This window comes from Puntigrus tetrazona, chromosome 4 (genome assembly GCF_018831695.1).
Source record: "Puntigrus tetrazona isolate hp1 chromosome 4, ASM1883169v1, whole genome shotgun sequence".
NCBI lineage: Eukaryota > Metazoa > Chordata > Actinopteri > Cypriniformes > Cyprinidae > Puntigrus > Puntigrus tetrazona.
Window position 1 is genome coordinate 6,951,259 of NC_056702.1, and position 144,179 is coordinate 7,095,437.

General features: G+C 38.2%; 5 protein-coding genes, 2 long non-coding RNA genes and 5 pseudogenes across 11 annotated transcripts in view; 3 read left to right on the forward strand and 9 right to left on the reverse strand.

Moving 5' to 3' along the window:
* Positions 1-633: 633 nt before the first annotated feature.
* On the reverse strand, positions 634-3,382 carry zcrb1 (zinc finger CCHC-type and RNA binding motif 1). The gene is made up of 8 exons (XM_043236513.1): positions 3,234-3,382; positions 3,037-3,135; positions 2,746-2,774; positions 2,538-2,649; positions 2,348-2,455; positions 2,112-2,221; positions 1,215-1,287; positions 634-1,117 (listed from the first exon to the last, which is right to left on the reverse strand). Exons 2-8 carry the CDS (start codon positions 3,118-3,120, stop codon positions 977-979), a joined length of 657 nt encoding a protein of 218 aa, XP_043092448.1. The 5' UTR covers positions 3,121-3,135; positions 3,234-3,382; the 3' UTR covers positions 634-976.
* A 156-nt stretch (positions 3,383-3,538) lies between these two features.
* pphln1 (periphilin 1) lies at positions 3,539-19,160 on the forward strand. The gene is given in 13 exon segments (XM_043236512.1): positions 3,539-3,715; positions 4,429-4,477; positions 4,564-4,628; positions 4,720-4,929; positions 5,118-5,185; positions 8,021-8,158; positions 8,272-8,346; positions 8,348-8,445; positions 9,433-9,468; positions 11,705-11,781; positions 13,597-13,728; positions 18,336-18,423; positions 18,426-19,160. Coding segments are annotated over 12 exon segments (1,092 nt in total). The 5' UTR covers positions 3,539-3,715; positions 4,429-4,476; the 3' UTR covers positions 18,530-19,160.
* Positions 19,161-19,288: 128 nt separating this feature from the next.
* On the reverse strand, positions 19,289-41,640 carry prickle1b (prickle homolog 1b). Of its 2 annotated transcripts, none has more exons than XM_043236510.1 (8): positions 41,403-41,640; positions 26,182-26,364; positions 24,052-24,165; positions 23,354-23,488; positions 22,291-22,494; positions 22,012-22,198; positions 20,938-21,792; positions 19,289-20,847 (listed from the first exon to the last, which is right to left on the reverse strand). In XM_043236510.1, the coding sequence occupies exons 2-8, from the start codon at positions 26,350-26,352 to the stop codon at positions 19,916-19,918; spliced, it is 2,598 nt and encodes an 865-aa protein (XP_043092445.1). In that variant the 5' UTR covers positions 26,353-26,364; positions 41,403-41,640; the 3' UTR covers positions 19,289-19,915. The 2 variants fall into 2 exon arrangements, with proteins under 2 accessions (XP_043092445.1, XP_043092444.1); XM_043236509.1 differs by lacking the exon at positions 41,403-41,640 and adding an exon at positions 28,617-28,821.
* Positions 33,985-62,403, forward strand: LOC122342579. Its single transcript, XR_006250600.1, has 5 exons — positions 33,985-35,022; positions 36,300-36,406; positions 57,104-57,266; positions 60,997-61,105; positions 61,574-62,403. It is a non-coding gene; the product is annotated as an uncharacterized LOC122342579 (long non-coding RNA).
* Positions 62,404-78,836: 16,433 nt separating this feature from the next.
* LOC122342840 lies at positions 78,837-80,324 on the reverse strand (annotated as a pseudogene).
* A 5,064-nt stretch (positions 80,325-85,388) lies between these two features.
* Positions 85,389-86,539, reverse strand: LOC122342841 (annotated as a pseudogene).
* An 11,061-nt stretch (positions 86,540-97,600) lies between these two features.
* LOC122342578 lies at positions 97,601-98,983 on the reverse strand (annotated as a pseudogene).
* Positions 98,984-100,310: 1,327 nt separating this feature from the next.
* On the reverse strand, positions 100,311-105,843 carry LOC122342842 (annotated as a pseudogene).
* Positions 105,844-106,165: 322 nt separating this feature from the next.
* LOC122343425 lies at positions 106,166-109,784 on the forward strand. Its single transcript, XR_006250775.1, has 3 exons — positions 106,166-106,208; positions 108,131-108,223; positions 109,696-109,784. It is a non-coding gene; the product is annotated as an uncharacterized LOC122343425 (long non-coding RNA).
* A 6,293-nt stretch (positions 109,785-116,077) lies between these two features.
* On the reverse strand, positions 116,078-117,222 carry LOC122342843 (annotated as a pseudogene).
* Positions 117,223-134,055: 16,833 nt separating this feature from the next.
* Positions 134,056-139,784, reverse strand: pus7l (pseudouridine synthase 7 like). Of its 4 annotated transcripts, none has more exons than XM_043237882.1 (9): positions 139,728-139,784; positions 138,729-139,488; positions 138,495-138,654; positions 137,440-137,635; positions 137,239-137,337; positions 137,080-137,161; positions 136,622-136,968; positions 136,387-136,440; positions 134,056-136,313 (listed from the first exon to the last, which is right to left on the reverse strand). In XM_043237882.1, the coding sequence occupies exons 2-9, from the start codon at positions 139,477-139,479 to the stop codon at positions 135,996-135,998; spliced, it is 2,007 nt and encodes a 668-aa protein (XP_043093817.1). In that variant the 5' UTR covers positions 139,480-139,488; positions 139,728-139,784; the 3' UTR covers positions 134,056-135,995. The 4 variants fall into 4 exon arrangements, with proteins under 4 accessions (XP_043093817.1, XP_043093816.1, XP_043093819.1 ...); XM_043237881.1 differs by having other exon boundaries at positions 134,057-136,313; positions 136,601-136,968; XM_043237884.1 differs by having other exon boundaries at positions 134,058-136,313; positions 136,622-136,917.
* A 525-nt stretch (positions 139,785-140,309) lies between these two features.
* twf1b (twinfilin actin-binding protein 1b) overlaps positions 140,310-144,179 on the reverse strand; it is a 7,686-nt gene continuing 3,816 nt past the window's right edge. The window contains exons 6-9 of the mRNA XM_043237905.1: positions 142,962-143,087; positions 142,554-142,704; positions 142,011-142,132; positions 140,310-141,863 (exon numbers count right to left, since the gene is read on the reverse strand). Of these exons, the coding sequence (XP_043093840.1) occupies positions 141,696-141,863; positions 142,011-142,132; positions 142,554-142,704; positions 142,962-143,087 (567 nt within the window). The 3' untranslated portion in view covers positions 140,310-141,695. The remainder of the gene's footprint in view (positions 141,864-142,010; positions 142,133-142,553; positions 142,705-142,961; positions 143,088-144,179) is intronic.

Consider the following 144,179-nt stretch of genomic DNA (forward strand, 5'->3'; position numbering starts at 1 on the left):
GCATAGTTACACTTTTGTTTGTTTCAGAAAATGGTTTGTGACAACTTTTTACTAAAGGCGTTTCGTTTTCTAATTTATTTTCCAAACTTTGGACCGAAACGTAAATCCTAAAATCTTAAAACTTGGATTTGCGTGATTGTTTTGTTTGCTATTTCCTAACAATCTTTATTGAATCACATAAACTAACAACACGAAATAAACAAAACCAAATGGTTAACAGGGTTGCAATTACAGCCTGGGACCAAATATTTTTGTTGGAAACAATTTCCCATTTTTCTGCTTCCAGAAGAATATTTGCTAGATATTTTTCTTATAAAAACTTGTATAACATAAAGATTGACTGACGCACACAAGTTAGACAAGTCAGATGTTGTATGATTTTTAAATACTAGATATCAAGTCAAGAAAAACAAGATATCGGGACGGATTTTAATTTGTTTTTAATACACATTTTAATTTGTATAGTAGAAATGTGCATCACATACAAGCTATATATTTTTATACTGTACTTTTAGAGATCTTTCTCACTGAGAATGCAAAGGCTTGTATATTAAACTTTTATTTAACTTAAAAAAAAAAAAAAAAAGAGAGAGAGAGAGAGAGAGAGATATGAAGACAAAAGGTGACAGGAAGTTATTTTAAAACCGTTTATTTTCCACGCTTCCTGGAACAATGAGAAGAGAGTAATTCTGAAATACACGAAACTGCGCTTTATTTACAAGATTACAAAAAAACACATTCACAGACCGTTTCTGCAGGATATTTAAAATCTCAATACTACATACCCAAGATTTGTCATTTTCTGAGAGAGGGGCATAAAACGACAACAAACATCTCGGATCAAGGTGAGCCGTTTTTCTGTCTGACTTCCTGCAACGTAGTTGGGCAAAATTAGAAATTCAGATCAATATGTGACCTTCTTAATAGGTAAGAGTGGTTGAGAAGAGGCGATGTGTTCCGAACACACAAGTATGAGTCAGTCGCTGAGCTCCTCCTCGTCGCTGAAGTAGGCGCTCTTTTTGATCTTGGGTTTGTGGGTGTCCTCTGAAGTACATGCTTGAGACGCGTCCTCTGCGAGCCGTTTCCTTCTCTTCTCCTCCTCCTCAATACGCGCTTGCTGACGATGGGCAAAATGCATAGTTCTCTTTTAACCCCCTACTAGGAATATTAATGAGTGATGGGTGGCGACTGAACTGTAGAGTATGTTCACTGACCTGGAAAGCAATTGCCTGACTTAAACTGTCCAGTGCTGGGTCCTCTCCTTCTTCCTCGCTGTCCTCTGGTTCCCTGAAAAATATGCGTTCGCTTATATTATTTGCAACGGCATACAAGATTAAAGGAGCGGTTCACCCAAAAAAAATGAAAATGTGCTTTAATATTACTCACCCTCGGGCCATGAATGACATAGACGAGTTTGTTTCTTCATCTGGACACATGAATCATTGCAGTGGATGGGTGCCGTCACAATAAGAGTCCAAACAGCTGTTAAATTTTTTTTTTTCTTTTTCTTTCACAAGTAATCCACACAACTCCCAGTTTAATGTCTGGTGCATGACTGTAATAAACATGCACTAAAAAGTCCACAATGCATAAAAATGCTTAATCCGGTAGAAAAATGTTGCCTTGTAACATCATCAAAATCCACCAGTATATTTGTTTAAAATTATGTGGACTAATTTAGCACGTAAACAGAGCTTGATCTGTGCATTTCACTGGAGAAGGCAATGTCATTTATTTTGGCTGGAAGCAAGAGTTTGACACCTTAATGATATATTTGTTTATAACAAACACGCAGCTTTGCGTTTCATACGATGTTAATTGATGGACATACTGATGACTTGTGGATCACTGTTGTGTTGATTTTTTTTGTTAGTTTGTTTTTCCAGCAGTTTGACGGCACCCATTCACTTCAGAGGATCCACTGGTTATCAAGTGACGCGAATTTTGATGCTGAATTTTTTTTTCAGACGAAGAAACAAACTCACCCGCGTACTGGTTGGCCTGAAAGTTAGTAACTTTTCAGCACATATTTATTTTTGGATGATTTACTGCATTGAATGCATCAAGTCATTACGGAGTTTGAATTATTAATTGTATTAGGGACTGCTTACGGCTCCTCAGGCTGCTGCAGCTTTTTCTTCTTTTTCTTTTCTTTTTTAGGTGGAGGTTCTCTCTCTCCAAGCAAATTTTTAGGACAAGCGTAACTCAAGTGCCCTTCTTCCTGGCGGAAACAAATAACATGACCCTGAACATGAATATCACCAACACATTACTATCAATGTACAAGATCACCAGCGACGCATTTCGACGTCTTATCACTGAATGAAATGCTACGATGAAAACTTACCCCACATTCATAACATTTAGATTTGTCAGAGTAGTTTCTCCTTCTGATGAATTCTGCAGCTCTCCCGTTGTCAATGGCGATGCTGGCCTTCACCGTTCTCCCAAACAGCTGAAAGAGTTCGAGAGCAATCGAGCGGTTTGACCTCGAGTAATTCTATTTTTAAGTTTATGCCATTTATAAACCATCACACCTGTTTGTTGTTTAGCGATCGGGCACAATTATGAGCGGACTCTCTGTCCAGGAACAGCACAAACGCCACTCCCTTACTCATCCGCGTCCGCTTGTCTTTGACAACGGTGACCCTTCAGAAAAAATGACATTGTGACCATAATCGAGCTGCACTTTGATTAGAATTATAGAGGTATAACAAAGTCTGTCCAAAAACACAGGATACTTACTTCACCACCTTGCCATATTTCGAGCACAACTGTGGGAAAATATGCAAACAATATTTATGAATGTACTTCAAAAATTCTTATATTTGTCACGTGACCATGCATTTAGAAAGAGTCCATCATAGTGTAAAGTCAGATTAGATAACAATGAATAAAAAAAAACAAATAAAATGCATACATGTGAAGTAAATTTGACATGTATTTTGTTTATTAGTTTCACTTCTCCCTCGAGCGGCTCACCCCGCCATTATTAAACTAATAAATAAAACGTAATGTTTACACAGAAGAAAGTACCTTGTGCAGATCGCTGTTAGTCAAGGAGAATGGGATGTTAGACACGTAAACGGTGCTTTTGCTGGGCGCTAAACCACCGCTCATATTTATCTTTGATATCTGAAAAAAAAACAAATGACACATTTCACAACGTGCAAGGACTCATAAGCAAAATATGATACCGAAACAGCTTATGGAAAACATAATTTCAGACTTACTTAATCGCCAGAAACGTGCGGATTTAAAGCATATTTACAATATTGACGATAACTGAGTTTGTATAAGCGTGTTAAACTGCACATCCGATTCAAAACATCAACGCAGCGCGACCCGGAAGATAAAGAGGCACCGCTTTCACGCTCTCTAACAGAAAACAAATCCACTAAATTAGCTTAAATAAATCAAAGAGCTCGTGTAACGGTCTTAAACTGAAAATACCTTAAATACTAGTTATTATTATTATTATTTTTTTAAACAGTTATTTTATTAGGATTGTGCGGCTTTATTTTGAAAAAAACATTTTGGTCTGAACCCGGAAACGGTTTTTTTTAACTGTGGCCGTGTGTGTTTGTTTAGCAATTGGCTGCGCGTTTCGCAACGTTTCGTCTCGAAATATTATTATTTAACTATTTAGTCGGTATGCTACAGTTGACAAACGTGTTAAATTGACAGCAGGCATGCCAAGCAACGAATGTAAACGGTATGTAAACGCTTATTTGGAGGTTGCGCGCGTGCTCTCGGGATGCATGCGCTGGGAAAAGACGGCATTACCGCGTCTGGTTTAAATGAGTTTATCGTGAATATCAGCTTGGTGACTGGGGACGCACACATAGGGGTAAAACACAAGTCGGCGTGAATGGGAGTTGATTTCTCTTTGGCTCGGAGTTCGGCATAAACAACGCTGAAATGCAATCAAATGTTCTTGCTCAGCTGTGATTGAAAAATATATAAAGTTTCGACCGCAGTGAACGTTTTGCTTATCAGTCTGATAAGTACAATATTGCATGTAGATGATTATATAATAGAGAAAAGATACATATACATACATATATATATATAATATATATGATCGTAGTTTTTTGTTGTTGCCTTAGGAACTGTATATTATAGACTGACATGCTTACCAAATGTTGAAAACAATTTGTGCTTTTATTAGAAACTGCAATACGATCATGTGTTAATAGTCTTCAAAAAGAGGTTGTGCCTAACAACGCCCTCTAGCCACAAACATTAAGTTTTTTATTATTAATCAGAAGTACTACTTTGTAGTGTATTCTACTGTGCCATTAAATGCGGTTCAGTTATGTACAGACCACTGCATATATGCATCGGCAACAATTATTGGTTATTGGCCATAAATACTAATCTGCCAGCCGTTCGTTCATGTTTCATTTACCTCTCATCTGTTCACAGTTAACCGATTATACAACCGAAGACATCTGTTTCCATCCAGAAACTAAAAGTAAGTCATTTAGATAAATACTGATTAAAATTGTATATATCTTATGCAATGTTAATATAATTATAAGATTGTGTTTTATATCGCAGTGGCTTTTAGGAGAGATCGAAATCTTAGAGATATTTACGAGGAGCGGTTTCCAGCAGGACGAGTAGTAAACACCACAATCTAAAACCAGATACTACGTTACGGTGTGAGACAAACGGTAGCGCTTGAGCTTTTTTTTTTTTTTTTTTATCTTCCAGGGTCCATTTTCAAGAGAAGGTCAAGGGGACAGGAGACCTCCATTCGGGCGGCCAGATGAGGACTACGGTCGTGGTTTTGAATACGATGGCAATCGGTTTTACCCAAACGGCGCTCCTCGCAACTACCATGGAGAGGATCAGAGAGGTTATCACGGAGACAGCCATCACTCGTTTCCTAATGAGCACAGGGGCGGACCACCCGGGCGAAGGGTAAGTATTAGAGATCACATCATTTCTTTTGGGGTTTTTTTCCTCCTATTTTATTTTTTTTTAATTGTTAATTTCCCCAATGTTTACCTGATGTGTAAAACCGGGCCTGCCCGACTTTTTGTTTGTCAGTTTTAAGTATGTTTGCAATTGTATATCTCACTGCTTCATAGTTTTGTTTTGCATTTTAGCAGGAAGACTTCCCATACTACAGAGGGCAGAGAGATGAGCAGCATGGTGGACGCCAAATGGACTTCAGGTACTTCACAACTCTAAAAGATGTATTCTTACATTCATAATGGGTGCGCTCCGGGTAAATGAAGACATCTTTTCTCTCTCTACTCACTCCTTTATTCACGTGTTGATTAAATTTAGCAAAAGTTACATGTTTTAGATAAGACGTTTCGAGTCATACTGTGTAAACGCAATACAGTCAAGGGCGGACGTCTCATGCATGTGTAATTTTTCCAGCAGATGGCAGAACTGCTCTTTCTTAAAACAGGCTGCGTTCCCTCAAGCTATAATGCCTCGTTTTTATGCGTTTGAGTAAGAGATGAAAGCAAGCCAAGAAACAGAGTTTCTTAATAAGAAGCATAAATCAAACTCTGCGTTGTCCTACATTCTCTGTTTGGTTTTCGTGGTTCAGCTCCCATGGAAATACCCACAGACAGTCACTCTGCCAAACGGATGAGCACAGTGAGCTTCCCAGTGGTTTCCCGTATCTCTTAATCTGCCTCTCTGGTAATTAAATGCAACAGTTCGCAGCAGGAATGGAGCTCGGCCGAACGAACTTCGTGTTGGTGCACCCCTACCAAGAAGCGTTAAGAACTTTTAAATGGTGACGTCACCGTTTTCTTAAATCGTGAAACAAAGAGTCGGTTCAAGAAAGCAGTGTTTTGCTTGAAGTAGAAATAGAATACATTTGCGAAAGATTCTGGAATACACTGAAATATTAGGGTTTTTTAATAAAACAATCAAACAAAAAAAAAAGTGCATATAACGTTTGTGTGTAGAAAGTAGTTTTGGGCCCATTCTTACCACTTGGTGGCGCTTTTGTAATTACAAATATCATGCTCGTCTGAGCTTCTCGTCTTATTAAAATCAGACGTTGCCATTTTTTTCGTTTCGAAGGATGTCCTTTATATGGTCTTCTTGCTAATTCGAATAGCCGCGCATGTCAAACACGCTTTAAAGTACCCGTTTTGACCTTTTCGGTGCTTTAATCTGTCGTGATTGGTAGTGAGAGCTTAACCCTTTTTTTTTTTTTTTTTTTTTTGGGCTTGGGCTAATATCCTGGCTTCGCATCGGCAGTAAAGACAGACATGTGGTAATTTGCTCTGTTAGTCCAGGGCAGACAGGGTCACCTGCACTTCAAACAGATGTGAGGGTCATTAAAGTTTTGCGAGGTCACTGCGTGCGGACACATTGTCGTGTGTGTGTGTTTGGGAGAGGGGGAACCTGGCCGGGGTTCAGGCCAGGGTCACTCGGACCAGGTGCCTGTGATTCTTTTACGTCCTCCCTCTCGCCTGTGCGGCAGGCCGTATAAGTGGCACGTAATCGGCCTGCGCGACCGGAGGGCCCTGGCAGGGAAAGCGAGTCGAGGGGGAGCAGAGTAAACTGAAGGGGGTTTTACTGCCGCTGGAACAGATGTGTGTTAATGAATGTCCTGGTTGCGGGCAGACTCGGCAGAGCTGTGGTGCTGCTCTGTTAGGCAGCGCTGCAACTTTTTACAAGCCTCATTTTGCCCTCCTCTTTGTGCAGTTTATATTGAGTTGCTTTTTACAAGCAGGATGTGAAGCCTCTGGCTCGGTCCTTGCACAAATAGGTAAAGTCTTAAACGAAGCAGAGCTCGGAGTGGAAACTAGTTAAAGAGAATCTCCTCTGTGTCATCAGGCGGGACGGTGACCAGCATAACCAACTGCTTTGGAATTAGTCTAAATCATAACTGACCCTCCATTGCTGTGAATTTACTGCCCCCTTAACGTCTATCAACAGTCAAAGAGATAGTTCGCTCAAAAAGTTAAATGAAAAAAATTATAAGATGGGGTCCGGTGTTGTTTTGAACCTCACTGGCTTTCAGAATATGCACAAAACCAATTTACACATCCTTCAAAATACAACCTTTCGTCTTCCATAAGAAAGGCAGTCGTATTGAAATATATATATATATATATATGAAAATACGCGTATGATGCATATGAAAGGGTGATCTGTTGAAACGACTGCCACAGTCCTGAGGCCGGTGGAAATACCTCGTCTCCTTTCCCTTGACCCTTCATCTCAATACACTCAGCATCTGACCCTACAGGGCATGGTTCGTATAAACAAGCGTCTTCAGATTAACAGATTGTCCCCCCTTTAACCCTCTTCTTAATCTGTCAGAGGACAGTGGACAACTTATTTTGTGTATTTTTATTTAGCCATTTTGCTTTTCTTAGTTTTCGCTAATGTTTTGACAAATTTTGTCAGTTTTAGTTTAGTATGTATTTAATCATAAGTGACATTGAGAAATATTGTTACAAGTTCTCTTTTCTATACTTCGTCTCCTTCTCCTCCTCCTCGGTTTAGTGTGTTTAGAAATGTTTGAGCAAAAAAATTCACGCTTAATATTTCTTGATGTAAATGCAAACATTGCCTAAATGTGATTTTTTTTTTTTTTGTACTTTTTTGATAACTGAATTTATTGGTTTGGTTTCTTGTGTTTTATATACACAATATTTACAGTTATTTTAAAATGTAATTTATACCAAAGATTGCAAAGCGTAATTTTACGATTTATTTATTATTAGATAATTTATTTATAATTATTTAGTGTGTTTAAAACATATTTAATGAAAAAATAATGTATGCTTAATGTTTCTTATAATATGAATTCAAATATTTGTCAACTGAATTGTTGTTGTTTTTTTTTTTTATAACTGAATTTATTGTTTTGGTTTAGTTTTAAAAAAAGTTTAAGGTTATTTTAAAATGCAATTTATACCTGTGATTACAAAGCTGAATATTTATTTATTTATTTATTTTTAAAGGTTTGAGGGTAAATTTCATAACTTGAATGTAACTGTTTGTCTTATTTTTTTTTTACCTGCTTCAGAGCAAGCAATCGCGCAGGCCCTGCCCCGAATACTCGAGTTCTGGGCGCTCACCCTCCTCCACCCAGGTCTCTGCCTACAATAGCCCCTGATGCAGGAGATGACACCCTCATGCAGGCCATAATGAACCTGGACCGGGGGTTAGTATTCAGACACTTTAAAAAGTAAAAAGCCACATGTTGTTCTAGTAAAAACTAGGGAACACATACTAAAGAGACATTTGATCATCTCTCTCTCTCTCTCTCTCTCTCAGGGAGGAGCGGGACAACTTGAGAAGAAAGGCGCCCTTCCCTCCAGTACGTGAGCGCTCTCCAGCTCGGCGGGACGTCCCCGTCCCCTCACAGTCGGTCAGGGTCCAGCATAAGCAGCCGCAGCTACTCACCAGAGCGGAGCAAAGTGCATCCTTTCCCGCCTCAGCAGGGGAAAAGTATGAAAAATCTCCACTCAAAACGCTTGTTCCATCACTACTTAGTAATTCTTTAATTTTGATGTATCCAGGCATATTGGGACGCTAATATACTACCGTCCAAAAGTTTGGGGTTAGAACGGAAGTCTATGTACTTATCATACTTATCATTATCGTATAATAATGCATGATTATTGATGATTCGATTAGATCTCATGAATAGATTTTGTTTCCGCTTCTTATGACCTCAATATTTCATATGCTGCTCATATGAAATTAATGCTAGTGGTGTGCGCAGGTATAGACAGTCTGCCAAACCTCTCTGCATTTCACTTGGAGAAATCTCATTGGCGGTATCTCCCCCACACGCAGACTCTAGACGGTATGAGGGGTCAGTGCACAGCTTGACACGTAGTCTTTGACCTGACGTGGACTGTTTGAAACATGTAAAAGCCTGTTGATTGATTTAAGGGCTTTCTTGACTAATTTGCACGCGAGCACACTTTAACAAACCCAGCTGCAGAGCGGAGAGACCTTCCCTGGTTGCTTTATTTCTCATATAAACCAGATAAACGTCCTAAATGCTTCCCAGACAGATTTGATTTGAGTCGTCGAGCTTGAAAATAGACAGGCTTGGACATGACTGTACCCAAGCGTCCCGCCGCAGACCTCCAATCACAGATGATGTCACTCAAAGGCTGTCCTATTAAAGTCTCCCATCTGTGTTTGTTTCGCTGTACTCTGTTACTATAATGAGATCCTCAGTAATAAGCTCCAGAGCGACGCTTCGAGCAGCCAATATTGGACGCACGTGTTTGGGTTGACATACCCCAAGTGAGCGTCCCTAGATTATGCTGCTGTGAAAAGATGGAGCAGGCTCGCATGAGATCATATGATCTAACCTCTAATACTGATCAAAGAAAAGCATCAAAACACCACCTGAATTATTGCTCACAAAAATTCCTTTTTTTGGTTATCTTTATACAAAAATGTTTTCTTGTGTTTCAGGATTTGAGGAGCCATTTGGGCCAGGCAGGGCACCGGGTGAGTAAAACATTGTCATTTTGGGGCTTTGTAGATTATATTATCATAATATTAATTATGAATCAGAAAGCCAGCAAGAATAAAATGTTTTTTTTTTTGATAAAACAATTTAACATAGCTTAATGAATCTTAATATGAATCTTTTTTTTACTGGGTGCAGACATGTCACTGGATATAAATAAGAAACAACAGTGTGGCGTTGTATGATCTTGATCAATATTTTGCAGCAATAATTGGTTGACTATATTTTTCCAATAATTACATGGCTCCTTGCCAAAGAAAAAAATAAATAAATTGCATGCTGAAAATAGTACTGTTAAAAAGTGTGCACCAAGGCTGTGTTTATTTGATGAAAAAGGCAATAAAGTAATATTGTGTAAAAAATTTTACAATAAAGAAAAAGCTGAATTTTCGGTAGCTGTTACCACAGTCATCATTAACACATGTTCTTTCAGAAATAATTCTAATATGCTCTGTTGGTGCTCAAGAAACTTTAGTCTTTATTATTATCAGCATTGAAAACAGCTGCTCTGTGTTTTTGTGTAAACTGATACATAGGGCTGGGAATCAAATCCAAATCATACCCATCAACTGAGCCTTTCTCAGTTTAACAAAGCTTAGTTCAAAGCTTGTTCAGTTCAACAAAGCAAAAGCCTCTCAAATAAATGGCTGCCTCCTGCGAACTATTCAAATTCATGAAAATGAACTGAAAGAAACTGAAATCATCTGAATTTGTGGATGCAGCCTCCCTCATGCTCTCTAAGAGCCGTGAATACGAGACTCGAGATAAAAGATTATTTTTATATTTTATTTTCCGTTCTCCAAGTGATTAGAAGTCTGATCCATAAATACTATATAAAGTGAAATAGAATAATGACTAAAAATGGAATACGGATGAATAAAAACGTGTTCATTCTGACCTTATTCAACAGGTCTCACTATTTAATCGATCACTGACACAGTGTAGTGCAATCTGTAACGTTACATTGGGTTAAAACTACAAATTTCACTAAGTTTGAAAGATCATCATCATAATATCGCTTGGCCTGTCTCTGAAAATCCTGCAAATGCTCATTTTAACAGGCTTTTATTCAACTAGGTGATTATATTATTATATATATATATATATATATATATATATATATATATATATATATATATATATATATATATATATATATATATATATATCATATATATATTTCAATATATCACTTTTCAACAAAACAAAAAATAAATATATATATATATATATATATAATTTTTTTTTTTTTTTTTTTTTTTGAAAGTGATATATTGATTATTTGATTAGTTATTTTAAAGTTAAAAAGAGCGATTTTTATTTAAAACAGCAATTGTTTATAACATTATGTCTGTACGGTAGTTTTGCATTAAATTTCACCAGTATCTTTTGACTGGTAATGTACCTAGGTATTCGGTGACCGCTTTTTATGACTTATTTTGTAAACTAAAACAAGAAGAAAAATCATATTCCTCTTAAATCCCGATAAAGAAAGTTTACGGCTCACACACAAGGAGATTTAGTTTCGCTTTGCTTTCTAAGTTAAAGGTCAGCCCGCAGTCACAGTAACTTGAGAGAAAGCGTTGCTAATCGCACCATCGTAGAGCCTCGTTTTGTTTGTCTGCTTTCCTCTCACTTCCTTTGGCCGGGGATCGTAAAAAGTCCACAGGAGTGTGTCTGATTGCTAAACCTTTCCTTTTTCTCTAGCTTTCATCCGTTCCGTTTTTTGCTTTTCTTTGCCAGATGTTTGATGTGCACGCATACGTCGCGAGAGATTTAGATTGGAATCTTAAATCTGTGTAAATCTAAACATAACTTCTGGATATAGGCTTCTCTCCGCTCCAGATCAATTTAGCGAGCATTCCTTCATCTCTCGCCGAGCGAATCCGTAGGTGTTGAGCGCACGGCTCACACGGAGCGGGTCACGGGGTGACACTGCAGGCACCTGGCTGCGGTTTGCCTGCAGGGAAGAGCCCTGATCCGCAGCGAGGGAACCACCTGGTTCTGCACGCCAGCTGGATGTTCTGAAAGCGAGCAGGATCCGTTCCAGCATGTGAAAACGTTTATGGCACCAAATGAGTCAAGCAAGGCCATATTCCGTTGCTTTCTGGGGGATGTTGATCCACGTCCAAACTATAGCTGCATTGTTGGCTAGCGTCCTACAACAGATGCTTTGTTTCTTATGTCCTGATCCCAGTCTTTCATCTTCTACAGACAGGGAAAGGCCCCCGGGCCCCTCCGTGAGTGCATCACGAGACGGTTCGCCCCATAGCTCCGTATCAGCCACTAAGGTGAGTCGCACACACACACACAGCTCCCAAACAGATGTGCTTACCAGAACACTCTCTTTCATCCACTAAAATAATAATAAGTGTGACATGCCAGCAATTTCAGCTGATGGTGAGAAAAAAAATGGAGATTTTTTTTTTCCCCCCTTCTTTTTGAAAAGCTGTTTGCTTGCGCTTTCCTCTCTCCCATGTGATGGCTTTTAAAGGGTCCTGTTTGGCGTATGAAAGGCAAGCGGCCCGTGACGTGTTTATTCAGACTGTAAGCACGTTTCTGACACACAGCACGGCGGGTCGCTGAAGGAGAGTCATGGACATCATTGGGCCACCCAGGCCGCAGCAAGGCTAAAAAAAGAGGGAGAAATCCATTAGCTCAACTCTCGGCTTTATCACAAGATCTTATCGGAGGCTCAGTGCACTCTGGACATACTCTAGGGAGCACTGAGAGCCTAAAATAATTTGGTTAAACTGTTTCTCTCATGTACTCTCCTTATTTTTTCTTTTTTTTAATGTTTAGGTGAACTGAATCTAAGAACAATCATGGTTAAAATACAGATTTATTTTGCTGAGTTTTGTTTAAAAAAAAATAAATAATTGTAATAACTTATTGGTTATTTTATTCTTTTATTTTGTCCTACATTTTGGGATTATTTGAAATGCTCTACCTACTTAAGGAAGCTTAAGGAAAAGTTTTATTTATAGATTTTTTAAAATATATAATAATTTTTAAAATATTTATTTATTTATTTAATAACATAATTGTGTGGATTGTGTCAAAACTTTGTCAACTCTGTCTCCCAAATTGTAAAGTAAGTGTTTTACATAGTTTAAGTCGATACAATTAATAGTTAGCAACATCCAATCTAAATGGTTTAATGTAATGATGTGCAATTTTATAATATGTATATAAACATTTGTTAATTTATATTTTCTAATAAAATACTAGTATTTATAATGAATATAAAGTTATTATAAATTTGAATGTTTAGTATATAAACTAATAGATATTTTTGTATATTCTGGTGACCCATATTGAGCAAGGAAAGCACATTTTGGTGAAACCGCTTTGGGAGGTTGTACCCAAATATTTAAAAATATATATATTTCAGCTTTGTTTCTTGTTTTGTTCCAGTACTCAGTCAGTGTTTTGATTCAAGAATGCTTGAATCAAGCTTCAGTTTCAAGCCAACACGACATGATATGCCTTATTAAAGAACCTGTGTGAGTTTCTTTTGTTTGATCACTTAGATTCACCTCTGAACCTTGTACAGATGAAAGTTGTTTCTGGTTGGTGAACGTCTCACTCCTTCAGCCTTTGATCTTCTTCCAATAGCTCCGTTCATGGGGCATAAGCCATAACCTTGTGCCTTAGATGAAAAGGCTTTGCCGGTGTAAACCGGGCCTGATAGGCAGTATCTTAAGTTCAACAAACACTTGTTTTGTGGATTCATTGTTTGAAGAACAAAGAACAGATGATTTTGCTGTGGTGGGTATTTGTTTGTAATGCCTTTGCAGTTCTTGTCTTAAATATATTCCTGTCCCTACTTAGATCAAATGATTTTTATTAGTCTAGGTTTTGTTAATTAGCGTTGGACAATTCTCTCTTTTTTTTTTTTTTAGACAAAACGTTTCTTCAGGTCCAAGTTGTAGATCTAAATACACAGAGCCAATTGTTTTTCTGCTTTGTTTCCATTCTGTCATACAGTGACGTTGTTCTGCTTTGCCTCTTTTCTGTTTTGGAGTAAACAAGACTTTTCTGAGTGTTCATTTCCAGCGTTCTCTGAACGTCTTTCTAGATTAATCTTGTCCTGTGTACTGCAGGAGGATGTAACAGCGGTGGAAGGGCCCGCAGATGAAGCTCCACCCACCGTAGATGAAGCTTCCTCCATCATGGACGACTTTCAAGAGCGACGAGCTCAAGCTATTGCTGCCAAGGCTCGGGAAATTGAAAAGGTTTGAGAAACGCCCCAGTCGCTTTTGAGCTTTTAGTACCAAATGTTTGAGAGTGTCTATAGTTAGGAAAAGTGTGTTGCACTTTTTTTAAGGCCACATACTTGTTTTAATGCCTCCTTTCAGGATGCTGTATATTATTAATAGAGCTGCCAGAAAGAAACTATTTACATTTTAGGCTGTTTAAACTAGTGAAAGATTACAGCATTTATTATGTTCAACAAAAGAGCATTTAAAAGAGCATTTTGAGCACTTCCACTTGTATTTTGCCTTTCTTTTTGGTCATTGCATTTATTAAGGAGATTCAAAGGTAAAACAACAACTGTCTCAGCTTTCTGTACAAGTTCAGAACCATCGTAATAATGTTCCTGCTCTCTCCTCTTACTCTTTACTGGCCCTATTAAATGAAAGATGGGATCCCGCAGGAGTGGTGCCAGCCCTCCTATTGAGCACAAGCCTTTGGCTCAATAGCTGCTGACGCTGCACAATTTTAACTGTAGGCTTTTGACCCAACCTTGAGCTTTATTGGGTTATTTACATATCGAAAACAAATCAGATTTTTTTTATACATGGCTAAGCTTTCCTCTTGATTCAAAGGTCTTCCTGTGATTTTAGTTTTAGTGTTTGAGAATACAAAGAGCTGTTCAATCACTTAAGCGTCTTTTTCTGCATAAATGACTGACAAATCTACATTTCTGTAATTTGTTCAGGATAAAAAATTTTTCCCCTCTTTTTTTGAAGTGGAAGTCGAACTGTGTTTTGATTTGCCCTGAACGCACATATTTCAGTGACAGTGTGTGGATGCCTTTCAGGCCAAAGCCTGTTATTTCATCAGAGTGTGTGTGTTGTTTCTGTTTAAGTGTCCACCAGATGTTTAGCTTCTCGTTCAATCTGGTCTAGCCATCTCTACACTCGGCACTTTACCTTTGCTCAACAAACATTTGCTGGCATGCACTATACAGCACGTTTTTTGGTTTATATACACTTGAACAATATACACCTAAAGGGTAATAGAACACAAAAGTAGAAGTTTCAAATAATGTGCCAGTTGCTCTTTTTTATGCAGTAACATTGAGTGGAGTTTGAATATTGTGTCAAAGCATCATAAAAATGGTTTATATGACACTTGAGCTAGTTGCCATTTCTTCCTTTTCACTTAAAAGCAAGCTCCATTAATCGAACAAGAAAGTTTGTGTGATTAGACAATGAACTGTTATTGTATGTTAAATCCTTTCTGTTTTCTGCCCTTTTGGTTTCTCGAGTTCAACGCTGTCTTGATCGGTTCACATTTTAATGGTTTACCGAGAAACAAACTGAACTTAAAGTCATTATTTACTGAATTTTCCTATCAAGTGTTGCTATCAAATGGCTTCAAAAACCTTGAAGTATAGTGTCATGAACCACATTTGATTCTTTATGGTACTTTTTCATCCACTTTTCCACTTTGCAGAATGGAAGCCCAATCCACATGGGGACCAATTAAATGGAAAAAGCTCAAAAGTGCAATTTTTCTAAATTGTTACACCAAAGTAGTATAATTTATGGTTAAAGTTATGGTTTTATCTGTTCGGTCTTAGTCTTTTTTTCTTTTTCTTTTTTATTAGTTGTGTTTCATCTTGGCAGAGAGCATATACTTTAAACAAGCGCAGTTCATGTCAAGCTCAAAGAGGAATCTATTTGGCTCTCAATTGTTTTGTTTTGACCAGCAAGACGTTTATTTTACAGATGAGCCCGTGTGATTCTAACGAAACTGAATTCCTTGCTGCTGAAGTGCTGTAAGTAGGGCATCTTTGTTGTGATAGTTCTGCAGTCCACGGTGAGGCTTAATCTGGGTCTGAAGCAAGGCTTTTGAGGTCCATCAGGGATGTTTGATTCCTTCGTTCTTTAATCGTGTTTGATGTTTCTGATCTGAATATGTCAGATCAAATAAAATAATAGACTGATACACAGTTGCCCCCCGAAGATTATTCCATGTTGTTCTGCAATGCTTAGGATTTCTATGCTTCTGTTCTAGAACACAGACATTAAAGCATGCTATATTAAGGTGAATATGCATACTTAACAATTATTTGGGATTGTAAACTAATGACCCATACTTGTCCATATACTTGGGGGCATCTATATGCTAACGTATGTGCAGTAATAGGTCTTCACAGAATTCAATTCACAAACTAATCTTACTTTACCCTATATTGTTGGGCGTACAGAGGAATTTATTGACATTTCACAAACACCAACATTTTATACACAAAGCTTTTAGATAGTAAACCTAACTTTGGTCTTACGGAACTAGAACTGAACTTTCACTGAACCTCTCTGAAAGTTACTAGTGTATAGATGCTTTTCCACTTTTCCCTCCTTGTCTTTCCCGCCCTTCCTGAATAATTCTCTGCTATCTTTACCCGGAATCAGGAATCAGCCTCCCACGGTACAAAAATGACACATGAAAGGCTGAACAAGAACACACACATTCTCGAGGTCCTGTTCAGCCTTCCTGTTTGATTGGGTAAGAGAGGTGGGGTTCACAGGAAGTCTCTGGAAGTAGAGCATGCTCTAGGAAATCGCTTCCTAGCATTCTTGGCATTGTTACGAATTATTTAATTTGAATGTGGCTAAGGTGGCTTTGTGTGTTCATGGTTATCTCGTATAAAACGGACAGGATTGCAATTTTAATTAGAATCACAATTGATGCTATTCAAATATTTAATTATGAAGCAGCAGAAAAATGGTAGGAAATAAAAAAATACATATGCTTTGTAAATAGTGGTCTTTCAGAGCTTCCTCTTAACCTCTGCTTCAGATCATCTATGCTTACTGACTTTAGTGGTGGTTTATTATGTATCTAGGAGTCTTTTCTACTTGACTCAGATCACATTGAGATAACAGTACCATAACCCTCTTCTCATCCAATTTGAAATCAGTTCTAGGCCACACATACAGCTAATGCCCACACACACTGTTATATTGGATATTTATGGGAATCCTTACTGTCTCTTGTAGGGCCAAGATCTTTAACCTATATTTTAATTATGTTTTACCCCTGTCATGAATAAAAGAGAAGAATATCAGAATATAAAGGTATAGTCATATTTGCTGTTGTTCACTAAAATTTTAACTGCCATATTTCAGTTGGTTTTAATAGCAATCTGTGATTTGCAAATTTACCCACACAGATTCAATGACTTTGACTTTATGCATATTGACTGTGAACAATAGACCTTTTTGTCTGAAAAAATGTTCTGGAATTTTGCTAATGTGATTTCACATTTGGACATGCACTCTATTGGCATGGGCCAGTAAACAGCCACCCAAAAACCTTTCAAAACACCTTAGCAACTACGTCATGTCTGGAAACCACACACAACTTCTGCGCTGGCAGGTTTTGCAAAGGCAAGCAATTCTAACACTACCATATTACTACTCGTTTAAACTCCTATTTATTTAGTATATTGTATTGATTTAAATTTATTTTATTATAATATTATTTTCAATGTTTTTTTTGAATAGCACATAGGCTACAAGGCGCCAGCAGCCAGGTTTATTTGCTGAGCCTTAATGCAATTTAAACAGTCACACAGATTGACTGTTTAACTACGGTCTCTCTTACCCTGCAGCCTCAGGCTACTGAGAACTTCCTTTCTACATCATTTATCCATTCTATTCTGGAATGTTCTAATTGACTATTAGAGTCTTCTCATTGAACCTATTCAACTTAATGACTATTAGAGGCAGTTCTCACACAAGAACTCTGGTCTTTGTGTGTGGGCTTCGGTGATTCCTGGAACCAGGTGATCTCATTTTACTAGAACTTGACTCAGCCATGGGAAAGAGCCCTTATGTTAGAAGCTAATGAGGAGCTCACTGCAAAAATGATTAGTCAGCACAATTAGTTGGGTGGCCACATTTCTTTTCCAGACTTGTGAGGGCAGGTAGCAGGAACCATAGAGGATATGCATTGTCTTTTTTATTGTTTAATTATGCCCAAAGTTTTCAGTTCCTGTTATATTTTAAGTACTTCCAGATGTTGTTGTATGGTTATGTAATATCAGGGCCATGTCGGAAACTACTGAGATGTTTAACCATCATTTTCTCCCAGTTTTGGCTGTGTGCATTACGTTGCTCCATACCGTTGTAAAGTCATGACAGTCTGATTTTATCACTGATGTAAATTGTAGACTACATTTCAAGATATGATCTTCAGCTATAAGTTACATGTCCTGAGGGCTGTGTGTGAGTGAAGGTAATTGCAGAGGTTATGTAGACTCCCCTGGGTCTGAAGCATTGCTTTGATGTCCAGAAGTGTTTGATTATCCAACCACAGTAAACATAACTGAGCTCTGAGAGTTTTGGTTTGGGGCTTTGTTCTATCGTCTGGATGGCAGATCAGAAAGGCAGAATGTTATCCCAAATACACAACAAAACCGCTCTCCATTTCCATGTCTTCTGTGAACAGAAAGAGTTAGATTCAAGATGCTTTCATGGTCTGTTCTAGGAGATGGGTCTTGAATTGGAAATAAAAGTAAAGCAGAAGCAGAGTATATTGTTTTTATGTGGCATCTTTGCTGCTAAAAAATTTTATGTTATATGCGAATTTCTGTTCTGATTTATAGGTCTATCGTCAGGACTGTGAGACGTTTGGCATGGTGGTGAAGATGCTGGTGGCCAAGGAACCCAGCCTAGAAAAGCACCTGCAGAACCCACTAAAGAGAACCTGATTGAGATCCGTGAGCGATGCCTTGATGACTTGAAAAACTTCATTTCTGAACTCGATGAAGTGGTACGACAGCCTGAACCTGCTGTCTAAGGTGACCCCATTTGTACTCAACCAGCAGTTTTGTTTTTTTTCTTCCCTTCTTTACCTACACGAGTCTTTTTTTTTTTTTTTTTTAAAGGCCACTTAAAAGAAATCTTCCTGGTCTGCAACGGATCAAGGAAAGTCTCTTTATGTATTTCATTTATGCAGTTCCGTTTATTCACTGACACTAGTCGATACTAGGTTGTATAAACTTTTTGTAACCTTTCGACGTGAAGATAAAAAAAAAAAAACGTTGTTGACAAACACAAGGAAAGCAGTGCCAGAAGAGGGTTTGCTCTATTCCTTATCAACCACAGAAGCTATAGAGATTAACTCACTAAGGAGATGTACTAGATGATGGTGTTTGAAATTGTCCTATTGTCATTGCCAATAAATTCACTTAAATACAAACCAATGGGAAGAGTTGAAGAATAAATTATGGTAAGTAATCTTTATGGGTTCAGCAAATTGCTGCTATCTGTAGTACTATTAAGTTGTGCAGCTGACAATAATGCATTTATCATTTGTGTTTTTGTTTGTTTTTGTATCAATTGCATTTTCCAACCTCCATGTTGTAAAAACCAAACACAAGTATTTGTGTAGTTTTTCCTTATTGTAGTATTAAAGAGTCTTGAACATACTGCAATGCATTTTTTGCATGCTTTTGATTTAAACCCCTTTTGTGGTTAAAGTTGCTATGTTTAGTCATATTTCTTTGTTTTCTCAAGCAGCCTATGAGCAAGTGAGAAAAATCCAAGTGAAATGGAATGTATTAAATCGCTCTCGAATAATTTTATTGACATCTTAATGTTAAAAAGGATAGTATGTTACCTGTGGTGAAATGTACATAATAGAGAGAATATTCCCCCCAACACTGTTTAAGCGCATAAGCATATTGTAGACAGAAACATGTTTAAGGGTGCAGTTATTACACCTGCAGAGTAACATAATGAGGCCATTAAGCATATGAATAGTGCATATATATTTTGCATTTGCAAACCCCTGGTCAATAAAATGGCAAACCTCAATTTTTTTGAATAATAATTACAACTCCATCTGAGGCCAGGAATTGTGGTAATTAATCATTTAACATATTTGGATATAAAAATATCAGTATTCCAATCTTAATTTAACAAATATACATTGCTTGCACTATTAAATAATTATTTAGTTAGTCTACATGCTACTCAAGAAATTTAGCGTTTTTGGGAATAATGCTTTTGCTATACAATGTACAAAGAAATATTGTTACTTTCATTGCTCATACCAACAGCAACACAACTGACACTTCGTATTTGCAGAAAACTCCAGAAAAAAAGTTTTGTTTTCCAGCTTCTTTAAAATCACAATTGTGTATGTTCCAGCTGTAGCAGATGTCAGCTTTCAGTCCAAAGTCTAAGAAATTATGCAGTTCTTGCCCTTATGACCTTTCTTTTTGAGTTTGGTCCGTGAACCGAAAGGAGGTGTTAAAGCAGTGACGCGGGTTGGATAGTCGTCTGTGTAATAATGAAAACTTTGAGATCTGGGTTTAGGGATTGGCTGACCAAGAAAGAATCCCTCCTCTTCTGACTCTGAAGATGAAGAGGAGCATGTCGAACACCAATCATCGTCGTCGTCGTCGTCATCGTCACAAAAGTTTTGGAAATGGTCCATTCGGACCATGCCCTGCTGAGCAAAGTCTGATGGGGTTTGACGATAAGAATGCTGACTGTGTGCCGAGTGATTTAAAAGAATACCATTCCTGGGTTCTGGTATGCTTGAGCTGATTATCTGAGGCACAACATGCAATTTTCCCCGATTTTTGGAAGGCAGGTGCAAGGCATTTTCTGAACGTGTTTTCCGGCCCTGTCTGCGTTTGTGATGTCTGTTAGCAGGACGCCTCTGTGCCTCCTCCTCCATGTGATAAGTCCGTCTGCGGGTCCTCTCGCTCATCGGTGGTTGCCGCAAGCCTAGTCCACCATAACATCCTTTATCCATAACGTCATCAGAGAACTTCACTTGCTGAGGTCTGGATTGGGGCTGAGATTGAGACTTGGTCCTCCTCAACACTGGAAGATGCAGTGGAGAGGGTGGTTCCTCTCCAAAATAGGATGGAATTCTGTCCTCTTCTTCCTCATCATCCCTCTCTCCTTGCCTCAGTGTCTCTTCTCGGTCCAGCTCAGAGGTTAAACTCCTTAGGGAATTGGCACTTCTGTGGAGCATTGAGGAGTTTAGTGTGCCCATGTTACTAATGTTATCACAATCATCCAACTCTCTCTCTTGGTCTTTCATGTTTTGGAGGGAGTAGATGGTCTGTCTCTCTTTGCTGTCTCCATCCACTGAAGCTCCTGTGAAATGGAAGAATGAGTCATTAAGATTTAAGATTAATTTAAAATTGATCAAGACTGATAGATGCTGTTTGAAAGTGACATTCCTACCTGTAATATTTGAGAGGGCTAGAGAATCCATAGAATCTCTGATGTTGAGCTCTGCCTTCTGGAATTCACTTGTAATGCACTCCAGTGAGTCCTCATACCATTGCCTGGGCTCAGACCAGAATCCAGGTACTGCTCCCTGATCCATCTCCAGCTCTTGAATCTTTCTAGCACTAGCTGGACCAGGGTGACTACCATAGGCAGAGTCTCCAAGTCCATCCTGAGATTGGGCCCAAAACATTTCTGTGTGGTGTTTCTTACTTGCCAAATTATGGCTGCTGATCTTCATTTCTGGTTTGGTCCTGTTGCTCTCTGAGTCTTTCATCATCCATGGCTCAGTTGGCCTGATATCCTCCGTGTGAATGACACCACGGTCTCCAAATTTCAGTAGCAGCTGAGTCATGTAGTCTTCATGCTCAGCCCAATCTTCCACACAGTCCTCAGGGCCGTCATGCTCATCACGCTCTCTCCAGTAGTTGTCCTGTGCAAAGTTGATTCTCTCCAGTTGATGACACACAGTCTCCGTGTTGTCACTGTTGTCACCACAGAGACTGGGGGTCCTGCAATCTGTTGCTGAATAGAGTTTTGTTTGCTGGCACTGCTCTGTAGGCCGACTACTCTTTCCCATTCGTATGCTACGTCGAGATTCCCGTGATCTGGCGGACTGAAAAGCTGAGTCTGAAGAGTCAGAAGCATGGACGTCCTCACCTAGGCTACAGTCCTTAGAGCAGTAGATCCGGCCCTCTTTTGGAAGGAACGGGCAGCCCAGCAGGGATGTTTTGCATTGGGCACAACAGAAGCATTTGTCAGTAGCATGCCAGTGTACACCCTCATACGTCATTTGAGCATGGTCGACTCCTGAATGAAGAGAAATCGGCAAGTAAGAAATGCTGTACTTTTTCAACCAGGTATTCATACAGGTGTAACATAGTCGCCCTATTCTGCTCTTGAAGAGCCACCTTCCTGTAGAGGAATGCTGGACACGGTTGGAATTAAAGTCTGCAAGAAGGTGGACCTCCAGGAGCAGGAAGAGTCATCCCTGCCATACAGTTTTTGGTTGTTCCAAAGGTAACTCACCAATATTCTCCCCACAGGCCTCACAGTACTCTGCATATAGTGACTCAAAACATCCACAGCAGAAGGGACGGCCATCCTTCATGATGTACCTCTGTCCTCCTAGAATAGTCTCGCACTCGAAGCAAGAGAAGTGTTTCATGTGCCAGTGACGACCTTCAGCTTCAGTGCACTCATCAGCAAAGATTATCTAATGAAGAGACAAAATTAGAAATTTGTGTTGCCTATGTACATTTAGTTTCTTCAGATATTGGTCCTTTAGAAAATTAGATCTATATTCACCTCATCACAAGCTGAACAACGTGGCTTCAGAAGCTCTGCATGATGTCTACCGCAGTAAATTTTGCCATTGTGGTAGAAATAGATGAGATCTACCAGAAGTTCTTCACAGGTGGAACAAGTGAAGCACGCTGGGTGCCAGCAAGGTCCGGGTCCCGCTCGTGAAGCAAACACCGCCATCTCTCCACCCTTAATGTTCTCTTTACACTGCAATTAAAAAAAAATGAATTTATGAGAATTAAGGGCTACTCTGGTCATACAAAGTCATCCTACATTTTACTGGGCTTTATTCTACATTCTTCTTTGGAACAAAGATATTAAGTTTTAATTAAAATAGACCTCCATCTCTGTTGAAATAGGCTTCTAAAGACCAACTGAGCATGACCAAATGTATGATCATGGTCTTTTTATAAGTACTTTTGCCAAAGTATTCATTTCACAGCTGCTTCCCATTATTACTACATGGCCGTTGGCCTTGGAAACAGGGGTGTTGAGTGTCCCGCAATTTTTTTTCGGCAACGGAAACCAGAGCCTCGAGATTAGCACTGCTCTGCAGTGTCTTGTGTGGCAATTTGTGGTGAAGGGATACATCTGTTATTTGGAGGTATTATGATGCTAGACTTTTTTGGTTTGTGTTTATAAGTCTTCTCAACAGGAAACAACCCTCTGAACTGGCTCTCATGTGCTAACTCCAGCCCCTGAAGGAGATGGTCTTCAGCCAAAGATTGTGTGTTGTAATACTTAATCTTTTCCATGAATTTTCTCTGTGCTGTGGTTGTCTTTAGGCCATAATTGGACCATTTGCCCGATTCCAAGTTGTCTGATTTGCCATGACAAATCAACACTGTTTCCAAGTGAATATAACATGAAGCAGAAACTGCATTTTCATAAACGTAAGTAGATTTGATATGGACAGAATTAATGGTCACAGGAACTACTATATAGTTGCAAAATCACCTTCAGGAGTTTCAGTGTGGCCTCTTTCATGCCCTATTTTTAATTTTGATATTTGCAAGTTGAAATTTTAACAGATTGTGGGAAAAATACCAGGAACGTTTATACTTACATGCTCGCAAACGTGCTGGAGGGCTCTGGGAGGCAGTTTTGGTGTTCCCCTCCCAAGTGCCTCTTTCTTCCTCTGAATGCTGAACATGTGGAGTTCCCGTCTCTCCTCTTCACTGAGGGACTGGCAGTATCGGATCTGTGTTGAAGCAAAGGTAAAAAAAGATTGGTTTAAATGAAGAACAGATGGATAGCTGATATAAGTGTTATCAAAGGATTAGTTTTTTGTTTAGTTTTTTTTATTAACGGGTGGGAAAAGTTTGCATTTAATGCCGAAGTAGTGAGTTTCTTTTCTGGGTCTAAATTAAAAAGTTCATAGATCAACCTCAAAGTTTACAACAGACTTGTGGAACTTGTACAAGATGACAAAAGAAACAATTTGCTCTGTTTGGCCCTGGGGGCGGGTGGGGGATGCCACACGTGAAGAGCCTTTTTGTAACCCACAGTTATGCCAGGAATTTGCTAAAGTGCACAGGACTAGGACTTACAGCAAGCACCATAAAAATCACAGAGGAGCATTTTATTGCTGCTACAGGAAAGGAGAAAGATACCCCTTTGTGATGGAACTAAAACATCTTTGTATGCAAACTTGAGAGGGATTTGTATGCACTTCTGTCTTCGAGATCATAAAGTTCTCCCCATTGTGTATTCCAGCAGTCATCTCTGTCACTTTCATCATTCGTTTTTTTTTTCCCTTCGTACCTCATTGTCATGTGGTGGCAGCTGATAGAGAAGTTGTCTGATCCTGTGTTTCTCTCCTGGGCTGTTGACATATGGCACCTTCTCCTCTGGCAGGCACGAAAAGTAGATCTGAACCTAATGGAGAAAGAAGGCAAACAGAGAGTGAGAGGATTAGGGTTTGCTTTCAACAGCTGAAAGCTGAAATGAGACACCAGCCTCAATTGGTGCTACATCATTCAACCTGTCATACTGGCTTCTCCCGATTGTCTCCCCCAACAAGGGGGAAGTGGGTATATCATTGACCGGGACAAAGCGCTTAAACAGCGGTGTCTGTCAGTGGCGACCCTGAAGAATATTTATGGGGCTGTACGCCTTTAAAGACACAAAGATAGATGCCTGCTGGAATGTTCCTTGTGTTTAAGTGTTACTATCCAGATGAAGGCAGATTGTTATTTCTGTAGCAGTGGGGTTGGGATGTGAGTGGGATTCGATACGGAAAGCTGTCGTACAAATTGCCCTAAATTCTCTCTAAACCTCAGGAATTATGTTTTTGCCTTCAAGTTACAGTTTCTTCCTCATTCAAAGCTGATTGCAGTGCATTTCACAGAGCTGAGAGAAGAGCTTTCATAAGGATGTCAGGCCTCCCACTCCACGTTTTGAAAAACGAGGAGAAGGTGGGGGTTAGAAAAACACATTCAGCTTCACTCCAGTCCCTCTTTGACTCTAGACCAGCCTCCACCCCCGTTGGTTCTGCATGTGTGTTTGTGTATTGCCTTGTTTCTGGAAAGTGCCAACTAGCCCCTAGACACAGTCTCGGGTCTGTTTGCTTACTGCACACAGCAGGGCAAGAAAGCAGGTTTACTAAATGGCTGTTTTGTTAGGACTAGTACTTGAACCACACAAGTACAAATCAAGCAGTTTAAGCCAATGCACCAGCTTTGACAGTGGTAATATTTTTAAAGCGGTAACACTTTACAATAAGGTTCTATATGGTAACTTAATCTAATTCAGTAGTTAATTTGTACTTGTCTAATTCAATAGCTGTCTTAAAATAGTATATAGTAGTGGATGTTATAATTTATGAATTGTAAAATTTTACTTAAATGTTTTTATATTTTGTAAAGTGTTGAAACCCCCGCATTAATAGTTACATAGTTTCAATGTAATGGTAGAATATGGTTTTCATTAAACAGTGGATTTGGGAAATATTTACCAGACAATACAAGTTCTAGCAAACATTCGATTTATCGGCATGCAAACTAAAAAGTCATTTAATATATTTTTTGAAAACAATGCTATTAATTTTCCTGCCATAGTATGGCAGTAGTTTGTTTAAGCAGTTTGCCATTAATGACTTCACTTGCTGAGACTCGTCTCAGTGGGGAAATAAAATGCCTTCAACAGTTTGTACACCGCAGGGAGGATTCAAAGCAATTACAGCTAATTCTCGTTCCTCACAATGGCATTTCTTTTCTAAGAAAAATGGTTCAACTGTTCAACATGTAAATATTTTCTCTCTCTAATTTTCCTACCTCTGTAGTTCTATATTAGTTGTTCTGCCCTTTAAAAGTGTTCTGAGTTGGCTTTGTGCTGCCCATCAACACCCTGTCAGTCAGATATAGGATGCATGTGTGCACAATGTCAAGGTTGAGAGGGTCCAGTCGCCACAAAGAAAGCTTGCCAGACTTTGCCTACGTCAAAGTGTACATTCATTAAGAGCCGTTGGCCTCTGTGCAAGGTCATGTGCAGCTGTGCTTCACAGCAGATAAGATGCCAGCAATGCATGGATTTCCTAAACTTCACATTCAGAAGCTCAGACTCCCTTTTAAAATCTCATACCCAAGTGTGAAGGCAGCCATCAAACTTCAAAAGCTTGACTGGCTGGTTTTATATCACAAACCTAAATTGGCTGAGAATCAGACTTGAAGTAAAACCACGAAAAAGGGAATGCTGCTTCTGTCTGGCATGAAATGTCTAAAAAAAATTGTGGAGTCGGAAAGGGAAAGACAGTTTCTGCCTGAATTTCAGGGTGTCTGCAGATAATTAGAAGCATCAAAAGTGTGAGTTATGCTTTATACTTCAAGTTACGGCTGTTTGCTCTTGACTTCGGTGAGAAATCTATGCATATAATGGGATAAGCTTAAGGTTTACCTGCTCAGGTCGTAGTCCAGGAGGAACCCATGTGTACTCCTCCAGAGCACACCCAGAGTCATCATCAGAGGTTGAGCTCCTCTGAAACCCTATTGCCACTTTGGCTCCTCTCGAGTCCATGTCCGGTGCCCGGGTAATGGGCCAGATCCCTGATGTAGCCTCAAGACTCATCAGATGGGGCCACTGTTCAGATTAAAAAAAAAAGAGGATTTAGGTTTTAAAGTTTGATACCCAAACTTTACAGCTGCATCTGTTTTGTGAAATATGCATTATCCTTAGGAGAAGAATGTTCTTTAAAATGGAGAGAGAGAGCAACTCCCGGTGCTCGTACACAGTGTGCGGTTTCCTTTATCTATCTGAGCTTTGAGAATTGCCAGATTTTTAAAATAAAGGGAAGTTGTGCTTTCAAAATGTTAGCAGAGTCTTGCCTTTCAGACCAAGCCTTAAGCCTGCAGATAAGATGTCAGTGTGTACACGGAGCAGGATTAAACACTCGTGGCTCTTTCTCCAGGCCTTCTTTATCTTGATGCTTAAGCACTTCAGAGTACTTTCTGTCAGATAAAATGCCTTTGGTCCCAAGGTGTTGAAAAGAACACTCCTACTTTAAGTGTTTTGAATTGCAAATGAGCTCGATATAGTGTGTGAACACCCTTGTTTGGGTTGAGGTCGGAGCTTCACAAGCCCCCTCTCTCTGCTTGCCCTTGAGTCACAGAGAAAGTCCTAAGAACTTTTTGTTCCATTATGTGACAGATTACTGATTAAATGTTTTATCAGAGGTCTTAACTCCCAAATATCCTATTAGATGGTTTCTGGTCTTGTGCATGTTATGAGTTATGTTATTCCCAGTATTTTAACTACCCTAAGAAGCAAATATAATAGATTTGCAATACAAAGAGGCATCGATAGGTAGGGATATCTTGGGGCAGATAACAATTTCCCTGTTCTCTTAATGGAAAATGTCATTTGGATTGCCTCAATCACAATACAGCTCACCTTCTATGACCCCGGTCAAATGCGAATTAATTTCTCACATGAGTGCCCAGTAGCTTCTCACCAATTACCACATCTGAATGACAATGAATGGTCAAATCCACATCCAATCCTCTAAACCAAGCAATCAAAAAAAGTGCCAGACTAGGATGTTTAATGAATGCCTTAGAAAAGAAACTGAATTAATTTAGGGCTCTATACATTTATAAAATAATTTCAATCGCCTGTTTTAATACGCAAACACATATAAGGCTTTGGTATTTTCTCTGCCAACTTTGGAAAAAAAAAAAAAGGCTTAAAGGGTAGGAAATGCCTGCTGTGACTTCCAGGGCCAACATACACAAGCACTCACATTACACCTTGTCACTCTCTGGCACCGACACAATGCGTGGCTTTGTGGCAAAAACAAAAACAGAACGGATCTACTCTGCCCTGTTTTCAAAGGAACGTACATATAAGGAAAGGAACATTTGAAGAGAGGTCGTTTTTGAAAAGTCGCAACAGCAGAGAAATGTAAACACGCTCTAGATGTATGCCACTGATCTGACTGGCACCTCAGACAGGAAAGTGTGCGTTCAGCTCTGGCCGGGAGTTACCGTGTCAAATATGAAACACTTATGAAATAAACACAGACCGGTGTGTGGATTAACGGAGGCTTGGATTACAACCATTCCACCTGAGGCTGAGATTCAACAAGCCCGGGCTTCACAGTGCCACTGTTGTCAAGCCTAGGATATAAAAGTTTCTCTAATGTAAAGTGTCAAGTAAGCTAAGCGAGTTTGACATGCTACAAGCAACAGTGTGACCAAACATTGATACATGCATATACGGACCAAAAATTGAGCTGTATGACACTTTATAAGTGTTCACCTACCTCAGACCCTAGTATAAAAAAAATATATATTTTTGTAATTGCTGCATAAATCCATTTATGCCACCTTTGAGCAGCGTTAAGCAGTGTAAAGAAAACCTAAAATCCACATTTGCTATGTAAATTTGCCACTAGATAAAGTTTGCAGAATATATATGCATTAATTGTACTACCATTAGCTTCAACACTCAAAAAAAAAAAGAAAAGAAAATGCATGGCATATTTAGTCCTTCAAATTTTTTATTTATATATTGTAATGCAAACTTTGACAGAGGAAATGAAAACCTGCTGTAGCTCGATTATACCTGCTATATAGTGATTAGACCCCACTAAAACTGGTACCAAGATATTGCAAGTGTATTCTTGTATTGTAAACCCTTAACATCTCAGCTCCGTAATGCTAAAATGTAGTACTTCCATAACAAGTTATTTCTGCTATTAACTAAGTTATTAACTGCTACTTTCTGCCTGTCATCAAATACTTATCACTCAATCAAACTGTGAAGAATTTCATATTTACAGTGCAAAACTAGTTTAAACTTGATTGTATTTTGTATTTTGAGAAGCATCTTACCTGTGTGTAATGCATCCTATAGCATTCAGGAAAAGCCACCAATTAGTGCAAGTTACACTGGAGTCTAGCAAGCATGTCCACAACAATATCAGGTAAATTCCGTCTAAATTCCCCTGAGGCTTTGTAGCTTACGAAGTCAGTGCGAATGCAGTTGTTTCCGGTGTTTGTGAACACGTTGAAATGAATGCATCGATGTGTGTGCCAAGTAGCATGTCTCCTTGTAGTCATACCCCCCCACTGGGCCAGCCCCCTTCACACTCAAGCCCTCCCCCTACACTTTAATCTGAAATCCACCCCCATCCCAAAACAACCTTCATCCAAATTCCAGCTGTAAGAGAGCTGTCCACATCCCACGGCAAACCCTCTTCAATCCACAGAGCCATTTGTTTTGTTCTTAAACATTCAAAGTCAAGTACATCCTGGAAGGGTTCATACGCCATTGAATGTTGCATAAGTAGCATCAAGGGCTTGTTATTTTCCATCAGTGGCCAAGAGTTCCTGTTATTTCAGCTACGTTTATCATGTCAAGGAAGAACAGGGAGTGCTAAGGAAATTATATGTTAACCTCACAGAATCAGATATGGGATTGGAATAATGAATTATGTAAACGGCTGTTGCAATACTTTATATCTGTGCATTTGTTTCAAAAATTGCTTTAGGGAAAAGGTTCCAATTAATGCAAGTAGTGGAGGAAGAGTGCAGAGAGCACTCTTGTGTTCTTTCAATACTGAATGACTTTCATCTGTCCACTGTTGTTTTGGACCCCAATTTCTTTCAATGTTAATTTGTCAATTTGTTCTCTTATCAGACCTTAATGGCCATACGGGTTGTTTCCCAAATCTACTTGTGATTTGCTTCTCACATGTTCTAAGGCATTTCTATAACCTATCCTCCTCCTCTTCATTTCTTCAGACTGAACTCGGTGTGTTGACAGTGATGATGGCCCCAATGGCCATCTCTCACCTCCACACTTCAGTCGGAAACAATGACCTTATTGTGTTGATTCCTTTCCATTTCTAGAATCACACAAAGGAAAACCACGGAGAACTCATATTCTCTCAAGAAGCTTTAAGAACAATGATCAAAAAACATAAGTTTCAGGGTTATATTTCATTTCATCTTTTTTTAAAATTGTGCAAGTGTTTAATGACACATGTGCTGGTTTTATCATACTCGCATAACACAAAAGCTGGACCCTCCTCACACGCATCTCTGTTTGGTCATAGCTACTTAATCACAATCCAGTCGAAACGCCACATTAAGCCTGTGTGAAACTGCTAGACTGAACAATTGCCAAATCATCCAAGTCACCGTGAAGAACTCGAGCGTCTTCCAGAACTTCCAGAGAGGTCGTTGTAGACAGCGAGATAAGATAGAAACAAGAGTACAAGCTAGCCAATACGATTCCTCCTTGGTTTTTGGCCGAAGCTGTGAAGAACCACTTAACCATTAGGACGATCTATATTAGAAACCCCTTTCTTTCCTTAAGATGCTTATCAGGAACACCATTAAAATGGCAGAAAATGCCACTGCGATTCTTAATAAGAGAAATATGAAACCAAGAGAATTAATGAGAAAGAAGAACCTTAATTTTCTAGAGAAAATGCCACTTATTGTGAATGTTTGTCTAGATATAGACGAAGAATCTGCAGTTAATGGGCCTTTTTCCTATCATTTCCCAGAGCAGGTTCACAACCCTTCCTGCTTCCTTAGCTTAAGTTTGCAGCCTATTACAGCAAAACCCTGCAGTTACCTCTGCACTATCTTAAAGGAAAGGGAAGCTACGTGCGAAACACCTAGGGTTCACATCCTCCTCTTCCCATTGTAAAATGGGCCGACCTTCCCCTGGCAAGCCATTATAAGCGATAACGCATATTTCACCTCATTGCCACGCCAATTGACATGTGTTTAAGAATGGATGCTGCCTCACTGCATTCACATGTCAGTGCTACCTAACTAATGACGCTTTTTTCACTGACCCCTGACCCCTGTGCAGACCCATGCTCCCTTTGCTCATCTCTCTAAGTATTTAGATTCGCTCTTTCCTTCCCGTGTTAATGACAAGGCATCAGATTAATGGATCGTGGCACAATTGGTCGTAAACAGCTGCTCCAATTACAGAAAAACCAACATTTGTAAGCAATACCGTCAAAAACAAAGTGCTTGATGCCTTGCTATGGTTTACCTCTTTTCTCTGCATCCAGTCCAAGCCATTTATATCACAGCCTCTGCAGGATGGGTGAGTATGCTGTTGATTTGATAACGACCGAATTGTAATGCCTCACACCGTATGTGCTTTAATTCACACTTTCAGAACAACACATCAGAGTCTCTCTCACCTGACAACCGTGGACCAATACAGTCTCTCGGAAGCCGTTTCCTTAGATCAGTCGTTCTGATTTGATTAACACTGAGGATTACGGAGGAGGAAGTGATGACGCACTGAAAAGTCTTTCAGGGCATAACTGTGAGTTGACACAGACTCGCTCTGACATATTTTCCGTGTCTGAGCATTTTTGTAGTGTAATTGCATTATGACAAACAGAGAATATAGTCGGCCGCGTGACTTTAAGATCAAGCGAAGGCTTCTGCCAAACGGTTAAATTAGCAGTGGGTTGAACACCTACTAATGCCTTTATTTAAACTATAATCATTTAGGACAAACGTCACATGACGTCATTGATGCTCATTATACAAGGTGCTAGTGTGGTTTATGTACCAAGAAAATAAGAGAAGAGGTGAGCAACAAATAAATAGATTGTCATTTAGATTAAAATGTACATTTGTTTTAATAATGTTTTAGTCCTGATTTCCAAAGTTGCAAAATCTTAAATTCAAGGTTTTTGTGAAAAAAAAACGTTAAAACATTTTAATGAAAAAAATATATATAGTTATGTATTAATAGTTTCTTGTATGAGTTTAATTGTCAAAACTAGGTACTAATTTACTCTCTTACATTAATTTTACATTATATATCTAGAAAATTTTCCTGAAGACATTTGTTGCATTTGTAATAGTCTCTTAAAATCAGTGACCGTAATGAAAGTTCAAATATTTCCATAAAGTTTACATATTAAATCCTTGCACACTGAGTCTAAAATATATATTTGTCATGCTTTTAATTGAAATGCGTGCTACGGATGCGAAAATCGAACCTGATACAAATTTTTTTTTATGGTGGAAGAAAGTTTGTAAGGGAAGTGTAGAAACGTGATTGGCACGACATGAGGTCGTATTTATTTTTCAATGTGCAGACTCGGTGTGCAACAGCCTTTAATCTAAATATTCTTATATATTCCTAAGCAAAACTACTGATATTCTCATAAAACTTAATCAGAAACATTTATACTTTAAATGCACAAACTAAACATTCGACTTTACTGAAATCTCAAATTGTCATGCCTCCATTTTCCATACAGTGCAGATCACCAAGCGTCTACTTTCCCTTCAATCGCAGTGTCACCCATTATCAGCCCATTCACACACTCCTGAACTCACTACTGAAGTCTGAATTTGAATTGAATTGACTATTCACACCTGGAAACTGCCTTCCAGACATTGAAGCCTGATTAAAGTGATTTAAAGTCTCACCCGTTGCTGCCAGTCAAAACACCATATCCATTATCAATGCTTCAGCAAGTGCTTTTCTCACTGTCGTGTTAATACTCAGACTCCCAGAAGAGTAAAAAGGCACAAGCTGGTGTGAGATATCAGGTCATAAAAGAAAACGGTAAACTTATATGTGCCAAAACTTTATAGCCTGCCAATGAATGTTTGCAAGACACCTTCACAGGGTTGTAAAGCTTAATAAAAAGGAAGTAGTCATGTTCGTGAATAGTTTGGCAAGTGGAAAGGTCAGATTAGCCAGCAGTACTGACACGCTGTAATGTGTAGAGACACGCTGTTTGATAAAGAGCTTTTTAAAAGTTTTCACACAAGCTAATTTACATCCTTTGGGCATTAGCCACTGTTTTAAACGTCTAGCAAGTACATAAAGGTCCCTTAATTTAAAAAAAAACATCGTCATCCTATTTAAATCCCATGGGGATTCATGGTGTATTGTGTTACATAAGCCTCTATTGATAGTTTTCATGCCTCAGTACAGTAAAAACAACATTAATTCAATACGATTGCCACGCAAATTATATGTATTACACTAGACTGAAAAGAAAGAGTGACATGTTAAAAAGATATTTGTATTTTGTCCTCTTGTGGATGCATGAATTTTTGGAAACCTGACCTGAACCCGTGTTGACTGTAAAATACTGTATTTGAGACTTTTTTAAATACTGTAATTGCATTTAGGTGTGACTGTATTATAGAAGTATATGGTATAATGTGGAGATGATTATAGTAATGATAATATATGCGGTACGTGTCTGGCCTCTCATCTGCAGGGATCCAGCTGCGTGTGTGCAGGCATTTAGTCCATAATGGGCTCTGTTTTAATACTGGCCTCCATGCCCTCTCCTGCCTGCCTAATTTGATATTGTTAACTGATACATTCCACTTTAAAAAAGGAGAGGTCACGCTAACCTCTCCAGACACAGGTGGGCTTACCCGCAGAGGATATACAATTTCACAAATGTAACGATGAGATAGAAGACATGCACAAACCCATCAATTTTAATTATTATTGTTTGCCTCAATAATGTCCAGGTGTCTTTTCATACCAAAATATTATTTATTTTAAAGAAATAATGATTAAAAAAGATACGAAAGCTGTCCCTGGGGCAATATTTTTTTTGAAAGGCATTAATATTTGCAATTTAGGATCGCATACATGCTATAATAAATTATATAAACAATAATAGTTGCTGCTATTACTTTTTATTCTAAACAAAGTTTTTTTTATTTTATACACTAAATATTTAATAGCAGTGATACGCTAATAATTATTTATTTTCCTGTATTTTTGATCAATTGCTATATTTTTTACAATATAATAACTGATTTAAATGTATTTCCTTTTTGTTCGATTGTTTATGAAATTAGTGCTGTTAATTTATTAATCGCATTCAAAATAAAAGGTTTTGTTGACATGATATATGTGCGTGTGCTGTGTATTTATTATTTCTATAAATATACACATGCATGTATCCATTAAAAAATTTAAACTATATGAATATAAATATAAACGTCATTTTTTTTCCAAAACATACGCTGTATGTGTATTTATATGTACATAATAAATATACACAGTGCACATATGTTAACAAAAAGTTTTATTTTGAATGTGATTATTCACGATTAATCATTCGACAGCACTATGAGATCTGACCCATACCGGACGTTCTAGACTTAAAGAGACAAGGTATACATACAGTGTCCACCAGGCCATTTGTCTGACTGCCAGCAATTTTTAATGTTTAACAGTATACGTTGTACATGTGTGCATTAATTACTCATAATGAGAGTGAAATTTAAAGTCTTGCGACCACAAAATCATGTGTAATTAGAGGTGGTCAGAAAAATGTCTTGGGGGGCCTCACGTAGAGAGCTGAAGACCACCCAGCCCAACAACAACCCTCCTCAAACTCCACAGAGAGCATCAGGCCCTTACCTCTACATCTCCTAATTACAATCATTTGCCTCATACCGAACGAACACCGAACATCTGCTCCTAATGCTGCTCACTGTGATTATTAAGGAGATTTTACTCCCAGGTCGACACACAGAGGAAGCGCAACAGACAGGAATAACAAGGAGAGGTACAAGTCCGTGCGATTTGTTTTTATTAGCAAGGATACACTGCAACATGTTGAAGCAATGAGCCTGATATGTTTTGCTAGTTCATTAGTTAGTTTTTCCTGGCTCCGGATCCTGGCGTGCAGTTTAACCAGGTGCCGATGAAGAGATCATTGACTTAATGTGGTTGACGAACCTCACCGTCTAATGTCAGTTTACGCTCACGTGGCTGTAACAATAACGGCAACGTACTGCTAGCGTTTGGTGAAAGGAAAGCTCTAAGTAAACTAACGGCTTTTGTTAATGAGCTTTAAATGGTTAGTTTAGTTACTCAAGTGTGATGTATGTAAAACACGGACACCTTGCAATTGTGTGGCTGTGTTACAATGTAACATAAATACTCTCAGCTGAAATACAGTACTACCAATCATATTTTTAATAGTAGAATGGAAGCCCCGCCCCATAGCTAAAGAAGCCTCTTTGAAAAAGGTGACTGGTGTTGTGCTAGCTTGACTAGCCTGAAAAATACAGTTTTTATTTGCAAGTTTTGTGCTAAAGAAGTGCAATTAATGACTGGATGTCTCATTTGCGATGTAAAATTGACAAAGATTTCAGTTTTATCTTGTAGAGCTGTACTTGGATGACTGGAGATAGCTGCTCTGGGGAGTTTCCAAAATGGCCGCTGAGTGAACTGACTGGTTTGACTTAATTTAGTCAAGTGAGTATTGTTTTTATCCGTGATCATTTATTACCTACCAATTCATATTATCTAGTTTTAAAGTTGTTAATCATATTCGATTTAAGATTGTTTACATGGTATACGTGTGTGCTGGGTATATTTATTATGTATATATAAATATACACACATTATATTTGTACATTAAATATATTTGTATATAACATATAAAAATATATACATGCAAATATTTTATTTATAATAATATATTTAGTACACAACATATATTAAGTAAACAAAAACTTTTATTATGGATGCGATTTATAAACAGACAGTACTAATAGTTGTCATTTTGTAATATTCTTTGACCTCATAATTTCCCATAACTCCAGTCACGAAAGACTGCTGAGCCCTGCTCCTTTCTCACAAATGACTGCAAAACGTTTGTTTTTGATAAGCTGTTTTACTCTGATATATATCTCTATACAAAAAAAAGATGCAACTGTTTCAATTTCATCGCGACATTTAATGTAAAATGGCCTAAAATCCGAAATGAAACCAAGAATGTCCAATTATTTCCAAATGCTGAAGTTAGCGTACCTATTTTTGGCCGAATGGTCAAGTGTTAGTAAGCGATCTGGAGAAGCAGCGGAGGCCACCTACACACCGCTCGGAGAGAGCCAAACACAGACTTCAGTCATTCGGATGATAAATTGTGCAACTGTGAATGTTATCTTGCATCATCCCCATTTGGAGGGTAATTACACCTCTCTCAGCAGGGAAATGCAAGCCAGAAAACCAAGGAGGGGGGCAGTATGCGACAGTAATGACACTAGACCCCCAGGGCAGGTTGATTGTTTGAGCTAAAACACACATAGGGTGTTATACAATCCAGCCTGTTTCACATAATTCATAAGCTGGTAACATGACAAGCCTGGTGCTAATCACCATTTTGACAAACAAGACTGTACTTTACTTTCGCTGTGAGGTTATTTATACCTGTTGGGATAGTTCTTGCTTTGGGGTGGCGGTGGTGATATGTAATTCAACACCATGGGATGATATAGTAATCCTCGCATAATGCCTGTCTGTGTCAGGGGCCCCTCCGACAAAATAATGCTATTCTGTTCTTTAAACCTGGGCTGAAGCTTTACTTCCTCTGTAGCTTAATCTTTTTGTGGGCATGTGGTTATCGTAAAGTGATACTGTACATCTTTGGCGCTGCAAAAGACACTGATATCATAATTTGGTCCGTATATTGTCTTTTATTTATGGTACGCTGTGAGATGCGTTCAAACGAATCTGTTTATCTTCTGCAGATGTTGAAGATTTTGGCTTATTAGGCATGAAGGAGTTGGGCCATGGGAATGTAACATATAATCATCCTCATCAAGTCTCTCCGAGGAGCAACAAGTGTTATCGAAAGGTAAAGCCTTGAACAGATGTCAGGGGCCTTTTAAGAGATTCTGGTTTTCTAAAGTAAACCGCATGCATGCACACATATATACACTGTGAATTTCAGCAGCTTCATGGCGTGAAAACCATAGAAGCAGAAAGGATGAGCCTCCAAAACAAGCCTTTGCATGTTGCATTTCACAGCTGAACGAGTATAAATAATGAATCTCGTCCTGACGTTTCTCGTTTTCTAGAAAAGCTAAACGGTCTGGTTTCCGGGGGGTTCATTCATATTAACACACAGGATGATTCTTTACAACTTGTTATTAATGCTAGCTGTTAAACCCCCGTACCTTTACCAGCCAAACACAAGCGCACAATAAAATCTCTGTTTGTGCTGGAAAGCCCCGAGCATTCATTAGTAAACCACAGAAAATTTATAAGCATGTCTAGCATCCCACGCTATGCGGAAGAAGCTATTGCTGTATATTAAAGGTGAAATGTTTTTTTAAGTTAAAATACTTACTACGCAAAACCAACTATTATAAAGTTGTTTGCACAGGGTTCTCGCACCTTTTCTGAAATGATTTTTCACTTGTAATGTCTTCCAGTTATTGCATAATCTATCTTGCATATCTATGCATACTGTACTCTCAAAGAACTACTTTATGCAGAAAAAACATGAAAACTTCGACAGTAGCTGACAAAATTTCAAGCAGTAGCAAAAAAATTTAGATTACATATTATAAATGTATTTATCTTTTTATAGTTACTGTATTAAAAGAAATCTTTTAAAATCTTTTTGTATCCCTTTGCGTATACTTAACTCTTTTGAGCCAAAACTTACCTAATGATTATTTGTCATCCAATTTGAATATGGACATGCTTAAATTGGCAGAAGCCCTATAATATAATGCATAATTGTTCAAACTACTTCTACCTAGAGAAGATATGAGATTGACATTAATAAGACATTAATAGGAAATACCTCAAACACAATTTGAGTTCACACTGACCATATTGTGTGTGTTTGAGTGCGTGCATGAACCGCTAGGCCACGACTCCGAGTATTTGACCAGCAAATGACTGGCAAGCATGTGAGTGAGAGAGAAACAGTGCATGTACTTGAATAAGGACATCCTGATTGAATTTGCAAATTTTTAAGACCTAGTAATGTGACAAAATTCACATGAGAGTAATCAGAGGAAGTGCACATGCCAAGAAATCGGTCTCTGGAATATCACACCTGCTCTTATAAAACAGTTACAGTTGTAATGTACATGTATATTTAATCTCAATGCCAATCAGTTATGGTATCAGAGGAAACACTGATCTGTGCTCCTTCTCAAACCAAACAGCCGTAACTCAAGCAGCACGCCGCCCTTCAGCTGTCAGGATGACTGTACGATCACGGTTGAAATGCCCTTATCTCCTCGCTGTCGGAAGCGGCCGGCTGCTGAACGTCTGCCGCACGTGTTTACCTTGTCTCATCCTCACACTCTGATTATAAGGCAGCTGCCGGCAGCCGTCTGTCTGACTGAGCCAAATCATTACCTGCCTTTAATCTCCTGCTCTGATACCGCCTGTTGTGGGTAATTAGTGCACTGCCAAATCAACTTGTTCTCACTTGCATTTACAAAAAACTAAACAAGGAAAAGGGGGAGAAAAAAATCAAATCAACTGCCCTGATCCCTTGGCTTTGCAAAATATTGACTCTTTCTTACCTCATACTTAAAACTCACATTTTTGTCTCCTCCCTTGTGTTTTTTTTTTCAACCCGGATTGTGGAAAATGACGAGTTTTAATATTGACCCGCTGTTCCACAACGTGTCGGTGAATATGATTTAGTTTCATGGGCGAGCCAAGGCCAGACATTTGTGTTTCATTTTTCAGGCTCCGAGTAATTAGAAACAACTCAAGCATCTCTCACATCTAGCCAGACAAGTGCGTTGACCTACAAGCTGTCAGTCATGGTGGCTTATTTCCATTTTCTCAGTTTAACTGGGTTCACTTTTAATCAACTTCTCTTAGCTTTCAATGGGACTTTGTGTTGTGTGTTGTTGCTATACTATTGTAGTTTAGTGCTTTTATTTGCTAAAATTAAATATAATACGCTAGAAGCTTTTTTTTTAATCGCAATGCATCTTTTAGGATTCCTTGATGAATAGAGTTCAAAAGAAAAGCATGCATTGAAATAAATGTCTTTCGTGACATTATAAATGAAAGTAAATTATACATTTTCTCTCTCTCTCTCTCTTTCTCTCTGAAAAAAAAAAATTAAGCAAAAGAAAACATGTCGTTATGAGACAAATTGCAAATATAGCTGATCCTTTTTCCATTTAATGTTGACCTGATTACCCTGGCACAAAAGACTACAATGACACTATGAACTTCAAACAGCTGTTCATACTGGCATTGTCTTGCATTGCTTTAGACTATTTGGCTCTGCTGATGTTGTTGTCGTTGCTATCTGAGGAAATATTTGTTGTCTAAGAAGTGGTTTGAAGCAGTTGCTAGTTTAAAATACCAGCTGGCCTGTATCAGAATCTGACTCTTTGACTCTTTCAGCGCAACTGAAGAGAGCAGCTTGTTTCTGGCCCCCCTCTCCGTGCTTGGCAGCATTCACCGGCCGGGCAGATAGAAAGCTGCCAAATGTGTTCGAGGTGTGGGGTGATTTGCATAGGTGACTACACGACAGGGCCTTTCAGCATAAATGGACCACTGTGAAGCTCCTCTGCTCACCTCAAGTAAATAAACACAGATACATATACAAGCACTCCTCAGAGCATGTCCCGTCAGCCAAGATCTGGGCTTAGAATCGCTCTTTCTGTCGTTCTTGTAGCTATCCGCACACACGCGGACTTGTTCGCACACAAATATCCCTCTATTTCACATACTAGACAAATTTGCCTATCATATAAGTTCCAAACACAAATAGCTTAATCGACCCAAACTAAAAAAAAAAAACATATAAATGTCAAGACGGGCAAATTTGTTCAAGATTTTCCCATCTTTAACCACATATCTAAATTGAAAATGACTTTAATTTACAATCTTGATTCATTTTCCATAATAGTCAGTTGCACAAGAGCAGCTTGAAGCACGCCTTAGGTATGCAAGCAAGCGCACTACATCACTCTCTAGTACCGTCAGCTGAAACCCAGCTTCACATGTGGTCGTAATGGCTCATCTATTAACCGAGTCTTTACATAATCTCAGATCTCTGTTCGGTGCCACATTTGGAAATCTGCCACTTCCACTCAAGTCACCTGAGAAGCCCCAGGGGTCTAGTTAACTGGTTTGTTATTGACTCCCACATGGAGCGTCTTTTAAAATACCAAGCATTGCTTAAAGCAGTAGATCACCTCAAAATGGCTAACTCTGGTGCTGGCAAACTTTAACGTGTTACAAAATTGACTCAAAATTGAGTTGATTTGTTCTGTCTAATGCTAGCCAACGTGACGGCGAGTGAATGGTGACACTGTTATTTCCCCGTAAATACGAGAAAAAAATAAGTTTGCAAAAGTTTCTGCATTACTAAATAATATTAAGGTAAATGAATTCATTATTTTTCGTGTCTGTTGCCGAGCAACGGACAAGACGACGTGGTCAGGCCAAATCTTCGCTTGCTAGCAAAGCAACCGCTAGAGGACACCAACACCTAATTTACAAAACACTCGCTCGTTATCCTGCCTCAAAGATAAGAAACAGATGTACATCGTGCGGTTGAAAGTAGTTATATATATATATTTTTATCAAAATACTTTTGATTTAACGTTAGCTAGTAACGAAAGATAGTAGCTACGCGCCATTCAGGCTAATTCGAGTCTACACAAATGTTTCACAGAGAACCGATAAGGTAGAGTGTCTTTCTCCTTATATGGAAATGGTCCCCACCGGCTAGTATTTAACAACTAACAGCATTCTTTTCTTTTTATTATGGAAAAGGTGAGTCTTTGGGTCATGGATCGGTGAGCTGCATGTCAGGAGACCAAACGGCACCCTGATTGACAGGAAAGAGAGACACTTTAATGGCGGTAGCGACCTGAGTGACAGGGAACAGCTGAGTGTGTGTGTGTGTGTGTGTGTGTGTGTGTGTGTGTGTGTGTGTCTATACACACATCTGGAGACCCGCAGGGCTTCACACCAAATATCCATATGTTCTAAGTCACAGTGCGTCTATACGCACTATTCCTCCTTAAAGTGCGTCGTTTCCATAGTTTAAACGATGTTGCACACATATACAGTTCTTTTTTTTTTTTTTTTTTTTTTACAGAAAATACATCCTAAATCATTTGTGAATTCAGTCAGGGTTTTTTTTCAGGAGTAAAGTTGTTCAACTAAATGCTTTCAGATGCCATGCATGTACAATTGCTTTGGATTTCTGAACTTAGAAACTTGTAACGTCTGTTGGTTTTTCATTTTACTATTATTCCATGCGTGAAAATCATTTTTACTTTTATCATATCCATTTTGCCTGGCAAACCAAAGTCAGCGTAGAGTAACCATAAAAAACACGCAGAAAGCCTGTTCGTTTGCTTGTGAAAAGAACATAAAAACAGGGCGGACCACTTTAGATCCCTCATAAGCGTGCATCAATAATATTTATAGCAGCCTGTGTATTTGACTACTTTTTACTTCATGGTTAGACCACTTGACATTTTGGGGTCACCAAATAGACTAATTTAGTTATATAAAACGCGCAAAAGCAACACTAATAATTACATACATTTTTTAAGATTTTGGCCTAAATGAATAAACAAAACAAAATCTAAATTCTGTATCTTTTTCGTTTGTCGTCGACTCTCACGCGCATAGAAACTTCACGCACTTTCTTCGCCTCGTGTTATGGTACCTTAAACGCATGCCTACGCAGCTGAAAAACACCGTTTCTGATTCCCCCTTGTTTTTGCACATCACAATATTAGATATACCAGGCGTTTTACGACCCCGTGTTTTTTAAAAAAAAAAAAAACAAAACAAAGCGGCCTGTTTTAGGGCATGCGGTAATCCTTAAACATACTTACGCGGACGAAATGAGTTGATTTTACTTCCGTTGCCGTTAGAAAATATTCACAGATTGTGTCATTTGCTCGAGTCCAGGTGACAGAAAGTAAACCAGCGGTCTTTGTGGAGGACGTGGAGCTGTTCAGTATCCAAATAGCGCGAACCAGCGGGTCAGCATAGCGGAGAGACGCAGAAAGCGAGTTTGAATCCTAGCTGCGATGAGTAAACACGCAGTCTGCAGTCAGTTAAAGAGCCTGTGTGTTCAGTGCGCTGAAATGACATGAGCGATGCTCTCTGCTGATTGGCTCAGACGCGCGGCCCCCTCCAATCCCTCCACACACACACACACACACACACACACACACTCTCACATTCTTGCTTCTGCTCTCTCACTTTCCGAGGGGTCCAAAGTAAATTAAACATCAGTGGACGAATGAATGCGCAAAAGCGAACATTGATTGGTGCGACCTAGGGAAATCAGACTCTTAACCCGTTCACACAAAACTGTAAAACCATAATTGATAATCAAAAGAAATCTGAAAATATTGGTTACTATTTGAACAGTAGGCTACATAAGCAACATCTAAGTAAATAAGCTTCTTTAAATTCTTTAAAATTTTAAAGTTAATTAGTTAACAAATTTTTAATAAATGCGATAAGAGCTGGAATCCAGTATTTATTCATTTGGGATATATATATATATATATATATATATATATATATATATATATATATATATATATATATATATATATATATATATATATATATATATATATATATATAATCTCGCTTTTTTGTTTTGTGACGTATTCTTTCTGCAAAGCAACTGAAAACAAATCCGAATCGTGACAATTCAGGTATGAGAGAAACTTGTATTTTAAAGACAAACTCATGACTCAAGCTTTCATAGAGGTTTGTGGGACTTTGATGATACGGAATGATACTATGCATTTGCACCCTCCTTTTATTTATTGAGAAACCAGCATGTTGTTCTCATTAGTTTTTCCATTTATTTGCATTGTTTTATTCTAACATTTTCAGGTAATAAATAAATATAGAAATGAAACAGACGCAACCCGTAGCTCTCAAATATCACGCGCACTTCGTTATGAAATGTCAGCACGCACCACACCAGGCCTGAAGTCAGCGACAAGACATGCGTGAACCAGTAACACCGCATGTCGTTGACATCAAACCTGATGTGACAAGTCTTGACTCACCACATTTTCAGAGCAAAGAGCACCCCGGTTTTCTGGGACCGTGAAAGTCTGGAGAGATTTACAGCACGCTCGAGACTCCCCGAAGCGAAGTGGCTCGCTTAAGGGCACTTACCCTCCACCCTCGCCATGTTTGATTGAAGATCTAAAATTTAGAGGCAGACCTTTGATTTCTATCAATCAAATAGATATTGCATGTCCAGAATTCCCATCCTGCGGTTGACTCCAAGTGCAATTAGTTTAATGCATTAACTGAAATGTTGACAGGTTAATGCTGCCCAGCTGAGTCTCTTCAGCCGACAGTCCCGTCTGTCCTGTCCATCAGTACCTTGTTACTGTGTGTGTTTGCACCGAGACGTTCACTTTACAGCTTTAGAGTACAGAAACATCGCTTTTCTGACACCTTGACAGAACCGGCTCCGCAGCTCTCGGCAGCAGACGGCCTGGGCCCCTGACCTAATTCACAGGGCTGCCCCTAACACACATACACAATGACAGGAGAAACCCCATTCTACCATACATTTTAATCTCAGGGGCTTATCTCCCTATTCATCTTAAGTCTGCGCACACACTGACACACATACATACGCACACCTCCCACAATTGGAAACGTAGAGTCAGCTCGTAGATCGTTTTCTCTCCCTATCTCTCTTTCCTCTCTCCACCTGCTCTTTGCAGACAAGGACCCCTAACAGCGCTTTAGGCCTTTATGCATCCCACAGACAACTGAAACACTAATCCTATTTACAGTGGGGCATAAAGGTAAGACTATACACATGCTGGGAGCGAACGGAAGAGCAGATTAACTCGGCAGAGCGCACATCTGACTGAGAAAGAGGGGACAGTTTATCCCTACTGCCGTTTTGGGATTCGTGAACGCAGACGTTTGTGGCTTAGTGACGTGTAATATTGACCATGATAAAGAAAAGTATAGTTTAAAGAATATGCCAAGGTCTTATAAATGTTGTCGTATTCGTGTTAATATATGGTTTTGAAAAGCTTTTATACCATTTAAAAAAAGTTTATAATCCAAATGTGTAATGAACAAGAAAACCTTTTTTGAATGTGTCTGTAACCCATTTGAAATGTATATAAAAAAAAATATAAAAAAATATATATATAAATAAATAAATAAATAAATATATATATATATATATATATATTTCACAATACTTTATTTTATGTAATTTTTTGTTTTTGTTTTTTGTTAATGGCATCACATGACTGGTAGACAATTTTATACAATAGTTAAATTGACACATCAGTGTTATAAAAGAAAAAATGCATTTCAAGTTAAATGAAATGTTTGTTGTTTTTTCTTTTTGGTGATACCAGCCTGAATTTTTTTATTTATTTGATAATCAATTGGAATTAATTTTAATTCTAAAATTATGAATACACTTAAAGAAACTGTGTATGCATGAATTAGGAAAAAAAAAACGAATAGGGAAAAAAAAACGAACAAAAAAAAGAGTATCACATCATTGACCTTTTTTTTTTTTTTTTTTTTTTTTTTTTTTTAAAGAGCAGTGTCAATCTCAACATCATGACAGATCAAAACTAAAGTAGTTTGTTTTCTACATGCTCCAGGCTCAGGAGTCGCTTTCCAGCCCGACGTGCCATTGATTTCTTTGTGCTTGTTGCTTCAAAGATGGTGTAAGATTCGGTGAAGTCAATGAACTATACGTATGTTTCACACTGCAGTCTTAATCAATCTAGCTAAGGATCCGAACCCTGCCAAAAGTAGCAAGCGATTTAATTGTGTTCAGGGTGTTAGAATTTCAGAAACGGATAGCCGTGACGTCTCACGTAGCACATGATTTAACCGTCGTATACGTGCTGATTCAGGGTAAATCTCTCTTTCACGCTGTAGCCGAATCGATAGACTGAAGTTTGGGTTGTGACCCGGTAATCCATTTTGTGGCATGTGAGAAGGGTCAGTAGGTTTGCTGACTTTTCAGATGAGTCCTGCCTGTGTAAAACTAAACCCAATGGATTCTTTTCAGTCCTTGCCTGCATATTCAGCCCCTGGCAAGAATGCACGCAAGAAGTCATTAATGTTTCATTAAGGGGTAGGAGGGGGTGTCAGACCAGCGCTAGTTATGCACCCTGGTTTCTGTGTACCCCACACACTTAAACTCTGCCCTTTGACCAAAACAAAGAGTCTGTTGATGTGCAGAGAAGAGAGTCTCTTATTACTCTGAGCGAAACACATGGCCCAATACATGCAGCCTAAAAATTTCTATTACTAATAGAAATTGCTTCACCAAAATTCAGTCTGACTGCAACGTATGTTGTTGGACTTACTCGTTTAATTATGCACCAGATAAAACTGTCTAATCATCTCAAGCAGCCATACAGTTTAAGATTTTGTCTTTTGTATCCAGCACAGGATGAGCTGTTCACCTAAGTGTAATATTTATGTTTGAGCGTCTTGGAAAAATGCACACACATGGACTCAACTGCTCTGCCATTTGTTATTTTTGCCAGACCTGTGATGGAAAGTCAGTGTATTCTTGTTCCTCCTTAATCCCTTTCAGGAGTCTTGTTGCTTCAGTTCATCCCTACCGAGTTCACTTCCAATCTAACCTTAATTAGACTCTTGGTGCAGGATCCAGACTTTCTCTCAAAACAGGTCAAGCACACTTAAGTACTTCACCGCCTGGTCTGCCCATCACATAAAGTCAATCGGGTCCCTTCTATGCCTTATTAGTGAGGCTTTAATTAGCGTTGTTCTTTGGATGTAATTGACAGGACGGAAGTTTGCTGCACTGAAGTCAGCTGCTCTTTTGAGGTCCGGATACAGATGATTTCAGGGACTTAATGTCAAGGACTAAAAACCAAGTCAAGGGTTTGCGAGCTTTCCTCAATTAGGTCAGATTATGCTTGTTGGAAATGGACGGTCTGTTTAACATGGGGAACTTTCATAACTGGAGCAGTGTACTTTATGTTAAATATTAGAAACATTGCAACATGGATTCAGCAAGTCTGAGATCAGAGCAGCATATGAAAGTGATTTCTGAAGGAACATATCACAACCAGCCAAAATTAAGCTTAATGCAAAGAAATTTTAACTTTGATTGTGATTAGCAAGATATTATTATTTTTAGCAGAGATGAATCAAAAAGGAGCAAAATTTACTGTAAAGACATTTATAAACGTTACAAAATATTTCCATTAAAATAAATGCTGTTCTTTTCAAATTTCCATCCTTAAAAATTGTTTTATTGTTTTAAAATATAGCAAATAGTTTAATCGCGTAATACTACTGTTTTATTGAATCGAAAATACAGTAAATGTATTTTTTACATGGTCTTGCAGCTGTCATTAAAATTATGCTTTATGTGAAAACTGCATGTTTAAACAATCAACGTCATTAGAGTTGCAGAAGTCAGTGTGCAGGACCAGGCTTGCGAGTTGTGTGTTTTTCTATGTTTCTTTGGTTCCAGTTGAGTACAGCTGAACTGCTGTGGAGTTTTCCATATAATGAGTGCAAATTGAGTTTCATTTCCAGTGAACTTAGAGGCCAAGTGCTGCTGGAGATGTTGTTTCAGAGTTGAGGGACTCATGGTCACACATTGTTTCCAGTCTTTCACTGATAGTTTGGAATTTTGACGAGTGCGGTTTTTCACCTGATTTGTTCTTTGCCATCATTGGCAGAGCGAAATTTCTTTCACAGTTCCTCATGCTTTGACTAAAACCACAGCATCAACTTTTGCTGTTAATGCCAGATCTCTCATTAACATTTTTGTCTCTTGACACCCCCAACGCATTTCAGTTTAGTACTTATGAAACTGACTAAACAAACACAACCTAGGGTGAGGCTATCACTGATACTGAAGAGTAACCGGAACTGTGCAAGATCATTGATTGGAATGTAAAACAAATTGTGGGTGGTTGTGGACAGGACCAAGCAAATATCTAAATTGTTTCCTGCTTGGCTTTGGGTGGTAGAATAGTGTGGTCGGTCAGGATGGGGGTAGGGCAGGGTCTCATCTTCTGGGTTGATGTTTACTGAGGAATACTGAGAAACAAACAGTGAAAAGGAAGGAAAAAATGAAAGAAGACCCCATACCACCCCAAGGACTGTCTCAAATATATCTACCCTGACTTGTGCATTTGATCATGTGCTTCTCTAATTTTTTCAGACAGTTGTTTTCTTTTAAAACCACTAAACGGCAATTTAAATACCTTTGTTTTGCCACAATACATTTTTCATATTTCTGGAAATAGCTGGTAATCGGCAGCATGTGTAGGTTGGTCTTGATTTTCTCGTCTTGGACGCTGAGGCCAAAGGCTTCTTGGAGTGTAGGTTGTTTTCCCATCTTGGCAGGGAGGAAGTGAAGGGCGTCACACAGCTCCAGGTTGTCCTGTGGAATGTCACAGTCGTATAATAGAGCCAAGGGCGAAGCTGAGGCCAGTGAGTCGGGGTAGGATGGAGGGAAAGGGGGAATGCAAATGCGCAGAGGGAAATGTAGAGAAACTGACACAGCAAACTGAGATTTATGAGAGCTGAATGACTTCAAGTAGCATTGTTTTGCTTTGTTGATTTGTTTTTGGGGATTTTTTTGTGTTGTGTGTTTTCTCTCTCTCTTTTTTTTAATTTGTTCACTTCATCTGCAGATACTCTCATATCAAACACCTCAAGGTCGTTTTTGGTCGTTTTTGTTGAACTTTAGAGTGAACTTTAGCGAATTTCTTACAAATGTTGCTTTAATATACTGGTAAGTTTAAATCTGACTGTCATCAGACCACGCAAAGCACACTTCAATTATGTGACGCCTCTGCAACTACTCAAGTACTGCAAGAGCTAAAATGAACCGAAGGCTGTAACCAAAATCCAAAGCAGATTTTGGGAGGAATAGCACCCCTCTCCCCTGACAAACAGCTTCTCTCATGTTTCTGAGATAAGCCGACCTGTGAGACTGTGAGCGCCTCTAATAGGCTGTCTGCATCAGGCTGAGGTGAAGATCAGGAGGAAGTCTAGCACTCCAGCTTCAGTCTCTCTAGGTTTGAGTTTCTGCCCCTCTCCTGATCCCTCTCTGACCTAGCGGTCACAGGACACTTTTAGGGGAGGGCTTTGCTTTTGGTGTGAAAGCTGGCAGCCGTGAAACCCTGAATCTCTGTCCTCCTCCCCTACCTGTGACCACCCACAACCAGAGGATCTAGAAAAGAAAAAAGTTCATTGAATTTCATATGGTGTTTTCTTTCTTGCTTATTGCTTTCTTCCTTGCTTTCTAGTTAGCTGCTTTTATTCCCCTATCCCATTGTGCCACTATGGGCAATTTTGATAGGTTAAAAGTATAATTGTTTAATTGGACTGTTTTGAGTTTTTCTTTGCTCTCTCTGGACTCTCTGAAGTTCACCTCTCTAGAGGAGTCATGGCTCATTTGAGGTCAATTGCATTTGCAACGCTATATGATATGCGTTGCTTTTTGAGTTAATTAACCCCTAGACATCTTGTTTGTAATTTCAGATATATTTTACACAACAAAGCATCATTTTAGCCACTTTTAAGGTTTGAACATTTTGCAAAACATGTTTGTAAATGTTATTTTTGAACAATGGTGTAACAGCAGAGTCAACATTCACACACCAGTGCCTAAGCCTGATGTTGAACCCTGTGTTTTATAGTTCAGTCGGTTAAAATGAGTGCATTACATGATTAAACCGTGTAAGAAGAATTGACATTGTCTGTGAACCCAATATTGCAAGCCCGGAGAAATGAACACCCATTTCAAAGTAATCAGGGTTATACAAATTGTTAAGCCTTAAATGACAGGTAAAGTAAAACAGACTCTTAAAACATGAAAAAAAAAATGATGCATGAAGGTAATTTTTTTTTTTGAAATGAATCCTTTTGGTTTTCTAGGGTAATTACTCTCAGCTTTGGAGTGTCCAGGTTGGCAATACAGATAGTTTTGTCCCTGTAGTTAAAAGGCAGTTCCTGGAGAGACATCTGTTGAGCATGTGCCAGACAGCCTCTGTCCTCACCTCTAGGAGAAACTTTGAGAAATGGCTGCTCAGGGAAAACACTCTACATGGGGCCTTGCTGAGACCAGCCCTATAGCTATGTCCCTGAAGCAGATCCAGTCACAGGATTCTGTCTCTCTCACTCTGTTTTGGTCTATCCCTCATTGTAACTGTGTGATAACCATTCTTTAATCTTTCTCACTCGCTATGTCTGCCATTCTGTGGAATGTTGGTGCTTTATCTTTTCTCCTCCTCTTCTTCTTTTTCCACACATCTGTCGTTCTTTTGTTTCTTTTTACTCAATTATTTTTTTCCAGATTCAGATTCTTCTTTCTTACTACTTTGCTTAAACCATTGCTCCATTATTTCTCTCTCTCTCTCTCTCTCTCTCACTCGTGCACACACACACACACACACACACACACACACACACACACACACACACTTAAATCAGTCAAATACATTTTTCAAAAATAAACCAAATGTCTTATGTTTGAGACATTCTTCATAACTCCATTCTGTAAACTCAGACTCAAAACCTTTTAACATCACTTTTAGACTTTTAGACCCATACACACTCAATAATTTACACAACCTCTATCTTTCTCTGTTTTTGTTCTCTTCTGTTTGGACCTCTTTCCAAAATATACCCATTTATTTTCACTTTTCAGTTCATTCCAAATAGCGTGCGCAGGTCTCTGTAGAAGCTGATCTTTATCTCCATGCATCAATCTGTTCAGACGTGCACTTATCCTTGTCTGTCTTTCTGTGTCATCTCTCCCTCTGATTTTTCCCTGCCACACACACACACACACACACACACACACACACACACAACAAAACAAGAAATGACACTGAACAAACCTGTAGGAACTCAAGTGCATGCTCAGCATTGTAACTGTTGACTGAAGTGTAGCCAGGCCAAAGGCGTTTAGAAACAGACAGTAGTGTGACAGTCAGCATTGTCACTGTTATAAATATGATCCTTGAGGAGAACACCTGTGCTGTTCTTATACACAAATGATTAAAACGCATTTATAATTGATTACAGAATCATTAGGTACAGAAGAAAACATCTGATTTAATACGCTGTGCTATACATAACTGAAACTTAAAATACATTTCATAAGTCAAAATATTGCTTAATAAGGTGTTTTTGGTTAAAAACATTTTGAATGTTGGCATCAAATAAGACACTAAACAACACAACACTAAACAATAGAAACTAGGGCTGCTCTTGATTAAACCTTTGTCTGGTCGATAATAGTCGTACATTTGAAGCATTAGTTGATTAATCAAACATTTATTAATGTCTTGCATAGCTTAATAAGATTTTAAGTGAACACACAGAGCTTTACACAGCACTGGCAGAAGTAATGGTTATGAATGTTTCAGCCAAAAACAGTAAGGAGTGCTTTTTTGTTTTCCGTTTAAGACATTAACTGGGCAAAACTAACTCGTCATCTCCGTAATAGTGGATACGACTCTCTAAATCTTTGTTTTCCATTTAAATTGGTTTATTTGAAAGTCAACATCACACTCTTTACATTGATGCTCCTCCATGCGGGGCAGATCATTCAGTTGTTTTCGATCTAAACCATGGAACCCAGATCATTCTAGTCTTGCCAATAATCAGTTTGAATTGAAATTGCTGCTCAAAAATCACTTTTAGATCTTTCTTAAACCTCAAATACACGATCACATCCTCCAATGTTTTAGCATTAGACTTGAATTCCATCCAAAGTTTATCAATCCTGCTTGATATTTTCAGCCACATTTTAGAGCACATTTGTTATCATTTTGTCATGTGTCTCCTAGCAACAAGGCACACTTTTTTATGTGAGTTTGTTGTTATCGGAACAGCTTTAAAGTCTGCTAGTGTAGGATTGTTGGTCGTGTAGTGTATGAAGCCCAGTTTTCCTGTCTAGAAAACCAGACAAAACGCCAGGCAAAACTAAACTAAAACCACTGGACAAAACCAAATGAAACACTAGACGAAACTAAACAAAGCAAAACAGAACACCATGACAAAAATCAACAAACAACTGGGAAAAAAACTAATTAACAAAACACTATACAAACCTTTGGTTTTGTCCCATTAATCAAAACCAAGAAAACCACTAAACAAACCTCTAGACAAAACCAGACAAAACACCAGACGAAAGTGAAAAACACCACCACCACCAAACCAAATGAAATAGCAGACAGCAAACAGAACATTAAACAAAACACTAGACAAAACCAAGTGAAACACTACACAAAACTTTTGGTTTTGATTAGGGTTTTGTTTGCTTTTGTCTGGTGTATTGATTATATTTTATCTAAACAAACCAAACGTAACACCAGACAAAACTAAACAAACCACTAAACAAAACCAAACAAAAAAACACCAGATAAAACCAAACAAAACACCAGACGAAAAAATTAAACACTAGAGAAACGTTTGGTTTTGCTTAGTGTTTTTTTTTCTTCTGGTGTTTTGTTAAGTTTTGCCTAGTGGTTTGTCTGGCTTTGTTTAGTGGTTTTAGTTTTTTCTTGTGTTTTGTTTGATTTTTATTAATGGTTTGGCTTTTTTGTCTGGTGTTTCATTTGGTTTTGTTTAGTGTTTCAGTTGCTTTTGTCTACAGCTTTCTACTGCATCGAAAATAACTAGATAAAACTAATGAAAGACAAAACAACACAAAACTCTAGACGTAATGAACCAAACAAAACTAAACAAATCTCTAAACAAACTCCGGACATAACACAGCTATATATCTGACTGACATTTCCTTTCTTACAGTAAGTCATTGCAAGTGTGTCACAGACATAGTTAGCCTTATACATTTTTCCCCAGTGCAACATTTTACTTTACCAGGGAATAGCTGTACAAAACGCTATGGCAGTATGATAAATGGCATATGTGTATCTAAAAGTGTTTGCGCTTAAAGTGAGGTGCCCTTTCTAAGTGCACAGATAGAATGTTGTCTGTGCCAGTGTTGGTGTGTGTGAGAGTGTTTTGTTCCCAAAGGACTGTTCACCAGTCTCTCTCTCTCTTTCTCTCCAGACTGCACCTGTCCTTGCCATCAGGATCTCTAATTAATCACAGAGGACCTTCTCCCCACTTTCTCCAACCAAGTATACTTTCTCATTGCCATATTTGGCCTGACAGATGGCTTCCTAGTGCCTACTTACAAACACACAAGTAGATTCTCAACTTAACGCAGCACTATGAATATCTATGGCATCTTTCCTGCTTATATCAATCATGTTTTTTAGACAAGGCACTTGGTCATATTCAGTGGCCTGATCTCACAGATTAAGTGGAAACAAACCACACTGCAATGACAGTTACTTTAAACAGAGAAAATGCCAGAGGCACATCTGTGCTTAAAAGCTTTGGCTTTTAAACTCCGTTAACCAGTTTGGAAGTGGCTTGTCACCTCAGGGCTGAGGTAGGCAGCTTTTCGGTTTCCACAAGCACGGTGGATTTCCACAACCGAGCACGGCATCTCTCACCATTCCCACAACTATGTAAACACAGACCTGTGCCAGCGAAAACAGCTGAACGTGTGTAGAATATAATCTCTGCTTCTTCATAGCGATTCGCTTGGCTCGCGAGCTATCCCGTAGGATAGATGCACACTGTAAAACCATTACACACTTCTGAAATTTCAGTTGTACTCCTCACTCACAGCATCCTTTGTTTTTGTGATTAGGGGGAAAAACGGCAGATCGAAAGAAGTTTAGAAGACATGAAAGTAACTAGTGAAATATGTTTATAGCAAGCCAGTGTCCTGACATTTGGTGCGACTAATTTCTTGAGTTGATTAACATTTATTTTCATGGAACATTGTTTTTGAAAAGTGTGCTTTTTTGTGGTTACATTTACTGCATTTACAATGGTACAATTGACCAGTTTACCATGGTCATAAGAAACAGTGTGTAATTTGCTCCAGAACTTTACGATGTTGTCTGGGAATCTTCCTTCTGTAATTCATAGATATTGATCCATTAGCAACCTCAGTGTGGATGCCAAGCTGTACAAAATACCAGATGCAGCTGAACTGAAGCCCCTTAGCCATAATTTCCTTCCTTTCCTGATGAAGACAAAAAAAATCAACAAACAAATGACTAAATAACACAGTGGAAAATTATTTCCAGCTCCAAAGGGCTTCAGATGCTGATTATGTTGAGTATCGTTTAATGTAAAGAGAAAATCAGGGCTGTCATGAGTTATTTTTATTTCATTTCATTTTTTTTGGTGTACAGTTTTCATTTAACAATCACCAGAGCTAAAATCCAGACCTAATTGTAGTACTACTTTATTGTAGTATATAATATAACATTATGAAGTGTGTATTATAAGGTGCGTTTCGATTGACAGGGTCCCTATACGCAATGTTCACTGCTCCCTATGTCCTAAGCACGGGACATCTGTTGAAGTGGTCTTAGCTGACAATAATCGCTCATTCAGAATGCCCTGCAGTGTCGTCAAAGAAAATAAATTGCAGGGTCACGCATGAATAGAAAATTACAATTTATTTTACTTTCAAATTTATACCAAAAATTAAATACATATACAATTGTGTATATAATGTAGTCAAATTGTATATGTTTTGACTAGTGGTTGTACACGTGTACACTTTCTTTCCCACACGCAGCCTCATTAACTCTGCTGATGTAAAGTTAAACAGAGTAAAATAAAAATACAAAATAATTCATACTGTTCATAACGTACATATTCATACATTACAATATGCAAATGTAACTCTTCCCCATTCCTAATACTTCAGTTTGTATAATAACATTTATTGCAACAGCTCCGTTGCCGGTTCTTTAAAAAAATCTTTTAAAGGCTCTGCTCTATCGTTAGTTCTGACTGGTGACACGGTGGCAAAGACAGTTGAGTGATTTTTTTCCCTCTCCACTATCGATGTCCCTTATTCCCTATGCCGATCGCAGTGCCGTTCAAACCTTCGGAATGGAATCTCACTTAAGATCTCTGACTACCCTGTAAAGTCTAGTTCACAGTGACGTAAAAATGGAAAACACGTATAGTTTTTTTTTTTCATTTTATGTTTTAATTAACCGAAGCAAAAATCGCTGCTGAACTTGACAGTCCATAATCATCATTTCCCTGAAAATACTTTAGTTTTTACAGAAAAAAGTTTGTCTCTCATGTCACTGCAAATATTTTATCTTCAGAAAACATGCTAATTAATTATTAAGCCATTATCAAAGAAAATAATTCTGTTCAACATCTAAAGGGGGAATGTTCCAAATTAAAATGACATGCAGTGACTCATAGTGAAATCTGCTATGATCTCATGTTGTGCACTGTGTTGCCCTGTATTTGACCTGCTCGGGGTTCTTCTGATCAAGTTTAATGTGTCAGACTTGACTCTGGGCATGTCTTGTGTCTGATGTAGCAGTGACACAAAATGTCACTTCACGTTGGCCTGATTTAAAGACTCAACCGCTTCTTCGGAGCTCATCTGGTTTGGATTGATGAGCTAGATGATTTGTTCAAGGCTTTGCAGCAGTTCTTTCATAATGACGTGTGGGTTTAATAATACACTGTTTGGGAGCTCTAAGGATAGATTGGTATGTAGCTTTGTCATATGTTCTCTCTGTGGTGGACATAAACATTTTGACACCTACCCTCTGCTATCCAGGACAGCGCGTTCTCTCATTCCACAGTCTCTGACTGCACGTGTCCTCGCAAATCATCTGTCACGATGCCCCTATCAAATAAATCCCGCCAGACTGGGTCACGCCAAATGGACTATCAGCCATGAGAATAGGTGAGACCTCTGGCGCCTTTCAGACTCACTTCATGCTGGCACTCGATCACACCTGATGTGTGACATTTGGATATAAAGACTCGACTGTTGTCTTGCGTGTTTTGAAAACACATTTTAACGGCCAAATATCAAACGCTGCTTTTGATTCAACCATCATAAGTTGACAGTAATAATAAGAATATTAATACTTAAGAAAGCACCAAATCAGCATATCAGAATAATTACAATGAAGAAAACTCAGTTTTGCTATCACAGGAATAAATTACATTTTCAAATGTTTTCGGATAGAATTCAAAAAAGTTGTTTTTGAGTTCTAATAGTTGTTGGAATGAGATTTCACAATATTAGGTTTTTTTATTCTTGTTTCTATATTTATTTTTGATTTAACAAATTCATACTCTGGAAAAAAGTGTGTGCGCATATACATATATATATTAAATATATATAAAAATGTATGTAAAAATGCATACCAAGAGCGTTTGTTTAATCAAAAATTAACAATTTTTGAAAAAATATTCCTTGATGGCAAAGCTGAATTTGGAAACTCATGTTTAATTTTTCTAAGGATTTTTTGATGAATGGAAAATTGTATTCTTTAAAAGCAATTGTTTGAAATAGAATTATTTTGTAACATTATAAATGCCTTTACTGTCACTTTTGGATGTATCATTTACATACTTGCTGAGTAAAAGTATTTTTATTATGTCTTATGTCTAATATTTAGATGTATTTTGATTTAATTTTAGGATGATGAAGAACATAAGACTATATTTTCAGCATTTGTAATCGCAGCATTAGGTGTTTTTATTACACACGATATAGGTTTTTGTTGCAACATTCTTGCCAGAATCAAATGCTTTTGTTTTATTTGATGCAGACATGATACACGCACTAACGTTACCAGTTTTTGGCTTGAGACCAGTTGGTTGGTGGAAAAAGGGCGTCTGTGGCCTGGATCAGTTTAAATCTAATCTACTTCTACAAGTCTCAGCTGTGAGCAAGAAAAATGGCCCAGGGGAGAGAGACAAAAACCCTTGAGGGTTTGTTAGAGGCCACATGTTATATGAGTGGATTGTTAAATGGAGTGGATGTGTTTCTAATCCACAAGTCAAACATCAGTTTGCTGAATAATGAATTTAGATGTGCCATAAGAACGGGAAAAAGTATGAGAAAAGAAACAACAAAAGAGATGTTTATCGGTCGTCAGCATGCTCCGCATTGCCTAGCCTGATGAATACTACATAAACATCCTCTTATCATATGAACAGAAGAGCCCTTATTTTCAACGTACTTACGCAGTCATTGTTTACTTAGACTTAATGACTACAGTCATGTCCAACACACCCCTCCATTCCATGAATCACAAACTAGATGCCCTTGAAACAAAGAGATACACATTTCACAGAGAATAATATACCCATAAGTAACCACAAAAATTTGCCGTGGGCTCATGGACTCTCCTGATGTTGCAATGCATCACGGGGGCTTTAACAGCATCAGAGGTTGTTATGAGAGTTGAAACAGACCAAATATGCTTTATAATGCTAAAGTTAGAACTACAATGTGTTTTTCACATTACACGTATATGTGTATTTCCTCATCTCTTCTTGGCAAAGTGGAGACTGTCAATGGAGCCAAGAGAGGACCTGGGTGAGGGGGAATGGGATTTTGCAGTGCTGGGCCCTCATGGCTTTTGATGCCAAGAAAAGCAACCCAGCTGAACAAATGTGAGAGAGGGTTTTAAACAAAGCATAAACAGATCTCGGGGCCTCCAGACTGCTCCTACCAGTTTGAAATGAAAGTCTTCATCATGGCTGCCATATATAACAGCGCTGTATGTGTTTTCCTGCACTTAGCTTGACAGCTAAGGAATACACCATAAATCACTTGTTACTTATTACTGAAATTAATGTGGTTTTGACAAGACTCTCTGAGTGCTAAAAACACCCGTGTTGGATGTTGAGAAGGGAGGGGTAAATATGAAATCAATAAAGATAAAGATGTGTTTTCATCTTGTTTCAGATCTCCATACCCTCACCACACAATAAAAAAGCCTTATTTTTAGTTGTAAACTGCATTTTTTAGAATTTGTAGAAATAAAAAAAACATAAGTGTTAATAAATGAAGATAAAAGTGCAATAAATGGACATTCTATTCATCAAAAGTGTAAAAAAACTTTTCAATGTTGAAAAGTGTATAATTACGATTTATAAATGAATAAATAAGCTTTCCAGTCTGGAATCTGAGGGTGCAAAAAGATCTAAATATTGAGAATATTGCCTTTGAAGCTGCAAAAATAAAGTTCTTAGCAATCACAATATATCTACATGGAACACAATTGATATTTGGCATTAAAAAATAAGCAATTTTGACTGTTACCTTACTATTATACCTCTGCTACTTGTGATATATATATGTGTATATATATATATATATATATATATATATATATATATATATATATATATATATATATATATATATAAACAATATTATTTTGTATTATATCGTTAGATATAATGTAGAGAGTTAAGCCTTAATTTTGTGTATCCAAACCCAATTGAACATTTTTGAAAGCAAGTGTAAGCTATAATCACTCGATATTTCATAACAGATTAATCCTACAACAAAACAATTGGGTGGATGTGTATTGGATGGAATTGGCTCTTGATTGGAACAAGCACTTTCACCATTTTCTGCAAATCTCCAACTGTGTGTTTACATGCTGCTTTTTTCTCTCAGCAGGAACATGCTCCCAAAGCTGCAGGGTTCCCCACGGAGACAACCTTTACGCTGCTGAAGTCAGAGGTCATCCGTCCCAGAGGGAAACAGTGGCGACACCCCAGTGCCTGAGGAGACAGAGGCGTTCAGTAGACTAATGGGGTCTGACTTCATCATTAAGAAGGTAGACAAATCATTATATACACCCACACATTCATTAGAGAGGCACAAATCTGCAGGTCTGCTTACAATGAATGAATCTCAGATACACATTTACTTAAAAGATCACTGGGCTTTGTTCGTTCATTATCGTTTTTACATTCGTGGCTTAAAGTTTTACATTTCTAAATAAAGTGCATTCAAATTTTCCCCCTAAGTAGAGTCACCCCATCACCCTAAACTTGTCCCTTTAGTGTGAGCAATTGGATTAGGCTGCTTGGTTCGTGTAGTGTCAGAGGCTAAATGGATGGCCGGGCACCATGATGGATGAACATTGCCAACAAGGCGCCTTTCCATCTGACAGACCAACATACATCATCTATTAGCCTCATTTTTGGCCGCTCTGTGGCCACATCATGGCCAAAGTAACCAAATGTGTGGCCACAGGGACGGCAGTATCATAAGTCGACATCTTTAACCCTTTATTGGTGCTCTTCAGCTTAAGCCATTTAAAATAATTGCATTTAAGACTTTAATCACATTTCACATAAGGCAGTGCAGTTGTTGTGTCCATGTGGAATGTACACTGAAAAAGAGCAAAAAATGTTTAGTCGAAAACACATGGAAGTTTTGATATAACACATAAAAAGATATTCCAAGGTGAATAATTTCTGATCAATGGCTAATGGATAAAAAGGCAAACTGGTAATGATTAAACTTCACATCTAAAATTAACATATAAATATTAATAAAAAAAATTAAATTTCATACTTTTTTTGGACCTTGTATTTATTTACTTGGCAGTCAATGGCACAGCCTCATCCAAAATACACATATTATGTTGTTTAGACAAGCAAACCTTTTTTTTTTTACAGGTTTAGAATGACATAAGTGATAATGGGTTAGTGATTAATGACAAAATTTTAGTTTTGGGGTGGAGTAACTCTTTAAAGTCATGTATTATTGTTCCATTTTTATTCAATATTAGAAAAACTAAATTGGTTTTTATATATATGTATATCATTATAAAATCGTGTCGTGGATTTTCACTTCACATCTGTATTTTTGTAGTTATTAAATTAAATATTTAGCAGTGATTTATTAAACTAAATTAATTCATCATCCTTAGTCTAAGGACAATCATCATTCTCAATTTGGAGTTTGTCTCGATGATAATGAATGATAATGAATTCACTGGTCAGAACCTCCCTAAACATCCTTCACTCTTATCGCATACATATTGTATTGTTCTTCTGTCCTCCATATGTAGGCACAGCCCCGGGCAAGATCCAGGCACCCCTTCCCTAGCCCTGGTTATTTGTTTACACTTTGGTCCATAATGCAGCCCTTAGGCCCATATAAAAACACTGCGGCTATTACTAACGAACCATTGATTAACAAAAAGAGCTGGTGTCAACCTGTCCTTAACAGAACCCTGTGTGTGCTCTTCACCATCCTCTTTTACTTCTGTTTGTATATGTGTTTGGGATGGGGGTTAGATAGGTTATTTTCTCGCTGTAGGATTGACCTGTCAAATGAGAGGTTGAGTTTTTATCAAGCTTCACAAACAATACAATAACGGGAGTAGGGCATTATTAAACAATGGCTGCAATTAACCTCATTTGCTTCATTAATTGTGTGTCAGGGCTCTAAAATAGGCCACAGAGCGGTACTTAACCCCCCACTGTGATGTGCAGCCAATGTACAGTATATGCACTTATAGGGGTCAGCTGTTATATAAAAAATGACAATATATGATGCCGGCGGACTAGGTCATCATTTAAAGGCTTATTTATTTACAGTGTATAATGTTATTTAATGTATACAAGGAATTTCTCCTGATTTTTAGTTTTATTTAATTTTAGGTATGCCCTAACCCTAACCCTAACCTGGCAATCGGTGATATAAAGTTCAACTTTCTGTCATTATTTACTAACACTCGTGTTTTTCAAGTTGTTCTATTAAAGGAGAAATTGAAGGATTTTCCCCCATACATTAAAAGCGAATGGTGACCATGGCTTTTCAAGACAGCATTTTCAATCATCTAAATTAAAGGAAATTAAAAGACAGCCTCTTAACAAATGGAAAAGATCGGTTTGAACATTTTTTGAGCTATCTCTTTTTGAAAGCCGTCCTGGTTTGGAATGACATGAAGATGAGTAAATGATGACAGAATTGCTCTCTCTCTCTTTAATCATTATTAAACATGTGTGGATGATTTTCCACATTCATTTCAGAAGAGTAATGCTGCAAAGGCAGTGAGTTTTGTAGCATTTGAGAAGTGACGCGCGGCTCAAACTCTCACCGCAGAGCATCTGTGGCACTACAGATCAATACGGCAGTGAAACCACCATGATGGGGCATTATTGAACCTCTCCCGCTTGCTGCATTGATTCACAGCTGGAGTTAAATCAGACCCCCAGTACGGAGGGCTGAATGTTGTGTGCACGTGCCAATTAATGGCTAACCAAATACCGCAAAAACCCAACACAGGATACTAAAGTTACTGAACATGGACTAAAAACGCACACGAGAGGTTTTTAAATGGTCACAAGAGCCTTAATCGACACATATTTTTCTGTCACACACTTTTTCTGTTTTACTCTCTATGGCGCATGGGCCCACCCTTAATCATTCTAGGCTGGTTATCATGTTTCTGTTGGGCTATATCCAAACTAAAGTGTTTCAGTAGTCTAAATACCCTGTCCGTTTTAAATGGTCGCATAAAAGTACATTAGAAATCAGATGTTCATATACAGTGGGGTCCAAAGGTTTAACACTAATAGAAAATTTGTTGTGCTGCATCTAATGTAAACCTAGCAATATAATAACATTTATATTCAGAAAAATTATTTACAAAGTAGAAACAACATAAAAGCAGTGTATTTTATTCCAAATTGAAAGCCGTCATTTTTCAAATTTATTGGGCCCACACCATTACAAATCATTTAATTGAACTTCATTTTAACTTAAAACAATGCATTATAATAAATGTCCCATTTAGTTTATATATATATATATAAACCCACCGGCTTTCCTCTGTATATCACTCAGAATTTAAAGAGAGATTTGATTTTTGTGAACTTTGTGTGACTCTCCGTGCGTGTGTCAGGGCACTTTACAGTATATCCCTGGGCAGACACCTGCAGCGCGGCCCGCTCTTGTCAAGATCTGTAAGTCTGTGTTTTACAACATTGCATTTTTCATGTAGCCCCTGAGCTCTCGTTGCCCCTAAAATGAATCATGCGCAACATTTCCAACCGAGACGCTATTTGTGAACAAAGGCCAGGCCTTCACCTTCAGGCATGTTTGATTCAACGTGTTACGGACGTTCGCTTTCTTCTCTATTCTTCTCTTTCAGGATTGTCTTTCACTGATGCCCCCCAGTTGTTTTGGGATATGGATCTCATGTGCACCTGTCTGAACCAACACTATTTACCATTACAACAGATTTGCCATCGGTTAGAAGCACGCAGGCTTCAACACTGCCTATGATTTAATCAACAAAAAAAGATACCCAAAATGCCCCTGATTACAATGATGACAATGTTTTGTCATTTTATTGGTTAATGCTCGGATTGGAATATGTACTAGGCAGCTCATTCAAACACGAATCCGCCTGACTATATGTGAAAATCATTTGTTTAATAGGCTTTAACTGGGACAGCACATGAGATCGTGCCATTTACTAACTAACTTTATTGGTGTGACAGAAAGAATCACGTTTCACTGTTAACCTTTTTGTCCTTTTATAGACGAGTCCATCCAAGCCTAAAGGGGAACAACTGTTTCTAAGATGACTGACAGCAACTCCGGTGATGTGTAGGAGTAATCTGAAATGAATGAGGCCCTTGTATAGAAAAGGTTAGTATGAAATGGATGGATGAATGTGGTGATATATGAGCCGACGAATCCTGTATCCTCGCCATGTCTGTTTTCTGACACAACCTCTGCTGGAAAGGGTTAAGGAGGTTCTTCCTTTGTTTTCTCTTACTGATTAATGGGCCGAGGCTCGTTTTGTTTGTAAGACATGCATTTGGCTACTCGTGCCATAGTCTTCAAAGATGCTTCTGCATTTAGCAGGCTTGCGCAGGCTTTGGAAAATGATACATGGATTAAACACACATTTTTTTTCTAGCACTCTCAAGCCCCTATAGTTGGAGGAGGAATCCAAACTAACATAACAGCGAGCGCGCTTCAAAAAAAAAACTTTGTCTTCCTCCAAACCCTGGAGAATGCAGACATATTTATGAACAGCTGCTCTTTGAATCAGATACAAGTGAAAAATGAATTGAACTCGGTTTGCTTTGTGCTGTTTTATTCTTGGAACAGGGATGATTGGGAGTGCGGGGGACTTTGCCAAGACTACACAAACACGGATTCATATCCTTCATGCCTCTCTACGACTTTCTGCTCGTGGAAAAGAACAAAATGAGGATCAAACTTGTAAAAACAAAAAATAAGTAGGCATGAAGGAATGGAGGTTTTGCCTCATTGTAAGACGAAGAAAACTGCAATGATAATCTTTATGCGGTATTTTTTTAAACAAACAAACAAACAAAAATATTTCCATGTGTATCCTTTTCGCATTCATAAACTGTGGTCCCTTCAAACTGCCTTGCGGTCTCATTAGCAAATTTTTAGTGATATTCTGTGGCCATTATTTGTGTAGCAAACAATCGAGTGATCCAAGCAGCTTTCTGTTAGTCAATGCAACAAATATTGCAAAATATGCGTGGGGAAATCTTTCTTATTCTCACAAAAATGTACCAATACTTATCAGAGTGACTAGATTTCAATATGAAAATCACTGAACAATGCACCTAAATGATTTCAGAACGTCCTTAAAATGAAATAGTGGAGCCCTCCTCCATGTCAAGAAACGGCTCCCGTCCCTCCATCGGTGTCTAGGGATTTCCCCCCATGTTTTCCATTGTTTGTCTACTTTTTCATTTAAGTCTGATTGCTTAACCTTAAGTATGAGCAGAAGCGAGGCTTGCATTAACAAGCACCGTTAAGTATACTTTTCTATACGTTCTTTCTCAGCTGAACAAAGACCGTAGGGTCTATGTCTCTCTTTGTTTAGCTGTATAAATCTTTCAGAGAAATAAAAGTCTCATCTCTGCGAGGCACCGCCTCTGATTTACGTGCAACAACATCGGCTCGCACTTCATTCAGTGTTTTCTCAGAGCGCTGAACCTCTTCAGCCGAGTGCAGCACGTTTGATGTAAGTGTGGCAGACAGTCACTCCCCGTTCCCCTCTGCTCGTGTTTTACGAGCTCTGACTATAAAACCAAAGGCTGGACTGCCCAATAGGAAACAGTCTCCCAATGGGATCATAGATGGCCTTGAATGAGAGTATAGGGAAAGAGACTAATTCTTTTTCTGACATGGTGCACATGACACTAAAGAATGAATCTGGAGGTGTGGATGTACATACATGCGTTTCTGTATGTTTTTCATGTGCTCATTGAGGAATAGCATTTTTTAAAGCTGATCTTTCCTTCCTTTATATATATATATATATATATATATATATATATATATATATATATATATATATATATTGAATTCTCAGAAGGGTAGGATAAAATTCAGAATTTTGTGTTTTACCTTAGAACTTAGAAAAAAATAAATGTTTGCTCAAATATTGTTTACAAGCCCATCTTTGGCTCATCAATGTGACAATCATAATTAGAGCGTGACATGGGAGGTCGCGACCCCCGGCAGTGCAGCCTATAACAATCGTTAAGCCCCGAGGCTTCAGGCAGGTCAGGTCTTAGATCAGGAGCTTCAGGCCACCCAGTTTGGCAGGTCTACCTATAAACAAGGATGTGAAGTGAAGAGTAGAAATGACAACACCGAAGGTTTCGGTTTCTGTAAATGATTGTAGCCTGACCAGTGATCAGGGGTGGTATGCATCAAATATAGAATCCGATCCTTGCTAGAAAGGCCCTATTTAGATTTTAGATTATTTTGCGCACACTACCATTTACAGATGTTATGATTTAAAATATGTATTTTTAATGCTTACAACAACATCATCAACAACAACGAAACTATTCCAAGTGGCTATTCTATATATAACCCTGTAGTTAATAATACATCAGAAAATATGTCACAATACATATTTGACTGTTATGGAATCGAATGTTTATTTATGTCTGTGTATTTGTTTTCCGTTTAATTTCCAAAAAGAGTTCTGTTGTTGATTTGGCCTGTCAGAATCGATCAAAATCCGTGCCATATCCTCAAATGTCACTTTTTTTGCGGCAACGTATGTTTATAGCCAGGAAACAAAATGTCTAACACAGCAGATTATGAACCGTTTTTTTTTTTTTTTTTAAATCCGCAAAAAGCGAATAGAACAACATGGGAAAGAACTGAGGGCTAAATAACAGAGAAAAGCAGAGATAAGTCTAAAGTCTTGAATATATTCCTTAGTCATTTCTGTAACGACAGGCGATCGGTTTTTAATCGAATCCTTGAACGAACAAGCAAATATTCAACAGTGTATATGAAAAGAATTAAGTGAATTAGGTTTGTCCCCCGAGACGATTTTGACAGCTCTGTGTAAACAAAGCAGCCGCTATTTGACAAGAGCAGTACAGAGACCTTTCTTATGAAGAAGGGCCATAATAATAACAATAATATCAGTGGTTTTTGGTTTAATCAGAACCTCAGTCTCGTTAGCTTTTCTGAATCTTGTAATAAAAGGGAAGCCATATTTGTTTCTATGGCTTCTAGAGAGTTCTATACAGAGTTCTACACATGCCACACCCCTGTGTGGTCTACTTTGTTCAGGTTTTTAGTGTAATACCCTTTTTATTTGGCCGTGTTAAAATCCTTTCGGTTGAATTTCCCCTTAAATACAATGCAGAAAATCTGCAAAAGCTCATCAGATTGCTCCTGGGCGTGCTGACACCTTCATCTGTGACCTCTGGGTTACCCGTACAGCCACGTGAGATACGGGCGCTTCGGCTGAAGACATCACACGTGTCCTCTATCTGTCTATCTGTAGCCCACATAATATTATCTTATTGGACAGAGATTCCACCTCTCATAGCAGCAGACTGCACATCTCTGCAATGACTCATTACATGCAAAGGCCTATGGGAAGACGGTAAAGGACTTTGTCAGATTGCATTAATGTTATACACACACAGACATCGGCTGTGCCTGTGTACAAGCAAAGCTAGGCATAAATTTATGGGTGTTCCTCAGCTATGGGCATTTTTTTGTCACAGGGGATGATTTTCATTAAAACAGATTTTCTTTTATGCCATGCCATGCCTTATTTTAGCTATACTTTTATGTATTGATTTTATTACTGTCCAGCCAGACGTTCAGTCATAACATTATGAACATCAAAGCATACTAAACATACTATTCCTCAGCAGTGTAGTTTATGTTAAAAGTAATTTGTAAACATAATAGTTTTTATCGTACATCATTTATAAACAAGCTGTAATTTCACAAAATGTCATTAATATTTTTCACGTTGGCCGCTAGGGATGCTTAAAATGTCAAATTATTTAATTTAATTGTATAATTTCGTATCATATTATAGTTTAGTTTAGTTCTTCAACGTCGTTTCCGCAGTAGAAGGCTATGAAAACACATCGCCGAACTTTAATAACAAATTAGCCATATCTTCTGTGAAAATGAAATAAACTAATGAGAGTGTATAAAGTGAGTTTTTTTTAAAAAAAAGTCCCTATGGTTGAAGCAACACCCTCATGCTGACATATAATAAATGTTAGAGTCAGATTATCCATTGTAAAAACCAACTGCAGAATGGAATGCCTGCCTCTCTGTTTCATTCTCTCTAAACAAGAACCATGTGTTTCTTCCTACATCTTCATGTTCTCAAAACACAGAGCGCTGCTCGGTAACCTTCCCAACAGTGACCGTCGGTGTCTCCCTGACTCATGGGTCTTCTACATCAAACACGCATGTCCCTGACTGTAACTGTTCATCAGCACATAATGAAAATGTAATTGTAAAAGAGTCTCCCTCAGGACGGAGGTCGCCCGTATCGAGGAACGCCCAGATTTAAATAGGCTGTCTAATTCTCCTCTGCCGCGTCGTCAAGGTTACTAGACTCAAATTCTAAAATGCACCAAAAAGTCGAGAGCGTGAATGTAATATCAGCAAAATTTCCATCCCGCTGGATTTTTTTGGCGCGCGACGCGAGAACAGGGACACAGTAAGCCTGGTTTGTTCAAAGCCCTCAGCCGTTTTCCAGCATGCCCAGACCTCCATACAGGGCTTATCAGGCCTCTGAGCGCATTCCACACAATGTTAGCTGGAGACGATGCTGTTACAATGCATTATAATCTATTTTTCCTCTCCCACTCTCTCTGCCTAACCCTCTTTCACTCTTTCCACCCTAAAGGTGCAATCACATTAGGCTTCAAACACACCAAATAATCTGAGGACACAGAATGTGTGTGAAAAAGAGCAATACGATTTGATTTCACACTCTAGAGGTTCTGCTTTTTATGAATGATGATAATAATAGAAAAACTATTATTAAAAAAGTTGCTATTTTGTATTCTTTTTATTATATTATATTATAAAAATGTTTTATATATATACATTATTTCATTTTAAAATATAACAATTTAATTCATTATTATGTATTTATTTATTGACAGTATCACATACAAATATTTAATTGAATAATTATTATAGAAATGCCTTTATTATATTATATTGCATTATAAAATGTTGTATTTTGAAATATAACATTTTGGATTTATTATGAGTATTATTTATGCATTCATGTATTATTGCTGTATTATGTATTATTATGTATTATGTATTATTTATTACATTTAATAATTTAATAATTCTAATAATACATGGAAGATGGGACATTCATATTGGATTTTCTTACTGTAGTCAGATTTTCCATTTTTTGCTCACATACGCATGAATGGACCAACATTAGCCATCCCTCATTTCCTTGTCTTTTTTCACTATTTGCTCGTGGGAAAGGCACGATAATACGGCTCCATTACTCTTCGGGACAATCACACAACACCTATGCATCTCAAGCTCTCTCACTTATATCCGTTTCCTCATTCAAGTGTTCCCGCTTATTAACTTCCTGCGAGTCTTTATGTTTGTGCAGCAGTTACGAGGACCTGAATGACGACGGTGTGAAGATGGCTCTAATAGAATCCATCTGTGGAGCCGGCCAGGACTCTAAAGAGCTCTAATACGATCTTATCAGCCTCGGGATGAGACCGCTGTTATCTCAGCGGCTACAGACACCTTCGTCAGCCACAGCGCCGCCAAGTGCTTTCTCTCACGATGCTTTCGATTCTCGCTTCCTCTCACAAACTCATTTATCCGCTCCTTTCTCTCGTCCTTTGCGCGTATTCGAGCGGTTCTCTATCTTGTAACGATGCCTCCAGATGTTTCTAATAAAACTAGTGTCAGGGAGGAGTATTGCTGGCAGATCTGCGCTTTTGTGAGCTGTTCTTCAACATTCAGGGGGAAAGCGCTTTAAGAGGACTGCGGGGCAGTAACTCAGCGCTCTTTGGGGAGGGGTGGACAGTTTGGCATGGCTTTGAAAGAGGCCCAAGGAAAGGCACTCCTGCATTTGTCTTTTTTCATCACGCTCCATGTTTCTGGTTTCCGTGGTCGCGATACGAGTGATCGTTCAGGAAATGAGAGGGACTCAAATCTTTTTCAAACTTGTCATCGACGTTAGAGATTTGCTCAGGCGGGTCATGCGGCCAGACGGCTCAAATTATTACGTTTCAGAGAAAATAAGGACCAGGATGTCTGAGAAGCTCTTGCCTTTGTTACGTGCAGTTAAGCTACAAAGACACATGACAAAAAACATATAGAACTCGAGTCTGAGTTAAAGGTGAAGTGTGTCATGTTAAAATACTTTTTTTTTCTCAGTTTAATGTGCAGTGACAGCTATAAGTGAGCCGTTAGTAACATGCACAGTGTAAACACTGTTCAATTCATGTTTTAGTCATTAATTGCTTTCGCAGCTAACTCACTGGGTTAATGTTTAAAAATGTAATTTAATTGTGTGTAATTAGTTGTTTTATATATATATATATATATATATATATATATATATATATATATATATATATGCTATATATACAGTTAACAAGATAATATTATAAGTTGGACTGTATTGGTTACACTTTATTTTAATGTCAAATCCTCCTATTAATAAAACCATTACCAATGGCTTTTGCCTCAATTGACTCAATTTGACTAAAATTAATTTTGGCTCTTAATAATAGTTAGTAAGAGAGATGCTTCAGGTGCTTGATATGTTTAGGTATTGGGATGTAGAATATGTGCTTTTTAAGTACTACTAAACAGCCAATATGTAAATAATAAGCACGCTAATATTAATGAGAGTTGCTCCCTATAATAAAGTTACCATTTTATTATGTTATATTATATTTAGCCTATATAAATACACGCACATACAGTATACATTTAAAAAATATATATATATATATATATATATAATTATATTTATTTTCACACGTAAAGTTTTTCTTAAATATATACAATCTTGTCTGTGTACACATTACAAACGCATTTATTATGTAAATCTTGATTAGTTGTTTGACAGCGCTAATTATATGATATGATATGGCATTATGTTACATTATATTAGTGCGTACAACTCATAATTTTAAAAGTTCCAGCTATTATTTTTCTGGCAAACGGGGGAAACGTAATATGTGATCGGTTTCTGTGCAACGCTCATGAATATTTAATGAGTATGATTGGTTGCCTGTAATGCACAGTTTTTCACTGTAAAATGCACTGCATGTTGTCGGTCACTTTCAGTTCGATCATTTCTCAATAAAAGCATCTCCAAAGTACGTAAATATTGTAGATATATAAAACGCAAAGGAGCTTTGCATTGCTGTCTTCAGTTTTCAATTGGTCTCCCTCGAAGTGCATTGCAGGTATACGAGAAATTCGCGAACCGTATTTATTTTCACTGCGAACAGACAAATTGCTCGCATGGAACTTATCTTGTTGCATCTGTTTGGGATGCGGCGTAGGACAACTTCAAAGCAACGCCGCCACATCTTACCCGGCGGGTCGTTTTGTTGCAAGATCATTTTTTTTCTGTCACAGAAATATGCACCATCATCAGTCACCGTGAAATATGAGCAAGCATAAATCTCTCCGCAGTACCTCGAGTGAAATGAAGTGCGCTGTTTGATCACGAGCGCACGGGACGTTTCTGCTTTGTGTTATTTTTATGGATTCGTATTTTGGGATGGTTTCAAGGCTGGTCACGCTGTCAATAGCTCTCGGTTTGTTTCCTTTGCTCTGTGACGCGTCTTTCTGGAGACGTCTCGGAGTGGTAATTGTTTTAAGATGCAGCGCTTGCTTCAGATAGGTGTTTTTTCGCCCGCTGAGCTTTGGTGTACGTCGTCTCGGGACTGGATAGTTTAATAACCATTTAATGGAACGAGACTAATTAATATAGTTGGTTTATGCACCGTTGGTTTTGGATACGCTTCTGGTGAGATCCACTCGGTCTTAGCCCAGAGGCCCCGGCCTTGTTTCTGAGGTCATCTTGTGATCCTCGTCTCATGTCTGCTCGCCTGTTTGGCATTCTTGGAATGGAATGTGAAACCGAGCGGACGCCACCACCGTAGTTGTCGTGGCAATGCAATTTACAGCCCGTTAACCCTGGAATTAGCATGAAGTCTGGAGAGACGCCGTCCAAATGTTGTCCTTCATCACTGCGGATCCTCAGATTTGAACCTTTGCGTAGGTCAAGGAAAAGCGTACCCTGGGCCTCTCGTGTTTGCAGATACAACCTTGTGCATGACCGGACTGGAAAACAGGTTCTGTAATGGCTGGCTCCAACCTGGATAGCAGGAAATGCAATTACCCTTTCAAGAAACGGCATTCACAGACCCCGGTTGTAAACGGTTACGTGCAACAATGAGTTGAAGCATGAGTTCAGTTCAGCGTGCAAATCGTACTATGAATGTCAGGTGATATGACTTTGAAGGCCGTTTTAAAGTGTAATCTGTTGAGATTTGCCCGCACGCAAGCACAATTAAACCAAAATTATTTTTCGTGGTGCATTATCTCAGTGATATTCTTCACTAAAAATGTGTTTAAAATTTTTCACAGAAACTGCACAGATGATTTTTTATGTACATTACTGTGGTTACCGCAAAAAAGCATACTTAATATTGTTGTCCAGTACCAGTATCACAGCATTCTTAAATCAAGACACATTTACTTGAGAAACAAAGTGATTTAAAATATTCTGATTCATTTTTTCTGAGAAAAAAGTCTAAATAAAGCGGGAAACAACAAAAAATCTGCCGCTGGGATGAGAAAAACAATCATTTAAAGGGCAGACAAAATGACCCCACTGACAGATATTTTGTCTAGTTTTAGGTAAAACTCACTAAAGCATTATTATTTTCTTGAAGCATCATTTTATAACAAGAGATCACTCGTAACATCTATTTGGTGCCATGTAAAAATATGCTAACTTTCTGATACTTGTGAATACAAGTGAATATATATAACGTAATAGGCCCTATGTAACTTTAAGACTTTTAAGCCTTTTGTTTTGACTTCCTTTATGGGACTCGAGCCTTAATTAGGGGTGTCAGAATTCCCCTTCCCCCAAACCCCACTCATAAATTGAACCTTAGTTAAATCCCTGATGTCTAAATGCTATATTGCTCCCTTTTAAAAGTGGTACGGGGTATCAGGGTAACGCTTTATCACATCTAAAACCTCAGGAATGCGGTTATGTCGAAAGGAAATGTCTCAGTTGATGGAAGCTTCATTCTGCTTCAACAAAACACCTCTTCAGTGTCTGTATCACCTGTCAAATCTCTTTTATGAACCATGACTAAATGCGTTTGGCCAGGCTTTACAGCACGGCGAGCTAATGCTGGAAAAGCCGCTTCAGCGGAGCCATCAATTTAAGGATATAGACCACAGATAATATCAGGCAGGAAGAGAAACTTGGATCTTGCATTTCTGACTGAGCTCGACTCTGGCAAACGGTTTTCATACTGGCTTTATTTCTTGGGACGTTTTCATACGGCCTGCAGGCTACGAGATTTTGTTGACCAGAGGAGCTGAACCGTGAGCGCAGCGGAGCTAAAGAAGAACTGGGACACGCTGGCAGACTTCTGACGCCGTCATCCACTTCTTGCCCAAACAGACAGACATAAAAAGCTTAGACCTGTGTGGCAAGAGCTCTGGAGCCAGCGGAGTCGGAGGAGGTGTGTGCAGTAGCTTAATGCAAATTCAAGAGGTTATCCTGACATGGGAAAAGAGGTGACTAAGACTCATTTTAAGATCAGGAACAAAGAAGGAAAACTTGTACAGTGTATGCTCAGTACAGCACTGTGGAGCTGAAGAGATGCAGACTAAATGGAATATTGTTCAATCATGTAGCTTCATTAATAATAACTTAATCAATTGGATTATAAAACGCAGTTAATATCATAGATGATAAATGCCATTAACTTTCAGTTTATTTAATTATAAATGGAGCTTGAATAAATAAAATTAAGATATTTATCCATTTATTGAATATAACTCCAAGCCTATATTTATTCTGGAACCTGATAAAATAAATAAATTTGCTTGTCTATCTATTTATGTGTTTGTGCAAATTGGATTTTAATATAATTCATAATAATAAAAAATATATATAAAATAACTTCAAATGCCTGAACTGGGATCATACTTGTAGTTCCATATATTGTTTTTTTAATCATTTTTAAATATAATTCTTCATTCCAGTGTGTGTGTCATGGTAGCCTCTATAAAAGATTTGCTTGATGTGCTTGCTTGTGTCAGAATGGTTTTGGGGCAGTTACACTGCTAGTGATTTTGTCCTAATCTGGGTTCAAGCAGAGGTAAACTGGGACAAACACAGCCGCCAGCTGAATCATCACAGACCATAGGGCCTGAGACACAGTTCAATCATATATTTTTGCTGTCACTTTAATATGCAGCGAGTTAATACACGAATGGAGGCGGTGTGAGTGTTAGCATGTGCATACGCATAAATGCATATTGGCCTGCAATCAGCATAATAATTTCATTGCGAGATGAACTTGGTAACACACAATCTTTAGCTTTTATAAAGCCACAGATTATAATTATTTATACTATTAAGCCTTAAAGGAAATTAAACTTCTTTGGGAGAAAAAAAGAAGAAAAATAAAGATGTTGGGTTGTAGTTAAGCCCAAATAATAGTCAGAAGAAATGAGGGAAGTGGCGGTTAATATGCAATCTGGTGAGATTACGTGAATGTGCATTTTTACATTCACTACTTAAGTTTTATAACCCACAAACTTAAACCTGAATTAAATGCACAGATTAGATTCAATAACAGTATCAGAGCTAGAAGGAAATTAAACTTTCCGGGGAAGCATAAGAAGCGAATAATTTCCTGCCTTTAATATAACTTTTCCACTATCCGGATGAATCTTGAGAAATTTATGAGCATCTGCAACGCACGCTCTACCTTCTGAATAAAACATTACTTTTGCCCCTTGAAATTTACGACGGTGCGCTGGAACGGTTCTGGACCTACCGGATAAACGGCCGAGGGAGGCTACGAGCCGGACTTGTAGCGCAGAGAGAGAAAAAACAACATAAAGCTATGTCTGTCACAGAAGAATGAACTGAGATTTATGCCCAAGAAAAAGAAACTCCTAGTACTGCACTGAAAAATGGCCTTCAGCGTCCCACAGACCTGTGTCACGGCTCATGTGATTTATGAGTTCGATGAGGTTTCGACTTTAGTGTGGGAAGCAGCTGCCAAAGTGTTTTGACAGCGCTGAGAAGGAATATTAGAGCCGGCCCCCCTCCAGAAAATACACCCCGGCCCTCAGAAGCCCACAGCGCAGCAGGGAACATCCACCAGAGATGAGCAGATAGGACAGGAGACTGATCCATCTTATCCGAAATCGGGTGACAGGACCTCCGCTGAGTTTGCGTTCCGCTTCGTTTAGGGAGATTTGTCTGAAGAGGGCGAGAAAAGCAGAGTAAACAGGGCCGCGGCGCGCATGGTGCTCGCTCGCTGAAGGAGAGAGAACGTTTCGCAAAGAGAGAAGAGCCTCTAATAGAGATAGAGATCTGAGCGCTCATGGCCCTCACGTCTGGCAGCTGAACAGACAACATGACTGATTACATGAGGGGGGATTTTTGCAGCCTCTCCATGGAGAATAGTTTTGGTGAAGAGGGAATGACACAAAACCACTGGCTCATATCACAATAGAGTCCAAGGATGCCAGACAACTGACATACGCGAGGAAAAAAACAGCAGTCGCTCCCATTCCAGTCGTAATGACTTGGTCGTGCTTTTCTGCTTTTTGGCTCACGATTTATTTCAATTAATCTGAAATTGACCTAAATGTCGTCTTTGTGGGGTGTAAATGTAGATGTTTCCTTCATTATCAGTGTATCGCGACGATGTGATGACTAGCAAATAACTTGATCTTGTGAAAAGAAGTACAGTTTATACTTAAGATTACGTGTAACATATATCTAAACATTCTTAAATGAAGATGCACTTCCTTTAGAAGCAAAATTATATAAGATAAGTCAAGTGTATGTAAATTAAATGATTTTACGCTTAAAACCAGTAATACACAAGTAGACTGAATGCACATTTAATAGTGTAAGTGCTCTTTTTCACAATTTATTTAAACCATAGTGGCATCTCAGCAAATCATGCCAATATAGTAGAAGTTTTTAAATCAGTGGAGATGCTTAATGTGCATCTGTTTCATAGGCCACATTTCTCAGGCTTTTGTGCTACTTGTTTTTGGCACTTTTTGCTTGTTTATTCAAACAGGACGGTTTGGTTTGTGAGGGCGGGACTTACAGTGAAAAAAAATAGCCAATAGGCTTTAGTTACCACACAAACATGTGCTAATTAATAGTTGGATGCAGGTGCTATTAGTGACAGAGATCTTCATTCTTACATTTGAATTGTCCTGGAAAAGAAAGATTATGTATTGTAAGTTTATTTGTGAAAGTGAATCATTCTTAGGCTGTTTTTGGAGTATGCGTGACTTCAAAGCTAACAAAACTCTCCGCTGCCCCTTGGAAGTTAATCATCTATCTGAGCCTCAGAAGGTAGGTTTAGAAAACAAGAAAATTTGCTACTACTTCAGATAAATAAGCATAATAGCCTTTAAATGTCCATGTTGGCAACACCTGTCGGTTTTTCCTCTTTAATTGGAAGTGTCCTTTCAGATCTCTTAATCTCTTCTCTAAAATGTCTCTTTCTTCTGTCTGACTAATCCAAGAAAGGAAGTCAATTTATAATGAATTCATCATCTCATATTTCCTGTAGTAAGGCAGGGGTAGGTATTGATTATTTCTGAGTAGGACACTCAGAAAGGTCAGCCTCCAATTGCACCGATGCTGCCCTGCAATCTGGAGATGGCCCTTTCGATTCAGAGCGGCCCCGGTGTGCTTAACGGGTCCTGGGACAGATTAACTTCCCACTGCAATCAATCAATCTCCTTCTGTCAGCCATTTGGAAATCCGCAGGGGGGCATCCTCAACAAAAGTGGCCTACCCATAATCCCTTGCTTTGAGGGGTCAAGGGCGAGACTTACTGGGTGACTATGAGCACAGGGCCTCTCAGGGGTCTGACCTGCTCAGGTTTTCCATACTGATGAGTGGGTTTGCCTCAGAAACTCTGATTGGCAAACAAATTGAACATAATAGCGCTTTTTCTTGCTTAAACTTTGATTGTTAATCCAAAACATATGGGTTCCTTTTTCAGCGGCCCATAGTGCTTGGACTTCTTTTATGCTATCGTCATGGTTTATACTAACTGACTTGCATAGTCTGTCCTTGTCAGTATTACGATAAAAGAGTGCTGCCTTTAGCTCCTAGAAAGCATCTTTATGCTTTATTTGACATTATTTTGGTGAGTTCGGTTATACTCGGATTGCCTGTTATCCACAAAAAGAACAGACGTATTTATTTCTGAAAATACGCTGATTTAAGTGAAATCTGCAATGTTGAAGAACACCGCTTATTTATTACGGCAAATTTGACCTCATGAATATGGATTATTAAATGCTGATGCAATTTTGATGCAAGCTTTTTAGCATCGGGTTGCATGATCCTAATAACTGAATATTTCAGAATTAAATTTTAAGTAGGCTCTTACAAAAGGACAGTCTCCAAAATCTGGAATATATAGAAAATCCTTTGGAAGTAGGTTTGAATTAGAATTTTAGAATTAGAATGTTTACTTTCATTTTTGAAATGCAAAATTATGTTGCATCATGCTTTTTTTAAACACCATTTATTATTTAGAAAGGCTTTTATTTGGTAATTGTTTGTTTTAAAGATATAGTTATTTAATTTTAGATAAATATATGCATATTTTTTAAATCCAAACATTTATTTAACAGAGAATCTTTTTATCTTCTTTTTATCCTTTTTAGCTTTTTTTTAGCTGTTGTCTGTGTATAAGAAATCTTTCCAACATATGTTATAAGGCGTATGTTGCAACTCTTGAGCTCATTATGGGCAGCTGCCTCATCATAAATATACTTAATATGCTGTATCTGTAGGTACATGTTTGCATCAATCTTTCTAGTCAGCTAAATTCAAGTTAAATTAATTCAGATTCATGAATGCCTTTGTTGGGTGTAAGCATGTTCAAAGAGCTGACAACCTTTTACAAGGTTAGAGCAGATAAGACAGACACCCACACGGGGGAATTTGCAGCACATTATGCAAATGGATGCATTAAATTGAGTGGCTTATACGGTACAGACATGATATGGAGCCAGTTAATGCCATTTGGACAGACACATCACCTTTTCTGCTTTAATTGGCATCAATCACATCTAAAGGTTGCATGCAACACTGAATTGAATGCGTTGTGAGTTGAGCATTTTGTTCAAGACTCAAAAACAGACTGTCAGAACAGACAAAATGTTAAACATAGCTGTTAGTTTCCTATTTTAACCATTAATTCAAGCAGCAGTTGTCATACTACCCTGAGTCTGAGCATAACCTGTCCGCACAACCGTGACGCCATAAAACAATCTTCTAAATCCTTACGTATCGGAGCATTAAACACTAACAAGTCTGCTCATTTCTTATCATTCTCAAAAACACATAAATAACACCTCATTTAAATGTTTTGCTCTTTCAATCTAGCCCATGCAAAGCATTCTGGGTATCTGGGTAATGCTGATGTAGCTTTACACCTCTACAGAAGCATCCAGTAATATAAGCTATTTAATATTCATCTGAACTTAAAAGGGATGTGATAATTAGTCATCAAAATACTCAGTCACAGTTTTCCAAATGTGAAAATTAGAAAAATTAGGGTCATTCAGGCACTCAAACTCCTCCAAGGTGGCGGTCCCAGGAGAGGGGGACTTTTATTTTACAAAACGGATGCACTATAATAAGCTCGTGACAAAATGTTGAAGAATTGTGTTGCATTTGCTCCTTTTAAATAAGTAAACTGCAAAAGCACCATACTTTTTGAGTACATATTCTTTCAAGATGACTGAACTAATGTACTAATGAACTAATGTAATCTCACAAAAGATTGTGTTAAAACAAAGACCAGTATCAGCTCCCATCATTCCCATAGTTTTTTCACAAAGCAGACAAGGTGTCATTTCGTATCTGTCATGCGTACACAGAATAGCACCATCTTTTCTGCCTTTTGTCCGCAAAAGATAAAAATAAGATATTGCCAAAGGGATTCGAAGCAGCTTTCGTCTCCCGATGCAGCCAAGTGACCAACCACTCTGTGTTTAATTAGTCTATACTTGGATCTCTTTGAGACATTAAGACACTCTGAGGCTGGAGGTCAATGCAGCGTCTCCGAAGCTAACTGAAATAATAAATACACATAACATGCCAGAGTGCATTCTGGGAACAAAACCCAGGTACTCGAACCTCAAAGCTTTGATGGGTGTATTTAATTAAAGACAGATCCTCTTTACTGCATCTCTAAATAACTGACCCTCAATTCACGTCTGGATGCCTGGAGCCAAAGCGAATCGTTTGAGTGGAGCTCTGATCGCAGATGTACTGTAGCAGCATGTTCTGAGAGGCCTGAAATAAGAAACATGCTGCCATTATCATTTGGCTCTGCAGTGGACAGATTGCTGTGCTGTTGTGGCATGTGCTTCCTCCGTTTGCTGATGTATGGCAGTGATGTTGCAACAATGGAAATGTGAAGTCATCTGGAATTTTTGGGTAGACAATCTGAGAATATATGAATATTTGCAGTAGCGAAAGAGGGTTTAGTGGAGGACATGCAGCTGCTCCAAAAGGTCTAAGACTGGTGGATGAAAATGATTCTATTTTGAATTGATTTTAAAATTAAATGCAAAAATGTCCTGTACCGTATGTACCGTAATTTCCCAGCAGCACCCACATTCAATATTTTCTTGCACTGTATGCATTTTAATGAATTTTGAAAACATTTAATGTTTAATTTGAACCACTGATTCGAAACTTGTATCAAACCAGGCAAAATAACATGTGTCAAACTGTCTATTTCAGAAAACAAGGCTTCGTTGTGTTCCAGTCTGTTTTTTATCTCCTTCATTTGCAAACTCCTTTTCGTCTCGTTCACTCGGATGTATATCATTGATTACGTCGCATGAGTGCCTGCTTCTGGCAGAACCCTTGCAAAAGGCTGACCTGGAACGTCCTAAGCCCTTAATCACTTAGAATCCACTAAAAAGTAGTTTGTTTGTTTTTCCCTTTATTAATTAGTTTGGTACAGCATTCTATAGGTGTGCTTGGCCTGTTATTGTTATAATATATATTATACAGTTGTTTGGGGTTGGGATAAATTAAATGTGATTTGAGATGACTTCATATTTATATTTGCATTGTGGTGTATGAAGCGGCCTGAAGTGTGCATATGGCGCAGAATTGCTCTTTCGGGCAAAATTCGAGGTATCGATGGTCTGTCCATATATTTTTTATGCATATACAAATACAAGCACATACATGTATATATCGAAAACTGTTGTATTAAATATATATATATATATGCATGTAAATATTATTTATTTTGAACCAATGCCAACATAGTTTTAAATGATCTCAAGGTGGTTTTATAATTTAGGTTTTATTAGTAAACAGGTGTGTAATATAGACAAATTAGATAATTCTCTCTAATTGTCCATATTTAGCAAGCTCTCCTAATAAGCACACAACAAGTTAAATTAAATTAACACAAATTAAACATACACTTCATGTTTGATTAATGTTTCCAACATGTCTGATTAGTAGTCTATTTATGCTTTAAAAATTACTTAGTGGAACAAAGATGTGTTACTAGTAATAATATTCTACATACTAAATCTATAATGTGTTGACATTACATAACCCTATTAAACTAATCTTAGCCAAACACATTTTGTATGGTATTATAAATTTGTTTGTGTAGAAATCAATCATTCCATATAAAACAAATCATAAATACACATGATTTCATTGCAGTGCTGTAGAAATTATTCATAACACCACAAATACAGAACATAAACAAACACTTTTTTCTCACAAGGTGTGTATATAGTCTTTTGTGGAGCCTGCTGCAAGGCACACCGGGTAACTAATTAATTACTTAAAAACCTAGAAATCTCTTTGTCCCACCGTTACACTATAAAAAGTGCTGGGTTAAAAAAATAACCCAAGCTTAACCCAGCTGCTGGGTAACTATGGGACAGAACACACGCTGGGTTGTTTTGACCCAAGTGGTTGGTTTAACCATTTAACCCAGAATATTGGGTCAGATTAACTGTGTTGCTGTGTGAAACATTACCTAAACACTGGGTTATTTATTGTCTTATTGCACTGCTAACTTTATATTTATGATAAATAATCACTAAAAAATTATTTTTTATGCAATACAATTACATAACACAAAAAAATGCATGTTTACATATAAGTTTAATTAGTTCTCATTTCTTTTTAAAACAGTTTCTGAATGGGTGCAACTATTAAGCATTTCAACCCATATAGGCAAATAAGTTAACACTTCCTGTACAGAAATAACTCTTTTTAGAGTGTAGCACATTCATGTGCTAAATATATATGCTTCTGTGACAACTCAGGTTTTTGATTTTCCAGTGGCTTTATTGTATTTTAACACAACTAGCACCCTACAACATAAACAAATGACATAACACAGCAATTTTTTATTATAAAAAAACAAACATTTTATATATTAGTATATATTTTTTATCATTATAATTGTACAATGGAAACCGTAATAACAATTAGATGCCATCAACAACAACAATGATAATATAAAATTGATATTAATAATAATATTTAAAACAGCAGCGAGTAAAGACAGAGAGAACATTAACAAAGCTACCAATTACAGGAAAAAGGGGTGGACACATCAAACACTTTTGCATATGTGATCACCAAACATCCAAGTAAAACTGACAAAACTCAGATGCCAGGAGCTAAGCTGCTGATAGATGGAGAAACTGAGCCTGAAAACTCTGGTGCAGCCAACAGGGGAACATCTGGTGCAGCCACGGCAGGAGCGTCTACCACTATTTACAGCTTCCTCCATGTTGGTGTGGTGAGCTGGAACAAAAAAAAAAGTAAGGATACTATCTACTGAAAGAGAAAAGCCTTCAGTTAAAAACAAATGCACCGAAATCATTATCATTTGTAGCTCAGTACCTTAAACCAGTCATGTTGAAGAATTTCCCCCAAATCAATCCGCTGGCTTGGGTTTCGTTTAGCAGAGACCGAATCAGGTGGCTGCATTCTAGAAGAGAGGAAGATAGAGACAGATTATCTTACTTTAAACTTTACACCTCTTTGTATTAAACTGTAAGAGTTCACTATTCTATACTGTCTGATCATAAAATCAGGTCGAATTTTTGTATTAGCCATTTAGCCCACTTTGGCTAAGGTGTTTCTTTTCTCTCCCCAATTCCTTGTTTAGAATGACTGAATTCCAGTAGGTCTTCTTTGATGAGATGAATGTCACCTTACCATTCGTCAAATCAGGCTCAAACCTGATACCGTGGTAGATCGAGTCTATGTCTCTGGGTTCTGGGTAGTGTCCGCACACCAGCGTGAACAAGAGCACTCCCAGAGACCAAACGGTTGCTGGTTTCCCATGGTACTTGCGCTCCATGTAGTACTCAGGCGGGCAGTACACTTCTGTTCCTGAAGGAAAGAGATTAGGTCTGATGAGAAAGCTTGAAATACCACAGCATAACATTCTCATCTGGTGTTATTAAATTAAAACAGGAAAGGTTGTGAGATATACAGGATGCTAACATAACTTCCCAAGTTATACATACCACAAAATCTTTCATAGCCGGAGTCTTGCAGGAGATCCCCACACCCGAAGTCAATCAGTTTGACCTCAAGTGTTCTTGTGTTGACTAGCAGGTTCTCTAGCTTGATGTCCCGGTGAAATACTCCTCTCTGACAGCACATGTGAGCGGCCTTTGTTGCCTGCGCCATGATGAACCTTGCTTTGTCCTCTCTGAAGCGTCCTCCCTTCAACTCCATGTAATCCAACAGATCTTTGCAGGGGGACGGCAGCTCCATGACCATGATGTAACGGTCAGGCTGGACCTGCCAGTCCAGCAGCTCAATGATCTCTGGAGCTCTGGGCTCGTTGTTTACAAGGAGTAAAAGGCCGATCTCTAAGGGAAGGGGTGAAGGATGACCAGGCTGGAAGAAAGATCATTGTTAGATGGAGCTTCTTCACCCAAATTGTTGTCAGTATGTTTGCACAGTGAGTGTAGCCTACTTACAACGCAGATGTGTTTCATTTTTCCTGTCTTGCTGGCAATTTTCACTGCCACCTGGATAGCAAAACGAAACATTTATTACGTTTACAACATGATATATACAAATAATATGACAGGTAGGACTTATGATGAACACAGTGAGAGAACACAATGTGGTAAAATAACGTAAGGCTATAACAATACCTCAAGGCCATCCTCCAAGCGTTTCCCTTCATAGACGCAGCCAATCCTCCTCACCAAGCATTTTGCCTATTTCATAGCGGCTCAGAATGTCATCTGTTAAAAGGTGAATAATTGCAGGTGACGTGAAATGATGACCAGTAGTCGAGAGTGTGGTGTGTAGTGTTTGGGGCAGTAACTCACCCTCGGTCGTCAAGTCCACTAGGCCGCTGTGAGCTGAGGCCGGACTGACTGGACTGTGCTGGACTGAACCTGGAGGGCTTTGAGCTTTCTGATCTACAGAAGCAAGGTCTTCACTGGAAAGGGGGTCTTCTACAGAGGTAATGGACTTCAGAGAGATGTATTCTAAAGAGGGAGATAACCAATAAAAAGTCTAACTTTGTTAAACCACGTTTCGTCTTTATAATAAGGATTTATATCATGTTGTGTAATAAACATCAGAGCATATTGAAGTTTTGGATTTTGAACTAAAGTTTCATTATGGATAACTTATGGCAATTAAGTACAAGTCATCTTTGTGAATTTATCCTTACCCATGAAGTACATTTCCATCAATGCATACTCATATCAAGCTCAAATGTACGCAGATATTTTGACGTGCAGAGCTGTCATTTACACATTCTCAGCTGATCATAGGCTTACCTTCTACTTTTCTCTCATGATTCATCGCCTGGTCTGAACCATAGTTAATAGTTTTGAGAGACAGCAGCTTCTCAAAACCTCTGACCTCCTTTTCTTTCTCACTGGGCTTTCTCGTTTCTTCACTAGCACCAACAGGCAGATGGTTCTCAGCCACATTGGTGCTAGATGTTGATGGTGTACTCTGATGGGAGTCGTACACCTGATCGCTCAAAGAACTTCTTTTTCTTTTTGTGCCAGTGCTAAAAGATGTCTGATCTGTGTTTAAAGATAACATACACTGGTCCTGAACAAATCTCAAATGGATTTAGATCCAAACAAGTGTGATATTGTGGATTTTTCTCATATTGTGATGAATGACAGAAAAATTACCTTAATTTGCAAATTATGTTTCTATTAATGTCTAGCTTAAAATAAAAGCAAAATGAAAACTAGTGCACATTGTTGAATGGTTGTTTGATTTACTCTCATCTCTCACCAGTGGCTGCAGTAATGTGGTCCTCCACTTTCTGACCCTGACCTGAACTGCACCGGTCAAACAAATGACGAGAGGACAGCTCCTCAAAACTACTCTTTGTCCTCCGCTTTCTCTCCTGACTACCACTTTCTTCACTAACACGCTAATGGAAAAACACAAATCAGGGTAAGTGTCTTTATGTACGTTACACATAAAAATTGCATTAAACAGTGAGCATGACACTCTGAGGCATCTTGAAATGAGTTTAGTGAGACAAAACAATCTGGCAATTAAATAATGTAAGAAAATGAAAGCACCTCAAGCTCGATCACCAAACTCTTGCTTTCGTGGTCTGGAGTCGGAGGGGTTTGGGCCTGCTGATCTTCAGGAGGAAGGACCTTAAGCCCCCTGAGCAGAGGTTCCTGAAGACCATGCTTCTTTAGAGCCAAGCCAATGGACTGAGGTGAAATATGATCTAAAGAGGCCAATGACAAACAATAGGTTATTTCACTCGAATAATTAAACACTGCATACTCGTATTATGGCGATTCTTCAGTTATCACATGAAAAAATCTGTTTATGAAATGACATTTTATAGAATAAAATTACGATAGCAACTTTTGCAAGGTCATATGGTGTGATGGTGTAGATTTTAGCATATGGTCCATATTCTTTGGATCTGTTTATTCCATTAATAGATAATAGATAGCAGGGAAAGAAGCAGGTAAATTCTCACTAGATTTACCCTTAGATCGGCTCTTATTTCTATCTGAGATGAGAGAGATCTCCGTCCTCTTCCTCTTTCTCCTCTCATTTTCTTCACCAGCACTAAAGGGGAGATAGTTCTCAGCCGCATTAGAGCTGGAGATCGGTGGAGTTGTACTCTGGTGGAAGTCGTACAAACAAGCGCTAGAACTGCGTTTTCTTTTCATCGCCATGATAATAGTTTTTCGCTTTGGAAAGTAAATGTGTATCGGGAACTGCAGAATGAGAAAATGACGGAATCTCGCACATTTATGTATTCTAAAACAAGTACGAGCGTTCCATTTCTTTATGACGATGACGCTGTGGAATGCGCGCGGGCTGCTGTCACCGAATTAAAAATAAATCAATAATCAACAAGAACGCGCGTAACACTGAAACCTGTCCTCGCTCACATATTAAACATATGGTCTCACGTGAATCACTTCTTTCAAAATAAAAACATATTAGCCCAGAAATCTAAACGAATCGTTATGTCCATTTTTTTGCCAAAAGTTAGGTTACGTAACTTTTTTTAAAGGATGAAACCACGAAATGTTACGATTAACAAGAGAATAAACCTTTCGAAATGTATCATTTAAAACCGCTTCTGTTGAACAAAAAATGTATTTAAATCTTTGTATTAAATGCGTTCGAATTTTAACGTTGCCCTATTTTTTTGAACATATTATAATAAATATGTTCATTCTATACCATGTACGTATTATGAAACTTACAATTTATTACACTTACTAATACATTTGTACACGAAGCCTACATTTATTAACTTAAAATGTACAAATTACTATTTTATTTTTAATCACTAGGGCCAATGTATCATGTAATAACTGAGTCGATCTTTACGTGGGTCAATCTGTGTATCGTTTTTCTTTGCATTGGCACACTTTGCACTTGATGACTATATCAAATCAAAAGAAAATCATTATTTTAGACCCAACTACAAGTTTAAAGCAAAATACAGCAATTGCTACATTTCTACAATACTATATTTGAATATATATTGAATCTTTTTCAGCTGAATTTGTATAGTATCCACCTATCTGTCCAAATAGTATTAAAAATACTAATGTCACATAGAATGCTCTACTCTTTTTCAAAAACAAAAACATTACATGACACATTAACATTACAGTTCTACAGAAGCTCTCACTGAATTAAAGACAAGAGTTTGTGTCACAGACAGGAAGCGAAGCTCTCAGGAGGCGGGGAAAATATGACGTCCTTTGGATTTTCCCGCCCAAATTTTCCGTTGGTCACATAAAAATCAGGCCTACATCGAAAATTTAGAGCAATCTGCTTGCCAAGTTATATAAAATAAGTACTAAAAGCTCAAATTCCAATTTTTCATTCTAGATATGTGATGTTCCTGCTGGTCCAAAATGGAGAGTTTAGTAATTGAGAAGTTGAAGGAATGGCAGCTGGATTCCCTCGTTGACTCCTTTAAAGGTAAGCTCTACCTAATACAGTCAAGATACAGTCTGTAACACTTTTTGTTCAAAATTTATATACACGAGTACACTATAAAACAGTTTTCATTTAGGTCAATTTTAGTATGAAATGATCTAATTCTGACAAAACCTTACAAAGCCATGCTGTAAGCAGAACTTCTGACCAAACACACATTCTCTGTGAGGCGGTAAAATAGAGACACGTAGATCTTATTAAAATACTTGTTAAATAAGACTTATTAAAATAGAGGTAACTAATCAAACTATCACAAATTATTGTTATTATAACTTTCCTTATAATGCTTCTTGATGCGATGTCCTCGACGGTCTGACGACGAGACGAGCGAAGGATCAGAAAATCTGTTTGACCCAGCATGAACAACCCAACTGTGTATTTACATTACCTTAAATAACCCAGAATTTTGACCCAGCACAATTAACCCAATAATGTGCTTACAGAAATAACCCAGCACTTTTTAGAGCGTACTCACACTTACAACAAAACCTAGATCTAATTGTTTTATTTTTATTGAACAGTGTTGTAAAAGTACTCATGCACATAAATAATTCACAGCTTCTAACAAAACTATGTCTTTATAGTATAGTTGGTTTTGTATGGCTGTTTCCTTAAAACAAACCATAATACATCAATAACATACATACATAGCACTAAATGTATTGTGGCATTCTTGTTTCCTTATTGGACAACTGAAATATTTAATTAACATCATCAAACGTGTAAGAGATACAACAAAGCTTGTCAACCCTGGACTACACTTCAGGAGCTACAGACCTCAATGAGGCTAGCAAACACAAAATGCCAAAGATACAGCAGTTTTTTTTTTTTGATACAGCAATTTATTTTTGTAAAAATGCATGTTTACATATAAGTTTAATTAGTTCTCATTTCTTTTTAAAACAGTTTCTGAATGGGTGCAACTATTAAGCATTTCAACCCATATAGGCAAATAAGTTAACACTTCCTGTACAGAAATAACTCTTTTTAGAGTGTAGCACATTCATGTGCTAAATATATATGCTTCTGTGACAACTCAGGTTTTGATTTTCCAGTGGCTTTATTGTATTTTAACACAACTAGCACCCTACAACATAAACAAATGACATAACACAGCAATTTTTTTATTAAAAAACAAACATTTTATATATTAGTATATATTTTTATCATTATAATTGTACAATGGAAACCGTAATAACAATTAGATGCCATCAACAACAACAATGATAATATAAAATTGATATTAATAATAATATTTAAAACAGCAGCGAGTAAAGACAGAGAGAACATTAACAAAGCTACCAATTACAGGAAAAGGGGTGGACACATCAAACACTTTTGCATATGTGATCACCAAACATCCAAGTAAAACTGACAAAACTCAGATGCCAGGAGCTAAGCTGCTGATAGATGGAGAAACTGAGCCTGAAAACTCTGGTGCAGCCAACAGGGGAACATCTGGTGCAGCCACGGCAGGAGCGTCTACCACTATTTACAGCTTCCTCCATGTTGGTGTGGTGAGCTGGAACAAAAAAAAAAAGTAAGGATACTATCTACTGAAAGAGAAAAGCCTTCAGTTAAAAACAAATGCACCAAATCATTATCATTTGTAGCTCAGTACCTTAAACCAGTCATGTTGAAGAATTTCCCCAAATCAATCCGCTGGCTTGGGTTTTACGTTTAGCAGAGACCGAATCAGGTGGCTGCATTCTAGAAGAGAGGAAGATAGAGACAGATTATCTTACTTTAAACTTTACACCTCTTTGTATTAAACTGTAAGAGTTCACTATTCTATACTGTCTGATCATAAAATCAGGTCGAATTTTTGTATTAGCCATTTAGCCCACTTTGGCTAAGGTGTTTCTTTTCTCTCCCCAATTCCTTGTTTAGAATGACTGAATTCCAGTAGGTCTTCTTTGATGAGATGAATGTCACCTTACCATTCGTCAAATCAGGCTCAAACCTGATACCGTGGTAGATCGAGTCTATGTCTCTGGGTTCTGGGTAGTGTCCGCACACCAGCGTGAACAAGAGCACTCCCAGAGACCAAACGGTTGCTGGTTTCCCATGGTACTTGCGCTCCATGTAGTACTCAGGCGGGCAGTACACTTCTGTTCCTGAAGGAAAGAGATTAGGTCTGATGAGAAAGCTTGAAATACCACAGCATAACATTCTCATCTGGTGTTATTAAATTAAAACAGGAAAGGTTGTGAGATATACAGGATGCTAACATAACTTCCCAAGTTATACATACCACAAAATCTTTCATAGCCGGAGTCTTGCAGGAGATCCCCACACCCGAAGTCAATCAGTTTGACCTCAAGTGTTCTTGTGTTGACTAGCAGGTTCTCTAGCTTGATGTCCCGGTGAAATACTCCTCTCTGACAGCACATGTGAGCGGCCTTTGTTGCCTGCGCCATGATGAACCTTGCTTTGTCCTCTCTGAAGCGTCCTCCCTTCAACTCCATGTAATCCAACAGATCTTTGCAGGGGGACGGCAGCTCCATGACCATGATGTAACGGTCAGGCTGGACCTGCCAGTCCAGCAGCTCAATGATCTCTGGAGCTCTGGGCTCGTTGTTTACAAGGAGTAAAAGGCCGATCTCTAAGGGAAGGGGTGAAGGATGACCAGGCTGGAAGAAAGATCATTGTTAGATGGAGCTTCTTCACCCAAATTGTTGTCAGTATGTTTGCACAGTGAGTGTAGCCTACTTACAACGCAGATGTGTTTCATTTTTCCTGTCTTGCTGGCAATTTTCACTGCCACCTGGATAGCAAAACGAAACATTTATTACGTTTACAACATGATATATACAAATAATATGACAGGTAGGACTTATGATGAACACAGTGAGAGAACACAATGTGGTAAAATAACGTAAGGCTATAACAATACCTCAAGGCCATCCTCCAAGCGTTTCCCTTCATAGACGCAGCCAATCCTCCTCACCAAGCATTTTGCCTATTTCATAGCGGCTCAGAATGTCATCTGTTAAAAGGTGAATAATTGCAGGTGACGTGAAATGATGACCAGTAGTCGAGAGTGTGGTGTGTAGTGTTTGGGGCAGTAACTCACCCTCGGTCGTCAAGTCCACTAGGCCGCTGTGAGCTGAGGCCGGACTGACTGGACTGTGCTGGACTGAACCTGGAGGGCTTTGAGCTTTCTGATCTACAGAAGCAAGGTCTTCACTGGAAAGGGGTCTTCTACAGAGGTAATGGACTTCAGAGAGATGTATTCTAAAGAGGAGATAACCAATAAAAAGTCTAACTTTGTTAAACCACGTTTCGTCTTTCTAATAAGGATTTATATCATGTTGTGTAATAAAAATCTGAGCATATTGAAGTTTTGGATTTTGAACTAAAGTTTCATTATGGATAACTTATGGCAATTAAGTACAAGTCATCTTTGTGAATTTATCCTTACCCATGAAGTACATTTCCATCAATGCATACTCATATCAAGCTCAAATGTACGCAGATATTTTGACGTGCAGAGCTGTCATTTACACATTCTCAGCTGATCATAGGCTTACCTTCTACTTTTCTCTCATGATTCATCGCCTGGTCTGAACCATAGTTAATAGTTTTGAGAGACAGCAGCTTCTCAAAACCCTCTGACCTCCTTTTCTTTCTCACTGGGCTTTCTCTCGTTCTTCACTAGCACCAACAGGCAGATGGTTCTCAGCCACATTGGTGCTAGATGTTGATGGTGTACTCTGATGGGAGTCGTACACCTGATCGCTCAAAGAACTTCTTTTTCTTTTTGTGCCAGTGCTAAAAGATGTCTGATCTGTGTTTAAAGATAACATACACTGGTCCTGAACAAATCTCAAATGGATTTAGATCCAAACAAGTGTGATATTGTGGATTTTTCTCATATTGTGATGAATGACAGAAAAATTACCTTAATTTGCAAATTATGTTTCTATTAATGTCTAGCTTAAAATAAAAGCAAAATGAAAACTAGTGCACATTGTTGAATGGTTGTTTGATTTACTCTCATCTCTCACCAGTGGCTGCAGTAATGTGGTCCTCCACTTTCTGACCCTGACCTGAACTGCACCGGTCAAACAAATGACGAGAGGACAGCTCCTCAAAACTACTCTTTGTCCTCCGCTTTCTCTCCTGACTACCACTTTCTTCACTAACACGCTAATGGAAAAACACAAATCAGGGTAAGTGTCTTTATGTACGTTACACATAAAAATTGCATTAAACAGTGAGCATGACACTCTGAGGCATCTTGAAATGAGTTTAGTGAGACAAAACAATCTGGCAATTAAATAATGTAAGAAAATGAAAGCACCTCAAGCTCGATCACCAAACTCTTGCTTTCGTGGTCTGGAGTCGGAGGGGTTTGGGCCTGCTGATCTTCAGGAGGAAGGACCTTAAGCCCCCTGAGCAGAGGTTCCTGAAGACCATGCTTCTTTAGAGCCAAGCCAATGGACTGAGGTGAAATATGATCTAAAGAGGCCAATGACAAACAATAGGTTATTTCACTCGAATAATTAAACACTGCATACTCGTATTATGGCGATTCTTCAGTTATCACATGAAAAAATCTGTTTATGAAATGACATTTTATAGAATAAAATTACGATAGCAACTTTTGCAAGGTCATATGGTGTGATGGTGTAGATTTTAGCATATGGTCCATATTCTTTGGATCTGTTTATTCCATTAATAGATAATAGATAGCAGGGAAAGAAGCAGGTAAATTCTCACTAGATTTACCCTTAGATCGGCTCTTATTTCTATCTGAGATGAGAGAGATCTCCGTCCTCTTCCTCTTTCTCCTCTCATTTTCTTCACCAGCACTAAAGGGGAGATAGTTCTCAGCCGCATTAGAGCTGGAGATCGGTGGAGTTGTACTCTGGTGGAAGTCGTACAAACAAGCGCTAGAACTGCGTTTTCTTTTCATCGCCATGATAATAGTTTTTCGCTTTGGAAAGTAAATGTGTATCGGGAACTGCAGAATGAGAAAATGACGGAATCTCGCACATTTATGTATTCTAAAACAAGTACGAGCGTTCCATTTCTTTATGACGATGACGCTGTGGAATGCGCGCGGGCTGCTGTCACCGAATTAAAAATAAATCAATAATCAACAAGAACGCGCGTAACACTGAAACCTGTCCTCGCTCACATATTAAACATATGGTCTCACGTGAATCACTTCTTTCAAAATAAAAACATATTAGCCCAGAAATCTAAACGAATCGTTATGTCCATTTTTTGCCAAAAGTTAGGTTACGTAACTTTTTTAAAGGATGAAACCACGAAATGTTACGATTAACAAGAGAATAAACCTTTCAAAATGTATCATTTAAAACCGCTTCTGTTGAACAAAAATGTATTTAAATCTTTGTATTAAATGCGTTCAATTTTAACGTTGCCCTATTTTTTTGAACATATTATAATAAATATGTTCATTCTATACCATGTACGTATTATGAAACTTACAATTTATTACACTTACTAATACATTTGTACACGAAGCCTACATTTATTAACTTAAAATGTACAAATTACTATTTTATTTTTAATCACTAGGGCCAATGTATCATGTAATAACTGAGTCGATCTTTACGTGGGTCAATCTGTGTATCGTTTTTCTTTGCATTGGCACACTTTGCACTTGATGACTATATCAAATCAAAAGAAAATCATTATTTTAGACCCAACTACAAGTTTAAAGCAAAATACAGCAATTGCTACATTTCTACAATACTATATTTGAATATATATTGAATCTTTTTCAGCTGAATTTGTATAGTATCCACCCTATCTGTCCAAATAGTATTAAAAAATACTAATGTCACATAGAATGCTCTACTCTTTCAAAAACAAAAACATTACATGACACATTAACATTACAGTTCTACAGAAGCTCTCACTGAATTAAAGACAAGAGTTTGTGTCACAGACAGGAAGCGAAGCTCTCAGGAGGGCGGGAAAATATGACGTCCTTTGGATTTTCCCGCCCAAATTTTCCGTTGGTCACATAAAAATCAGGCCTACATCGAAAATTTAGAGCAATCTGCTTGCCAAGTTATATAAAATAAGTACTAAAAGCTCAAATTCCAATTTTTCATTCTAGATATGTGATGTTCCTGCTGGTCCAAAATGGAGAGTTTAGTAATTGAGAAGTTGAAGGAATGGCAGCTGGATTCCCTCGTTGACTCCTTTAAAGGTAAGCTCTACCTAATACAGTCAAGATACAGTCTGTAACACTTTTGTTCAAAATTTATATACACGAGTACACTATAAAACAGTTTTCATTTAGGTCAATTTTAGTATGAAATGATCTAATTCTGACAAAACCTTACAAAGCCATGCTGTAAGCAGAACTTCTGACCAAACACACATTCTCTGTGAGGCGGTAAAATAGAGACACGTAGATCTTATTAAAATACTTGTTAAATAAGACTTATTAAAATAGAGGTAACTAATCAAACTATCACAAATTATTGTTATTATAACTTTCCTTATAATGCTTCTTGATGCGATGTCCTCGACGGTCTGACGACATGAGACGAGCGAAGGATCCAGAAAATCTGTTTGACCCAGCATGAACAACCCAACTGTGTATTTACATTACCTTAAATAACCCAGAATTTTGACCCAGCACAATTAACCCAATAATGTGCTTACAGAAATAACCCAGCACTTTTTAGAGCGTACTCACACTTACAACAAAACCTAGATCTAATTGTTTTATTTTTATTGAACAGTGTTGTAAAAGTACTCATGCACATAAATAATTCACAGCTTCTAACAAAAACTATGTCTTTATAGTATAGTTGGTTTTTGTATGGCTGTTTCCTTAAAACAAACCATAATACATCAATAACATACATACATAGCACTAAATGTATTGTGGCATTCTTGTTTCCTTATTGGACAACTGAAATATTTAATTAACATCATCAAACGTGTAAGAGATACAACAAAGCTTGTCAACCCTGGACTACACTTCAGGAGCTACAGACCTCAATGAGGCTAGCAAACACAAAATGCCAAAGATACAGCAGTTTTTTTTTTTGTTTGTTTTGATACAGCAATTTATTTTTGTAAAAATGCATGTTTACATATAAGTTTAATTAGTTCTCATTTCTTTTTAAAACAGTTTCTGAATGGGTGCAACTATTAAGCATTTCAACCCATATAGGCAAGAAGTTAACACTTCCTGTACAGAAATAACTCTTTTTAGAGTGTAGCACATTCATGTGCTAAATATATATGCTTCTGTGACAACTCAGGTTTTTGATTTTCCAGTGGCTTTATTGTATTTTAACACAACTAGCACCCTACAACATAAACAAATGACATAACACAGCAATTTTTTATTATAAAAAAACAAACATTTTATATATTAGTATATATTTTTTATCATTATAATTGTACAATGGAAACCGTAATAACAATTAGATGCCATCAACAACAACAATGATAATATAAAATTGATATTAATAATAATATTTAAAACAGCAGCGAGTAAAGACAGAGAGAACATTAACAAAGCTACCAATTACAGGAAAAAGGGTGGACACATCAAACACTTTTGCATATGTGATCACCAAACATCCAAGTAAAACTGACAAAACTCAGATGCCAGGAGCTAAGCTGCTGATAGATGGAGAAACTGAGCCTGAAAACTCTGGTGCAGCCAACAGGGGAACATCTGGTGCAGCCACGGCAGGAGCGTCTACCACTATTTACAGCTTCCTCCATGTTGGTGTGGTGAGCTGGAACAAAAAAAAAGTAAGGATACTATCTACTGAAAGAGAAAAGCCTTCAGTTAAAAACAAATGCACCGAAATCATTATCATTTGTAGCTCAGTACCTTAAACCAGTCATGTTGAAGAATTTCCCCCAAATCAATCCGCTGGCTTGGGTTTCGTTTAGCAGAGACCGAATCAGGTGGCTGCATTCTAGAAGAGAGGAAGATAGAGACAGATTATCTTACTTTAAACTTTACACCTCTTTGTATTAAACTGTAAGAGTTCACTATTCTATACTGTCTGATCATAAAATCAGGTCGAATTTTTGTATTAGCCATTTAGCCCACTTTGGCTAAGGTGTTTCTTTTCTCTCCCAATTCCTTGTTTAGAATGACTGAATTCCAGTAGGTCTTCTTTGATGAGATGAATGTCACCTTACCATTAAACAAATCAGGCTCAAACCTGATACCGTGGTAGATCGAGTCTATGTCTCTGGGTTCTGGGTAGTGTCCGCACACCAGCGTGAACAAGAGCACTCCCAGAGACCAAACGGTTGCTGGTTTCCCATGGTACTTGCGCTCCATGTAGTACTCAGGCGGGCAGTACACTTCTGTTCCTGAAGGAAAGAGATTAGGTCTGATGAGAAAGCTTGAAATACCACAGCATAACATTCTCATCTGGTGTTATTAAATTAAAACAGGAAAGGTTGTGAGATATACAGGATGCTAACATAACTTCCCAAGTTATACATACCACAAAATCTTTCATAGCCGGAGTCTTGCAGGAGATCCCCACACCAAGTCAATCAGTTTGACCTCAAGTGTTCTTGTGTTGACTAGCAGGTTCTCTAGCTTGATGTCCCGGTGAAATACTCCTCTGACAGCACATGTGAGCGGCCTTTGTTGCCTGCGCCATGATGAACCTTGCTTTGTCCTCTCTGAAGCGTCCTCCCTTCAACTCCATGTAATCCAACAGATCTTTGCAGGGGGACGGCAGCTCCATGACCATGATGTAACGGTCAGGCTGGACCTGCCAGTCCAGCAGCTCAATGATCTCTGGAGCTCTGGGCTCGTTGTTTACAAGGAGTAAAAGGCCGATCTCTAAGGGAAGGGGTGAAGGATGACCAGGCTGGAAGAAAGATCATTGTTAGATGGAGCTTCTTCACCCAAATTGTTGTCAGTATGTTTGCACAGTGAGTGTAGCCTACTTACAACGCAGATGTGTTTCATTTTTTCCTGTCTTGCTGGCAATTTTCACTGCCACCTGGATAGCAAAACGAAACATTTATTACGTTTACAACATGATATATACAAATAATATGACAGGTAGGACTTATGATGAACACAGTGAGAGAACACAATGTGGTAAAATAACGTAAGGCTATAACAATACCTCAAGGCCATCCTCCAAGCGTTTCCCTTCATAGACGCAGCCGAATCCTCCCTCACCAAGCATTTTGCCTATTTCATAGCGGCTCAGAATGTCATCTGTTAAAAGGTGAATAATTGCAGGTGACGTGAAATGATGACCAGTAGTCGAGAGTGTGGTGTGTAGTGTTTGGGGCAGTAACTCACCCTCGGTCGTCAAGTCCACTAGGCCGCTGTGAGCTGAGGCCGGACTGACTGGACTGTGCTGGACTGAACCTGGAGGGCTTTGAGCTTTCTGATCTACAGAAGCAAGGTCTTCACTGGAAAGGGGGTCTTCTACAGAGGTAATGGACTTCAGAGAGATGTATTCTAAAGAGGGAGATAACCAATAAAAAGTCTAACTTTGTTAAACCACGTTTCGTCTTTCTAATAAGGATTTATATCATGTTGTGTAATAAAAATCTGAGCATATTGAAGTTTTGGATTTTGAACTAAAGTTTCATTATGGATAACTTATGGCAATTAAGTACAAGTCATCTTTGTGAATTTATCCTTACCCATGAAGTACATTTCCATCAATGCATACTCATATCAAGCTCAAATGTACGCAGATATTTTGACGTGCAGAGCTGTCATTTACACATTCTCAGCTGATCATAGGCTTACCTTCTACTTTTCTCTCATGATTCATCGCCTGGTCTGAACCATAGTTAATAGTTTTGAGAGACAGCAGCTTCTCAAAACCCTCTGACCTCCTTTTCTTTCTCACTGGGCTTTCTCGTTTCTTCACTAGCACCAACAGGCAGATGGTTCTCAGCCACATTGGTGCTAGATGTTGATGGTGTACTCTGATGGGAGTCGTACACCTGATCGCTCAAAGAACTTCTTTTTCTTTTTGTGCCAGTGCTAAAAGATGTCTGATCTGTGTTTAAAGATAACATACACTGGTCCTGAACAAATCTCAAATGGATTTAGATCCAAACAAGTGTGATATTGTGGATTTTTCATATTGTGATGAATGACAGAAAAATTACCTTAATTTGCAAATTATGTTTCTATTAATGTCTAGCTTAAAATAAAAGCAAAATGAAAACTAGTGCACATTGTTGAATGGTTGTTTGATTTACTCTCATCTCTCACCAGTGGCTGCAGTAATGTGGTCCTCCACTTTCTGACCCTGACCTGAACTGCACCGGTCAAACAAATGACGAGAGGACAGCTCCTCAAAACTACTCTTTGTCCTCCGCTTTCTCTCCTGACTACCACTTTCTTCACTAACACGCTAATGGAAAAACACAAATCAGGGTAAGTGTCTTTATGTACGTTACACATAAAAATTGCATTAAACAGTGAGCATGACACTCTGAGGCATCTTGAAATGAGTTTAGTGAGACAAAACAATCTGGCAATTAAATAATGTAAGAAAATGAAAGCACCTCAAGCTCGATCACCAAACTCTTGCTTTCGTGGTCTGGAGTCGGAGGGGTTTGGGCCTGCTGATCTTCAGGAGGAAGGACCTTAAGCCCCCTGAGCAGAGGTTCCTGAAGACCATGCTTCTTTAGAGCCAAGCCAATGGACTGAGGTGAAATATGATCTAAAGAGGCCAATGACAAACAATAGGTTATTTCACTCGAATAATTAAACACTGCATACTCGTATTATGGCGATTCTTCAGTTATCACATGAAAAAATCTGTTTATGAAATGACATTTTATAGAATAAAATTACGATAGCAACTTTTGCAAGGTCATATGGTGTGATGGTGTAGATTTTAGCATATGGTCCATATTCTTTGGATCTGTTTATTCCATTAATAGATAATAGATAGCAGGGAAAGAAGCAGGTAAATTCTCACTAGATTTACCCTTAGATCGGCTCTTATTTCTATCTGAGATGAGAGAGATCTCCGTCCTCTTCCTCTTTCTCCTCTCATTTTCTTCACCAGCACTAAAGGGGAGATAGTTCTCAGCCGCATTAGAGCTGGAGATCGGTGGAGTTGTACTCTGGTGGAAGTCGTACAAACAAGCGCTAGAACTGCGTTTTCTTTTCATCGCCATGATAATAGTTTTTCGCTTTGGAAAGTAAATGTGTATCGGAACTGCAGAATGAGAAAATGACGGAATCTCGCACATTTATGTATTCTAAAACAAGTACGAGCGTTCCATTTCTTTATGACGATGACGCTGTGGAATGCGCGCGGGGCTGCTGTCACCGAATTAAAAATAAATCAATAATCAACAAGAACGCGCGTAACACTGAAACCTGTCCTCGCGCACATATTAAACATATGGTCTCACGTGAATCACTTCTTTCAAAATAAAAACATATTAGCCCAGAAATCTAAACGAATCGTTATGTCCATTTTTTGCCAAAAGTTAGGTTACGTAACTTTTTTTAAAGGATGAAACCACGAAATGTTACGATTAACAAGAGAATAAACCTTTCAAAATGTATCATTTAAAACCGCTTCTGTTGAACAAAAATGTATTTAAATCTTTGTATTAAATGCGTTCGAATTTTAACGTTGTTCTATTTTTTTGAACATATTATAATAAATATGTTCATTCTATACCATGTACGTATTATGAAACTTACAATTTATTACACTTACTAATACATTTGTACACGAAGCCTACATTTATTAACTTAAAATGTACAAATTACTATTTTATTTTTAATCACTAGGGCCAATGTATCATGTAATAACTGAGTCGATCTTTACGTGGGTCAATCTGTGTATCGTTTTTCTTTGCATTGGCACACTTTGCACTTGATGACTATATCAAATCAAAAGAAAATCATTATTTTAGACCCAACTACAAGTTTAAAGCAAAATACAGCAATTGCTACATTTCTACAATACTATATTTGAATATATATTGAATCTTTTCAGCTGAATTTGTATAGTATCCACCCTATCTGTCCAAATAGTATTAAAAATACTAATGTCACATAGAATGCTCTACTCTTTCAAAAACAAAAACATTACATGACACATTAACATTACAGTTCTACAGAAGCTCTCACTGAATTAAAGACAAGAGTTTGTGTCACAGACAGGAAGCGAAGCTCTCAGGAGGGCGGAAAATATGACGTCCTTTGGATTTTCCTTAAATTTTCCGTTGGTCACATAAAAATCAGGCCTACATCGAAAATTTAGAGCAATCTGCTTGCCAAGTTATATAAAATAAGTACTAAAAGCTCAAATTCCAATTTTTCATTCTAGATATGTGATGTTCCTGCTGGTCCAAAATGGAGAGTTTAGTAATTGAGAAGTTGAAGGAATGGCAGCTGGATTCCCTCGTTGACTCCTTTAAAGGTAAGCTCTACCTAATACAGTCAAGATACAGTCTGTAACACTTTTTGTTCAAAATTTATATACACGAGTACACTATAAAACAGTTTTCATTTAGGTCAATTTTAGTATGAAATGATCTAATTCTGACAAAACCTTACAAAGCCATGCTGTAAGCAGAACTTCTGACCAAACACACATTCTCTGTGAGGCGGTAAAATAGAGACACGTAGATCTTATTAAAATACTTGTTAAATAAGACTTATTAAAATAGAGGTAACTAATCAAACTATCACAAATTATTGTTATTATAACTTTCCTTATAATGCTTCTTGATGCGATGTCCTCGACGGTCTGACGACGAGAGACGAGCGAAGGATCCAGAAAATCTGTTTGACCCAGCATGAACAACCCAACTGTGTATTTACATTACCTTAAATAACCCAGAATTTTGACCCAGCACAATTAACCCAATAATGTGCTTACAGAAATAACCCAGCACTTTTTAGAGCGTACTCACACTTACAACAAAACCTAGATCTAATTGTTTTATTTTTATTGAACAGTGTTGTAAAAGTACTCATGCACATAAATAATTCACAGCTTCTAACAAAAACTATGTCTTTATAGTATAGTTGGTTTGTATGGCTGTTTCCTTAAAACAAACCATAATACATCAATAACATACATACATAGCACTAAATGTATTGTGGCATTCTTGTTTCCTTATTGGACAACTGAAATATTTAATTAACATCATCAAACGTGTAAGAGATACAACAAAGCTTGTCAACCCTGGACTACACTTCAGGAGCTACAGACCTCAATGAGGCTAGCAAACACAAAATGCCAAAGATACAGCAGTTTTTTTTTTTTTTTTTGTTTTGATACAGCAATTTATTTTTTGTAAAAATGCATGTTTACATATAAGTTTAATTAGTTCTCATTTCTTTTAAAACAGTTTCTGAATGGGTGCAACTATTAAGCATTTCAACCCATATAGGCAAATAAGTTAACACTTCCTGTACAGAAATAACTCTTTTTAGAGTGTAGCACATTCATGTGCTAAATATATATGCTTCTGTGACAACTCAGGTTTTTGATTTTCCAGTGGCTTTATTGTATTTTAACACAACTAGCACCCTACAACATAAACAAATGACATAACACAGCAATTTTTTATTATAAAAACAAACATTTTATATATTAGTATATATTTTTTTATCATTATAATTGTACAATGGAAACCGTAATAACAATTAGATGCCATCAACAACAACAATGATAATATAAAATTGATATTAATAATAATATTTAAAACAGCAGCGAGTAAAGACAGAGAGAACATTAACAAAGCTACCAATTACAGGAAAAAGGGGTGGACACATCAAACACTTTTGCATATGTGATCACCAAACATCCAAGTAAAACTGACAAAACTCAGATGCCAGGAGCTAAGCTGCTGATAGATGGAGAAACTGAGCCTGAAAACTCTGGTGCAGCCAACAGGGGAACATCTGGTGCAGCCACGGCAGGAGCGTCTACCACTATTTACAGCTTCCTCCATGTTGGTGTGGTGAGCTGGAACAAAAAAAAAGTAAGGATACTATCTACTGAAAGAGAAAAGCCTTCAGTTAAAAACAAATGCACCGAAATCATTATCATTTGTAGCTCAGTACCTTAAACCAGTCATGTTGAAGAATTTCCCCCAAATCAATCCGCTGGCTTGGGTTTTCGTTCAGCAGGGACCGAATCAGGTGGCTGCATTCTAGAAGAGAGGAAGATAGAGACAGATTATCTTACTTTAAACTTTACACCTCTTTGTATTAAACTGTAAGAGTTCACTATTCTATACTGTCTGATCATAAAATCAGGTCGAATTTTTGTATTAGCCATTTAGCCCACTTTGGCTAAGTTGTTTCTTTTCTCTCCCCAATTCCTTGTTTAGAATGACTGAATTCCAGTAGGTCTTCTTTGATGAGATGAATGTCACCTTACCATTCGTCAAATCAGGCTCAAACCTGATACCGTGGTAGATCGAGTCTATGTCTCTGGGTTCTGGGTAGTGTCCGCACACCAGCGTGAACAAGAGCACTCCCAGAGACCAAACGGTTGCTGGTTTCCCATGGTACTTGCGCTCCATGTAGTACTCAGGCGGGCAGTACACTTCTGTTCCTGAAGGAAAGAGATTAGGTCTGATGAGAAAGCTTGAAATACCACAGCATAACATTCTCATCTGGTGTTATTAAATTAAAACAGGAAAGGTTGTGAGATATACAGGATGCTAACATAACTTCCCAAGTTATACATACCACAAAATCTTTCATAGCCGGAGTCTTGCAGGAGATCCCCACACCCGAAGTCAATCAGTTTGACCTCAAGTGTTCTTGTGTTGACTAGCAGGTTCTCTAGCTTGATGTCCCGGTGAAATACTCCTCTCTGACAGCACATGTGAGCGGCCTTTGTTGCCTGCGCCATGATGAACCTTGCTTTGTCCTCTCTGAAGCGTCCTCCTTCAACTCCATGTAATCCAACAGATCTTTGCAGGGGGACGGCAGCTCCATGACCATGATGTAACGGTCAGGCTGGACCTGCCAGTCCAGCAGCTCAATGATCTCTGGAGCTCTGGGCTCGTTGTTTACAAGGAGTAAAAGGCCGATCTCTAAGGGAAGGGGTGAAGGATGACCAGGCTGGAAGAAAGATCATTGTTAGATGGAGCTTCTTCACCCAAATTGTTGTCAGTATGTTTGCACAGTGAGTGTAGCCTACTTACAACGCAGATGTGTTTCATTTTTCCTGTCTTGCTGGCAATTTTCACTGCCACCTGGATAGCAAAACGAAACATTTATTACGTTTACAACATGATATATACAAATAATATGACAGGTAGGACTTATGATGAACACAGTGAGAGAACACAATGTGGTAAAATAACGTAAGGCTATAATAATACCTCAAGGCCATCCTCCAAGCGTTTCCCTTCATAGACGCGGCCGAATCCTCCTCACCAAGCATTTTGCCTATTTCATAGCGGCTCAGAATGTCATCTGTTAAAAGGTGAATAATTGCAGGTGACGTGAAATGATGACCAGTAGTCGAGAGTGTGGTGTGTAGTGTTTGGGGCAGTAACTCACCCTCGGTCGTCAAGTCCACTAGGCCGCTGTGAGCTGAGGCCGGACTGACTGGACTGTGCTGGACTGAACCTGGAGGGCTTTGAGCTTTCTGATCTACAGAAGCAAGGTCTTCACTGGAAAGGGGGTCTTCTACAGAGGTAATGGACTTCAGAGAGATGTATTCTAAAGAGGGAGATAACCAATAAAAAGTCTAACTTTGTTAAACCACGTTTCGTCTTTCTAATAAGGATTTATATCATGTTGTGTAATAAAAATCTGAGCATATTGAAGTTTTGGATTTTGAACTAAAGTTTCATTATGGATAACTTATGGCAATTAAGTACAAGTCATCTTTGTGAATTTATTCTTACCCATGAAGTACATTTCCATCAATGCATACTCATATCAAGCTCAAATGTACGCAGATATTTTGACGTGCAGAGCTGTCATTTACACATTCTCAGCTGATCATAGGCTTACCTTCTACTTTTCTCTCATGATTCATCGCCTGGTCTGAACCATAGTTAATAGTTTTGAGAGACAGCAGCTTCTCAAAACCCTCTGACCTCCTTTTCTTTCTCTCACTGGGCTTTCTCGTTCTTCACTAGCACCAACAGGCAGATGGTTCTCAGCCACATTGGTGCTAGATGTTGATGGTGTACTCTGATGGGAGTCGTACACCTGATCGCTCAAAGAACTTCTTTTTCTTTTTGTGCCAGTGCTAAAAGATGTCTGATCTGTGTTTAAAGATAACATACACTGGTCCTGAACAAATCTCAAATGGATTTAGATCCAAACAAGTGTGATATTGTGGATTTTTCTCATATTGTGATGAATGACAGAAAAATTACCTTAATTTGCAAATTATGTTTCTATTAATGTCTAGCTTAAAATAAAAGCAAAATGAAAACTAGTGCACATTGTTGAATGGTTGTTTGATTTACTCTCATCTCTCACCAGTGGCTGCAGTAATGTGGTCCTCCACTTTCTGACCCTGACCTGAACTGCACCGGTCAAACAAATGACGAGAGGACAGCTCCTCAAAACTACTCTTTGTCCTCCGCTTTCTCTCTGACTACCACTTTCTTCACTAACACGCTAATGGAAAAACACAAATCAGGGTAAGTGTCTTTATGTACGTTACACATAAAAATTGCATTAAACAGTGAGCATGACACTCTGAGGCATCTTGAAATGAGTTTAGTGAGACAAAACAATCTGGCAATTAAATAATGTAAGAAAATGAAAGCACCTCAAGCTCGATCACCAAACTCTTGCTTTCGTGGTCTGGAGTCGGAGGGTTTGGGCCTGCTGATCTTCAGGAGGAAGGACCTTAAGCCCCTGAACAGAGGTTCCTGAAGACCATGCTTCTTTAGAGCCAAGCCAATGGACTGAGGTGAAATATGATCTAAAGAGGCCAATGACAAACAATAGGTTATTTCACTCGAATAATTAAACACTGCATACTCGTATTATGGCGATTCTTCAGTTATCACATGAAAAATCTGTTTATGAAATGACATTTTATAGAATAAAATTACGATAGCAACTTTTGCAAGGTCATATGGTGTGATGGTGTAGATTTTAGCATATGGTCCATATTCTTTGGATCTGTTTATTCCATTAATAGATAATAGATAGCAGGGAAAGAAGCAGGTAAATTCTCACTAGATTTACCCTTAGATCGCTCTTATTTCTATCTGAGATGAGAGAGATCTCCGTCCTCTTCCTCTTTCTCCTCTCATTTTCTTCACCAGCACTAAAGGGAGATAGTTCTCAGCCGCATTAGAGCTGGAGATCGGTGGAGTTGTACTCTGGTGGAAGTCGTACAAACAAGCGCTAGAACTGCGTTTTCTTTTCATCGCCATGATAATAGTTTTTCGCTTTGGAAAGTAAATGTGTATCGGGAACTGCAGAATGAGAAAATGACGGAATCTCGCACATTTATGTATTCTAAAACAAGTACGAGCGTTCCATTTCTTTATGACGATGACGCTGTGGAATGCGCGCGGGCTGCTGTCACCGAATTAAAAATAAATCAATAATCAACAAGAACGCGCGTAACACTGAAACCTGTCCTCGCGCACATATATTAAACATATGGTCTCACGTGAATCACTTCTTTCAAAATAAAACATATTAGCCCAGAAATCTAAACGAATCGTTATGTCCATTTTTTGCCAAAAGTTAGGTTACGTAACTTTTTTAAAGGATGAAACCACGAAATGTTACGATTAACAAGAGAATAAACCTTTCAAAATGTATCATTTAAAACCGCTTCTGTTGAACAAAAATGTATTTAAATCTTTGTATTAAATGCGTTCGAATTTTAACGTTGCCCTATTTTTTGAACATATTATAATAAATATGTTCATTCTATACCATGTACGTATTATGAAACTTACAATTTATTACACTTACTAATACATTTGTACACGAAGCCTACATTTATTAACTTAAAATGTACAAATTACTATTTTATTTTTAATCACTAGGGCCAATGTATCATGTAATAACTGAGTCGATCTTTACGTGGGTCAATCTGTGTATCGTTTTTCTTTGCATTGGCACACTTTGCACTTGATGACTATATCAAATCAAAAGAAAATCATTATTTTAGACCCAACTACAAGTTTAAAGCAAAATACAGCAATTGCTACATTTCTACAATACTATATTTGAATATATATTGAATCTTTTCAGCTGAATTTGTATAGTATCCACCCTATCTGTCCAAATAGTATTAAAAATACTAATGTCACATAGAATGCTCTACTCTTTCAAAAACAAAAACATTACATGACACATTAACATTACAGTTCTACAGAAGCTCTCACTGAATTAAAGACAAGAGTTTGTGTCACAGACAGGAAGCGAAGCTCTCAGGAGGGCGGGAAAATATGACGTCCTTTGGATTTTCCCGCCCAAATTTTCCGTTGGTCACATAAAAATCAGGCCTACATCGAAAATTTAGAGCAATCTGCTTGCCAAGTTATATAAAATAAGTACTAAAAGCTCAAATTCCAATTTTTCATTCTAGATATGTGATGTTCCTGCTGGTCCAAAATGGAGAGTTTAGTAATTGAGAAGTTGAAGGAATGGCAGCTGGATTCCTCGTTGACTCCTTTAAAGGTAAGCTCTACCTAATACAGTCAAGATACAGTCTGTAACACTTTTTGTTCAAAATTTATATACACGAGTACACTATAAAACAGTTTTCATTTAGGTCAATTTTAGTATGAAATGATCTAATTCTGACAAAACCTTACAAAGCCATGCTGTAAGCAGAACTTCTGACCAAACACACATTCTCTGTGAGGCGGTAAAATAGAGACACGTAGATCTTATTAAAATACTTGTTAAATAAGACTTATTAAAATAGAGGTAACTAATCAAACTATCACAAATTATTGTTATTATAACTTTCCTTATAATGCTTCTTGATGCGATGTCCTCGACGGTCTGACGACGAGACGAGCGAAGGATCCAGAAAATCTGTTTGACCCAGCATGAACAACCCAACTGTGTATTTACATTACCTTAAATAACCCAGAATTTTGACCCAGCACAATTAACCCAATAATGTGCTTACAGAAATAACCCAGCACTTTTTAGAGCGTACTCACACTTACAACAAAACCTAGATCTAATTGTTTTATTTTTATTGAACAGTGTTGTAAAAGTACTCATGCACATAAATAATTCACAGCTTCTAACAAAAACTATGTCTTTATAGTATAGTTGGTTTGTATGGCTGTTTCCTTAAAACAAACCATAATACATCAATAACATACATACATAGCACTAAATGTATTGTGGCATTCTTGTTTCCTTATTGGACAACTGAAATATTTAATTAACATCATCAAACGTGTAAGAGATACAACAAAGCTTGTCAACCCTGGACTACACTTCAGGAGCTACAGACCTCAATGAGGCTAGCAAACACAAAATGCCAAAGATACAGCAGTTTTTTTTTTTTTTTTGATACAGCAATTTATTTTTGTAAAAATGCATGTTTACATATAAGTTTAATTAGTTCTCATTTCTTTTTAAAACAGTTTCTGAATGGGTGCAACTATTAAGCATTTCAACCCATATAGGCAAATAAGTTAACACTTCCTGTACAGAAATAACTCTTTTTAGAGTGTAGCACATTCATGTGCTAAATATATATGCTTCTGTGACAACTCAGGTTTTTGATTTTCCAGTGGCTTTATTGTATTTTAACACAACTAGCACCCTACAACATAAACAAATGACATAACACAGCAATTTTTTTATTAAAAAAACAAACATTTTATATATTAGTATATATTTTTATCATTATAATTGTACAATGGAAACCGTAATAACAATTAGATGCCATCAACAACAACAATGATAATATAAAATTGATATTAATAATAATATTTAAAACAGCAGCGAGTAAAGACAGAGAGAACATTAACAAAGCTACCAATTACAGGAAAAGGGGTGGACACATCAAACACTTTTGCATATGTGTGATCACCAAACATCCAAGTAAAACTGACAAAACTCAGATGCCAGGAGCTAAGCTGCTGATAGATGGAGAAACTGAGCCTGAAAACTCTGGTGCAGCCAACAGGGGAACATCTGGTGCAGCCACGGCAGGAGCGTCTACCACTATTTACAGCTTCCTCCCATGTTGGTGTGGTGAGCTGGAACAAAAAAAAAGTAAGGATACTATCTACTGAAAGAGAAAAGCCTTCAGTTAAAAACAAATGCACCGAAATCATTATCATTTGTAGCTCAGTACCTTAAACCAGTCATGTTGAAGAATTTCCCCAAATCAATCCGCTGGCTTGGGTTTTTCGTTCAGCAGAGACCGAATCAGGTGGCTGCATTCTAGAAGAGAGGAAGATAGAGACAGATTATCTTACTTTAAACTTTACACCTCTTTGTATTAAACTGTAAGAGTTCACTATTCTATACTGTCTGATCATAAAATCAGGTCGAATTTTTGTATTAGCCATTTAGCCCACTTTGGCTAAGGTGTTTCTTTTCTCTCCCCAATTCCTTGTTTAGAATGACTGAATTCCAGTAGGTCTTCTTTGATGAGATGAATGTCACCTTACCATTCGTCAAATCAGGCTCAAACCTGATACCGTGGTAGATCGAGTCTATGTCTCTGGGTTCTGGGTAGTGTCCGCACACCAGCGTGAACAAGAGCACTCCCAGAGACCAAACGGTTGCTGGTTTCCCATGGTACTTGCGCCCATGTAGTACTCAGGCGGGCAGTACACTTCTGTTCCTGAAGGAAAGAGATTAGGTCTGATGAGAAAGCTTGAAATACCACAGCATAACATTCTCATCTGGTGTTATTAAATTAAAACAGGAAAGGTTGTGAGATATACAGGATGCTAACATAACTTCCCAAGTTATACATACCACAAAATCTTTCATAGCCGGAGTCTTGCAGGAGATCCCCACACCCGAAGTCAATCAGTTTGACCTCAAGTGTTCTTGTGTTGACTAGCAGGTTCTCTGGCTTGATGTCCCGGTGAAATACTCCTCTCTGACAGCACATGTGAGCGGCCTTTGTTGCCTGCGCCATGATGAACCTTGCTTTGTCCTCTCTGAAGCGTCCTCCCTTTCAACTCCATGTAATCCAACAGATCTTTGCAGGGGGACGGCAGCTCCATGACCATGATGTAACGGTCAGGCTGGACCTGCCAGTCCAGCAGCTCAATGATCTCTGGAGCTCTGGGCTCGTTGTTTACAAGGAGTAAAAGGCCGATCTCTAAGGGAAGGGGTGAAGGATGACCAGGCTGGAAGAAAGATCATTGTTAGATGGAGCTTCTTCACCCAAATTGTTGTCAGTATGTTTGCACAGTGAGTGTAGCCTACTTACAACGCAGATGTGTTTCATTTTTTCCTGTCTTGCTGGCAATTTTCACTGCCACCTGGATAGCAAAACGAAACATTTATTACGTTTACAACATGATATATACAAATAATATGACAGGTAGGACTTATGATGAACACAGTGAGAGAACACAATGTGGTAAAATAACGTAAGGCTATAACAATACCTCAAGGCCATCCTCCAAGCGTTTCCCTTCATAGACGCAGGCAATCCTCCCTCACCAAGCATTTTGCCTATTTCATAGCGGCTCAGAATGTCATCTGTTAAAAGGTGAATAATTGCAGGTGACGTGAAATGATGACCAGTAGTCGAGAGTGTGGTGTGTAGTGTTTGGGGCAGTAACTCACCCTCGGTCGTCAAGTCCACTAGGCCGCTGTGAGCTGAGGCCGGACTGACTGGACTGTGCTGGACTGAACCTGGAGGGCTTTGAGCTTTCTGATCTACAGAAGCAAGGTCTTCACTGGAAAGGGGGTCTTCTACAGAGGTAATGGACTTCAGAGAGATGTATTCTAAAGAGGGAGATAACCAATAAAAAGTCTAAATGTACGCAATGTAAAATGTACGCAGATATTTTGACGTGCAGAGCTGTCATTTACACATTCTCAGCTGATCATAGGCTTACCTTCTACTTTTCTCTCATGATTCATCGCCTGGTCTGAACCATAGTTAATAGTTTTGAGAGACAGCAGCTTCTCAAAACCCTCTGACCTCCTTTTCTTTCTCACTGGGCTTTCTCGTTCTTCACTAGCACCAACAGGCAGATGGTTCTCAGCCACATTGGTGCTAGATGTTGATGGTGTACTCTGATGGGAGTCGTACACCTGATCGCTCAAAGAACTTCTTTTTCTTTTTGTGCCAGTGCTAAAAGATGTCTGATCTGTGTTTAAAGATAACATACACTGGTCCTGAACAAATCTCAAATGGATTTAGATCCAAACAAGTGTGATATTGTGGATTTTTCTCATATTGTGATGAATGACAGAAAAATTACCTTAATTTGCAAATTATGTTTCTATTAATGTCTAGCTTAAAATAAAAGCAAAATGAAAACTAGTGCACATTGTTGAATGGTTGTTTGATTTACTCTCATCTCTCACCAGTGGCTGCAGTAATGTGGTCCTCCACTTTCTGACCCTGACCTGAACTGCACCGGTCAAACAAATGACGAGAGGACAGCTCCTCAAAACTACTCTTTGTCCTCCGCTTTCTCTCTGACTACCACTTTCTTCACTAACACGCTAATGGAAAAACACAAATCAGGGTAAGTGTCTTTATGTACGTTACACATAAAAATTGCATTAAACAGTGAGCATGACACTCTGAGGCATCTTGAAATGAGTTTAGTGAGACAAAACAATCTGGCAATTAAATAATGTAAGAAAATGAAAGCACCTCAAGCTCGATCACCAAACTCTTGCTTTCGTGGTCTGGAGTCGGAGGTTTGGGCCTGCTGATCTTCAGGAGGAAGGACCTTAAGCCCCTGAACAGAGGTTCCTGAAGACCATGCTTCTTTAGAGCCAAGCCAATGGACTGAGGTGAAATATGATCTAAAGAGGCCAATGACAAACAATAGGTTATTTCACTCGAATAATTAAACACTGCATACTCGTATTATGGCGATTCTTCAGTTATCACATGAAAAAATCTGTTTATGAAATGACATTTTATAGAATAAAATTACGATAGCAACTTTTGCAAGGTCATATGGTGTGATGGTGTAGATTTTAGCATATGGTCCATATTCTTTGGATCTGTTTATTCCATTAATAGATAATAGATAGCAGGGAAAGAAGCAGGTAAATTCTCACTAGATTTACCCTTAGATCGGCTCTTATTTCTATCTGAGATGAGAGAGATCTCCGTCCTCTTCCTCTTTCTCCTCTCATTTTCTTCACCAGCACTAAAGGGGAGATAGTTCTCAGCCGCATTAGAGCTGGAGATCGGTGGAGTTGTACTCTGGTGGAAGTCGTACAAACAAGCGCTAGAACTGCGTTTTCTTTTCATCGCCATGATAATAGTTTTTCGCTTTGGAAAGTAAATGTGTATCGGGAACTGCAGAATGAGAAAATGACGGAATCTCGCACATTTATGTATTCTAAAACAAGTACGAGCGTTCCATTTCTTTATGACGATGACGCTGTGGAATGCGCGCGGGCTGCTGTCACCGAATTAAAAATAAATCAATAATCAACAAGAACGCGCGTAACACTGAAACCTGTCCTCGCTCACATATTAAACATATGGTCTCACGTGAATCACTTCTTTCAAAATAAAAACATATTAGCCCAGAAATCTAAACGAATCGTTATGTCCATTTTTGCCAAAAGTTAGGTTACGTAACTTTTTTTAAAGGATGAAACCACGAAATGTTACGATTAACAAGAGAATAAACCTTTCGAAATGTATCATTTAAAACCGCTTCTGTTGAACAAAAAATGTATTTAAATCTTTGTATTAAATGCGTTCGAATTTTAACGTTGCCTATTTTTTTGAAACATATTATAATAAATATGTTCATTCTATACCATGTACGTATTATGAAACTTACAATTTATTACACTTACTAATACATTTGTACACGAAGCCTACATTTATTAACTTAAAATGTACAAATTACTATTTTATTTTTAATCACTAGGGCCAATGTATCATGTAATAACTGAGTCGATCTTTACGTGGGTCAATCTGTGTATCGTTTTTCTTTGCATTGGCACACTTTGCACTTGATGACTATATCAAATCAAAAGAAAATCATTATTTTAGACCCAACTACAAGTTTAAAGCAAAATACAGCAATTGCTACATTTCTACAATACTATATTTGAATATATATTGAATCTTTTTCAGCTGAATTTGTATAGTATCCACCCTATCTGTCCAAATAGTATTAATAAATACTAATGTCACATAGAATGCTCTACTCTTTCAAAAACAAAAACATTACATGACACATTAACATTACAGTTCTACAGAAGCTCTCACTGAATTAAAGACAAGAGTTTGTGTCACAGACAGGAAGCGAAGCTCTCAGGAGGGCGGGAAATATGACGTCCTTTGGATTTTCCCTTAAAATTTTCCGTTGGTCACATAAAAATCAGGCCTACATCGAAAATTTAGAGCAATCTGCTTGCCAAGTTATATAAAATAAGTACTAAAAGCTCAAATTCCAATTTTTCATTCTAGATATGTGATGTTCCTGCTGGTCCAAAATGGAGAGTTTAGTAATTGAGAAGTTGAAGGAATGGCAGCTGGATTCCCTCGTTGACTCCTTTAAAGGTAAGCTCTACCTAATACAGTCAAGATACAGTCTGTAACACTTTTGTTCAAAATTTATATACACGAGTACACTATAAAACAGTTTTCATTTAGGTCAATTTTAGTATGAAATGATCTAATTCTGACAAAACCTTACAAAGCCATGCTGTAAGCAGAACTTCTGACCAAACACACATTCTCTGTGAGGCGGTAAAATAGAGACACGTAGATCTTATTAAAATACTTGTTAAATAAGACTTATTAAAATAGAGGTAACTAATCAAACTATCACAAATTATTGTTATTATAACTTTCCTTATAATGCTTCTTGATGCGATGTCCTCGACGGTCTGACGACGAGACGGCGAAGGATCAGAAAATCTGTTTGACCCAGCATGAACAACCCAACTGTGTATTTACATTACCTTAAATAACCCAGAATTTTGACCCAGCACAATTAACCCAATAATGTGCTTACAGAAATAACCCAGCACTTTTAGAGCGTACTCACACTTACAACAAAACCTAGATCTAATTGTTTTATTTTTATTGAACAGTGTTGTAAAAGTACTCATGCACATAAATAATTCACAGCTTCTAACAAAAACTATGTCTTTATAGTATAGTTGGTTTGTATGGCTGTTTCCTTAAAACAAACCATAATACATCAATAACATACATACATAGCACTAAATGTATTGTGGCATTCTTGTTTCCTTATTGGACAACTGAAATATTTAATTAACATCATCAAACGTGTAAGAGATACAACAAAGCTTGTCAACCCTGGACTACACTTCAGGAGCTACAGACCTCAATGAGGCTAGCAAACACAAAATGCCAAAGATACAGCAGTTTTTTTTTTTTTTTTTTTTTGATACAGCAATTTATTTTTTGTAAAAATGCATGTTTACATATAAGTTTAATTAGTTCTCATTTCTTTTTAAAACAGTTTCTGAATGGGTGCAACTATTAAGCATTTCAACCCATATAGGCAAATAAGTTAACACTTCCTGTACAGAAATAACTCTTTTTAGAGTGTAGCACATTCATGTGCTAAATATATATGCTTCTGTGACAACTCAGGTTTTTGATTTTCCAGTGGCTTTATTGTATTTTAACACAACTAGCACCCTACAACATAAACAAATGACATAACACAGCAATTTTTTTATAAAAAAAAACAAACATTTTATATATTAGTATATATTTTTATCATTATAATTGTACAATGGAAACCGTAATAACAATTAGATGCCATCAACAACAACAATGATAATATAAAATTGATATTAATAATAATATTTAAAACAGCAGCGAGTAAAGACAGAGAGAACATTAACAAAGCTACCAATTACAGGAAAAAGGGGTGGACACATCAAACACTTTTGCATATGTGATCACCAAACATCCAAGTAAAACTGACAAAACTCAGATGCCAGGAGCTAAGCTGCTGATAGATGGAGAAACTGAGCCTGAAAACTCTGGTGCAGCCAACAGGGGAACATCTGGTGCAGCCACGGCAGGAGCGTCTACCACTATTTACAGCTTCCTCCATGTTGGTGTGGTGAGCTGGAACAAAAAAAAAAATAAGGATACTATCTACTGAAAGAGAAAAGCCTTCAGTTAAAAACAAATGCACCGAAATCATTATCATTTGTAGCTCAGTACCTTAAACCAGTCATGTTGAAGAATTTCCCCCAAATCAATCCGCTGGCTTGGGTTTTAGTTCAGCAGAGACCCGAATCAGGTGGCTGCATTCTAGAAGAGAGGAAGATAGAGACAGATTATCTTACTTTAAACTTTACACCTCTTTGTATTAAACTGTAAGAGTTCACTATTCTATACTGTCTGATCATAAAATCAGGTCGAATTTTTGTATTAGCCATTTAGCCCACTTTGGCTAAGGTGTTTCTTTTCTCTCCCCAATTCCTTGTTTAGAATGACTGAATTCCAGTAGGTCTTCTTTGATGAGATGAATGTCACCTTACCATTCGTCAAATCAGGCTCAAACCTGATACCGTGGTAGATCGAGTCTATGTCTCTGGGTTCTGGGTAGTGTCCGCACACCAGCGTGAACAAGAGCACTCCCAGAGACCAAACGGTTGCTGGTTTCCCATGGTACTTGCGCTCCATGTAGTACTCAGGCGGGCAGTACACTTCTGTTCCTGAAGGAAAGAGATTAGGTCTGATGAGAAAGCTTGAAATACCACAGCATAACATTCTCATCTGGTGTTATTAAATTAAAACAGGAAAGGTTGTGAGATATACAGGATGCTAACATAACTTCCCAAGTTATACATACCACAAAATCTTTCATAGCCGAGTCTTGCAGGAGATCCCCACACCCGAAGTCAATCAGTTTGACCTCAAGTGTTCTTGTGTTGACTAGCAGGTTCTCTAGCTTGATGTCCCGGTGAAATACTCCTCTCTGACAGCACATGTGAGCGGCCTTTGTTGCCTGCGCCATGATGAACCTTGCTTTGTCCTCTCTGAAGCGTCCTCCCTTCAACTCCATGTAATCCAACAGATCTTTGCAGGGGGACGGCAGCTCCATGACCATGATGTAACGGTCAGGCTGGACCTGCCAGTCCAGCAGCTCAATGATCTCTGGAGCTCTGGGCTCGTTGTTTACAAGGAGTAAAAGGCCGATCTCTAAGGGAAGGGTGTGAAGGATGACCAGGCTGGAAGAAAGATCATTGTTAGATGGAGCTTCTTCACCCAAATTGTTGTCAGTATGTTTGCACAGTGAGTGTAGCCTACTTACAACGCAGATGTGTTTCATTTTTCCTGTCTTGCTGGCAATTTTCACTGCCACCTGGATAGCAAAACGAAACATTTATTACGTTTACAACATGATATATACAAATAATATGACAGGTAGGACTTATGATGAACACAGTGAGAGAACACAATGTGGTAAAATAACGTAAGGCTATAACAATACCTCAAGGCCATCCTCCAAGCGTTTCCCTTCATAGACGCAGCCGAATCCTCCCTCACCAAGCATTTTGCCTATTTCATAGCGGCTCAGAATGTCATCTGTTAAAAGGTGAATAATTGCAGGTGACGTGAAATGATGACCAGTAGTCGAGAGTGTGGTGTGTAGTGTTTGGGGCAGTAACTCACCCTCGGTCGTCAAGTCCACTAGGCCGCTGTGAGCTGAGGCCGGACTGACTGGACTGTGCTGGACTGAACCTGGAGGGCTTTGAGCTTTCTGATCTACAGAAGCAAGGTCTTCACTGGAAAGGGGTCTTCTACAGAGGTAATGGACTTCAGAGAGATGTATTCTAAAGAGGGAGATAACCAATAAAAAGTCTAACTTTGTTAAACCACGTTTCGTCTTTCTAATAAGGATTTATATCATGTTGTGTAATAAAAATCTGAGCATATTGAAGTTTTGGATTTTGAACTAAAGTTTCATTATGGATAACTTATGGCAATTAAGTACAAGTCATCTTTGTGAATTTATTCTTACCCATGAAGTACATTTCCATCAATGCATACTCATATCAAGCTCAAATGTACGCAGATATTTTGACGTGCAGAGCTGTCATTTACACATTCTCAGCTGATCATAGGCTTACCTTCTACTTTTCTCTCATGATTCATCGCCTGGTCTGAACCATAGTTAATAGTTTTGAGAGACAGCAGCTTCTCAAAACCCTCTGACCTCCTTTTCTTTCTCACTGGGCTTTCTCGTTCTTCACTAGCACCAACAGGCAGATGGTTCTCAGCCACATTGGTGCTAGATGTTGATGGTGTACTCTGATGGGAGTCGTACACCTGATCGCTCAAAGAACTTCTTTTTCTTTTTGTGCCAGTGCTAAAAGATGTCTGATCTGTGTTTAAAGATAACATACACTGGTCCTGAACAAATCTCAAATGGATTTAGATCCAAACAAGTGTGATATTGTGGATTTTTCTCATATTGTGATGAATGACAGAAAAATTACCTTAATTTGCAAATTATGTTTCTATTAATGTCTAGCTTAAAATAAAAGCAAAATGAAAACTAGTGCACATTGTTGAATGGTTGTTTGATTTACTCTCATCTCTCACCAGTGGCTGCAGTAATGTGGTCCTCCACTTTCTGACCCTGACCTGAACTGCACCGGTCAAACAAATGACGAGAGGACAGCTCCTCAAAACTACTCTTTGTCCTCCGCTTTCTCTCCTGACTACCACTTTCTTCACTAACACGCTAATGGAAAAACACAAATCAGGGTAAGTGTCTTTATATACGTTACACATAAAAATTGCATTAAACAGTGAGCATGACACTCTGAGGCATCTTGAAATGAGTTTAGTGAGACAAAACAATCTGGCAATTAAATAATGTAAGAAAATGAAAGCACCTCAAGCTCGATCACCAAACTCTTGCTTTCGTGGTCTGGAGTCGGAGGGGTTTGGGCCTGCTGATCTTCAGGAGGAAGGACCTTAAGCCCCCTGAGCAGAGGTTCCTGAAGACCATGCTTCTTTAGAGCCAAGCCAATGGACTGAGGTGAAATATGATCTAAAGAGGCCAATGACAAACAATAGGTTATTTCACTCGAATAATTAAACACTGCATACTCGTATTATGGCGATTCTTCAGTTATCACATGAAAAAATCTGTTTATGAAATGACATTTTATAGAATAAAATTACGATAGCAACTTTTGCAAGGTCATATGGTGTGATGGTGTAGATTTTAGCATATGGTCCATATTCTTTGGATCTGTTTATTCCATTAATAGATAATAGATAGCAGGGAAAGAAGCAGGTAAATTCTCACTAGATTTACCCTTAGATCGGCTCTTATTTCTATCTGAGATGAGAGAGATCTCCGTCCTCTTCCTCTTTCTCCTCTCATTTTCTTCACCAGCACTAAAGGGAGATAGTTCTCAGCCGCATTAGAGCTGGAGATCGGTGGAGTTGTACTCTGGTGGAAGTCGTACAAAACAAGCGCTAGAACTGCGTTTTCTTTTCATCGCCATGATAATAGTTTTTCGCTTTGGAAAGTAAATGTGTATCGGGAACTGCAGAATGAGAAAATGACGGAATCTCGCACATTTATGTATTCTAAAACAAGTACGAGCGTTCCATTTCTTTATGACGATGACGCTGTGGAATGCGCGCGGGCTGCTGTCACCGAATTAAAAATAAATCAATAATCAACAAGAACGCGCGTAACACTGAAACCTGTCCTCGCGCACATATTAAACATATGGTCTCACGTGAATCACTTCTTTCAAAATAAAAACATATTAGCCCAGAAATCTAAACGAATCGTTATGTCCATTTTTTGCCAAAAGTTAGGTTACGTAACTTTTTTAAAGGATGAAACCACGAAATGTTACGATTAACAAGAGAATAAACCTTTCGAAATGGATCATTTAAAACCGCTTCTGTTGAACAAAAAATGTATTTAAATCTTTGTATTAAATGCGTTCGAATTTTAACGTTGCCCTATTTTTTTGAACATATTATAATAAATATGTTCATTCTATACCATGTATCGTATTATGAAACTTACAATTTATTACACTTACTAATACATTTGTACACGAAGCCTACATTTATTAACTTAAAATGTACAAATTACTATTTTATTTTTAATCACTAGGGCCAATGTATCATGTAATAACTGAGTCGATCTTTACGTGGGTCAATCTGTGTATCGTTTTTCTTTGCATTGGCACACTTTGCACTTGATGACTATATCAAATCAAAAGAAAATCATTATTTTAGACCCAACTACAAGTTTAAAGCAAAATACAGCAATTGCTACATTTCTACAATACTATATTTGAATATATATTGAATCTTTTTCAGCTGAATTTGTATAGTATCCACCTATCTGTCCAAATAGTATTAAAAATACTAATGTCACATAGAATGCTCTACTCTTTCAAAAACAAAAACATTACATGACACATTAACATTACAGTTCTACAGAAGCTCTCACTGAATTAAAGACAAGAGTTTGTGTCACAGACAGGAAGCGAAGCTCTCAGGAGGGCGGGAAAATATGACGTCCTTTGGATTTTCCCGCCCAAATTTTCCGTTGGTCACATAAAAATCAGGCCTACATCGAAAATTTAGAGCAATCTGCTTGCCAAGTTATATAAAATAAGTACTAAAAGCTCAAATTCCAATTTTTCATTCTAGATATGTGATGTTCCTGCTGGTCCAAAATGGAGAGTTTAGTAATTGAGAAGTTGAAGGAATGGCAGCTGGATTCCCTCGTTGACTCCTTTAAAGGTAAGCTCTACCTAATACAGTCAAGATACAGTCTGTAACACTTTTTGTTCAAAATTTATATACACGAGTACACTATAAAACAGTTTTCATTTAGGTCAATTTTAGTATGAAATGATCTAATTCTGACAAAACCTTACAAAGCCATGCTGTAAGCAGAACTTCTGACCAAACACACATTCTCTGTGAGGCGGTAAAATAGAGACACGTAGATCTTATTAAAATACTTGTTAAATAAGACTTATTAAAATAGAGGTAACTAATCAAACTATCACAAATTATTGTTATTATAACTTTCCTTATAATGCTTCTTGATGCGATGTCCTCGACGGTCTGACGACGAGACGAGCGAAGGATCAGAAAATCTGTTTGACCCAGCATGAACAACCCAACTGTGTATTTACATTACCTTAAATAACCCAGAATTTTGACCCAGCACAATTAACCCAATAATGTGCTTACAGAAATAACCCAGCACTTTTAGAGCGTACTCACACTTACAACAAAACCTAGATCTAATTGTTTTATTTTTATTGAACAGTGTTGTAAAAGTACTCATGCACATAAATAATTCACAGCTTCTAACAAAAACTATGTCTTTATAGTATAGTTGGTTTGTATGGCTGTTTCCTTAAAACAAACCATAATACATCAATAACATACATACATAGCACTAAATGTATTGTGGCATTCTTGTTTCCTTATTGGACAACTGAAATATTTAATTAACATCATCAAACGTGTAAGAGATACAACAAAGCTTGTCAACCCTGGACTACACTTCAGGAGCTACAGACCTCAATGAGGCTAGCAAACACAAAATGCCAAAGATACAGCAGTTTTTTTTTTTTTTTTTTTTTTGATACAGCAATTTATTTTTGTAAAAATGCATGTTTACATATAAGTTTAATTAGTTCTCATTTCTTTTTAAAACAGTTTCTGAATGGGTGCAACTATTAAGCATTTCAACCCATATAGGCAAATAAGTTAACACTTCCTGTACAGAAATAACTCTTTTTAGAGTGTAGCACATTCATGTGCTAAATATATATGCTTCTGTGACAACTCAGGTTTTTGATTTTCCAGTGGCTTTATTGTATTTTAACACAACTAGCACCCTACAACATAAACAAATGACATAACACAGCAATTTTTATTATAAAAAACAAACATTTTATATATTAGTATATATTTTTATCATTATAATTGTACAATGGAAACCGTAATAACAATTAGATGCCATCAACAACAACAATGATAATATAAAATTGATATTAATAATAATATTTAAAACAGCAGCGAGTAAAGACAGAGAGAACATTAACAAAGCTACCAATTACAGGAAAAAGGGGTGGACACATCAAACACTTTTGCATATGTGATCACCAAACATCCAAGTAAAACTGACAAAACTCAGATGCCAGGAGCTAAGCTGCTGATAGATGGAGAAACTGAGCCTGAAAACTCTGGTGCAGCCAACAGGGGAACATCTGGTGCAGCCACGGCAGGAGCGTCTACCACTATTTACAGCTTCCTCCATGTTGGTGTGATGAGCTGGAACAAAAAAAGTAAGGATACTATCTACTGAAAGAGAAAAGCCTTCAGTTAAAAACAAATGCACCGAAATCATTATCATTTGTAGCTCAGTACCTTAAACCAGTCATGTTGAAGAATTTCCCCAAATCAATCCGCTGGCTTGGGTTTTCGTTCAGCAGAGACCGAATCAGGTGGCTGCATTCTAGAAGAGAGGAAGATAGAGACAGATTATCTTACTTTAAACTTTACACCTCTCTGTATTAAACTGTAAGAGTTCACTATTCTATACTGTCTGATCATAAAATCAGGTCGAATTTTTGTATTAGCCATTTAGCCCACTTTGGCTAAGTTGTTTCTTTTCTCTCCCCAATTCCTTGTTTAGAATGACTGAATTCCAGTAGGTCTTCTTTGATGAGATGAATGTCACCTTACCATTCGTCAAATCAGGCTCAAACCTGATACCGTGGTAGATCGAGTCTATGTCTCTGGGTTCTGGGTAGTGTCCGCACACCAGCGTGAACAAGAGCACTCCCAGAGACCAAACGGTTGCTGGTTTCCCATGGTACTTGCGCTCCATGTAGTACTCAGGCGGGCAGTACACTTCTGTTCCTGAAGGAAAGAGATTAGGTCTGATGAGAAAGCTTGAAATACCACAGCATAACATTCTCATCTGGTGTTATTAAATTAAAACAGGAAAGGTTGTGAGATATACAGGATGCTAACATAACTTCCCAAGTTATACATACCACAAAATCTTTCATAGCCGGAGTCTTGCAGGAGATCCCCACACCCGAAGTCAATCAGTTTGACCTCAAGTGTTCTTGTGTTGACTAGCAGGTTCTCTAGCTTGATGTCCCGGTGAAATACTCCTCTCTGACAGCACATGTGAGCGGCCTTTGTTGCCTGCGCCATGATGAACCTTGCTTTGTCCTCTCTGAAGCGTCCTCCCTTCAACTCCATGTAATCCAACAGATCTTTGCAGGGGGACGGCAGCTCCATGACCATGATGTAACGGTCAGGCTGGACCTGCCAGTCCAGCAGCTCAATGATCTCTGGAGCTCTGGGCTCGTTGTTTACAAGGAGTAAAAGGCCGATCTCTAAGGGAAGGGGTGAAGGATGACCAGGCTGGAAGAAAGATCATTGTTAGATGGAGCTTCTTCACCCAAATTGTTGTCAGTATGTTTGCACAGTGAGTGTAGCCTACTTACAACGCAGATGTGTTTCATTTTTTCCTGTCTTGCTGGCAATTTTCACTGCCACCTGGATAGCAAAACGAAACATTTATTACGTTTACAACATGATATATACAAATAATATGACAGGTAGGACTTATGATGAACACAGTGAGAGAACACAATGTGGTAAAATAACGTAAGGCTATAACAATACCTCAAGGCCATCCTCCAAGCGTTTCCCTTCATAGACGCAGGCCTAATCCTCCTCACCAAGCATTTTGCCTATTTCATAGCGGCTCAGAATGTCATCTGTTAAAAGGTGAATAATTGCAGGTGACGTGAAATGATGACCAGTAGTCGAGAGTGTGGTGTGTAGTGTTTGGGGCAGTAACTCACCTCGGTCGTCAAGTCCACTAGGCCGCTGTGAGCTGAGGCCGGACTGACTGGACTGTGCTGGACTGAACCTGGAGGGCTTTGAGCTTTCTGATCTACAGAAGCAAGGTCTTCACTGGAAAGGGGTCTTCTACAGAGGTAATGGACTTCAGAGAGATGTATTCTAAAGAGGAGATAACCAATAAAAAGTCTAACTTTGTTAAACCACGTTTTCTAAATCTTTCTAATAAGGATTTATATCATGTTGTGTAATAAAAATCTGAGCATATTGAAGTTTTGGATTTTGAACTAAAGTTTCATTATGGATAACTTATGGCAATTAAGTACAAGTCATCTTTGTGAATTTATTCTTACCCATGAAGTACATTTCCATCAATGCATACTCATATCAAGCTCAAATGTGCGCAGATATTTTGACGTGCAGAGCTGTCATTTACACATTCTCAGCTGATCATAGGCTTACCTTCTACTTTTCTCTCATGATTCATCGCCTGGTCTGAACCATAGTTAATAGTTTTGAGAGACAGCAGCTTCTCAAAACCCTCTGACCTCCTTTTCTTTCTCACTGGGCTTTCTCGTTCTTCACTAGCACCAACAGGCAGATGGTTCTCAGCCACATTGGTGCTAGATGTTGATGGTGTACTCTGATGGGAGTCGTACACCTGATCGCTCAAAGAACTTCTTTTTCTTTTTGTGCCAGTGCTAAAAGATGTCTGATCTGTGTTTAAAGATAACATACACTGGTCCTGAACAAATCTCAAATGGATTTAGATCCAAACAAGTGTGATATTGTGGATTTTTCTCATATTGTGATGAATGACAGAAAAATTACCTTAATTTGCAAATTATGTTTCTATTAATGTCTAGCTTAAAATAAAAGCAAAATGAAAACTAGTGCACATTGTTGAATGGTTGTTTGATTTACTCTCATCTCTCACCAGTGGCTGCAGTAATGTGGTCCTCCACTTTCTGACCCTGACCTGAACTGCACCGGTCAAACAAATGACGAGAGGACAGCTCCTCAAAACTACTCTTTGTCCTCCGCTTTCTCTCTGACTACCACTTTCTTCACTAACACGCTAATGGAAAAACACAAATCAGGGTAAGTGTCTTTATGTACGTTACACATAAAAATTGCATTAAACAGTGAGCATGACACTCTGAGGCATCTTGAAATGAGTTTAGTGAGACAAAACAATCTGGCAATTAAATAATGTAAGAAAATGAAAGCACCTCAAGCTCGATCACCAAACTCTTGCTTTCGTGGTCTGGAGTCGGAGGGGTTTGGGCCTGCTGATCTTCAGGAGGAAGGACCTTAAGCCCCCTGAGCAGAGGTTCCTGAAGACCATGCTTCTTTAGAGCCAAGCCAATGGACTGAGGTGAAATATGATCTAAAGAGGCCAATGACAAACAATAGGTTATTTCACTCGAATAATTAAACACTGCATACTCGTATTATGGCGATTCTTCAGTTATCACATGAAAAAATCTGTTTATGAAATGACATTTTATAGAATAAAATTACGATAGCAACTTTTGCAAGGTCATATGGTGTGATGGTGTAGATTTTAGCATATGGTCCATATTCTTTGGATCTGTTTATTCCATTAATAGATAATAGATAGCAGGGAAAGAAGCAGGTAAATTCTCACTAGATTTACCCTTAGATCGGCTCTTATTTCTATCTGAGATGAGAGAGATCTCCGTCCTCTTCCTCTTTCTCCTCTCATTTTCTTCACCAGCACTAAAGGGGAGATAGTTCTCAGCCGCATTAGAGCTGGAGATCGGTGGAGTTGTACTCTGGTGGAAGTCGTACAAACAAGCGCTAGAACTGCGTTTTCTTTTCATCGCCATGATAATAGTTTTTCGCTTTGGAAAGTAAATGTGTATCGGGAACTGCAGAATGAGAAAATGACGGAATCTCGCACATTTATGTATTCTAAAACAAGTACGAGCGTTCCATTTCTTTATGACGATGACGCTGTGGAATGCGCGCGGCTGCTGTCACCGAATTAAAAATAAATCAATAATCAACAAGAACGCGCGTAACACTGAAACCTGTCCTCGCTCACATATTAAACATATGGTCTCACGTGAATCACTTCTTTCAAAATAAAAACATATTAGCCCAGAAATCTAAACGAATCGTTATGTCCATTTTTTGCCAAAAGTTAGGTTACGTAACTTTTTTAAAGGATGAAACCACGAAATGTTACGATTAACAAGAGAATAAACCTTTCGAAATGTATCATTTAAAACCGCTTCTGTTGAACAAAAAATGTATTTAAATCTTTGTATTAAATGCGTTCGAATTTTAACGTTGCCCTATTTTTTTGAACATATTATAATAAATATGTTCATTCTATACCATGTACGTATTATGAAACTTACAATTTATTACACTTACTAATACATTTGTACACGAAGCCTACATTTATTAACTTAAAATGTACAAATTACTATTTTATTTTTAATCACTAGGGCCAATGTATCATGTAATAACTGAGTCGATCTTTACGTGGGTCAATCTGTGTATCGTTTTTCTTTGCATTGGCACACTTTGCACTTGATGACTATATCAAATCAAAAGAAAATCATTATTTTAGACCCAACTACAAGTTTAAAGCAAAATACAGCAATTGCTACATTTCTACAATACTATATTTGAATATATATTGAATCTTTTTCAGCTGAATTTGTATAGTATCCACCCTATCTGTCCAAATAGTATTAAAAAATACTAATGTCACATAGAATGCTCTACTCTTTCAAAAACAAAAACATTGCATGACACATTAACATTACAGTTCTACAGAAGCTCTCACTGAATTAAAGACAAGAGTTTGTGTCACAGACAGGAAGCGAAGCTCTCAGGAGGGCGGGAAAATATGACGTCCTTTGGATTTTCCCGCCCAAATTTTCCGTTGGTCACATAAAAATCAGGCCTACATCGAAAATTTAGAGCAATCTGCTTGCCAAGTTATATAAAATAAGTACTAAAAGCTCAAATTCCAATTTTTCATTCTAGATATGTGATGTTCCTGCTGGTCCAAAATGGAGAGTTTAGTAATTAATACATTCTTTTATGCTTAACACCTAAAGGCTATACTTTCTGTATATTGGTTGCGTGACATTTATATGGTTATTTTTTAAATCCACAATATATTAATCATATATATACAATATATTGTGATCTCTTTTTCTTTTTTTTAATTGCCTAATTGGAACATTTAACTGACATCACTAAATTGTATTGATATTTAAATAATACAATTAATGCAGCTGAACTTGTCCCCCCTTAGGCTACAGACACAAACACAAGCTCTAAAACCATAGTTTCTTATTAACACTTTCCCAAACCCATTTAACACAATATAAGTCACCGAGCAGAATGATAATCAGCAATACACACAATATAGCCAAATTTGTTAATAAAAAACAAAACTAATTAGTGAACACTCTTCCAGTGTTTTACACAATTTAAGACATTTTAAGTATTTACACCAAACTTAGTCTTTTCTGTGCCTTCTGCAGAGCATGCTGGGTAACCAGCAGCATTACAAAGCATTACTCATTACTCATTACCCAGCTATAAAAACATTTTTCAAATACCCAAAGCGCTACTTGTACTTTCGTCACTCGCATGTGTTCCAGGCACTATATGAACACTATAGTTAACCCTTTCCTAATATTGTCTCAAAAACATATTCTTAATCAACATGAGCTGAGTTACATGGTTTCAGCATGCTAATTTAATGAAACAGCTCATCCCATGAGCATATGAGCACTGTTTCGTGAAGTTAGTTAGAAACTAAATCACCAATAGTAAATTTTAGTCTCATAGAGTCAACACCTGGCAACCCAGGCCTACACCTTTGGCCCCGTAGATTCAAATAAGGGTAACCACATCAAAAATACAGCGCATTCTAGACTACAGATTTCTATAAACACCACCTCAAACTTATTTTGCACAATTTAAGACATTAAGGAAAGAATTTGGACAGAATTCAGTCTATTCGGAGCCCGCCGCAAGGCATGCTGGGTAGCTGGCAGCACTGCAATTTAACTCAATTGACTCTGATCCTCAGAATGGCCACCGTTGTATTTCTGCGTTTCTCTGTGAATACGCACAATTCGGATGAAGCCGTTACCGTGCAGCTCTTTCCGCACACACAGATAAACGCCTGCTTGGATTCAGAAAGAAGGGTTTTCCTCCTCCTTAGATTGATTCCTCCTTTTAACTTCAGCTCGTAATGGGGACTGGCTGACAGCCCCCATAAAAGCAACCGTAATGGTGTGCTAATGACTGATCCGTGAAGCTGCTTTTGTGCAAGTCCGCCAGGCCGTTCACACACACTACAAGGGGAAGTGTTGAGCATTAAATCACTATCACATGTTAATTTAGGCGCATTACACAAAATCCGCTAGCGGCGAACACAATCCGCCTCATTGTTTAGCAGTTTGAAGGCATTGAGCTGAATTCGAGGGTGAGCCTCTCTGATGGTAGATACACGAGCCCACCGCGACAGGCCTGGGGGTTTCACGTCATATCACTTTTAGCTGAAAAAAAGTTAGCCTTACATAACTCATGTAAGCAGTTTTTAATCCCCTGTCTATGTAGTTCTTAATGGCAGTCATCAAAAACCATTTACCCACATGTGTTCAATCTACTGCAGTCGATATAATGATCCAGTCGTCCTGGGCTGAAAGATTGCTGGATAAACTGTGATCTAATTAAGCAAATCTTCAAATGCAGAATTTGAAATCATAGCGAAACTCACTTAAATGAAAAGGTACTGATAGAGAAAACTCAGTTAGGCCAGGCCTTATTTTAGATCTAGTTTGTTCTTTGATGCACATGCTGCGGATCACCTGGTTTCTTGCGGTTCGTAAACAGATTTGAAAGGCATGGCTTTAATTGCGGGTTGTGCGTCTTGGGTGTAATGCATTCAAACTCGAGTCCGGCCACAGATCATAAACAAGAGAGGCAAACTCATTAGCTTGTGGAGAGTTTTTATGAGAACGTTGCATTGAAGCACTTAGCTTTCAGGCCTCCGTCTGCTTGCATCTGTTAGAGAAAAGTTTGTGACGCATTATGTGGTTTTATTTTCTCACATTACATTCAACTCATATACGCAATCAACTCTGATTTACAAGCCTTCAACTTGGAAGGAATATTTCACGCAAAAATGAAAAGTGTTTTTTACTCTCCCTCATGGCGTTCCAAACCTGTATGACTTTATTTATTCTGTGGAACGCACAAGATTTGCATGGAAGTATAGTTGGCATCCCCCAAAAAAGTAAGTTTTAGTGTAAATGTCTTAAGTGCATTTTTAAAGCTGTTGATATAAATACATTGAGCAAGAATGTTTATTGAAATATCATTCATTAAAGATTTGTAAAAAAACACCTATAAACAGTCAATAAAATGTATTTGAAATCAAATAAACATATCCCTTGTGTGGATAAGACTCTGTCACATGCTTTTCGGAGTGTATCGCTGTATCCCTGTATCGTGTACAAAGCATTCCCCTCCCTCAGCTGTTCTCCTCAGGGACTCATTCCAACCTTTTCTCACAGAGATCTCGTCGTTGTGTGAGCTCCGGCGGCACTGCTTCAAACACGTCTCGTGGTCATGAGATCGCAGGACGATTGTGTCGGCTGGGCGTGTGAGCAGATGCACGTGCGCCAGGACCCCGTGCTGTCCCGCAGGACGCCCGAGTGACGGCGTGGGAATGTGGGCCGTTTGATCCACGCTCAGCCTCTCTGCTTTTGTGAGTGCATAAAGAGTCAATGCATTGATCCAGGCCAGATATAGGGCGTGAGGCTTTGTATCGAACCGATGCCTAGTGCACTGGCTTAATGTGGAGCGGAGATAATGGTCACGCTGTTGTTTGAGTGACAGACTGTGCTGCATGTCAGAGATGGACACGTTAGATAACATGGCTGAAAGCAAAAGTGTGTCAGACCAGATGGGAAGAGCATATTTACTCAATCCCTTGTTTATGTCCCATTTAGCGTTCCTATAATGTTTAGTACGATATAATGTAAGAGATAATGGTCAGCTGGTGAAAATATCATTATAATAAATGATATTATATATAAAAAGTTTTTGTAAAATAAAAATTCAAGAATTGAATTAAAGAAAAAAAGACTAATTGTAAAATAATGATGCACTGATAAGAAAATTCTTGTAGATAACAAGCCAATAATAGTATAAATATATATGTTTTTAATCCAAAGTCAAATAAATGTTAAAGAAATTAATTAACAGTTATTTTTGCATTACAGTGTGATATAACACACAGTGTGATTTGCCAAAAAACAAAATACATTTAACTGTATTGAATTAATAATAAATAGCATTAGATGAATAATAATTAGGATAAAAATAAATAAATATGTTTAAATTAAATGATAGATAATGATATGCAATTAAAGAATATGACTATTTAACAAAATCTCATCATGCGTGTTTTTAAAGTCTTTTATTTTAAGTAATAATGAATAGCAGAATCGTGGTACATTTTGGAAATTTTTAACAGCATAATCTAAAACCAGAACTCAAATGTGGGTTAATGTAGACACTCATCTTCTGATCTTCTCACGTTATGTCATTTGTGCTTTAAAAGTACTCGGTTTCCACAAAGCAGTTATATATTTATAGTCCGTAATATCTGTCAGTGTCTACATCAGTTGGAAGGATTTCCCTCTAAAACAGCTCAATAAGCATTTGAGATCCATCTATATCCCAACAGATAACAATCTCTGCTAAGAGCCGTGCTCTTCAAAGGCCTAAGACAAGATTCAATTATTTCTTCAGTTGAATGTACTTATGGAGGTAATTCATTTTTCTTCAGTCCGGACGGTCGCCATGGCGGCCAACCAAGAGATACAGAGATAGAGATAATCATTCAAGCGAAAGGGAACGCTTTGTTTCACTGTTCGACCGCTTTAGACACTAAAATTAGACAGCTTTTTTATTCCTGGATTATTTAGCATTGTTCTTTCGTCTACGTTCCTCTCTTTGTAGCTGTTCCAGTCCTGAAAGTTTTCAAAGTCGATGCATTTCAGTCCGTGGTGACAACTTTCCCCGGTGCATAGCGCGGCGTAACGCGGGACGCTCCCAACTGCGACTAAACGATCGCAAAGCGTTTATCCTCGTCAGTTCTCAGAAAAGAGCATTAAAGTGTGTTCTGGCATACGAGTTCTTATCATAGGACGCCGGTTTTGGCGTTGACCTCACAAGACCTCGCAGATCAGGATTTGATGTCAGTGGTTTAGAGTTGTATTTTTATTCTCATCCTTCCAAACCTCCTTTAATTTAAAGCAAAGAGCCAAGCCTAACAATCCCACAGCGCGGCAGACGAGAGAAAGTTATCATCGGGCCATAAAATGTAGCCTATAAATCTGGTCTATATGGCTGCTCTTCAATTTCCCCAGACGAGCTAGAAATTACCCCCGTGTCAACCTGTTAGCACCTGATCCAATCCAGAGGTGGAGCCATTTGCAGCGCCAGCGATAATGAGTATCATCGTCTCTGTCTCCCCACATCAAACGGAGACTTCACCTTTAGCTCTTTAATCATCATGTGCGGCGTTCGCGCCGCTAGTTAACGCAAAGCCCCATCTCTTTTGAAAGAGTTATTTCCATAGGGCCCGGCGTTGACCTGGAGAGACGAAAATATTTAGCACGATCCCGATGGTCTCTTTTTGTTTTTTGCCGCTCAGAAAGGCCACAACAAAAGGACGATGGCGGTACATTGACCGCAGGCGCTCAGAACGAAATTGTAGCGTAAAGCTGATAGCGGCTCAACAATAGCACTAGATGAGTGTCTCTTTTGCGGTAAGAGGGCTCAGTCACAGTAAGGACAGATCGTATCAGCTGATGTATCTCGAGAGAAACCGCGTTCTTCATGTGTGGCCCAGATATGCGTCTATCCGCTCTCGCCATCTTCTTTCTTGAATCTTTGTGACGGAGAGGGAGATGCGGATGCACTCGAGTGATAACCGCTGCATCTTTGTGCTCTTATCTCGAACTTGTCAGCGAGTCAAGTCAACCAGCGTATTTTAATAACTGGTAAGATATGTGATGGATGACTGCCAGCTTTGCAATCTTTCTATGTTGAATTAAGCTTGTCTGAGCTCTAATCCGTTTTTAAATAGTTCACGGCAGCGTCACCGTTTCCCGTACAGGGCTAACTTTTCAATCTGGTTTACGTTTTTTTGATCTGGTGACAAAACATCTAGAAAATGAAGTGCTCTTACCTCCTGTCATGCCTTTTATAATGCAAATGCATAGTATTCATACACCTGAAAAACACTCAAATAATGTACTAGTCCTGCTGAGATTCTGAAGTGCGAATGCATTGAACAATTTACCCATGAGGCCATGCGTCGAAGGGAAGGCAGAGAACAGCCAACTGATTGGTTTACTTCCAGAATGAGAATTTCCTGATAATTTACTCACCCCCATGTCACACAAGATGTTCATGGCTTTCTTTCTCGAGGCAAAAAGAAATGAAGGTTTTTGAGGGAAACAGGATTTTGCTCCATATAGTGGACTTCAATGAGAGCTAATGGTTAAAGGTACAAATTGCAGTTCAAATGCACCTTTAAAACATCTTATCTGGTAAAAAAAAAATTTGTCTTTCCTTAATGTTGCACTTGCTCGACCTCACACAATCACACTGGAAAGGTCAAGCGTGACGTAGGCCGGACATACTGACACAAGAGAGCGTGCAAACCTAGCCTAACCTAGCTTACGTAATGTGGGATGGTGAGGTATTGCAAGTCAAGCATTTATGGTAAAAAAGTGTATCATTTTGCTAAACAAAACAAGTAGAACCCTTTGAAGCCGCACAGACACTGCTATTTTGGATGTTTAACCTGTTGGCTCTCAAAGTCTACTGTATGGAGAAAAACCTTTGCGACTGAAGAAAGGAAGCCATGAACATCTTGGACGACCTGGAGTGAGTAAATTATCAGGAAAATGTTATTCCGGAAGTGAACTAATCCTTTAAAAGCGCATGAAGGCAATCTTCTCTTTGCTTGGTACGTAAGCTCATGTTTTCTGGTGAACTGAAGCATGAGCAACAACAGGCGGCGAGCGTGACCTGTGCCGATCCTCCTTCTGACGGGACATCAGGCCAGATCCTTCCCTAACGCATCCGGCCTGTTTCACCGAAGCAGCATATGTGCACAGAATTAGTCCTGTGTTACGAGCAAACATGTATGCTTGAGGCCGATGTTTGATGCAGCAGATCCGAGCGTTAATCAGCTTTATTCTCCCAATAATATTTCTAGGCCTGACTTATTTTGATCTGTTCAGAGCTGTCATATGGCTTTAAAACGGATCATTCACCCAAAAATGAAAAATCCGTCATAGTGGACCCACCTTCAAGTTTCTTCCAAAGCTGTATGAGTTTCTCTTTTCTGTAACCTGACGAATGCTGGCAACCAAAGAGTAGCTATTGACTTGGAAAAAATATTATTGAAGTCAGTGTCTACTGCTAACTATTTGGTCACCAGCATTTTTCAAACTGTTTTCATTTGTCTTCAGCTAAAGATAGAGACCCATACGGGTTTGGAACGAGGTATAGGGCTAAGTAAATGAATCACAATCCCTTTAGCGGTAAGGATGGACTTTGTGAATGAAATGTCGTTCCAGTCACGTTGTTAATTCAGGAACATGTCCTAAACTCGCAATAAGATAAGGAAGAGAGGTGAGTAAAAAATGTTGAAGTGAAGACTGCAGGGCTTTCTGGCCATCTTTCATTGTCGGTGATGGATGGACGTGTCTCCTGCTGAGGACTGATGGTCACAGAGTGGAGCTGAGAGACATTTATTATTCCCTGATTCTGTTACGAGTCCATCCCAGCTGTTCCTCCTGTCCTCCAGCCTAAATGACAAGATCTTGTGCAATCAATTATAGATACGAAATCTCATCTGCAGGCTGGAAGTGGTTAATAAATGTGTTGGTTTGCAGGCCACCTCCACAAGAGGGCAGACGGATAGCTGTCGAAGGCGTCTGCACGTGCCAGCTTTTGCAGGTAGGCCTGTTTATGTGTGTGTGTGTGTGTGTGTGTGTGCTTTCACCCTCATTGTGCCCCACACAGAGCGTTTGCTGAGGTTGGCAGTTTGTCAGTGCCATTGCTTAAGGCTCTGCAGCGCCGAGCGCAGAACCATTAAAAATAACGAGCTTTCCCTCACCATGGCAACCAAATAACTCCTCATCATAGCAGAGCACACAATAGTTTTTACAAGAGCTTTTAATTTCAAACCCATCCAGTGAAAATTCCCATTGGAAAGCACCTTGACATTTTCATACGCCAAACATTATGTTACGATTGTAGATGATACATGAAAACAGCATCAAGAGACTGTGGTAATGACACAAAGGGGAGGATAAAAACAGCCTGGATAAAAACTTGTGAGCTGAATTGATTGTGTGTTTATTTCAGTTGGCCGGGTCCCTCTCTGAAATGTTACAACATTGGAAACGTTGCCTCTAACAATTGCTCTCGATCTCCGCTGCCTGTCAGTTGTTGATAATTTAGCCAGTGGTTTCCACAGATCGATGTGTTTACCCCGCGGAGTGACATCAAACTGATTTGTGTACCATGTTCCTGCCATCACAGAGAAAATTTAGGACACTGGGATGTAGTGAATCTCGTGAAACTTCATGAAAATCAGAAGGGAAAAAAAATCATACAATTATATCTTGAAGTAATAATAATTATATGAATTCATTATTTTATATATATATATATTGACCAAAAATATAATAAAAACTGAACTATTGTAAAATAATATTTACACTCAAATAGATTCATTTCTATTTTTAAATATTTTACCATGCAATTTATTTTTAATGCAAAGCTAAATTCTAAGTTTCAAGCAACCTAACTCCAGGCTGAGTGCTACGGACATTTGTTTTTAATATAATTTTGATATTTAAAAATGACGTGTGTATTATTATTATTATTATATTATTATTAACAACAACAACAACAATACATGTTATGTTTATATATTAAATATATTTATAAATTATATGACTACAAATATAGTCGTGTAAATGCATGTAAAGGTGTGTATTTATATATACAAAATATATATTTATATTATACAGAGAACACACGCAAAATTATGCAAACAAAAACATTATTTGAATGCAACGTTTGACAGTACTATATATATATATATATATATATATATATATATATATATATATATATATATAAAATGATGAATACTTTTTTTTATCGGTGATTTATTTTTGCATTTTAGTTAGGATTTATTTCTAAAAAAATGTGCTAATTTTCACTCAAGGATTATATTAAGGGAACAGACTCATTTTATATAAGCAAAATATAATTTATTGTTTTTATTATTTTTATTTTGGGGTGAAATACAACCCAGACATTTCTGTGTGAGATTCATCCGTGAAGTTCAACACATTACTCCAGCGCTGCTTTGATGATTTGTTAACTTTAGAGCTCGCTTCAGCCAAGCTTTGCAAATCTGATAAATGTAGAGAAGCGTTAGAGGACGCCGGGGTCTCAATGTCAACAACTCCATTCTTGTGAAAACAAGACAGAGAGCATTGTTTTTCAGTTCCAAACATTTTAACATCCAGACTAAAATGAAGGCCGCGCTCGCTCATCGGTTGCTTACCACAGCTGACACTGAGGTATAAACAGACAGATTTAAACAGTGACCACCGTAGCCGAGGCACACAAAACACACGACTCTCTGAGGTCGCAACTATGTAAAACATTTTCTGAATGTAGAAGTCAGAATGCAATCCTTCAAGATGACTGGGAACGAAACTTTATGACCCAGTCCCTTAACAAATCCTTTGAATTCTGTCCTTTGATGCTTAACATTAATACCGTATCCTACTTTGATTCTTTCTAGTGCTGAGGCAATGACTAAGAAAGATAAAGGACGAGAGACATAATCTAAACTGAAAGTCAGATACAGAAAAAGAGACAGAGCGAGCACTTGTTTAAGGGCTTTAGAGGGCCACGAGGCTGTTTATGTTTCTTATGAATGAGAGCCTGTGTTTTTATAAACTTTCCTCTACAAGTCCGAGCCGGACTGACCACATATATTGAGCACTGGCAGGTCACTGCAAAGCTTTTAAGCACTGACTAAACAAAAAAACATAGCTAAACTATATATATATATATATATATATATATATATATATATATATATATATATATATATATATAAATTTTCTTTTTTGTACAGTTATGTTTTTAGCCCCAATGCAAATGCAGTTATCGTCTCACAAGACCTTTTTAAATACAATCGTGTTGAATTCGGTTTCAAGCTATTCTTCCGCGCACGATTGCTGCCACCTGGTGGTCAAAGCGACGAAGCGCACCTGCTACGAAATGCATTTAGTTCACAGGAGTGACCACAAAACACTCCAAAAACTAGTGCAAAAAGAGCCACTAAATGAGAAAAACATCCCTGTGGATTTAGCAGTGTCGATGCGTTTTAAAAAATGTAATGCCAAAGTAACTTGGAAAAAAAGTTGTGCTTGAAATGTTAAGTCAACTTTTAAATTTTTTTTACAGTGTAATAGTGCCTAAAATGACTATTTCTATATGTTCTAGAAGAGCCGTTATGATATAGACTCACAGACTATTAGAGCACATATCAACACAAAATAATTAACTGTGAACAAAAATGATGAAAAGCCCTTTAAATAATCATTTAAGAATATCCGCCTATAAAAAAAAACCAAACAGCCCAAAAGGAGATTTTTTGGGTGTTTGTTTGTCGTCCGTGTGACTCTCATTTCAACACATGAGACATGTTATTTGTCTTTACCCTGTTCCCTCGAGAGCTGGTCGCAATCAGTTGCCTGTAGATTTTAACTTGATCTTTTAGATGCAGACCAATGACATCCACTCTTATTCCTTCTAGTGGTTGACGCAAGGTGCAGGAACATTTTAAGTGAAAAGTATAAAAAATAAATAAATTAACACCTATTTACCTAAACTTATATTATATATTAACCCTGTCTATTTTAATTACTGGCATACCTTAGCATATAATATTCTGTGTGCCTTGTGCTATTAATTAAAAACATCTGGAGTGTGATCCTTTTGGTTCCTATTTCTGATTATATATTATCGCTGTATTTAAATATTTCTGCATGTTCCTCAATGTGATGCAAATGTTTACCTTCTAAACATATTTCGTCCCTCAAATGCAATGAACCATTGTACTTGAGTTTTATTGTCCAGGTGATATACAGTATATTAAACATGAGGGTTATGTTAAATGATTAAATAAATGTATGATTTTTTTTAACAGATAAGACTGCAGCTGCTGCTTTGCCTCTAGAATCATCTTAAGTTATATGCATATATCCTCCTCGTGGTATGTTACACCTGCTTTGTTTCCTTGTTTGTAGCTCAACTGAAGGCTTTGAGGGGAAAAAAGGTCCAATCGAAGACGCACACAGAAAAAAAGGACCAGTATTCATTTGCAGCACTGAACCATCACATAGTAAGTTTTTTTTTTTATCTTTTCAAATATTGTAAAGAGAGGATTCCTACACATTTTATTAAAATACCGCACTCATTTCATTCTCAAATGTCCAGACTTCTGAGTAGATTTTACAGTAACGAAACGCCAGTAGTCCATTTCAGTCATTGAGTTGCGCTATAGCAAAAAAAAAAAAAAACCTAGCTTACTGAAAATATTTGTTACTTGAAAGTCTAATGGTAATAATTAAGTACATAATACAATAATATAGCATGTAGGATTCAAATATTTTTCAATTTAATAAAAATTGCTTTATAAAAGTCAAGACAAAAGTTAGTATTAGAAACCAAAGAAACCTATTATGGAACATACCAATATACATCCTGAGCAACTGAATCAGTGTAGAATCAATAGACCAATACTTTTCTTTTTTCCTTATTGTCTTTAAAATCCCCTCCCTGCTGAAAAAAACTGCCCATGCTGGTTAGGTATGTTTTGAGGCTGGGATGCTGGTTTAAGCTGGTTTATGCTGGTCCTTTGCCAGCACGTGAGCAGCATAAACCAGCTTAAATCAGCATCGTTTTGTTTGTTTCCTACCCTTTGCTTATTATTGATAGCCTTAGAGACTCATCAACAAGTGCGCTCCTTCTTGTCTCCGGAGGATTTTTCCTCTTTCGCTATTTCCAGCAGGCCTGCCTCCACTGTCCGCCCCAAACAGTCGATGCTCCTTCACTCTCGGATAACTTCACATCTTTTTTTGAGAAGACAGCATCATTCCCGCTGATGCGAACACTTATCAACATAGCCTTTTGTCTTTAGCATGATAAATACCGAAATGAGCTACCCGAGGGTTCGCGACGAGCACGCGTCGCCTGATGGAGACCGCGCGCTTTCCCATCCGCTCCACGAGGCGGCGTGGGCGGGATTCGTGTTCAAAACGACACCTTCCCGTCCCCGTAAACAACACAACACCCCCGTGACCGTTTCCGCAATTCACCTGTAACATTTTATAGTAAAGTATACAACGTGTATTTCATGCTTACAGCAGAGACCCCCGCCGCGCGCTGGGAGGAAGCGAAGGGAGAGACTGTCGCGCGACTCTCTTGTGAGTAACTTTACGCACGAAGCGCTTTTCGCGTGTATATTCACTACTGCACAAAAGACAACGTTTCTGACTTTTAAGTGGGGTTTAACGTGTTTGCTAGGTTATTTGAGGGATGCTACTCTTTCCTTTTTCAGTGTAGACGTTTCTAAAGCCTTCAGATATTTACAAGAAAGTTGTTGCTTTACCTTTCTCGCGTGAGTCTATGGAAGTCTATGGACTGTATGAAGTAGGAAAATAATGAATAGTGCTTGTATCTGCTGACTTCTAGTAATAGTCTGCGTTATTTGTGTTTGTTAATAATCGATGATGTTCCTACTCATTTAGGGCACGCTTTTATCTTCCTGTCAGCTAAATCCTATTTAATTATGCATGGTTTTATCTTTCATTTTTAGTGTTCTACGTCAGTTATTTGAATTATTTTAAGCGCAAATCACTTTTTTAGCTCTTTTGTACAGTTGAAAGTCTGCACAATATAAAGTCGTCTCTAACGTTACAGAGTGAGGGATGTTTGGATCGTTTCAGCAAAATAGAAGCACTTGAACAAACATGATGCACAGGTTATGCTTATGTCTGTGGATATATTCTAGCTTCATGCAGCCTATAAATTGCGTTTTGGGAGAATTAGTTCAGGTACTGTCTAAATAATAGCATTTTTTTGTTTTGAGGTGAACCATGTATTGCTGTCAGATCTTGTATGTGTATTTGTAAAGCAAGTTACATTTAGAAAGTCAAAATTCTTTAAATATTCAAAAAAGAAAGCTTAAGGAACATGTGAATTAGTAAATACTTAAAGGACAGTTTTTTTGGGGTGGGGGGTGTTTATCCTGGTATTTATTCATTCATTCATTCATTCATGCATTCTGGATTTGGTTTGTCCTGAAATGTACTAATTTTATGATTTGTAGTTTCAAATGTATTTTTTTTTTATAAAACATGCATTTTTATTTTCCCTAAATTGACAGTAATTATTTTTTTTACTTTTGTGAGTTCAGATTGATTCTTCTTTTCAATGTTTATGTTAATATTTGTAATTTTTATATTTTAATAATTTTTTTTTTTTTGAAATGCGTCCTTTTGCTTTTTCCTCAAATGATAGAAAAGAACAACTGTTAATGTGAGGTGCTGGTGGTCCAGTGGTCAGAGCACAAGGCATGAGATCAGAAACAGATGTAGAAGACCAGGGTTCAAATCCCAGCTCTGCTGCTGCATTTATAGAGCTTTTCACAAAAAAAAAAAAAAAAAAAGTGTTTCTACCTTATTTGGTCTTTTCTCCGCCTCTTCTGCTTGTCTTTTCTCCGGTCTGGACTTCTCTCCACCTCTTCTACTGGTCTTGTCTCCACCTCCTCTGGTTTGGTTTGGTTTGGTCTGGTCTTCTCTCCGCCTCCTCTGGTCTGGTCTTCTCTCCGCCTTCTCTGGTCTGGTCTTGTCTTCTCCTCTCCTCTGGTCTGGTCTGGACTTCTCTCCACCTCTTCTGCTGGTCTTGTCTCCTCCTCTGGTCAGGTCTTCTCTCCACCTTCTCTGGTTTGGTCTTCTCTCCGGTCTGGACTTCTCTCCACCTCTTCTGGTTTGGTCTGGTCTGGTCTTCTCTCCGCCTCCTCTGGTCTGGTCTTGTCTTCTCCTCTGGCCTGGACTGGACTTCTCTCCACCTCTTCTGCTGGTCTTGTCTCCTCCTCTGGTCAGGTCTTCTCTCCACCTTCTCTGGTTTGGTTTGGTCTTCTCTCCACCTCCTCTGGTCTGGTCTCCTCCTCTGGTCAGGTCTTCTCTCCGCCTCCTCTGGTCTGGTTTGGTCTGGTCTTCTCTCCACCTCCTTTGGTCTGGTCTGGTCTTTTCTTCTCTCCACCTCTACTGGATTGGTTTGGTCTGGTCTGGTCTTCTCTCCACCTCCTCTGGTCTGGTCTTTTCTTCTCTCCTCCACTGGTTTGGTCTGGTCTTCTTCCTCTGGTCTGGTCTTTTCTTCTCTCCTCCACTGGTTTGGTCTGGTCTGGTCTGGTCTTCTCTCCACCTCAGGGCAGGTTTTTTCTCCACCTATGGTGTGTTCCCCACACACCAATGTGGGATTTGAACCCACACCTGTACCGTAACCTGGTCTGCAACTTACATGTGTTGAGCCTCTGACCCACTGAGCCGGTAGTGTGAGATGGTGATGTTTTAGGTAGAGTTGTATTGAGTTTTCAACTATTTAAAATAAACATTCGTGGGGTTTGAACCCATGTCTCCAAGAGGGAAGGTAAACGCTCTACCACCTGAGCCATTGAGTCTGTGACCAAAATTTGTAATTTTGTATTTAAGGACATTCTGGCTGAGTTTATTGAGTGTTTTGCAAAAAGAGCTCATCAAACTAATGTCTCACAACCTCATCTTTAATTGCATATATTTAAATGTGGCTAAATAAAGGGTTTAGGTTATTTAGAAGCTTTTGTTTAATGGAATGTTACATAACCATGCAATGATATACCACCAGAGTCTGGTTAAATAGAGTGCGTACACAGATTTGATCTTAGAGTGTGTGTACATTTAATCCATGCTGGCGTCTTTGACATGAAAAAGTGCTTAGCGCCACGTCAGGGTCTGTAGACGTACACGCTTTTTATTGTCAGAATTCTTGCTTACTGTTCTAAACTCTGATGATTGGTGTTATTTGTAACGTAAGCTTGAGATTTAGTTTAAAGCAGTTTAGTTAGTGTAGTTGAAAAAATGAGAGTGGGATTTGAATTCGGGACTCCAAGACTAAAACGCAATGCTCTATAACCTGAACCACAGAGGTAACAGCATTTTGCATAAGATTTTGCATACCATAGACAGGCAGTGAGGCAGTTTGTGATGTAAGTTTTAGCTTTTCAGGGTTATTGACTATTTTAGTTAATTTTGGCCTGGTTTCAAAGACAGGGTTTAGACTAAACCAGGATTAGTCTATAGTTCAATTAGGATGTTTAAAAATGAGTCAATTAGTTAATTAAAAAGCAAGATTGGGCGTTGACCTTGTGAAGATTATACATAATATCACCTAAGCTACTGTGATTGATAAATGAGTAGCATTTATTTTGCAATATATGAGCTTTAACATATAAGCAGTAACGGATTTTCACAATCCCAAAGCACTTGCTGTAAAACACATTATATTGAATTTGAACAAGGACTTTAACGAATGAAAGTCAATTAGCTATACTTAGTCACCTTTATTTGCTTTTGGGGGTTTTGTTGTTTCAGTGTCTTGCTAGACATGGTGACAAAAAAAAATCGAAATCGTGTTTAATATCCTGAGCCAAAGAAAATGGGGAGCTAATTTGTGGTAATGTTAATGGCCTAATAATGTTAGCAAGAATTCGCAAGCCTCTTTTTTCCTATCTTTTTTTCCCTCATGTACAGAAATCTAGTGCATAGATCTACAATATCACTTCTAGATGAGCGTGTCAGCTCTTATCCAAATACTCAGCTTGATCACCTCCTTCAGAACTAAAGCTAAAGAACTTATCAGGAACGCAGAGAAACAGCATGTTTGCCATGAGATTTTATAGATACTGAAATCACGTTCAAATGCATTAAACTGAAATATTCACTTACTGAAACATTCAAAAACAAACAATCAGATTTGTCAAGATTATTTTTTATTAAATCTTTGCATGTACAACTTCAAGGCCCATCCAGAGTTCCTCGTCATCGACAGTGGCACAGAATATCTTCTTCTTTTGGCACAAATGCTTTATGACAGGAATTCCCGGTAATCGCTTATATAACATGCCACAAAACAGCCCCTAATATTTCACACAAATCAATTACAAAAGATCCACAATATTTTTAGTCTGTAAGCATTTTTAATCACATCAAATAAACTATGACAGATTACACTTCATAATCTCCCCAAGACACACAGTAGCATAGCAGGATGCATCCAGGTTAAAGTTTACCGATAGACTGGACACACGGGTCTGATCTGACTGTCCCTGAAGCTCCTCAGAGGTCTGCAGGCTGTACGTCATGTTCTGTGGCTTTGCGAGCAGCGGGCGATAACATCCCGGGATGTTGAGTTTAAGGGAAGTCACTCTGAAACGAGATGACCCCAAGCCATCCTCAGCCAAACGCTCTTGATACCACTGGCCCAGTACGTTTTCTGGGTACTTGACGCTATTTCCTGGCATCGGAAGAATTACCTAGAAGAAATGGGTCAGACATGGTTAGAAGAGCAGACACAGTCAGAAGAAAGGACACATTTGAACATAGTACCTGGTCTAATGAAAAAACTTCATCCTTTTCTTCCACAGAGGTCACAACATGGACCTACAACGAACAAATAATGCATTATTATTTATATAATACAATGTTTTTATTAATATATAAATATTTGAAAGAAATGACAACTGAAATAATTACAATTAAAGTCTAACTATCCATCTAAAGTCTCTCTCTCTTTTTTTTCTCCTTTCTCCACAGCACTAACCTGTTCCTCCGAGTTCCTAACCTGTGGCGTGTTCAGTTCCTCTGTGGTGTCTTTGAGTCTCTTTTCAGATCCGGACCATAAAACTAGATCTCCCTGGACAGGCTTAAAGCCCAGTGTCTGGAGCCGGTATTTGGCAGCTTCGTTCCACACCCTGCTACAGTAGGAGTGGAGGTAGAAGACCCTCATGCTGTGGGGTAAACTGAGCCAGCCACGTATGCAACCCTCCTGACCGCTGCCGTATCGGTGAAGAGCTCGGAGCATGAGGCGCTCTCTGGCTTTATAAGCTGGCATGAGGGCCAGGCTCTCCTTGGCATTCCCTGAAGAGAGAGATGCACGGAGGCTGTTAGTCGTTCTCGGATGCACAGGAACTGTATGCAAAGAAAGCCAAACTGGTTTGGAACGACGCCGAGCAATGCCCTAATTGTAATTTTTTTGTGAATCCTCATAAACTTAATTAGCAGAGAAATCCCAGCACACACCAGTGAGAAGAAAGTGACGTTTTGCCTTGTTCTGGAGATCATCACCATCCTCTGGAGTGAAGAACAGCTTAACGGAAGCCTCCTGCTCAAAATACACGGTGTTTAAGCTAGTGCAGCACATATAGACATTAAATGGAAATGAATGACTTAAACTGGTACCATTTTCTCCTTTAATAGCGCAAGCCCTACTTGGTCTGCTTGGACACATGATCCGCTTCCAAACCGTTGGGGACCATAATAATTTACAAAGCCTCTGTTCTACAAAAACAAAACAAAAAAAGTGTATATATGGTATTTCTCGGTTGCAGTGTGTTTCTATGCCATTTATCTATTAAATGCACCTTGCGAACACATATTTACCTTCACATTTTCCACTGCCTCTTTTACAAGATGTTGCAGCTCTGTAAGTTGACTTTTCCCATGAGGCTTCAGGTCTCTGATGACAAGATCAAAGTGATTTCCCTGGAGTCTGCCGAGCTTAAGGGGCTCAGAAACAGGACGCACATGAGAGATCTGCATTCCCCTCCTCTTAAAATCTAAGACTTGGTCCTGCAACCTGCCAAAAGAATTGTTATACGACAAATTGAGTCAAGTAAACCAGGTCTTTTTAAAACGACAAGAACCCCATTCCATGTTCATCGTTTGATTTTAAGTAATAATAAAATGACAAAAACGTTACATAATTGTCTGTGAACTAAAATTGTTTACAGCAGGTGTACTAAAACACAAAAATATATTTATTTTATTAATAATAATATTAAAATATAAACGTAGCTAGTAGATAAGGTAAGAAATAGAATATTTGCAATTTAATTTTTTTATTATTTACAGGACCCAAAAATCTGTTATTTTTAAGATTTGTTTTATATTTTAATTTTTCTTTTTTTTTATTTGTATATCCTTTTTTTTTTGCTGATTATTTCTTGCAATTAAAGGTGCTGTATGCAGTTTGTTTGCTACCTTCCATGACTGCAGTATGCTGTGTTTTCAGTATAAAACAGACCAAAAAAAACCCACATTAACTGGCTGTAGCATTGTTTTTTGAACAAATATGTGTTTGAGGAATATTTGCAAAAGTATTATGGTGTATGTTTCAGTAGTTAAGCAGTAAATTACGTAATGCACTTTAGGGGGAAAGAAATAATAAAATTTGCAATTAATTTATTGACAGTTCTACAAATAAGAATGAACTGGTTAAAGTTATCAAATTTGCTGATTGTGAATATTAAAATCACTGTTTTATTATTTAAAATTAACACTTGAGCTTTGACGGCCCTAAAAGTTTTGGGCGGAAACCTCTGTAGAGTAGAATACAGTCAAAACAAAATTGACATTCGCACTTAACCCTAATTTAATTGAGAAAGGAGAATAAATATAATTGGTTAAGACAGAACATCGGATGTTGGTCTGTTTACCGCTCTGGAGAGATCTTCTTCACCACCATGGCCTGGTAGGTGATGGCTCGCTTGTCTTTAATTCCTGCATAGGTGAAATCGGACGGAAGCACTCCAAGCACAGCAGCCATGTAGCTGATGGCCTCCAGAGTCTCCAGGTTCTCCTTCCTCAGTGTGAAAGCTGAGGGGGAAAAACACGTGCATTTTAGGCAGGTTTCCATACTGCCAGCTGAGAAATGCGTCTCCTCTGCTCACCCGTGTATAACGTCGCCTCCTCTTGACATTCTGCTATCGCTCTCTTCTTGGGTTGTCTGCTTCTCTCCCTTAGTCTCACTGTAATGGAAGTCCTCTGCTGGTCGGTGAAGCTCTTGGTTTCCACAAGCTTCCCAAACCGCCTGCTGACGAAATGGTGAACCGAAGTCCGATGCTCCTTGCTGTCATCGGGCAGGAAGGTGAACGCAGAACCAGGCGCTTTGGCATCGATGAACCGGAAGAACTCCTCAGCTTCTGCTTCGGAGGCTAAACTAGCAAGCTCATTGAAGTCCGGGTCCTCTCTGACCCGAATCTCCGACCGGTCGGTCAGAGTCTGGAGAAAGGGGAAGTTGTATCGTACCGCTCTGTGCACAACTGCTCTCTGGTGTTTATCGGGATAAGTACCCAGCGACAGTTCCACCTTTTCTTTCTCGCCAGCTCTTACCCTTATTTTGTTAGTGAAACGCTCCAGCTCTTTGTTCACAGCTGGACGCAGGATTACATTCAGATCAAAGCAATCCTCAGTCAAAACGTCAGTGTCATCTGGTTCAGATTGTTTTAATGCATCGTCCCTTTTAGCAGCCTGACTTGGTTGAGGTGGTCTCTTCGTGTGTTCTTCTGGAACACAAGGACCGTTAACAAGTTGTCCATTGATGTCTCTCTCAATAACCACAAAGTCTTGGGGTGAGTTTTTTATAGTGCCATGGAAACCTTCATGGTCTGACATGAAGCGGGAGAGAGTGTCCCTCTCCATTCTGAAACCCTAAATGAAAACACACGAAGTCACTCAATCATTTTATCAATGTTATAGTGATTTATTACCTCGTGTAGGCATGCAATGTATAACTATAACGAAATATAAAGAAGGAGTTATCGCGTTAACATTAAAATTTTACATAGGAACTGCCGAAACACCACTCAAAAAGCTCGTTCGTTTAACACTGTTGCCTCGCAATACAAAGCAAGCTAAATATGAGTATTAAAAACAGCGCTACAGCTCACCCGCGTGTTTTTGTTGTCACTTCTCTTCTTCCGCAGCACGTGCTTCCGCTCTTAAAGGCGCAGGAGCGCGAAGACAAAAACGGATTCAGTGACAAAAATGCCGCTCTTACACAAAATATGTAAGGGACGTTGTCGTATTAAATCGTAATAAGAGCGAGCACAACATTGAATGGCGAAGAGGCTGTCTGCATTATTCATAAATGCATTAATTCCCGTTTTACCTTAAGATTCCTTTCTAAAATAGCCTGCCACTTAAACACACACAGTCTTCCAGTTTTGTGGACATTCACACAGAGATCGTCATTAGTCTGGTGGCTAAATACTGTTTCAACATTGCATCAACTACAGATGAAAACACATTATTATTATTATTCAAATGAACTCAGTAGGTTATTTAAACATTTATTACCTTGTCTATCAACCACATAAAAATGCACAAATTTACGTTATTTCTTCTTTTATGTGATGTAATGTCCAATGCTTTTCACGTTTAATTAAAACAAATTGAATGCACTCTTTGTATTGTTATGTCAAAATCTGTCTGTGCGTGTGTGTGAGAGAAAATACAGAACATGTAGCAAAGAATTTTCAAATCTTTTTATTCTTTTCTTTCCTCTATTCCTCTATCTTATACAATGCATAGAAAAAGACATTTAAGACTTAATGATTCCTTTCCAGACTTCATAATACCCGACATGTTAATAGTGGTTTGCCTGTTGTGATTCAGTAGAGGGATCGTCTCAGAGGTTCTGGCATAGTTCCTTCCCTTTCAAAAGCATCCCGGGTGAGATGCTGAGTGAACTTAACTTCAAGCACTTGTATGTTAGTGCGGTTGCAAATGGCGTGAAATGCAAGCTGGCCGTTGGATGACATGTAAAACATTCAGTCAGGCAGACAGGACGGCCCTAAACCCCTGAAACCATAGACGCTCACTTCAAGATGTTAGACAACAACATCATCTGGACGAACAGCTGTACAGGCTTAGAAAAATAGTATCTCTGCGGGTTTAGTCTTCACTTGAAGAACGTGAAAAATATCTTAAGATGCAGAGCAGCATCACTTCTTCAGATCTGTGTGTTATGACGGATTCTATTATCATATGCCTATTATTAAACAATCTTACATTTAAAAAAAAAAAAAAAAAAGAAGACAAAACCAATTTTTAAGAATTAATACATAATTAAAAAAAACGTATTGGAACATTTTCAGCACAATATTCTTGGCAAATCCTTCATTGAAATCATCCCTACCCTACCGCTACAAGCTTCAGTGGCTGTCAAAATACTGATCTTTTACATAGTTAAGAACATTTTCAACCTAATCGATCGGAAAGTTAATTAATAATGCGTATGGCCTCATAAAACAGATGTGAACCTCTGACCTTCCCGTGGACTGTGTAACTTTCCGGGTTGTTTTCCAAACATAAATCGCGCCTGATCTCCACAGCCATTTTCCTGGATAAATATTAAAGTTACTCCTAAGCTAAAATGGAAAGCTGGAAAGCTACCACGGAAAGTGCAATTTATACCTTGTCTAGAGATCCGTTTATGGGAAACCAGGTCTTTTTTTTTCTTTTTTTTTTCTCAAAAAGGTTTGAAAATCAATATCCGTTTCTGGACGACAAGCACTAAATGGAGAGTCTATTTCAACAGTATTGCACTCTATATCATAATCTTGGCTAATATGCAAGTAAACGGCGTAATAGTGTTAAAACTATTACCAGGGACATCGCAGACGGCAAATGAAGCTTAGTAAAACACATTCTCGTCTACGTTCTTCGATATAGCGTATATCATATTGCGAGCTACAAAATGTAATTTCACAGGCTTAGTGTTTGACTTTGTGCATAGATCAGTCTATAGGGCTGTGGTCTACATGAGTCAAGGTAAAAATGGAAATTCGCTTCGAGGACGGGATTCATTAGACTAAGTGGAATGTGCCACTGTCGGATTCAGAACAGGAAGAGGTTTAATCGTCATCGCCGCCGTCCCCGGGCGCCCGTGTGATTCGCCGGCCCCCCCTCTTCCCGGTTGGCCCCTTGGGTTTGGCAAAAGCTTGCTTGTGCGCATGCTGCTTGGGATGAACCTCTTCGTACAGGAAGTCACCGGTCAGTTCATCACCATTGTCAATTTCCAGCTGAAAGGAAGAAACGTGGTGAAAACTCTGACATTAACATTATTGGTCTGATAACCTTAAAATGACACTTGCTTGCAGGAATTTAACACGAAGGGGTCTGCTGTATTCAGTATTACAGTGAAAACAGTTTTATAGCTCATGTAATACCTTTTTTGCAATTTCAATGCCCAGGTTTTTCTCCACTGTGTCTATGAGAGGATTCTTGCAGCTTGAATACAGCATTCTCTCTTTGATGCTGCATTTATAACCAGGCATAGAGTAGATAAAAACTGTAGACATAAACACAGACACAAAAGGCAATAAACCGGTTTGAAAATGCATTATGTATATTTGTTTTTTTAAGCTTTTGACATACCGGAAAAAAAACATGCCCAACAATACTACCTGTCATTAGTTTTAAATTTTGAACATTTCCACCTTTTTTTTTTAGAAAATATTTTTTATTTAAGAAAAACTGAAATATATAACTGATAACTGAAATATTAAATTTAAATGATTTTTTGTTCATATAGTTCAAAAGTCATAATATATATATATATATATATATATATATATATATATATATATATATATATATATATATATATATATATATATATAAATTATTTATACATTTACACATACAGATTTTTTATATGAGAGATATATTATGATATATTATTTGATAATCATCTGATATGGCACTCTTACCTGTGGACTCAAGGTAGTCTCCTTCATGTGAGTGTTTGTAGAGGAAAAAGTGATACCTAGCAGCGTCATTTGGGATCCTTTTAGGCAAATCTTTCAGCTCCGTAGGAGCCGTGCTGGACAACTTGATGGATTCTTTAGGAAAATCTATTTCCTGTTAAAATAATATAATTAGCGTATTAGAATAATTAGTCAGTTCTACAACATGTATTCCTGTCACATACTGGCGGTTCTGTGGATAAGGGTCAACCCGACCAGTCGGTCTTCTCACAGTAAACATACAGCACCATTATGCATTTCAGGGGTTTTCTTTGAATGCAATATACAGGATGATAATGATGAAAAGGAGGGATAAGATGCTATTGTATAGAGCTGCTGGGAGTGGTGGAGGGGGAAAAAGGCCTGAAGTACCAGTTGAACGTAGTTGATCCTTTTCTCCCTGAACTGCTCCAGAGCCTGAATAGCTTCTCTCTGCATAGGGAACGCCACTCCCTGAAGAGTCTGCTGCTTTGTGTCCACATGGATGTCTGTCTGCAACTGAAAACACAACGTGTATGCACAGACCTGTACTCACTAGAGCAGTCGCAACGGCTGTGTGCAATTCATGTTGTAGCTTATATACAGCAATGATACACTATATGTTGTGATTTGAGGTTTTCTTTAACTAGGTCTACAACCCATGAGAAATTAGCATGTCAAATGATGCAGAACATGCAAAAAAATAAGCAACCCGACTCACCAAAATAAGCTTAAAGCATTTTTACTGCTTCAGTATAATTTATTGTAGCATTATATGTCAAAATAACAAAGCATACACTTTATTTATACAGAATTATTAAGTATTTATTGTTTAATTTATATTATTAAAATAATCAATTAAAACATATTAACACTGTATTATAAAGTATAAATAAATTCTATACAATACAACTCAAATGATCTAATTCTTTTAAAGAAATTAGTAGTTTATTTAGTAAGGGTGCGTGTGTTTTTTTACATTATTAAAAAAAAAAATAAGTGTATAATATTATATATAACTTTACCATACAGTAAATATAAAACATTTACTTTAAATAGTAATAATATAGAACGACATTACTCTTTTCTTTTCCTTTTTTTGTATTTTGGATCAATTAAATTCAACCTTGGTGAGCTGAAGAGACTTCTTTCAAAACATAAAATAAAATTAAAAATAAAATTCTCCCCGACCTCAAACATTTGAATGATACACCTATAATACACTTAAAATGAATGCAAGCACTGAATGAACCTCCTTTCATCCAGGATTGGGACCAGCATTTCATCTACCCATCTACTCAATAAAATCTCTTTTTCAACAAATTAATAAAAATAAAACACCACAAAGCTGCTTTCCCGTCCTCTCATACATGTAGATTAGTGTAGCATTATCTTCCTCCCACAGCTGCTGCTGCTCTGGGGGGAGTTCAGAGAGCCTTTCGATTGGTTCATTTATGCTGTCAGTCGTTTCGAAACAGCCAATGATCCGTCTAAGAGTCGGAGCGTATCCTTTTATGGTACGGTGGGAGGTTTGCAAGCGTTGCCAGCAGCATCCTTTGCAATTGGTTCCAGGAGCTGGTTTAAATGAGAGAGCGCATGGGACCGAGCTTC

What these genes read in the sequence shown, in the direction of transcription:
- zcrb1 (XM_043236513.1), bottom strand. Translation starts at nt 3,120, where the DNA reads ATGAGCGGTGGTTTAGCGCCCAGCAAAAGCACCGTTTACGTGTCTAAC. An exon ending in AAATATGGCAAGGTGGTGAA is followed by an intron (nt 2,650 to 2,745) that starts GTAAGTATCCTG and finishes TTTTTTCTGAAG; the next exon opens with GGTCACCGTTGTCAAAGACA. An exon ending in GTCAGGCAATTGCTTTCCAG is followed by an intron (nt 1,118 to 1,214) that starts GTCAGTGAACAT and finishes GCCCATCGTCAG; the next exon opens with CAAGCGCGTATTGAGGAGGA.
- prickle1b (XM_043236509.1), bottom strand. An exon ending in TCCAGCACGTTTGCGAGCAT is followed by an intron (nt 22,495 to 23,353) that starts GTAAGTATAAAC and finishes TTTTAATTGCAG; the next exon opens with TGTAAAGAGAACATTAAGGG. An exon ending in GTTGTTCAGCTTGTGATGAG is followed by an intron (nt 22,199 to 22,290) that starts GTGAATATAGAT and finishes TCTCTTCATTAG; the next exon opens with ATAATCTTTGCTGATGAGTG.
- pus7l (XM_043237881.1), bottom strand. Translation starts at nt 139,479, where the DNA reads ATGGAGAGGGACACTCTCTCCCGCTTCATGTCAGACCATGAAGGTTTC. An exon ending in GGAGGCGACGTTATACACGG is followed by an intron (nt 138,655 to 138,728) that starts GTGAGCAGAGGA and finishes TTTCCCCCTCAG; the next exon opens with CTTTCACACTGAGGAAGGAG. An exon ending in AGGCAGTGGAAAATGTGAAG is followed by an intron (nt 137,338 to 137,439) that starts GTAAATATGTGT and finishes TTGTTTTTGTAG; the next exon opens with AACAGAGGCTTTGTAAATTA.